The sequence below is a fragment of the Pristiophorus japonicus genome, chromosome 1 (assembly GCF_044704955.1).
Source record: "Pristiophorus japonicus isolate sPriJap1 chromosome 1, sPriJap1.hap1, whole genome shotgun sequence".
NCBI lineage: Eukaryota > Metazoa > Chordata > Chondrichthyes > Pristiophoridae > Pristiophorus > Pristiophorus japonicus.
In genome coordinates, this window is record NC_091977.1 from 226,928,032 (window position 1) to 227,072,210 (window position 144,179).

The 144,179-nt window shown below is 46.6% G+C and overlaps 1 protein-coding gene across 1 annotated transcript; it reads left to right on the top strand.

Moving 5' to 3' along the window:
- The first annotated feature begins 29,628 nt into the window (after positions 1-29,628).
- LOC139260830 (cilia- and flagella-associated protein 95-like) lies at positions 29,629-98,077 on the top strand. The gene is made up of 6 exons (XM_070877041.1): positions 29,629-30,272; positions 33,170-33,284; positions 43,913-44,031; positions 77,704-77,772; positions 88,598-88,658; positions 97,880-98,077. Exons 1-6 carry the CDS (start codon positions 30,178-30,180, stop codon positions 98,075-98,077), a joined length of 657 nt encoding a protein of 218 aa, XP_070733142.1. The 5' UTR covers positions 29,629-30,177.
- Positions 98,078-144,179: the final 46,102 nt, after the last annotated feature.

The window sequence follows — 144,179 nt, forward strand, 5'->3', positions numbered from 1 at the left end:
CCGGAATCAGCCTAGTGAATCGTCTCTGTACCCCCTCCAAAGCTAGTATATCCTTCCTTAAGTAAGGTGACCAAAACTGCACGTAGTACTCCAGGTGCGGTCTCACCAATGCCCTGTACAGTTGCAGCAGGACCTCCCTGTTTTTGTACTCCATCCCTCTCGCAATGAAGGCCAACATTCCATTCGCCTTCCTGATTACCTGCTGCACCTGCAAACAAACCTTTTGAGATTCATGCACAAGGAAGAGAAGGCGTTCGACAGGGTGGATCACGACTATCTGCTCGGAACTCTGCGCGCTTTCGGGTTCGGGACGCACTTCGTCGCCCGGATCCGACTTTTGTACGCCGCCGCGGAGTGTCTGATTAAGGTTAACGGGTCCTTGACGGCGCCCCTTCGCTTTAGGAGAGGGGTGCGCCAGGGATGCCCCATGTCCGGCCAGTTATACGCCGTCTGCGTGGAGCCTTTCCTGCGCCTCCTGCGGACGAGGTTGACGGGACTGGCTCTGCAAGGGCCGGGCGTGGAGGTCGTCCTCTCGGCTTACGCCGATGACGTGCTCCTCGCGGTAGAGGATCCCGCTGACCTGCGGAGGATGCGTGAGTGCCAGGAGATTTACTCGGCCGCGTCCTCCGCCAGGATCAACTGGGAGAAATGTTCCGGACTCCTGGTGGGTCAGTGGCGGGTGGACTCCCTGCCGGAGGAGCTCAGGCCTTTTGCCTGGAGCACGACCCATCTCCTCTATCTGGGAGTCTACCTTAGCCCCGACGAGGGAGCCTGGCCGGCGAACTGGCAGGAGCTGGAGGCCAAGGTCGCCGCTCACCTAGGGCGCTGGACAGGACTGCTCCTAGTGCTGTCCTACAGGGGTCGAGCGCTAGTCATAAACCAGCTGGTGGCCGCAATGCTGTGGTACCGGCTGGTCACTTTGACTCCTCCCCCTGCGTTTGTCGCCAAGATACAGAAGAAGCTGGTGGACTTCTTCTGGAACAACAGGAAGCACTGGGTCTCTGCTGCGGTCTTGAGTCTCCCGCTTGAGGAGGGCGGTCAGTCGTTGGTGTGCGTCAGCGCCCAGCTCGCGACTTTCCGTCTTCAGACCCTGCAGAGATACCTTTACGTCGAGCCCCCTCCTAGGTGGTGTGCTCTGGCGAGGTACTTCTTCCGCCAGCAGCTCGACCTCAATTATGACACGCAGCTCCTGTTTGTGAACTTGGGGGGTGCCAGGACCGCCCTCCGGGAGCTGCCTGTCTTTTACAGGGAACTCATCAGGGTCTGGAACAAAGTCTCCACCAAGCGCAGCTCTCCGCCGGCTGGAGTGGCGGCCGTCCTGCAGGAACCGCTGCTCGGGAATCCGTACCTCCACGGCCGAGGTTTTATGTGGCGGTCGGAAGAGAGGGCTGTGGCTGGTGAGGTGACCAGGGTCAGGGACCTGCTCGATGGCGGAGGAGCGGGCTGGATGGCGCCAGACACGCTGGCACGGCGCCTAAATTCTGCCAACGTCCGCCACGCGGCCGATGCCATCGAGTCGCTAAAAACAGCTCTGGGCCCTGACTCCGTTAGGTGCATCAAGGAGGCTCAAGCACGTGGGGAGATCCCGTCCGAACTGACCCCCGTCCGGACGGAATTCCTCATCGGCGCCAAACCCCGGAACCTCCCTCGGGGGCCGGCGCCTCACAACTTGAGCCGCCTCGGGGAAATCCCCTCCGTGCCTTTCAGTTCCGCGCGGAGGGGTTTCCTATACGGGCTGCTCCTGCACACCCTCAACTTTGCCATCCTTGCCGGCCGTCCGGACACGCCATGGTGTACCATCTTGCCGTCCGGAGGAGGCGGGGGTCCCCGATGGAGGGCACTCTACGCAGGGGTCCTCCCACTATTCATCGGGGACTTGGCCTGGAGGGTGGTGCACGGAGCAGTGCCGTGCAACAAATTTTTAAGCCGGTTCACGGACTCCCAGGCCACCTGCAATTTCTGCGGTCTGGAGGAGTCCGTGTTCCATGTTTTTATTGAATGCACAAGGTTGCAGCCCCTGTTCCACTATTTGAAGGGGCTGCTCCTGAAATTCTGGCTGCACTTCAGTCCCACTCTCCTGATCTTTGGGCACCCTGTGCGGAGGGGAGCGGGTAGGTCCGAAGGCCTCCTCGTAGGACTGCTCCTGGGCACGGCCAAGGGTGCCATCAGCCGGTCCAGGCAGCGGGCGGTCGAGGGGGTCGTTCAACCTGACTGCCTGCCTCTCTTCCGCTCTTACATCCGGTCCAGGGTGTCCTTGGAGATGGAGCACGCGGTGTCCACCGGTACGCTCGCGGCCTTCCGCGAGAGGTGGGCACCGGAGGGACTGGAGTGCATCATCACGCCCGGCAACCAAATTTTAATTTGCTTTTACGTTTTAAAGTTTAATTTGTTTTAATTGCCGATGTTTTTAGTGTCCCCTTCCCTTTTATAGGGGGCACTGGGGAAAATTGTGAATTTAGTGCCCAAAAAAAAAACAAAAAAAAAAAGAAAAACACAAAAAAAAAAGGGGGGGGGAAAAAAAGGGCCTTGTAAATGTCTGGAGTGTCACCCAGGTCGGGTGGCACCGTTTAATGTTTTATGTTTTGCAGGTGAACTCCAAAAAGAGAGTTTCATGCACAAGGAAGAGAAGGCGTTCGACAGGGTGGATCACGACTATCTGCTCGGAACTCTGCGCGCTTTCGGGTTCGGGACGCACTTCGTCGCCCGGATCCGACTTTTGTACGCCGCCGCGGAGTGTCTGATTAAGGTTAACGGGTCCTTGACGGCGCCCCTTCGCTTTAGGAGAGGGGTGCGCCAGGGATGCCCCATGTCCGGCCAGTTATACGCCGTCTGCGTGGAGCCTTTCCTGCGCCTCCTGTGGACGAGGTTGACGGGACTGGCTCTGCAAGGGCCGGGCGTGGAGGTCGTCCTCTCGGCTTACGCCGATGACGTGCTCCTCGCGGTAGAGGATCCCGCTGACCTGCGGAGGATGCGTGAGTGCCAGGAGATTTACTCGGCCGCGTCCTCCGCCAGGATCAACTGGGAGAAATGTTCCGGACTCCTGGTGGGTCAGTGGCGGGTGGACTCCCTGCCGGAGGAGCTCAGGCCTTTTGCCTGGAGCACGACCCATCTCCTCTATCTGGGAGTCTACCTTAGCCCCGACGAGGGAGCCTGGCCGGCGAACTGGCAGGAGCTGGAGGCCAAGGTCGCCGCTCGCCTAGGGCGCTGGACAGGACTGCTCCGAGTGCTGTCCTACAGGGGTCGAGCGCTAGTCATAAACCAGCTGGTGGCCGCAATGCTGTGGTACCGGCTGGTCACTTTGACCCCTCCCCCTGCGTTTGTCGCCAAGATACAGAAGAAGCTGGTGGACTTCTTCTGGAACAACAGGAAGCACTGGGTCTCTGCTGCGGTCTTGAGTCTCCCGCTTGAGGAGGGCGGTCAGTCGTTGGTGTGCGTCAGCGCCCAGCTCGCGACTTTCCGTCTTCAGACCCTGCAGAGATACCTTTACGTCGAGCCGCCTCCTAGGTGGTGTGCTCTGGCGAGGTATTTCTTCCGCCAGCAGCTCGACCTCAATTATGACACGCAGCTCCTGTTTGTGAACTTGGGGGGTGCCAGGACCGCCCTCCGGGAGCTGCCTGTCTTTTACAGGGAACTCATCAGGGTCTGGAACAAAGTCTCCACCAAGCGCAGCTCTCCGCCGGCTGGAGTGGCGGCCGTCCTGCAGGAAACGCTGCTCGGGAATCCGTACCTCCACGGCCGAGGCTTTATGTGGCGGTCGGAAGAGAGGGCTGTGGCTGGTGAGGTGACCAGGGTCAGGGACCTGCTCGATGGCGGAGGAGCGGGCTGGATGGCGCCAGACACGCTGGCGCGGCGCCTAAATTCTGCCAACGTCCGCCACGCGGCCGATGCCATCGAGTCGCTAAAAACAGCTCTGGGCCCTGACTCCATTAGGTGCATCGAGGAGGCTCAGGCACGTGGGGAGATCCCGTCCGAACTGACCCCCGTCCGGACGGAATTCCTCATCGGCGCTAAACCCCGGAACCTCCCTCGGGGGCCGGCGCCTCACAACTTGAGCCGCCTCGGGGAAATCCCCTCCGTGCCTTTCAGTTCCGCGCGGAGGGGTTTCCTGTACGGGCTGCTCCTGCACACCCTCAACTTTGCCATCCTCGCCGGCCGTCCGGACACGCCATGGCGTACCATCTTGCCGTCCGGAGGAGGCGGGGGTCCCCGATGGAGGGCACTCTACGCAGGGGTCCTCCCACTATTCATCGGGGACTTGGCCTGGAGGGTGGTGCACGGAGCAGTGCCGTGCAATAAATTTTTAAGCCGGTTCACGGACTCCCAGGCCGCCTGCAATTTCTGCGGTCTGGAGGAGTCCGTGTTCCATGTTTTTATTGAATGCACAAGGTTGCAGCCCCTGTTCCACTATTTGAAGGGGCTGCTCCTGAAATTCTGGCTGCACTTCAGTCCCACTCTCCTGATCTTTGGGCACCCTGTGCGGAGGGGAGCGGGTAGGTCCGAAGGCCTCCTCGTAGGACTGCTCCTGGGCACGGCCAAGGGTGCCATCAGCCGGTCCAGGCAGCGGGCGGTCGAGGGGGTCGTTCAACCTGACTGCCTGCCTCTCTTCCGCTCTTACATCCGGTCCAGCGTGTCCTTGCAGATGGAGCACGCGGTGTCCACCGGTACGCTCGCGGCCTTCCGCGAGAGGTGGGCACCGGAGGGACTGGAGTGCATCATCACGCCCGGCAACCAAATTTTAATTTGCTTTTACGTTTTAAAGTTTAATTTGTTTTAATTGCCGATGTTTTTAGTGTCCCCTTCCCTTTTATAGGGGGCACTGGGGAAAATTGTGAATTTAGTGCCCAAAAAAAAAACAAAAAAAAAAAGAAAAACACAAAAAAAAAAGGGGGGGGGAAAAAAAGGGCCTTGTAAATGTCTGGAGTGTCACCCAGGTCGGGTGGCACCGTTTAATGTTTTATGTTTTGCAGGTGAACTCCAAAAAGAGAGTTTCATGCACAAGGAAGAGAAGGCGTTCGACAGGGTGGATCACGACTATCTGCTCGGAACTCTGCGCGCTTTCGGGTTCGGGACGCACTTCGTCGCCCGGATCCGACTTTTGTACGCCGCCGCGGAGTGTCTGATTAAGGTTAACGGGTCCTTGACGGCGCCCCTTCGCTTTAGGAGAGGGGTGCGCCAGGGATGCCCCATGTCCGGCCAGTTATACGCCGTCTGCGTGGAGCCTTTCCTGCGCCTCCTGTGGACGAGGTTGACGGGACTGGCTCTGCAAGGGCCGGGCGTGGAGGTCGTCCTCTCGGCTTACGCCGATGACGTGCTCCTCGCGGTAGAGGATCCCGCTGACCTGCGGAGGATGCGTGAGTGCCAGGAGATTTACTCGGCCGCGTCCTCCGCCAGGATCAACTGGGAGAAATGTTCCGGACTCCTGGTGGGTCAGTGGCGGGTGGACTCCCTGCCGGAGGAGCTCAGGCCTTTTGCCTGGAGCACGACCCATCTCCTCTATCTGGGAGTCTACCTTAGCCCCGACGAGGGAGCCTGGCCGGCGAACTGGCAGGAGCTGGAGGCCAAGGTCGCCGCTCGCCTAGGGCGCTGGACAGGACTGCTCCGAGTGCTGTCCTACAGGGGTCGAGCGCTAGTCATAAACCAGCTGGTGGCCGCAATGCTGTGGTACCGGCTGGTCACTTTGACCCCTCCCCCTGCGTTTGTCGCCAAGATACAGAAGAAGCTGGTGGACTTCTTCTGGAACAACAGGAAGCACTGGGTCTCTGCTGCGGTCTTGAGTCTCCCGCTTGAGGAGGGCGGTCAGTCGTTGGTGTGCGTCAGCGCCCAGCTCGCGACTTTCCGTCTTCAGACCCTGCAGAGATACCTTTACGTCGAGCCGCCTCCTAGGTGGTGTGCTCTGGCGAGGTATTTCTTCCGCCAGCAGCTCGACCTCAATTATGACACGCAGCTCCTGTTTGTGAACTTGGGGGGTGCCAGGACCGCCCTCCGGGAGCTGCCTGTCTTTTACAGGGAACTCATCAGGGTCTGGAACAAAGTCTCCACCAAGCGCAGCTCTCCGCCGGCTGGAGTGGCGGCCGTCCTGCAGGAAACGCTGCTCGGGAATCCGTACCTCCACGGCCGAGGCTTTATGTGGCGGTCGGAAGAGAGGGCTGTGGCTGGTGAGGTGACCAGGGTCAGGGACCTGCTCGATGGCGGAGGAGCGGGCTGGATGGCGCCAGACACGCTGGCGCGGCGCCTAAATTCTGCCAACGTCCGCCACGCGGCCGATGCCATCGAGTCGCTAAAAACAGCTCTGGGCCCTGACTCCATTAGGTGCATCGAGGAGGCTCAGGCACGTGGGGAGATCCCGTCCGAACTGACCCCCGTCCGGACGGAATTCCTCATCGGCGCTAAACCCCGGAACCTCCCTCGGGGGCCGGCGCCTCACAACTTGAGCCGCCTCGGGGAAATCCCCTCCGTGCCTTTCAGTTCCGCGCGGAGGGGTTTCCTGTACGGGCTGCTCCTGCACACCCTCAACTTTGCCATCCTCGCCGGCCGTCCGGACACGCCATGGCGTACCATCTTGCCGTCCGGAGGAGGCGGGGGTCCCCGATGGAGGGCACTCTACGCAGGGGTCCTCCCACTATTCATCGGGGACTTGGCCTGGAGGGTGGTGCACGGAGCAGTGCCGTGCAATAAATTTTTAAGCCGGTTCACGGACTCCCAGGCCGCCTGCAATTTCTGCGGTCTGGAGGAGTCCGTGTTCCATGTTTTTATTGAATGCACAAGGTTGCAGCCCCTGTTCCACTATTTGAAGGGGCTGCTCCTGAAATTCTGGCTGCACTTCAGTCCCACTCTCCTGATCTTTGGGCACCCTGTGCGGAGGGGAGCGGGTAGGTCCGAAGGCCTCCTCGTAGGACTGCTCCTGGGCACGGCCAAGGGTGCCATCAGCCGGTCCAGGCAGCGGGCGGTCGAGGGGGTCGTTCAACCTGACTGCCTGCCTCTCTTCCGCTCTTACATCCGGTCCAGCGTGTCCTTGCAGATGGAGCACGCGGTGTCCACCGGTACGCTCGCGGCCTTCCGCGAGAGGTGGGCACCGGAGGGACTGGAGTGCATCATCACGCCCGGCAACCAAATTTTAATTTGCTTTTACGTTTTAAAGTTTAATTTGTTTTAATTGCCGATGTTTTTAGTGTCCCCTTCCCTTTTATAGGGGGCACTGGGGAAAATTGTGAATTTAGTGCCCAAAAAAAAAACAAAAAAAAAAAGAAAAACACAAAAAAAAAAGGGGGGGGGAAAAAAAGGGCCTTGTAAATGTCTGGAGTGTCACCCAGGTCGGGTGGCACCGTTTAATGTTTTATGTTTTGCAGGTGAACTCCAAAAAGAGAGTTTCATGCACAAGGAAGAGAAGGCGTTCGACAGGGTGGATCACGACTATCTGCTCGGAACTCTGCGCGCTTTCGGGTTCGGGACGCACTTCGTCGCCCGGATCCGACTTTTGTACGCCGCCGCGGAGTGTCTGATTAAGGTTAACGGGTCCTTGACGGCGCCCCTTCGCTTTAGGAGAGGGGTGCGCCAGGGATGCCCCATGTCCGGCCAGTTATACGCCGTCTGCGTGGAGCCTTTCCTGCGCCTCCTGTGGACGAGGTTGACGGGACTGGCTCTGCAAGGGCCGGGCGTGGAGGTCGTCCTCTCGGCTTACGCCGATGACGTGCTCCTCGCGGTAGAGGATCCCGCTGACCTGCGGAGGATGCGTGAGTGCCAGGAGATTTACTCGGCCGCGTCCTCCGCCAGGATCAACTGGGAGAAATGTTCCGGACTCCTGGTGGGTCAGTGGCGGGTGGACTCCCTGCCGGAGGAGCTCAGGCCTTTTGCCTGGAGCACGACCCATCTCCTCTATCTGGGAGTCTACCTTAGCCCCGACGAGGGAGCCTGGCCGGCGAACTGGCAGGAGCTGGAGGCCAAGGTCGCCGCTCGCCTAGGGCGCTGGACAGGACTGCTCCGAGTGCTGTCCTACAGGGGTCGAGCGCTAGTCATAAACCAGCTGGTGGCCGCAATGCTGTGGTACCGGCTGGTCACTTTGACCCCTCCCCCTGCGTTTGTCGCCAAGATACAGAAGAAGCTGGTGGACTTCTTCTGGAACAACAGGAAGCACTGGGTCTCTGCTGCGGTCTTGAGTCTCCCGCTTGAGGAGGGCGGTCAGTCGTTGGTGTGCGTCAGCGCCCAGCTCGCGACTTTCCGTCTTCAGACCCTGCAGAGATACCTTTACGTCGAGCCGCCTCCTAGGTGGTGTGCTCTGGCGAGGTATTTCTTCCGCCAGCAGCTCGACCTCAATTATGACACGCAGCTCCTGTTTGTGAACTTGGGGGGTGCCAGGACCGCCCTCCGGGAGCTGCCTGTCTTTTACAGGGAACTCATCAGGGTCTGGAACAAAGTCTCCACCAAGCGCAGCTCTCCGCCGGCTGGAGTGGCGGCCGTCCTGCAGGAAACGCTGCTCGGGAATCCGTACCTCCACGGCCGAGGCTTTATGTGGCGGTCGGAAGAGAGGGCTGTGGCTGGTGAGGTGACCAGGGTCAGGGACCTGCTCGATGGCGGAGGAGCGGGCTGGATGGCGCCAGACACGCTGGCGCGGCGCCTAAATTCTGCCAACGTCCGCCACGCGGCCGATGCCATCGAGTCGCTAAAAACAGCTCTGGGCCCTGACTCCATTAGGTGCATCGAGGAGGCTCAGGCACGTGGGGAGATCCCGTCCGAACTGACCCCCGTCCGGACGGAATTCCTCATCGGCGCTAAACCCCGGAACCTCCCTCGGGGGCCGGCGCCTCACAACTTGAGCCGCCTCGGGGAAATCCCCTCCGTGCCTTTCAGTTCCGCGCGGAGGGGTTTCCTGTACGGGCTGCTCCTGCACACCCTCAACTTTGCCATCCTCGCCGGCCGTCCGGACACGCCATGGCGTACCATCTTGCCGTCCGGAGGAGGCGGGGGTCCCCGATGGAGGGCACTCTACGCAGGGGTCCTCCCACTATTCATCGGGGACTTGGCCTGGAGGGTGGTGCACGGAGCAGTGCCGTGCAATAAATTTTTAAGCCGGTTCACGGACTCCCAGGCCGCCTGCAATTTCTGCGGTCTGGAGGAGTCCGTGTTCCATGTTTTTATTGAATGCACAAGGTTGCAGCCCCTGTTCCACTATTTGAAGGGGCTGCTCCTGAAATTCTGGCTGCACTTCAGTCCCACTCTCCTGATCTTTGGGCACCCTGTGCGGAGGGGAGCGGGTAGGTCCGAAGGCCTCCTCGTAGGACTGCTCCTGGGCACGGCCAAGGGTGCCATCAGCCGGTCCAGGCAGCGGGCGGTCGAGGGGGTCGTTCAACCTGACTGCCTGCCTCTCTTCCGCTCTTACATCCGGTCCAGCGTGTCCTTGCAGATGGAGCACGCGGTGTCCACCGGTACGCTCGCGGCCTTCCGCGAGAGGTGGGCACCGGAGGGACTGGAGTGCATCATCACGCCCGGCAACCAAATTTTAATTTGATTTTACGTTTTTTAAGTTTAATTTGTTTTAATTGCCGGTGCTTTTAGTGTCCCCCTCTCCTTTTATAGGGGGCACTGGAAAAAAGGAAAAATTTGATTTTAGTGCCCAAAAAAAAAAAAACACAAAAAAAAAAACACAAAAAAAACAAAAAAGGGCCTTGTAAATGTCTTGTGTGTGTCATCCAGGTCGGGTGGCACGGATACATGTTTTATGTTTTCGCAGGTAAACTCAAAAGAGTTTCATGCACAAGGAAGAGAAGGCGTTCGACAGGGTGGATCACGACTATCTGCTCGGAACTCTGCGCGCTTTCGGGTTCGGGACGCACTTCGTCGCCCGGATCCGACTTTTGTACGCCGCCGCGGAGTGTCTGATTAAGGTTAACGGGTCCTTGACGGCGCCCCTTCGCTTTAGGAGAGGGGTGCGCCAGGGATGCCCCATGTCCGGCCAGTTATACGCCGTCTGCGTGGAGCCTTTCCTGCGCCTCCTGTGGACGAGGTTGACGGGACTGGCTCTGCAAGGGCCGGGCGTGGAGGTCGTCCTCTCGGCTTACGCCGATGACGTGCTCCTCGCGGTAGAGGATCCCGCTGACCTGCGGAGGATGCGTGAGTGCCAGGAGATTTACTCGGCCGCGTCCTCCGCCAGGATCAACTGGGAGAAATGTTCCGGACTCCTGGTGGGTCAGTGGCGGGTGGACTCCCTGCCGGAGGAGCTCAGGCCTTTTGCCTGGAGCACGACCCATCTCCTCTATCTGGGAGTCTACCTTAGCCCCGACGAGGGAGCCTGGCCGGCGAACTGGCAGGAGCTGGAGGCCAAGGTCGCCGCTCGCCTAGGGCGCTGGACAGGACTGCTCCGAGTGCTGTCCTACAGGGGTCGAGCGCTAGTCATAAACCAGCTGGTGGCCGCAATGCTGTGGTACCGGCTGGTCACTTTGACCCCTCCCCCTGCGTTTGTCGCCAAGATACAGAAGAAGCTGGTGGACTTCTTCTGGAACAACAGGAAGCACTGGGTCTCTGCTGCGGTCTTGAGTCTCCCGCTTGAGGAGGGCGGTCAGTCGTTGGTGTGCGTCAGCGCCCAGCTCGCGACTTTCCGTCTTCAGACCCTGCAGAGATACCTTTACGTCGAGCCGCCTCCTAGGTGGTGTGCTCTGGCGAGGTATTTCTTCCGCCAGCAGCTCGACCTCAATTATGACACGCAGCTCCTGTTTGTGAACTTGGGGGGTGCCAGGACCGCCCTCCGGGAGCTGCCTGTCTTTTACAGGGAACTCATCAGGGTCTGGAACAAAGTCTCCACCAAGCGCAGCTCTCCGCCGGCTGGAGTGGCGGCCGTCCTGCAGGAAACGCTGCTCGGGAATCCGTACCTCCACGGCCGAGGCTTTATGTGGCGGTCGGAAGAGAGGGCTGTGGCTGGTGAGGTGACCAGGGTCAGGGACCTGCTCGATGGCGGAGGAGCGGGCTGGATGGCGCCAGACACGCTGGCGCGGCGCCTAAATTCTGCCAACGTCCGCCACGCGGCCGATGCCATCGAGTCGCTAAAAACAGCTCTGGGCCCTGACTCCATTAGGTGCATCGAGGAGGCTCAGGCACGTGGGGAGATCCCGTCCGAACTGACCCCCGTCCGGACGGAATTCCTCATCGGCGCTAAACCCCGGAACCTCCCTCGGGGGCCGGCGCCTCACAACTTGAGCCGCCTCGGGGAAATCCCCTCCGTGCCTTTCAGTTCCGCGCGGAGGGGTTTCCTGTACGGGCTGCTCCTGCACACCCTCAACTTTGCCATCCTCGCCGGCCGTCCGGACACGCCATGGCGTACCATCTTGCCGTCCGGAGGAGGCGGGGGTCCCCGATGGAGGGCACTCTACGCAGGGGTCCTCCCACTATTCATCGGGGACTTGGCCTGGAGGGTGGTGCACGGAGCAGTGCCGTGCAATAAATTTTTAAGCCGGTTCACGGACTCCCAGGCCGCCTGCAATTTCTGCGGTCTGGAGGAGTCCGTGTTCCATGTTTTTATTGAATGCACAAGGTTGCAGCCCCTGTTCCACTATTTGAAGGGGCTGCTCCTGAAATTCTGGCTGCACTTCAGTCCCACTCTCCTGATCTTTGGGCACCCTGTGCGGAGGGGAGCGGGTAGGTCCGAAGGCCTCCTCGTAGGACTGCTCCTGGGCACGGCCAAGGGTGCCATCAGCCGGTCCAGGCAGCGGGCGGTCGAGGGGGTCGTTCAACCTGACTGCCTGCCTCTCTTCCGCTCTTACATCCGGTCCAGCGTGTCCTTGCAGATGGAGCACGCGGTGTCCACCGGTACGCTCGCGGCCTTCCGCGAGAGGTGGGCACCGGAGGGACTGGAGTGCATCATCACGCCCGGCAACCAAATTTTAATTTGATTTTACGTTTTTTAAGTTTAATTTGTTTTAATTGCCGGTGCTTTTAGTGTCCCCCTCTCCTTTTATAGGGGGCACTGGAAAAAAGGAAAAATTTGATTTTAGTGCCCAAAAAAAAAAAAACACAAAAAAAAAAACACAAAAAAAACAAAAAAGGGCCTTGTAAATGTCTTGTGTGTGTCATCCAGGTCGGGTGGCACGGATACATGTTTTATGTTTTCGCAGGTAAACTCAAAAGAGTTTCATGCACAAGGAAGAGAAGGCGTTCGACAGGGTGGATCACGACTATCTGCTCGGAACTCTGCGCGCTTTCGGGTTCGGGACGCACTTCGTCGCCCGGATCCGACTTTTGTACGCCGCCGCGGAGTGTCTGATTAAGGTTAACGGGTCCTTGACGGCGCCCCTTCGCTTTAGGAGAGGGGTGCGCCAGGGATGCCCCATGTCCGGCCAGTTATACGCCGTCTGCGTGGAGCCTTTCCTGCGCCTCCTGCGGACGAGGTTGACGGGACTGGCTCTGCAAGTGCCGGGCGTGGAGGTCGTCCTCTCGGCTTACGCCGATGACGTGCTCCTCGCGGTAGAGGATCCCGCTGACCTGCGGAGGATGCGTGAGTGCCAGGAGATTTACTCGGCCGCATCCTCCGCCGGAATCAACTGGGAAAAGTGTTCCGGACTCCTGGTGGGTCAGTGGCGGGTGGACTCCCTGCCGGAGGAGCTCAGGCCTTTTGCCTGGAGCACGACCCATCTCCTCTATCTGGGAGTCTACCTTAGCCCCGACGAGGAAGCCTGGCCAGCGAACTGGCAGGAGCTGGAGGCCAAGGTCGCCGCTCGCCTAGGGCGCTGGACAGGACTGCTCCGAGTGCTGTCCTACAGGGGCCGAGCGCTAGTCATAAACCAGTTGGTGGCCGCCATGTTGTGGTACCGGCTGGTCACTTTGACCCCTCCCCCTGCGTTTGTCGCCAAGATACAGAAGAAGCTGGTGGACTTCTTCTGGAACAACAGGAAGCACTGGGTCTCTGCGGCGGTCTTGAGGCTCCCGCTTGGGGAGGGCGGTCAGTCGTTGGTGTGCGTCAGCACCCAGCTCGCGACTTTCCGTCTTCAGACCCTGCAGAGATACCTTTACGTCGAGCCCCCTCCTAGGTGGCATGCTCTGGCGACGTATTTCTTCCGCCAGCAGCACGGCCTCAACTATGACACGCAGCTCCTGTTTGTGAGTGTGGGGGACATCAGGACCGCCCTCCGGGAGCTGCCTGTCTTTTACAAGGAACTCATCAGGGTCTGGAACAAAGTCTCCACCAAGCACAGCTCTCCGCCGGCTGGAGTGGCGGCTGTCCTGCAGGAGCCGCTGCTCGGGAATCCGTACCTCCACGACCGAGGTTTTATGTGGCGGTCGGACGAGAGGGCTGTGGCTGGTGAGGTGACAAGGGTCAGGGACCTGCTCGATGGCGGAGGAGTGGGCTGGATGGCGCCAGACACGCTGGCGCGGCGCCTAAATTCTGCCAACGTCCGCCACGCGGCCGATGCCATCGAGTCGCTAAAAAGAGCTCTGGGCCCCGACTCCGTTAGGTGCATCGAGGGGGCTCAAGCACGTGGGGAGATCCCGTCCGAACTGACCCCCGTCCGGACGGAATTCCTCATCGGCGCCAAACCCTGGAACCTCCCTCGGGGGCCGGCGCCTCACAACTTGAGCCGCCTCGGGGAAATCCCCTCCGTGCCTTTCAGTTCTGCGCGGAGGGGTTTCCTATACGGGCTGCTCCTGCACACTCTCAACTTTGCCATCCTCGCCTGCCGTCCGGACACGCCATGGCGTACCATCTTGCCGTCCGGAGGAGGCGGGGGTCCCCGATGGAGGGCACTCTATGCGGGAGTCCTCCCACTATTCATCGGGGACTTGGCCTGGAGGGTGGTGCATGGAGCAGTGCCGTGCAATAAATTTTTAAGCCGGTTCACGGACTCCCAGGCCGCCTGCAATTTCTGCGGTCTGGAGGAGTCCGTGTTCCATGTTTTTATTGAGTGCACGAGGTTGCAGCCCCTGTTCCACTATTTGAAGGGGCTGCTCCTGAAATTCTGGCTGCACTTCAGTCCCACTCTCCTGATCTTTGGGCACCCTGTGCGGAGGGGAGCGGGTAGGTCCGAGGGCCTCCTCGTAGGACTGCTCCTGGGCACTGCCAAGGGAGCCATCAGCCGGTCCAGGCAGTGAGCGGTCGAGGGGGTCGTTCAACCTGACTGCCTGCCTCTCTTCCGCTCTTACATCCGGTCTAGGGTGTCCTTGGAGATGGAGCACGCGGTGTCCACCGGTACGCTCGCGGCCTTCCGCGAGAGGTGGGCACCGGAGGGACTGGAGTGCATCATCACGCCCAGCAACCAAATTTTAATTTGATTTTACGTTTTAAAGTTTAATTTGTTTTAATTGCTGGTGCTTTTAGTGTCCCCTTCCCTTTTATAGGGGGCACTGGGGAAAAAAAGGTGATTTTAGTGCCCAAAAAAAAAGAGAAACACAAAAAAACCCCCCAAAAAAACCAAAAAAAGAGGGCCTTGTAAATGTCTGGTGTGTCATCCAGGTCGGGTGGCACCGATTAATGTTTTTGTTTTGCAGATAAACTCCAAAAAGAGTTTCATGCACAAGGAAGAGAAGGCGTTCGACAGGGTGGATGACGACTATCTGCTTGGAACTCTGTGCGCTTTCGGGTTCGGGACGCATTTCGTCGCCCGGATCCGACTTTTGTACGCCGCCGCGGAGTGTCTGATTAAGGTTAACGGGTCCTTGATGGCGCCCCTTCGCTTTAGGAGAGGGGTGCGCCAGGGATGCCCCATGTCCGGCCAGTTATATGCCGTCTGCGTGGAGCCTTTCCTGCGCCTCCTGCGGACGAGGTTGACGGGACTGGCTCTGCAAGGGCCGGGCGTGGAGGTCGTCCTCTCGGCTTACGCCGATGACGTGCTCCTCGCGGTAGAGGATCCCGCTGACCTGCGGAGGATGCGTGAGTGCCAGGAGATTTACTCGGCCGCGTCCTCCGCCAGGATCAACTGGGAGAAATGTTCCGGACTCCTGGTGGGTCAGTGGCGGGTGGACTCCCTGCCGGAGGAGCTCAGGCCTTTTGCCTGGAGCATGACCCATCTCCTCTATCTGGGAGTCTACCTTAGCCCCGACGAGGAAGCCTGGCCGGCGAACTGGCAGGAGCTGGAGGCCAAGGTCGCCGCTCACCTAGATCGCTGGACAGGACTGCTCCGAGTGCTGTCCTACAGGGGTCGAGCGCTAGTCATAAACCAGCTGGTGGCCGCAATGTTGTGGTACCGGCTGGTCACTTTGACCCCTCCCCCTGCGTTTGTCGCCAAGATAGAGAAGAAGCTGGTGGACTTCTTCTGGAACAACAGGAAGCACTGGGTCTCTGCCGCGGTCTTGAGTCTCCCGCTTGAGGAGGGCGGTCAGTCGTTGGTGTGCGTCAGCGCCCAGCTCGCGACTTTCCGTCTTCAGACCCTGCAGAGATACCTTTATGTCGAACCCCTCCTAGGTGGTGTGCTCTGGCGACGTATTTCTTCCGCCAGCAGCGCGACCTCAATTACGACACGCAGCTCCTGTTTGTGAACTTGGGGGGTGTCAGGGCCGCCCTCCGGGAGCTGCCTGTCTTTTACAAGGAACTCATCAGGGTCTGGAACAAAGTCTCCACCAAGCGCAGCTCTCCGCCGGCTGGAATGGCGGCCGTCCTGCAGGAGCCGCTGCTCGGGAATCCGTACCTCCACGACCGAGGTTTTATGTGGCGGTCGGAAGAGAGGGCTGTGGCTGGTGAGGTGACCAGGGTCAGGGACCTGCTCGATGGCGGAGGAGCGGGTTGGATGGTGCCAGGCATGCTGGCGCGGCGCCTAAATTCAGCCATCGTCCGCCGCGCGGCCGAAGCCATCGAGTCGCTAAAAACAGCTTTGGGCCCTGACTCTGTTAGGTGCATCGAGGAGGCTCAAGAACGTGGGGAGATCCCGTCCGAACTGACCCCCGTCCGGACGGAATTCCTCATTGGCGCCAAACCCCGGAACATCCCTCGGGGGCCGGCACCTCACAACTTGAGCCGCCTCGGGGAAATCCCCTCCGTGCCTTTCATTTCCGCGCGGAGGGGTTTCCTGTACGGGCTGCTCCTGCACACTCTCAACTTTGCCATCCTCGCCGGCCGTCCGGACACGCCATGGCATACCATCTTGCCGTCCGGAGGAGGCGGGGGTCCCCGATGGAGGGCACTCTATGCGGGAGTCCTCCCACTATTCATCGGGGACTTGGCCTGGAGGGTGGTGCACGGAGCAGTGCCGTGCAACAAATTTTTAAGCCGGTTCACGGACTCCCAGGCCACCTGCAATTTCTGCGGTCTGGAGGAGTCCGTGTTCCATGTTTTTATTGAGTGCACGAGGTTGCAGCCACTGTTTCATTATTTAAAGGGGCTGCTCCTGAAATTCTGGCTGCACTTCAGTCCCACTCTCCTGATCTTTGGGCACGCTGTGCGGAGGGGAGCGGGTAGGTCCGAGGGCCTCCTCGTAGGACTGCTCCTGGGCACGGCCAAGGGGGCCATCAGCCGGTCCAGGCAGCGGGCGGTCGAAGGGGTCGTTCAACCTGACTGCCTGCCTCTCTTCCGCTCTTACATCCGGTCCAGGGTGTCCTTGGAGATGGAGCACGCGGTGTCCACTGGTACGCTCGCGGCCTTCCGCGAGAGGTGGGCACCGGAGGGACTGGAGTGCATCATCACGCCCGGCAACCAAATTTTAATTTGATTTTACGTTTTAAAGTTTAATTTGTTTTAATTGCCGGTGCTTTTAGTGTCCCCCTCCCCTTTTATAGGGGGCACTGGAGGAAAAAAATGTGATTATAGTGCCCAAAAAAAAAACCCCAAAAAAAGAAAAACACAAAAAAACCCACAAAAAAGGAAAAAAAAAAGGGGCCTTGTAAATGTCTGGTGTGTCATCCAGGTCCGGTGGCACCGATTAATGTTTATGTTTTACAGGTAATCTCCAAAAGAGTTTCATGCACAAGGAAGAGAAGGCGTTCGACAGGGTGGATCACGACTATCTGCTTGGAACTCTGTGCGCTTTCGGGTTCGGGACGCATTTCGTTGCCCGGATCCGACTTTTGTACGCCGCCGCGGAGTGTCTGATTAAGGTTAACGGGTCCTTGACGGCGCCCCTTCGCTTTAGGAGAGGGGTGCGCCAGGGATGCCCCATGTCCGGCCAGTTATATGCCATCTGTGTGGAGCCTTTCCTGCGCCTCTTGCGGACGAGGTTGACGGGACTGGCTCTGCAAGGGCCGGGCGTAGAGGTCGTCCTCTCGACTTACGCCGATGATGTGCTCCTCGCGGTAGAGGATCCCGCTGACCTGCGGAGGATGCGTGAGTGCCAGGAGATTTACTCGGCCGCGTCCTCCGCCAGGATCAACTGGGAGAAATGTTCCGGACTCCTGGTGGGTCAGTGGCGGGTGGACTCCCTGCCAGAGGAGCTCAGGCCTTTTGCCTGGAGCACGACCCATCTCCTCTATCTGGGAATCTACCTTAGCCCCGACGAGGAAGCCTGGCCGGCGAACTGGCAGGAGTTGGAGGCCAAGGTCGCCGCTCGCCTAGGGCGCTGGACAGGACTGCTCCGAGTGCTGTCCTACAGGGGTCGAGCGCTAGTCATAAACCAGCTGGTGGCCGCAATGTTGTGGTACCGGCTGGTCACTTTGACCCCTCCCCCTGCGTTTGTCGCCAAGATAGAGAAGAAGCTGGTGGACTTCTTCTGGAACAACAGGAAGCACTGGGTCTCTGCCGCGGTCTTGAGTCTCCCGCTTGAGGAGGGCGGTCAGTCGTTGGTGTGCGTCAGCGCCCAGCTCGCGACTTTCCGTCTTCAGACCCTGCAGAGATACCTTTACGTCGAGCCCCCTCCTAGGTGGTGCGCTCTGGCGACGTATTTCTTCCGCCAGCAGCGCGACCTCAATTACGACACGCAGCTCCTGTTTGTGAACTTGGGGGGTGTCAGGACCGCCCTCCAGGAGCTGCCTGTCTTTTACAAGGAACTCATCAGGGTCTGGAACAAAGTCTCCACCAAGCGCAGCTCTCCGCCGGCTGGAGCGGCGGCTATCCTGCAGGAGCCGCTGCTCGGGAATCCGTATCTCCACGACCGAGGTTTTATGTGGCGGTCGGAAGAGAGGGCTGTGGCTGGTGAGGTGACCAGGGTCAGGGACCTGCTCGATGGCAGAGGAGCGGGCTGGATGGCGCCAGGCATGCTGGCGTGGCGCCTAAATTCAGCCAACGTCCGTCGCGCGGCCGAAGCCATCGAGTCGCTAAAAGCAGCTTTGGGCCCTGACTCTGCTTGGTGCATCGAGGAGGCTCAAGCACGTGGGGAGATCCCGTCCGAACTGACCCCCGTCCGGACAGAATTCGTCATCGGCGCCAAACCCCGGAACCTCCCTCGGGGACCGGCGCCTCACAACTTGAGCCGCCTCGGGGAATCCCCTCCGTGCCATTCAGTTCCGCGCGGAGGGGTTTCCTGTACGGGCTGCTCCTGCACACTCTCAACTTTGCCATCCTCGCCGGCCGTCCGGACACGCCATGGCATACCATCTTGTCGTCCGGAGGGCACTCTACGCGGGAGTCCTCCCACTATTCATCGGGGACTTGGCCTGGAGGGTGGTGCACGGAGCAGTGCCGTGCAACAATTTTTTTTTAAGCCGGTTCACGGACTCCCAGGCCGCCTGCAATTTCTGCGGTCTGGAGGAGTCCGCGTTCCATGTTTTTATTGAGTGCACGAGGTTGCAGCCTCTGTTCCATTATTTAAAGGGGCTGCTCCTGAAATTCTGGCTGCACTTCAGTCCCACTCTCCTGATCTTTGGGCACCCTGTGCGGAGGGGAGCGGGTCGGTCCGAGGGCCTCCTCGTAGGACTGCTCCTGGGCACGGCCAAGGGTGCCATCAGCCGGTCCAGGCAGCGGGCGGTCGAGGGGGTCGTTCAACCCGACTGCCTGCCTCTCTTCCGCTCTTACATCCGGTCCAGGATGTCCTTGGAGATGGAGCACGCTGTGTCCACCGGTACGCTCGCGGCCTTCCGCGAGAGGTGGGCACCGGAGGGACTGGAGTGCATCATCACGCGCGGCAACCAAATTTTAATTTGATTTTATGTTTTAAAGTTTAATTTGTTTTAATTGCCGGTGCTTTTAGTGTCCTCCTCCCCTTTTATAGGGGGCACGGAAAAAAAAATGTGATATTAGTGCCCAAAAAAAAAAAAGAAAAACACAAAAAAAAAGGAAAAAAAGGGCCTTGTAAATGTCTGGTGTGTCATCCAGGGCGGGTGGCACGGATTAATGTTTATGTTTTTTCAGGTAAACTCCAAAAGAGTTTCATGCACAAGGACCCCCAGGTCCCTCTGCACTGCAGCATGTTGTAATTTCTCCCCATTCAAATAATATTCCCTTTTACTGTTTTTTTTTCCAAGGTGGATGACCTCACATTTTTCGACATTGTATTCCATCTGCCAAACCTTAGCCCATTCGCTTAACCTATCCAAATATCTTTGCAGCCTCTCTGTGTCCTCTACACAACCCGCTTTCCCACTAATCTTAGTGTCATCTGCAAATTTTGTTACACTACACTCTGTCCCCTCTTCCAGGTCATCTATATATATTGTAAACAGTTGTGGTCCCAGCACCTTTAAGGAGCATCTTAAAGGAGGAGAAAGAGGCAGAGAGATTTAGGGAGAGAATTCCAGTGCCAAAGGCTTTGGCCGCTGAAGGTACAGCCACCAGTATTGGAGCGATTAAAATCGGGGATATGCAAAAGGCCAGAATTGGAGGACCGCAGAGATCTCGAAGGGTTGTAGGGTTGGATGAGGTTACAGAGATAGGGAGGGGGAGGGGGGAGGGGTCGAGCATAAGAACATAAGAAATAGGAGCAGGAATAGGCCATTTAGTTCCTAGAGCCTGCTCCTCCATTCAATAACATCATGACTGATCTGATCTTGGCCTCAGCTTCACTTCCCTGCCCACTCCCCATAACCTTTGACTCCCTTATTGCTCAAAAAATCTATCTCCACCTTAAATATATTCAATGACCCAGCCTGGGTAGAGGCCATGGAGAGTTTTGAAAACAAGGATGAAAATTTTAAAATTGAGATGTTGCCAGTCCGGGAGTCAATGTAGGTTGGCGAGCACATGAGTGATAGATGAATGGGAATTGGTGCGAGTTAAGATATGAGCAACAGAGATTTGGATGAGCTCAAGTTTACAGAGGGTGAAAGGTGGGAGGGTTCCACCAGGAAAGCATTGGAATAGTTGAGTCTGGAGATAACAAAGGCATGGATCAGGGTTTCAGCTGCAGATGAGCTGAGACAGGTGTGGAGACTGGAAATGTTACGAACATGGAAGTAGGCAGTTTTGGTACACAGAAACCGGGTGAGGCCACACCTGGAATATTGCATGCAGTTTTGGTTTCCATATTTACGAAAGGATATACTTGCTTTGGAGGCAGTTCAGAGAAGGTTCACTCGGTTGATTCCAGGGATGAGGGAGTTGACTTATGAGGAAAGGTTGGGTAGGTTGGGCCTCTATTTATTGGAGTTCAGAAGAATGAGAGGTGATCTTATCGAAACGTATAAAATTATGAGGGGGCTTGACAAGGTGGATGCAGAGAGGATGTTTCCACTGATGGGGGAGACTAGAACTAGAGGGCATGATCTTAGAATAAGGGGCTGCTCATTTAAAACAGAGATGAAAAGAAATTTCTTCTCTCAGAGGGTTGTAAATCTATGGAATTCGCTGCCTCAGAGAGCTGTGGAGGCTGGGACACTGAATAAATTTAAGACAGAAATAGACTTTCTTAAACGATAAGGGGATAAGGGGTTATGGGGAGCGGGCAGGGAAGTGGAGCTGAGTCCATGATCAGATCAGCCATGATATTGAATGGCAGAGCAGGCTCAAGGGGCCGTATGGCCGACTCCTGTTCCTATTTCTTATGTTCTTATGTTAAGGCAAGTGCCCCAGAGCAGAATGATTACGAAACAAACAATAAAAACCAAATACATTACAGAGCCATTACACAAATAATAATGAAGTCATAATGTGGTTGTGAATATTGATTATCACCTCTTTAATCTGCGGTGTGCACCAGTCGCGGAAAGTATCAAGCATACTGGTAGACACCACATGCTCTATCTCCAGGGACACCCGGGTACGGACAAGACTGTGGAAGGGAGTCAGGAAGCCAGAACGACCAACCCCTCTTCTCATGCCTTATAAAGGTTGGACCCCCTGTAGTTGAGAGTCTTTAATTGCAGTTTCCTTCTCCTTAAATGGGTGCTTAAGTTGGTATTTCCAGCAGCAGGATGACCATTGTTGCCAGAACATTCCAGCGTGGACTGATTTAGTTGAAACCAAAGACTGGCAATGCCACCAGTGCCTGGAAGACAGCCAGGATAGTGTGGGAAGGGGATAGAGAGTCTGAGCAATGGAGGAGCAATCCGAGTACACAAAAGTAATTTTCTTCCGGAGTCGCCATTAATTCCTTTGACGCATGTTTTTGATATTTCATCCTCGTTAAAGATAGTCAGTGGGAAATTGTAAAAGAAAAGAAAATAACTTGCAGCGCCTTTCACAACCTCAGGACGTCCCAAAGCGCTTTGCAGCCAATGAAATACTTTTGAAGTGTAGTCACTGTTGTAATGTAGGAAACACAGCAACCAATCTGCACACAGTAAGCTCCCACAAACAACAGTGTGATAATGGCCACATTATCTGATATAGTGATGTTGGTTGAGGGATAAATATTGGCCCAGGACACTGGGGAGACCTCCCCTGCTCTTAGAAACATAGGAACATAGAAAATAGGTGCAAGAGTAGGCCATCCGGCCCTTCGAGCCTGCACCACCATTCAATAAGGTCATGGCTGATCATTCCTTCAGTATCCCTTTCCTAATTTCTCTCCATGCCCCTTAATCCCTTTAGCCGTAAAGGCCATATCTAACTCCCTCTTGAATATATCCAATGAACTGGCATCAACAACTCTCTGCGGCAGGGAATTCCACAGGTTAACAACTCTCTGAGTGAAGAAGTTTCTCCTCATCTCAGTCCTAAATGGCCTGCCTCTTATCCTAAGACTGTGTCCCCTGGTCTGGACTTCCCCAACATCGGGAACAGTCTTCCCGCATCTAGCCTGTCCAGTCCAGTCAGAATCTTATATGTTTCTATGAGATCCCCTCTCATCCTTCTAAACTCCAGTGAATAAAGGCCCAGTTGATCTAGTCTCTCCTCATATGTCAGTCCAGCCATCCCTGGAATCAGTCTGGTGAACCTCCGCTGCACTCCCTCAATAGCAAGAACGTCCTTCCTCAGATTAGGAGACAAAAACTGAACACAATATTCCAGGTGGGGCCTCACCAAGGCCTGTACAACTGCAGCAAGACTTCCCTGCTACCTATACTCAAATCCCCTTGCTATGAAGGCCAACATACCATTTGCCTTCTTCACCGCCTGATGTACCTGCATGCCAACTTTCAATGACAGATGAACCATGACACCCAGGTCTCGCTGCACCTCCCCTTTTCCCAATCTGCCGCCATTCAGATAATATTCTGCCTTTGTGTTTTTGCCCCCAAAGTGGATAACCTCACATTTATCCACATTATACTGCATCTGCAATGTATTTGCCCACTCGCCTAACCTGTCCAAGTCACCCTGCAGCCTCTTAGTGTCCTCCTCACAGCTCACACCGCCACCAAGATTAGTGTCATCTGCAAACTTGGAGATATTACACTTATTCGATCATCTAAATCATTAATATATATTGTAAAGAGCTGAGGTCCCAGCACTGAGCCCTGCGGCACCCCACTAGTCACTGCCTGCCATTCTGAAACGGATCCATTAATCCCGACTCTCTGCTTCCTATCTGCCAACCAGTTCTCTATCCATGTCAGTACATTACCCCCAATACCATGTGCTTTGATTTTGCACAACAATCTCCTGTGTGGGATCTTGTCAAAAGCCTTTTGAAAGTCCAAATACACCACATCCACTGGTTCTCCCTTGTCCACTCTACTAGTTACATCCTCAAAAAATTCCAGAAGATTTGTCAAGCATGATTTCCCTTTCATAAATCCATGCTGACTTGGACCAATCCTATCACTGCTCTCCAAATGCGCTGCTATTTCATCCTTAATGATTGATTCCAACATTTTCCCCACCACCGATGTCAGGCTAACCAGTCTATAATTACCCGTTTTCTCTCTCTCTCCTTTTTTAAAAAGTGCTGTTACATTAGCAACCCTGCAGTCCATAAGAACTGATCCAGAGTCGATAGACTGTTGGAAAATTATCACCAATGCATCCACTATTTCTAGGGCCATTTCCTTAAGTACTCTGGGATGTAGACTATCAGGCCCTGGGGCTTTATCAGCCTTCAATCCCATCACTTTCCCTAACACAATTTCCCGCCGAATAAGGATATCCTTCAGTTCCTCCTTCTCACTAGACTCCCGGTCCCCTAGTACATCCGGAAGGTTATTTGTGTCTTCCTTTGTGAAGACAGAACCAAAGTACGTGTTCAATTAGTCTGCCATTTCTTTGTTCCCCATTATAAATTCACCCGAATCTGACTGCATTTCCTCATCAAAATTCTTCAAAATAGTGCCGTGGGACCTTTTACGTCCACCTAGGAGTTTAGCCGGGGCCTCGGTTTAACATCTCATCCAAAAGACCGCATCTCCGACAGTGCAGCACTCCCTCAGCACTGTCAGGAGTGTCAGCCTAGATATTGTGTTCAATTCCCATGGAGTGAGGACTTGAACCCATGACCTTCTGACCCAGAGGGAAGTGTGCTACCCACTGAGGTAAGGCTGAGACAAGGCAGAATTGCTAGGTATTTACCTTCAGGACTGGTCACATTATACATATAGACATGTTTTTCCAAACCTTCCAGATCTTCCAGACAATTACGGCTCATTTCCTTGTGATATTTTCTCATCAAAATTCTTCTGCCTCCATCCTACTTTCCGGCCCACAGCTGCTCCTCCACCACCAGTCCACCTGCCCTACCTTCTCCCTTGCACACTCCGCACACCCAGCAACTCCCTTCACCACTAACAGATATGAAACAGATATCGAAGCAGAGCTCCATCTTGCATTAAACATTAAAATCTGTTAATTGTATCTTTATCATTTGAAGCGTAGGTAGGCCCATATATTGTGAATTTATTATAAATTCTGGCCTCTTGCGCATCACCGATGCGCATCGGTCCACCAATGGCAGCTGCATCTTCAGCTACCTGGACCCTGAGCTCAGAAATTCCCTCCCTATACTTCTCTACCGCTCTCTCCTACTTTAAGGTGCTCCTTTAAACCTACCTCTTTGACTGAGCTTATGGTCACCTGCGCTAATATCTCCTTCTGTGGCTCGGTGTCAAATTATGTTTGATAACTGCTCCTGTGAAGCCCTTTGCAACGTTTTGCGACATTAAAGGCAAGTTGTTGTCATTGTATGGTAATAAACACTGACTTGTATCCAACATTAGGTGGGGGAGGGCAGAATTAATGTGCACATGTGTTGTCAGCCTCATCACAGCTGATGCCCTGGTAATTAGTGTTGATACAAACAGCAAGCCTGAATGAACAGCAAGTTAATGTTATTTACCTCTGTGTTACAGGCTTAAGGTGAGGCCTTTTACCCCAAGTCAAGATCCCTTGGCCTTCAGAGTCACTCACATTCATGTCCACCCTCCCAGCACACATGCCTTGCACAGGCACACACCCTTGCGCATTTAAATTGCCACTAATATCGAGAGCCATGCAAATTCAGGAGGACCTCTGACCTGAAAAAGTATAGCACGTGCTCTCCAATTCCCTCTACATTATTCCCCATGTGCAGGCACATAAATTGAGACCAGCCCTATCATTTTCTTCCCAGCCTAGTGACATGCCAAAAAGTTCATCGTGCCACAAGACTGTAGTTACCAGGCTGGGGCTCTTTTCTCTCGAAAAGAGAAGGCTGAGGGGTGATCTGATAAAGGTCTTTAAATTATGCAGATTCTTGACAAGGTGGATGTAGAGATGATGTTCTCACTTGTGGGGGAGTCCAAAAGTAGGGGTCATCAAAATAAGATAGTCACTATGTTGGAGAGAAATTTCTTAACCTATAACCTTTGTAACTTTTATAATGTGTAGCCAGCTCCCCTGTCTTTCTCTGATGAATTATGGGACAGGGAGGGTGGTCAAGTAAGAAATGTATACTTAAGCAGAAGGCATGTGTAGTCTCCAACGTCTGGTGACCCTGAGTCATGGAGATAGGGGAAGTAAGACAATGGGCGATTGGAAAGGCAAACAGATGTATATCGCTTGTACTAATAACAGGAAGATAGTTCCTTGTTTTTCTGCTGATGCGAGGAAATTAACCCCACTTGTGTGTGTGTATGCTAGTTAACCTTTGACTTACCACAATGTAAAGATAGATTGTCATAGCATTACCATATAGGGTAAGACGTTACAAAAAGGTTAGATAATTGGACAATGGTGTAAGGGGGCGGGACCGCCCCCAAAGGTATAATTGTAACTTGGAAACTTCACTCGGAGAGAAGGTGTGGCGAAGCTGTGGAGTTTCCCCACTTCTCCCAGAGCGCTCTGTACGAATAAACTGTGACGTTTCCCTCACTCTTCTCGGACTCGGTGTGTAATTTATTTCCCTTACACACTAAAAAATCCAATAAAGTCTTCAGGAGAAACATCTTTACCTAGAGAATGGTGAGAATGTGGAACTTGCTATCCCGAGGAGTGGTTGAGGCGAAGAGCATAGATGCATTTAAGGGGAAGCTAGATAATGACATAGAATTACATAGAATATACTGCACGGAAGCAGACTATTCAGCCCAACTAGTCTATATTGGTGCTTATACTCTACATGAGCCTTCTCCTAAGTATATGAGGGAGAAAGGAATAGAAGGATATGCCGATAGGGTGAGATGAAGTAGGGTGGGAGGAGGCTCGTGTGAAGCTAAAACACCGGCATAGACCAGTTGGACCAAATGGGCAGTTTCTGTGCTGTAAAATTCAATGTAATTCTATGTGTGGATTAAATGTGCCTTACAGACACATCGCTTCATAAACGCAAATGAAGATGGATCAATTCCTTTCTTGGGGATATGAGTGTGGACTGTGATTGGACTGAGAGTCTAAGGACTCATTATGTGATTAGGTGGATTATGCAAAGTTCAGCATGGATTTTACAAAGCACTCTCAAAATTCCAGTTGGGGACAAATTGCTTATTCATTGGTCATGTTATGCAAACTTTAGATTCACTGATTACCAGCGAGGCCTCAAATTTATTATAGATAAGGGCACAGATTTTCATATGGCACAAGGTCACTAGAACTGGCCTAAATGGTTTGACCACAAATATATATATATTTTTCCATTTAATTTTAAACAGAAAATCAGTTGAACTGGTGGAAAATGCAAATTTTTTCTTAGATTTTTAAAATTCATTTATGGGATGTGGGTGTTGCTAGCAAGGACAATATTTATTGCCCATCCCTTATTGCCCTTGAGAAGGTGGTGGTGAGGCCGTGTGGTGAAGGTACTCCCACAATGCTGTTAGGGAGGGAGTTCCAAGATTTTGACCTCGTGACGATGAAGGAACAGCGATATATTTCCAAGTCAGGATGGTGTGTAACTTGGAGGGGAATTTGGAGGAGATGGTGTTCCCTTGCACCTGCTGTCTTTGTGGGCAAAAGTTTCAGGTTTGGGAGGTGCTGTCGAAGAAGCCTTGCTAGTTGCTGCATCTTGTAGATGATACACACTGAGCCACGATGCGCCAGTGGTGGAGGAAGGAATAGAAACATAGAAACATAGAAATATTGAAAATAGGTGCAGGAGTAGGCCATTCGTCCATTCGAGCCTGCACCGCCATTCAATAAGATCATGGCTGATCATTCCCTCAGTACCCCTTTCCTGCTTTCTCTCCATACCCCTTGATCTCCTTAGCCGTAAGGGCCACATCTAACTCCCTCTTGAATATATCCAATGAACTGGCATCAACAACTCTCTGTGGTAGGGAATTCCACAGGTTAACAACTCTCTGAGTGAAGAAGTTTCTCCTCATCTCAGTCCTAAATGGCCTACCCCTTATCCTAAGACTATGTCCCCTTCCCCAACATCGGGAACATTCTTCCCGCATCTAATCTGTCCAGTCCCGTCAGAATCTTAAACGTTTCTCTGAGATCCCTTCTCATCCTTCTAAACTCCAGTGAATAAAGACCGAGTTGATCCAGTCTCTCCTCATATGACAGTTCAGCCATCCCTGGAATCAGTCTGGTGAACCTTCGCTGTACTCCCTCAATAGCAAGAACGTCCTTCCTCAGAATATTTAATTTAATGTATAATTTTAAAAAGTTACTGTATATTAGTCATTTTATGTAAATAAAATACTTATTATAGTTTTAAGAAATTTGATTAAATTAATGATACACCTTCAATACGAAAACTTTAATTTTATGCAAGCAGTAATATATAAGAACATAAGAAATAGGAATAGGAGTAGGCCATACGGCCCCACGAACCTGCTCCGCTATTTAATACGATCATGGCTGATCCGATCATGGACTCAGGTCCACTTCCCTGCCCGCTTCCCATAACCCCTTAATCCCTTATCGGTTAAGAAACTGTCTATCTCTGTCTTAAATTTATTCAATGTCCCAGCTTCCACAGCTCTCTGAGGCAACGAATTCTGCAGATTTACAACCCTCTGAGAGAAGAAATTCCTCCTCATCTCAGTTTTAAATGGGCGGCTCCTTATTCTAAGATTATGCCCCCTAGTTCTAGTCTCCCCTATCAGTGGAAACATCCTCTCTGCATCCACCTTGTCAAGCTCCCTCATAATCTTATACGTTTCGATAAGATCACCTCTCATTCTTCTGAACTCCAATGAGTAGAGGCCCAATCTCCTTAACTTTTCCTCATAAGTCAACCCCCTCATCTCCGGAATCAGCCTAGTGAACCTTCTCTGACTTACCTCCAAAGCAAGTATGTCTTTTCGTAATTATGGAAACCAAAACTGCACGCAGTATTCCAGGTGTGGCATCACCAATACCCTGTATAACTGTAGCAAGACTTTCCTGCTTTTATACTCCATCCCCTTTGCAATAAAGACAAGATTCCATTGGCCTTCCTGATCAATTGCTGTACCTGCATACTAACCTTTTGTATTTCATGCACAAGTACCCCCAGGTCCTGCTGTACTGTAGCACTTTGCAATTTTTCTCCATTTAAATAATAACTTGCTCTTTGATTTTTTTCTGCCAAAGAGCATGACCTCACACTTTCCAACATTATACTCCATCTGCCAAGTTTTTGCCCACTCACTTAGCCTGTCTATGTCCTTTTGCAGATTCTTTGTCTCCTCCTCACACATTGCTTTTCCTCCCATCTTTATATTGTCAGCAAACTTGGCTATATCACCTTTACACACATTTTTATTCTAAAAGTAACATTTTAAAAACATTGTATTGATCGTTTAGTGTATATAAAATCATTATTAGGAGCATAGCAACAGGAGGAAGCCATTCAGCCCCTCGGGCCTGTTCTGCCATTCAATGAGATCATGGCTGATCTGTATCTTAAAGTACTGATTGCCTTATTATAGTTTTAAGATATTTGATTATATTAATATGATACACCTTTATTGTGGGAAAACTTTATTTTCTACACACAATAAATTATCACATTTATGCACATTTTATAAGAAAAGTAAAATTTTAACAAGTGACTATATTAGTTATTTTGTGGAAATGAGATACTTATAGTTTTAAGATTATTTGTTTATTAATATAAACAAATTTGATTATATTAATATGCTCAACCTTAACTATGGAAAATGTATTTCTACAAACAGTAAAGTATGGCCTTTAGTTATATCTAAAATGTACACAGACTAATTGTAATTTGCAGCCAACCCTTCAATTGGGAAAATAGTTCGGCTGCAGGTCGGCCTTGCGGAGAGATCCAGGTTACGGATCACCAGTGTGCACCTCCCCAAGCGGCCATAGCAACCGCTATGTGCGCAGGGTTTTGTTATTTGAGTGCCAAACGACCTTTGTTTCAGTGACGTTTATTTCTTGTGATAAAACTCACACCTGGTGCCGTCGTAAGCACAACGTAAAGGGGCACTACTTTGCAGTGTGAGCTGCCTGCTCACTTGGTCCCAGGCCACGTTGCTCATTAAAGTGGAAGCCCAGCAACTGAGAGAGAGAGATAAGAGACAGAGAGAGAGATAACAGAGAGAGAGAGAGAGATAGGAGATAACAGATAACAGAGAGAGAGAGAGAGAGAGATAGGAGATAACAGATAACAGAGAGAGAGAGAGAGCGAGAGAGAGAGGTAAGAGGCAACTGAGAGAGACAACTGAAAGAGATAGGATACAACTAAGAGAGATAGAACGGAGAGAGATAGAACGGAGAGATACGAGACAACTGAGAGGGACAGGAAGGAGATAAGAGAGAAACAGGAGACAACTGAGAGAGGGAAATAGGAGAGTTACAGATAACTGACAGAGAGATAGAGATAGAACTGACGGAGAGGTAAGGAGGCGGAGCTAACTGACGGAGGTAGAAGGAGGAATAGAGATGACTGGCAGAGATAAAGATAGAGATAACTGACACGGAGGTAAAAAGGAGAGATAGCGATAAACAATAGACGGATAAAATAATAAGCAGAGGCACCATTCAGAAGGAGCTAAAAGAGTGCGATAAAGCCACCTTTCAGAGGGAGATAACAGGAGACAGATAGAAAAAGGCAACAGATAGCTACACCAACTGAGAGGGTAACATTAAAAGAGAGAGGTAGCCAACATTGAGACAATTAAAAGAAAGTAAAGAGGCAAAACAGAATGTGACGCCAAAGGGAAATGAATTGAGAGGCTCAAAGTAAAAGAGAGTGAGACAGAGAGAAAGCAAAATAGTATTATTGAAAGCCACAGTGGTAAAGATATCCGACAGAGTAAGGAGAGAGTGAAAGCTAGCTAACATACGAGGCAGAGGAAGCACCTGAATAAAAAAGAGCAACCAGGAGAGACAAAAGTAAAGGGAAGATATGTAATGGGAAAGAAGGAGTGAGAGGAATAAGCAGTTCAAAAGCGAGGTGAGAAAGGGCATGTTTAGGTAAAGGGGAAAGGGATTAGTGAGGTAGCGAGGCAAAAGTCAGCGTGAGTGAAGTGAGACAGAGCGCGGAAGGGCAATAAGAGGGTAGACCAGTGGATGGTATTTGAGTGGGAGTAAACTAACCGGAAAAAAGATCGTGAGGCAGACGGGTGAAGACAAACAGTTGGAACAGGAGGCAAATGGACTGTGCAGTTGACTATCTAGATCGTAAAGGCTCTCTTGGACTCCGGTCAACTCAAAAGACGTACAGCAGGCCTGTGCTGGTCTGCAACTGGTAAGTGATTAACACCTGGAAACACTTTATTAAACTTTGAATAGCCTTTTTCTATGTAAAGATGATATTAACGTCAGCAGCAATTTTATTGTTAAATCAGCAGTGAGAATTTGTGGGACGCTGCAGCTCTGTGTTTCTTGGTGCATGGTTACAGTAATCCCTGGGGGCATTGGGAGGTCGGTGGGCGGATTGACGACTCACCTCCCGGGGCACGGGGACAGGCAAGTTGGGCTTATAAAGCAAAACATGGAAGGTTTGGCGAGAGAGAGAGAGAGAATGGAGGAGGCAGGCTGTGTGTTGTTAATGTTGCTCGTCCATAACCACTGTTTCTGTTTATTGGGCCATAATTTGCTGTCAAAATAACGGTGAGGCTAATGGCGCGCACTGTTATTTAAGCACAAATGCTACAGCAACTTCTGGCGAGGGACAGATGTTAAACTGAAATATCTAAAAGTTGTTGTGCCGATAGCCTCGCGAAAACAACATCACGCTGCCTGCCTCACCATTGACATGCATTGAATGGCGTGAAGTTGCTGTTTTTGCGCGGTAGATACAGACTAAACTCGCCACAGAAAGTGAAGCCTTGTCCATTCCAGTCTAAGTGCCGTTATAACGACGTGATAGGCGTTAATTACTGCCAGTCAACCCCTCTGGCACTGAAAATTAACTATTACAAAGTGTGGAGTTTCATTCCTTCAGCTTTTAATGGAGATTTTCAAAATATTAAATTAAAAAAAAACTTTTTCTTTCTGTCTTTTTTCTCGCTCTCTCTTAATCCAATCTTTCTTTCCCTCTCTTTCGGTTTCTGGACCTGATTTGACTTAATTCACCCTCTCTAATTTTCACCTTCCTTCTCCGTCCTTGCACTATTTATTCCTCAACCCTTCAATCTAATTGGTTAAGGAGATGCCCTGTTGCTTTCCCTGTTCACTCAGGTCTCTGATGCCACGGTGTCCTCGGTTCAGTGTTATCACCTTGTACTTTCAGCAACTTGCCACGCGACAAATGTAAAAACCTAAACGTGCAAGGGCAAGTCTAACTAATGGCAGATGTCCTGCTACAGCAAATTAAGGCCCATTATTAAACAACAAGAAGAATAAGTTGCATTTATATAGCACCTTTTAATGTAGTAAAATGTCCCATAAGCGAGTAGCAAAAAAAGACACCAAGCCACATAAGGAGAAATTAGGGCAGGTGACTAAAAGCATCGTCCAAGAGGTAGATTTTAAGAAGCGTTTTAAACGAAAAAAAGAGGTAGAGAAGGCAGAGGCGTTTAGGGAGGGAATTCCAGAGCTTAGGGCCTCGGCAGCTGAAGGCACAGCCGCCAATGGTGGAGCGATGGAAATCGGGGATGCGCAAGAGGCCAGAATCAGAGGAGCGCAGAGACCTCGGAGGGTTGAAGGGTTGAAGGAGGTTACAAAGACAAGGAGGGGGCAATGCCATGGAAGGATTTGAAAAAAAGGATGAGAATTTAAAAATTGAGGCTGAGCCTGAAATTCTGCAGGTGGCGATCTAGCTACACTGTGATTGTGCCCTACAGTGCTCTCCAGGCACTGCCCCTGCTAGAGTTTGTGGAAGAGCACCTGATTTATAATGCACAGCCAGATACAGGTACAAGTGACCATTTGTGCATGGTGCCTGACTGCCCATGCAGCAATAACAACATACATTTATATAGCACCTTTTAAAGATAGTAAAATGTCCCATGGAATTTCAAATCCCACCATGTCATGGAGAATTTGAATTCAGTTTAGAAATAGGTATGGCAATGAATAGCCAGATTCAGAAAAAGTGAAGCTGTTGGATTATAGTAAATCCCTACCTGGTTCACTAATGTCCTTTAGGGAAGGAAACCTTACCATCCTTACCGGGTTGGGGTCCATATGTGACTTCAGTCCCAAACCAAAATGGCTGACTCTTAATTGCCCTCTGAAAGTGAGCCCCTGCTCACTCCATTCCTCGTTGCCCCTGTTCAGGTCAATTAGGGATGGGCAACAAATAACGACCTTGCCAGCGACACCCACATCCCAAGAATTAATTTTTTAGAAACCTGTTTCGATGCACAGTCAGTGGGGCCATACAGATGTTTGTGGTGCCAACATCTGTCGCAGGTTACACTGCATCGCATCAAATGCTTTTGGGATGTTGACTCAGGACACCTCTGTGACTTCAGTCATCTGTCCTCAGTGCTCCAGGTTGATCCTCAGTGCCTCCAAGTGAGTGTGATACTCATCTGGCATATTCTATTCAAAATAGGGCACCAGCGATCACAGGCTTATGAGCCGGATTTTGACTGTGATGGACCCTCTGCTCCTGAATGTCAGATCCACTTTCATCTCTTGACTCCTTTGGCATTGTGAGAGTCATGTATGAACAGAAGCCACTGAATAAAAAGACTGCAAGGAAGGGGTTCAGAGAGAGAGCAACCAGATAGTTCACCTTGGCTGCTCTTGTGAGGATGTTCAATTTTTTCCTGCACTTGCAAAGGAATCCTGGGATTCACTGCCTTCGCCACTTCTCTCCACAAAATGTGTACTACCTTCTTGCAGGTCTCCAAGCCCCTGAGCCCAAACAGAATGTCCCACCTGTTCTTGCTCTGTTAAAAGAAAGCCTTTCGCAACCAAAGCAATTTACAGCCAACAAAGTACTTTTAAGTGTAGCCACTGCTTTAATGTAGGAAATGTGGCAGCCAATTTGCATACAGCAAGATCCCATGAACAGCAATGTGATAATGACCAGATAAATGATAATGACCAGATAATCTGTTTTAATGATGGTTGGCTGAGGGATAAATATTTGTCCAGGGAGAACTTGCCCTGCTCTTCTTTGAAATAGAATTTGGATGCAATGCTCCAGCAGAGGCCTAACCAGTGATGTCATAATTTTTTTCTCTGCAGGTACCAGCACAGGGAGGCGGAACCTAAGGATTATGATGTAGATGCACTTCAACAAGGACAGCGAAAGAACTTACACCGCTCGGCGTATAAGCGGCTTTCAAATCTTCCTGATGGAGTAAGCAATTAATTTGAATTATTAAATAAGCAAATGAAGTGAGGTTTCTATTTTGAAATCTATATTTAACTTTAACCTTGGACTGAAATGCCCAAGAGATATCACTGGTATCAAAGTACATCTTGACATAGCCCATTTTATTTGATGGATTTGACAAAAGTCTAAACTAAGTGATAACAGCTAGTAGGAGACTCCTGATTACAAACCAGCCTACTCAAAGAGATTGAAAATGTTTCCCCATTTTAACAATAACCTTGAAGATGCAATGAAACTAATATTGTTTGCAGTTCTTGGATTATTAGAGAATAAATTGTTGCTTTGGAGGTAACTTTACCTCCAATTTTTCCTCCTGTGACTCAGTGGGTAGCACTCGAAGGTCGTGGTCATGGGCTCAAGCTCCATTCCAGAGACTTGAAAACAAGTCAGGAAGGGCCGTCTTTTGGGTGGGATGTTAAACTGAGGTCCCGTCTTCCCTCTTGGGTGGATATAAATTATCCCATGGCACTATTTCAAAGACGAGCAGAGGGAGTTATCGCCGGTGTCCTGGGGCCAATATTTATCCCTCAATCAACATCACTAAAAAACACATTATCTGGTCATTATCACATTGCTGTTTGTGGGATCTTGCTATGCACAATCTGGCAGCCGCATTCCCTACATTACAACAGTGACAATACTTCAAAAGTATTTAATTGGTTGCAAAGCTTTGAAACGTCCAGAGGTCATGAAAGACGCTATAGAAATGCAAGTCTTTGTTGCCAACCAGCCAGAAATAGAAACATTCTTGAGAAATAGCTCCTGATTCAGTTTCTAAACATTTATCATTTCTCAAAGTTGAGCTGCCTTTGCTGTGAGCATCCATCCACATTGATTCCGTGTTTTTTTTTACCTCTTGTTCTTCGTTGGATGAACTGTACACCGCACCTCAGCAACAATATATTGGCTTTGGAGGGGGTGCAGTGCAGATTCACCAGCATGATGCCGGGGCTGATGGGTTAAATTATGAGGGCAGGTTGCACAGACTGGGCTTGTATTCCCTCAAGTATAGAGGATTAAGGGGTGATCTAGTCGAAGTGTTTAAGATGATTAAAGGAATTTGATAGGATAGGTAGAGAGAAATGATTTCCTCGCGTGGGGAGTCCAAAACAAAGGGGAATAACCTTAAAATTAGAGCTAGGCCATTCAGGGATGAAGTCAGGAAGCACTTCTTCACACAAAGGGGAGTGGGAATCTGGAACTCTCTCCCCCAAAAAGCTGTTGAGGCTGGGCGGGGCGGGATCGCCGTCAATTGAAAACTTCAAAACTGAGATTGATAGATTTTTGTTAGGCTAGAGGATTGAAAGATATGGAGCCAAGGCAGGTAGATGGAGATCAGTCATTATCTAACAGAAAGCTGAAAGAGGCTCACTAGGCTGGATGGCCTACTTCTGTTTCTATGGGCTCAATTTTCCCCAGTGCCATTTTTTGGCGTATTTCAAGAGTTATGCCCGTTTTGTTTGGCCCTGACTACTTAAAAAAAATAACTTGCATGTTTCCCCATTCTAATTTTTGAAATTGGTGCTGCGCAGCCTGTCCTTTAGCTTCATGGAGTAGAGCCTAATGTCTGCACCCAAAAAACGATGCCCCCTCTTCTGCGCATGCGTGAAAAAAAAATGACGTTTTTTACGTGACTGCGCATGCCCGGTCTGTATTCGGCCATTTTTAAAGAGCCAATTCTGTGTGAGAACTTTAATTCTCAGTGGAAAAATCAGAGCTGCAATATGCAACGTGGCTCAAGGACCAAGAATTTCTCACAGGACGAAGTGGAGGCACGAGTTACTGTAATTGAGGCCAGATGGCTCGAGCTGGACACCAGCAGAGATCACATAAAAATTTAACCAAAAGAAATTAAGAAACGCTGGAACCAACTTGCAGAAGATTACTGTGCGATGGTGATCACCCCAAGGTCTGGAGGCCAGTGCAAAAAGAATTGGCAGGACCTTGGTCAAGTAGTTAGAAACATAGAAACTTAGAAAATAGGTGCAGGAGTAGGCCATTCGGCCCTTCGAGCCTGCACCACCATTCAATAAGATCATGGCTGATCATTCACCTCAGTACCCCTTTCCTGCTTTCACTCCATATCCCTTGATCCCTTTAGCTGTAAGGGCCATATCTAACTCCCCCTTGAATATATCCAATGAACAGGCATCAACAACTTTCTGTGGTAGGGAATTCCACAGGTTAACAACTCTGAGTGAAGAAGTTTCTCCTAATCTCAATCCTAAATGGCTTATCCCTTATCCTTAGACTGTGTCCCCTGGTTCTGGACTTCCCCAACATCGGGAACATTCTTCCTGCATCTAATCTATCCAGTCCTGTCAGAATTTTATATGTTTCTATGAGATCCCCTCTCATCCTTCTAAACTCCAGTGAATAAAGGCCAAGTCGATCCAATCTCTCCTCATATGTCAGTCCAGCCATCCCCGGAATCAGTCTGGTGAACCTTCGCTGCACTCCCTCAACAGCAAGAACATCCTTCCTCAGATTAGGAGACCAGAACTGAACACAATATTCAAGGTGAGGCCTCACTAAGGCCATGTACAACTGCAGTGAGACCTCCCTGCTCCTATACTCAAATCCCCTAGCTATGAAGGCCAACATGCCATTTGCCTTCTTCACCGCCTGCTGTACCTGCATGCCAACTTTCAATGACTGATGTACTATGACACCCAGGTCTCGTTTCACCTTCCCTTTTACTAATCTGACGCCTTCGTGCGGGCAGTCTTAGAGTAAGATAAAGGAGAGATGGGTGCAGCCTTTCTTTGCTGCTGCTGCTGCTGTTGTTGTTATTATTGTTGTTACTGTTGTAACTGTTCTCAAATTAAAAGTTTTTTATAAGTGATGTAAATTTACAAGTTTAAAAGTTTGTAAGTGATCTTAAAGTTTGTAAGTAATCTTAACTGAAAACTTTAAAGTTTGACACAAGAATATTTTTATTTAAGTTAAGTACAAAGAAGTGTTAAACTTTTGAATAAAATATATTTTAAATTATAACTGAATCATTTCCATTATTTGTTCCATTAACACAACACATTACGGAACAGGTCCAGGCAGTAAACATGGTCCATGTGGAATAGTTGCTGCTGAGCCTTCAGGCAGCAAAGCGTTTACTGATGAGCTGCTGGTGCAAGGCTCGAGCAATCATTAAAGGGGCACGTTGCCCCACCCTCCTCCGCCGTCGTGCTCCTGAAGGCTCTGTGCCTCAATGCGAGAAGTATTCGTAATAACTGGATGAATTAACTGCGCAGGCAGCTATTAATGAATATGATATAATTGGGATTACGGAGACATGGCTCCGGGATGAACAAGGCTTGGAACTCAACATCCAGGAGTATTCAACATTCAGGAAGGAAAAAGAGGCGGGGTGGCGTTGCTGGTTAAAGAGGAAATCAACGCATTAGTAAGGAAAGACATTAACTTGGACGATGTGGAATCTGTATGGGTAGAGCTGCGGAATACCAAAGGGCAGAAAACACTAGTGAGAGTTGTGTACAAACCCAAACAGTAGTAGTGAGGTTGGGGACAGCATCAAATAAGAAATTAGGGATGCGTGCAATAAAGGTACAGCAGTTATCATGGGCGACTTTAATCTACATATAGATTGGGCTAACCAAACTGGTGGCAATGCGGTGGAGGAGGATTTCCTGGAATGTATTAGGGATGGTTTTCTAGACCAATATGTCGAGGAACCAACTAGAGGGCTGGCCATCCTAGACTGGGTGATGTGTAATGAGAAAGAACTAATTAGCAATCTTGTTGTGCGAGGCCCCTTGGGGAAGAGTGACCATAATATGGTAGAATTCTTTATTAAGGTGGAGAGTGACACAGTTAATTCAGAGACTAGGGTCCTGAACTTGAGGAAAGGTAACTTCGATGGTATGAGACGTGAATTGGCTAGAATAGACTGGCGAATGATACTTAAAGGGTTGACAGCGGATAGGCAATGGCAGACATTTAAAGATCACATGGATGAACTTCAACAATTATACATCCCTGTCTGGAGTAAAATAAAATGGGGATGGTGGCTCAACCGTGGCTTACAAGGGAAATTAGGGATAGTGCTAAATCCAAGGAAGAGGCATATAAAGTGGCCAAAAAAAGCAGCAAACCTGAGGAATGGGAGTAATTTAGAATTCAGCAGAGGAGGATAAAGGGTTTAATTAGGAGGGGGAAAATAGAGTATGAGAGGAAGCTTGCTGGGAACATAAAAACTGACTGCAAAATCTTCTATAGATATGTGAAGAGAAAAAGATTAGTGAAGACAAACGTAGGTCCCTTGCAGTCAGAATCAGGCAAATTTATAATGGGGAACAAAGAAATGGCAAACCAATTGAACAAATACTTTGCTTCTGTCTTCACAAAGGAAGACACAAATAACCTTCTGAAATACTAGGGGACCGAAGGTCTAACGAGAAGGAGGAACTGAAGGAAATCCTTATTAGTCAGGAAATTGTGTTAGGGAAATTGATGGGATTGAAGGCCAATAAATCCCCGGGGCCTGATAGTCTACATCCCAGAGTACTTAAGGAAGTGGCGCTAGAAATAGTGGATGCATTGGTGATCATTTTCCAACAGTCTATCGACTCTGGATCAGTTCGTATGGACTGGAGGATAGCTAATGTAACACCACTTTTTAAAAAAAGGAAGGAGAGAGAAAACGGGTAATCATAGCCCGGTTAGCCTGACATCGGTAATGGGGAAAACGTTGGAATCAATTATTAAAGATGAAATAGCAGTGCATTTGGAAAGCAGTGACAGGATCGGTCCAAGTCAGCATGGATTTATGAAAGGGAAATCATGCTTGACAAATCTAGAATTTTTTGAGGATGTAACTAGTCGAGTGGACAAGGGAGAACCAGTGGATGTGGTGTATTTGGACTTTCAAAAGGCTTTTGACAAGGTCCCACACAAGAGATTGGTGTGCAAAATTAAAGCACATGGTATTGGGGGTAATGTAGTGATGTGGATAGAGAACTCGTTGGCAGACAGGAAGCAGAGAGTCGGGATAAACGGGTCCTTTTCAGAATGGCAGGCAGTGACTAGTGGGGTGCCGCAGGGTTCAGTGCTGGGACCCCAGCTGTTAACAATATACATCAATGATTTAGATGAAGGAATTGAGTGTAATATCTCCAAGTTTGCAGATGACACTAAGCTGGGTGGCAGTGTGAGCTGTGAGGAGGATGCTAAGAGGCTGCAGGGGTGACTTGGACAGGTTAGGTGAGTGGGCAAATGCATGGCAGATGCAGTAAAATGTGGATATATGTGAGGTCATCCACCTTGGTGGCAAAAACACAAAGGCAGAATATTATCTGAATGGTGACAGATTAGGAAAAGGAGAGGTACAACGAGACCTGGGTGTCATGTACAGCAATCATTGAAAGTTGGCATGCAGGTACAGCAGGCGGTGAAGAAGGCAAATGACATGTTGGCCTTCATTGCGAGGGGATTTGAATATAGGAGCAGGGAGGTCTCATTGCAATTGTACAGGGCCTTGGTGAGGCCTCACCTTGAATATTGTGTTCAGTTTTGGTCTCCTAATCTGAGGAAGGACATTCTTGCTATTGATGGAGTGCAGTGAAGGTTCACCAGACTGATTCTCGGGATGGCAGGACTGACATATGAGGAGAGACTGGATTGACTGGGCCTGTGTTCACAGGAATTTAGAAGAATGAGAGGGGATCTCATAGAAACATATAAAATTCTGACGGGACTGGACAGGTTAGATGCTGGAAGAATGTTCCCGATGTTGGGGAAGTCCAGAACCAGGGGTCACAGTCTAAGGATGAGGGGTAAGCCATTTAGGACCGAGATGAGGATAAACTTCTTCACTCAGAGAGTTGTTAACCTGTGGAATTCTCTACCGCAGAGTTGTTGATGCCAGTTCGTTAGATATATTCAAGAGGGAGTTAGATATGGTCCTTGCGGTTAAAGGGATCAAGAGGTATGGAGAGAAAGCAAAGAAGGGGTACTGAGGTGAATGATCAGCCATGATCTTATTAAATGGTGGTGCAGGCTCGAAGGACCGAATGGCCTACTCCTGCACCTATTTTCTATCTTCAGGTATTTGCACGGCTTCTTCGTCCTCCTCCTCTGCATCTTCCTCCTCATCATCAGCCACTCTCACCTCAGGTGGGTCTTCCACTACCAGCTGCTGCTGCCTCATGATGGCTAAGTTATGCAGCATGCAGCACACAACAGTGAACTGACGGACAATCTCAGGGGAGTATTGCAAGTAGCCTCCAGAATGGTCCAGGTATTGGAAATGCTGCTTCAAGATGCCATTGGTCCTCTATGTTGTATTCCTGGTCAGCTTCTGTCCGGGTTACGCGTCGGGGTGCCATGAGCCAGGTGGTGAGGCTGTACCCTTTGTCTCCCAGCAGCCAGCTCTGCCCTTGTGGATGCTGCTGAAACAGATATCGCACTATCGCATAGGATGAATGCATCATAAGTGCTCCCAGAGTATCTCGCATCTACTGACATGATGCAATGCATGTCATCACAGACGAGTTGCACATTCACGGTGTGGAAGCCTTTTCTGTTCCTGTATATCTCGGAATCCTCCAAAGGTGCTCACAAGACGATGTGGGTACAATCAATATACCCCTGTGCCTTTGAGAAGCCAGCAATCCTGGAGAAGCCCACAGCCCTTTCACACATTGCCTGGGCAGTCATGGGGAACTTTATGTAGTCATTCCTCCAGGCATATAGTGCCGCAGTCACCTGCCGAATGCATATATGCGTTGCATGTTGAGAAATGGCGCACACATCCCCAGTTGTGGCCTGGAATGATTCAGATGCATAAAATGAAAGTGCAGCTGTAGCCTTTACTTCAACTGACAAAGCAGTCCTCCTGACGTTTCTCGGTTGCAGATCTGCTTTTACTAACTCACAGATCTCGGTTACAACTTCTTTGCGGAAACGCAGCCTTCTCACACAGTCTGCATCGCTCAGGCCTATCTCGATATACCCGATTTGTGTAAGGCCTCCTGCCCATCATCCTACATGCCCTGAGGTTAAAGTAGACTGGGAACACAGACTAAACGGTGGCACAATTGAGGAACAGTGGAGGACTTTTAAGGAGTTCTTTCATAGTGCGCAACAAAAATATATTTCAGTGAAAAAGAAGGGCAGTAAGAGAAGGGATAACCAGCCGTGGATAACCAAGGAAATAAAGGAGAGTATCAAATTACTCCAAGGTAAGTGGGAAACTAGAAGATTGAGAAAATTTTAAACGACAGCAAAGAATGACTAAGAAAGCAATAAAGAAGGGGAAGATAGATTATGAATGTAAACTTGAGCAAAACATAAAAACAGATAGTAAAAGCTTTTACCGATTTATAAAACGGAAAAGAGTGACTAAAGTAAATGTTGGTCCCTTAGAAGATGAGAAAGGGGATTTAATAATGGGAAATGTGGAAATGGCTGAGACCTTAAACAATTATTTTGCTTCGGTCTTCACAGTGGAAGACACAAAAACCATGCCAAAAATTGCTGGTCACAGGAATGTGGGAATGGAGGACCTTGAGACAATCACTATCACTAGGGGGGTAGTGCTGGACAGGCTAATGGGACTCAAGGTAGACAAGTCCCCTGGTCCTGATGAAATGCATCCCAGGGTATTAAAAAAGATGGCGGAAGTTATAGCAGATTCATTCGTTATAATCTACCAAAATTCTCTGGACTCTGGGGAGGTGCCATTGGATTGGAAAGCAGCAAATGTAACGCCACTGTTTAAAAAAGGGGGCAGACAAAAGGCAGGTAACTATAGGCTGGTTAGTTTAACATCTGTAGTGGGGAAAATGCTTGAAGCTATCATTAAGGAAGAAATAGCGGGACATCTAGATAGGAATAGTGCAATCAAGCAGTCGCAACATGGATTCATGAAGGGGAAATCATGTTTAACTAATTTACTGGAATTCTTTGAGGATATAACGAGCATGGTGGTAGAGGTGTGCCAATGGATGTGGTGTATTTTGATCTCCAAAAGGCATTCGATAAGGTGCCACAAAAAAATAGGTTACTGCAGAAGATAAAGGTACGCGGAGTCAGAGGAAATGCATTAGCATGGATTGAGAATTGGCTGGCTAACAGAAAGCAGAGAGTCGGGATAAATGGGTCCTTTTCAGGTTGGAAATCGGTGGTTAGTGGTGTGCCACAGGGATCGGTGCTGGGACCACAACTGTTTACAATATACATAGATGACCTGAAAGAGGGGACAGAGTGTAGTGCAACAAAATTTGCAGATGACACAAAGATTAGTGGGAAAGCGGGTTGTGTAGAGGACACAGAGAGGCTGCAAAGAGATTTAGATAGGTTAAGCGAATGGGTTAAGGTTTGGCAGATGGAATACAATGTCGGAAAATATGAGGTCATCCACCTTGGGGGAAAAAAAACAGTAAAAGGGAATATTATTTGAATTGGGAGAAATTACAACATGCTGAGGTGCAGAGGGACCTGGGGGTCCTTGTGCATGAATCCCAAAAAGTTAGTTTGCAGGTGCAGCAGGTAATCAGGAAGGGGAATGGAATATTGGCCTTCATTGCGAGAGGGATGGAGTACAAAAGCAGGGAGGTCCTGCTGCAACTGTACAGGGTATTGGTGAGGCCGCACCTGGAGTACTGCGTGCAGTTTTGGTCATCTTACTTAAGGAAGGATATACTAGCTTTGGAGGGGGTACAGAGACGATTCACTAGGCTGATTCCGGAGATGAGGGGATTACCTTATGATGATAGATTGAGTAGACTGGGTCTTTACTCGTTGGAGTTCAGAAGGATGAGGGGTGATCTTATAGAAACATTCAAAATAATGAAAGGGATAGACAAGATAGAGGCAGAGAGGTTGTTTCCACTGGTCGGTGAGACTAGAACTAGGGGGCACAGCCTCAAAATACGGGGGAGCCAATTTAAAACCGAGTTGAGAAGGAATTTCTTCTCCCAGAGGGTTGTGAATCTGTGGAATTCTCTGCCCAAGGAAGCAGTTGAGGCTAGCTCATTGAATATATTCAAATCACAGATAGATAGATTTTTAACTAAAAAGAGAATTAAGAGTTATGGGGAGCGGGCGGGTAAGTGGAGCTGGGTCCACGGCCAGATCAGCCATGATCTTGTTGAATGGCGGAGCAGGCTCGATTGGCTAGATGGCCTACTCCTGTTCCTAATTCTTATATTCTTATGTTCTTATTAATGTTGGGGAATTCCAGAACCAGGGGTCACAGTCTAAGGATAAGGGGTAAGCCATTTAGGACCGAGATGAGGAGAAACTTCTTCACCCAGAGAGTGGTGAACCTGTGGAATTCTCTACCACAGAAAGTTGTTGAGGCCAATTCACTAAATATATTCAAAAAAGAGTTAGATGTAATCCTTACTACTAGGGGGGTCAAGGGGTATGGCGAGAAAGCAGGAATGGGGTACTGAAGTTGCATGTTCAGCCATGAACTCATTAAATGGTGGTGCAGGCTCGAAGGGCCGAATGGCCTACTCCTGAACCTATTTTCTATGTTTCTATGTTTCTATGTTTCTATGAGGTTCCTCATGCAATGATGTCCAATCAATCGTCTCCTTCGCGGTACAATTATGCAAAGCGCTTGCATGAGGTATGGCATTGTCAATATTGCCCCCTTAATTAAATTGTAGCTTTGCAAGAAGCTCAAAACAGCAGAACAAAGGACTTCTCTCCCCAAGGTCGACGCCCTAGTATGGAACACACCCAGGTTTGCGTATACGCAATAGGCTTGCTTAGAACGGGAAGCTAGGCATTCAATGAAGACATTTGGGACAACGAAGTCTAATGCAATTCTTTAATTTTAGACTTTTTTCAAAGTACCACTCCACCACCGACCAGATGCCCCCCCACCCTCCCTCCGGGCTTCTTTTGAAGCTACTGTATGTATAAGGGTTCACATCCCTTCAGTTCAGCTTCCACGCGCGCCCCCCCCTCCCCCCAGGCTTCTTTTGAAGCCGAGCCCTGAGCCCCTATGTCCGGGCGAGGGAACGATTCTGCCGGCCGACGCTCTGACCCTCGAGCCCAGTGAGGAGACAGATGTTCAGTGGTGCCGTGGTACTTTGAAAAAAAATCAAAAATTAAAGAATTGCATTCGACTTCCATTTTCTTCCTTTTCACTTTGAAAAAAATTAAGCTTCATGATGCATATTCTTTGCCTTCTTGACTCCCTCCAAAACTTCACCTAAAAACAATGGCATCCTGCTGTGCCGATTTTTTAATGTGCGCTGCTTTTTCTTAAGTGCCCAGAAGGTTCCAAGGAAAAATGTAAGTTGGCCAAACTTGCTTAAATGTGAAAAACTGGCGCACACATCAGGTTACGACGCAAAAAAAACTAACCTAAAAAAATCGTAACTAGCTGAGTTATGCTGGCGCAGGGACTTTGGGGAAACTTGGATATTCTAATTTGCTGCAAAAAAAGTGCCGCACGCCAAAAAAAGGCGCAGATAACTGGGGAAAATTGAGCCCTATGTCTGCTGAGCTGCATTAATGCCGAAATTGGGGTTTAGTAGGGATTTTGTTGGGTCTCTAGTTATTCCAATGCTAGGAAGAGGCACGTGAAATTAATAGCTGACCACTTTTAATTACAGGATTGGAGTACCACAACGGAGTCGGTTATGTCTCAAATTAATTTAAAGGATGATTATCGACTAAGGGAAAAAAAAGCAATAATGGATCAGAAAACAGTTTTAAAAGAATTTTTCAAGAGGTAAGTCGTTATGAGAACATAAAGGTTGACTGATTTCTTAAAAAAGTAATGTTTCTTGAAATCTTTGAGTGTAATTATCTATGTTGCAAAATTAAAAACACTATTAGAAGATTTACATGCTTTATGATGCATTCTTGTTGTCAAGATATTTGAAATATTCTTATTAAATTATGAGGGCAGGTTGCATAGACTAGGCGTGTAGTTACTTGAATATAGAAGATTAAGGGGTGATCTAATCGAGGTGTTTTAAGACGAGTAAAGGATTGGATAGGGTAGCTAGAGAGAAACGATTTCCTCTAGTGGGAGAGTCCAGAACAAGGGGACATAACCTTAAAATTAGAGCTAAGCTGTTCGGGGGTTAAGGCAGGAAGCAATTCTTCACACGAAGGATAGTGGAAATCTGGAACTCTCTTCTCCCAAACACTTGTTGAGGCTGGGTGTCAAATTAAAATTTCAAAACTGAAATTATAGATTTTTGTTAGCCAAGTTTATTTAGGGATACAGAACCAAGGTAGGTGGATGGAGTTAAGATACAGATCAACCATGATCTAATTGAATGGCGGAACAACCTTGAGGAGTTAAATGGCCTGCTCCTATGTAGTAGGAGTTCCTATGTGCTAATATTCCTATTTGCCTTCCATTGTTTAAAATATTGTGCCCATGCAGATGAGGGATTTTGGCACTGGGAGTTTTTATTTTGACCATCTGATGAGCATATGACACTTATAAAAACCAATAGCCATGCTAAAGAAATCTGCATCGGTAAAGAGAAATCTACTTAAAGAGTGAGAAATTTACAAAATATAGTTATGGAGTGCATTCTCTTTCACCTTTTGATGTAATAGCCATTACAGAGACATGGTTGCAAGGTGACCAAGGTTGGGAACTAAATATTCCAAGGTATTTGACATTTCGAAAAGACAGACAGAATGGAAAAGGAGGGGAGTAGCCCTGATAATAAAGGATGGCATGAGGACACTAGTGAAAAAGAATCTTGGCTCAGAAGATCAGGATGTAGAATCGGTATGGGTGGAGATGAGCAATAACAAGGAGCAGAAAAAATAGTGGGAATAGTTTTTAAGGCCCCAAAACAGTAGTTATACCGTTGGAAAGAGTATTAATCAATGAATAATAGGAACTTGTAACAAAGGTAATACAATAATCATGGGGTTTTTAATTTTCATATAGACTGGGCAAATCAAATTGGCAAAGGTAGTCTGTAGGATGAGTTCATGGAATGCATTCAAGACAATTTGTTAGAACAATGCATCATGGAACCAACCAGGGAACAGGCTATTTTGTATTATGTAATGTGACAGGCTTAATTAGTAATCTCATAGTAAAGGATCTTCTGGGGAAGAGTGATCATAATATGATAAAATTTCACTGAGTTTGAGAGTGAAATACTTCAGACGGAAATGAAAGTCTTAATTTAAAATAAAGTCAAATGCATAGGTATGAGGGTGAGTTAGCTAAGGTAGATTGAGAAACTAGATTAAAGGTTTGACAGTAGATAAGCAGTGGGAAACATTTATAGATATATTCCAAAATTCTCAACGAATATACTTTCCATTGAGAAATAAAAACTCCATGGGAAAAGTGATCCATCCGTGGTGAACTAAAGAAGTTAAGGATAGTATTAGATTAAAAGAAGAGGCTTATAATGTTGTGAAGAGTAATAATAAGCCTGAGGATTGGGAGAGCTTTAGAAACCAGCAAAGGATGACAAAAATTGCTAAAAAAGGGAGAAAATAGAAAATAATAAACTAGCAAGAAATATAAAAACAGATTGTAAGAGCTTCTACAAGTATGTAAAAAGGATGAGAGTAGCAAAACTAAGCTTTGGTCCCTTAGATGCTAAGACACAGGAAATTATAATGGGGAATAAGGAAATGACAGTAGAGGGCACAAAAAACATACCAAAAGTACTGGGGAACCAAGGAGCTATGAAGAGTGAGAAACTTAAAGTAATTAATATAGTTGAGAAAAAGTATTTGAGAAACTAATGGGACTAAAAGCCGACAAATCTCCTGGACCTGATGGCTTACATTCCTAGGGTTCTAAAAGAGGTGGCTGCAGAGATAGTGGATGCATTGGTTGTGATCTTCCAAAATTCCTTAGATATTAGAATGGTCCCAACGGATTGATTGGTAGCAAATGTAATGTCGCTATTCAAAGAAAGGAGGGAGAGAGAAAACAGGGAATTATAGGCCAGTTAGCCTGACATCAGTCATTGGGAAAATGTTGGAATTCATTATTAAGGACGTCGCAGAAAATCAAAATATGATTAGGCAGGGTCAACATGGTTTTATGAAAGGGAATTCGTGTTTAATACATTTATTAGCTTTTTTGAGGATGTAACTAGCAGGGTAGATAAAGGGGAACCAGTAGATGTAGTATATTTGGATTTCCAAAAGGCATTCAATAAGATGCCACATAAAAGGTTGCTACGCAAGATAAGGGGTTGGGGGTAATGGATAGAGGATTGGTAATGGACTGAAAACATAGAGTAGAGATAAATGGATAATTTTCCAGTTGGCAGGCTGTAATCGTGGGGTACCGCAAGGATCAGTGCTTGGGCCTTAGCTATTTACAATCTATATTAATGACTTAGATGAAGGGTCTGAGTGCAATGTATCCAAGTTTGCTGACAGTACAAAGCTAGATGGGAAAATAAGCTGTGAGGACACAAAGAACCTGGAAAGGGGTATAGACAGGTTATATTCCACAGTGAGTGGGTAATAAGGTGACAGATGGAGTATAATGTGGGGAAATGTGAGGTTATTCACTTTGGTAGGAAGAATAGGAAAACAGAATATTTTTTGAATGGTCAGAAACTAATAAATATTGGTGTTCAGAGAGATTTAGGTACCCTTGTATAGGAAACACAGGAAATTAGCATGCAGGTACAGCAAGCAATTAGGAAGGCAAATGGCATGTTGGCCTTTATTGCAAGGTGGTTGGAGTACAAAAGTAAGAAAGTCTTACTACAATTGTACAGGGCTTTGGTGAGACCACACATGATGTACTGTGCACAATTTTGGTCTCCTTATCGAAGAAAGGACATACATGCCCTAGAGGCGGTGCAATGAAGGTTCATTAAAATAATCCCTGGGATAACAGGGCTGTCCTATGAGGAGAGATTGAGTAGAATGGGCTTATACTGTCTGGAGCTTAGAAGAGAGAGAGGTGAACTCATTGAAACAAGGTAGATGCTGAGAGGTTGGTTCCCCTGGTTGGAGAATCTAGAATTAGGGGACATAGTCTCAGGATAAATCTACTGCTGCTCCTAATTCTTAATTTCTTAAGTACATTAGGGGAGACATCCCACTTACCTAAGACAATAAATTCAGTTGTATGTTGGCAAGACCCTATTCTCCTGTACCCTTTAAGTGTCCACGTAAGTGGACTCTGCTGGACTTTAATCAGCTAAAAGCGCACAGTTGAGAAGCACCCTACTGCTTGTCCAGTTAGGACCACTTTGCCCATTCTAGCGCTAGCTTGAAGGAGTATCTGGAGTCGAGTGGTGTGAGTTCAATGTCATGTCTACCCATTAAAAATCCCATTAATTAGCTTGCTGGATGGTCAATCATGAACTGGACCATGGAGTTTTATAGACCCGGCTGTCTCAGGCATTGGATTATTTAGTTTGCTACAGAGTATGAACTCCATCCCGAGCTTATTGTTAGGTACCTGGTGTGAAGAGAGAGAGAAAAAGAGAGAAAGAGAGAAAGTGAGAAATAAAGTGTTGTGTATGCAATAACTCAATAGACTGAATACTATAAACTCCGAACAAGTACAAGCCTGGCTCTACTTTATTCGGGCCCAAAGTGATTACATTACAAGATGGCTGGCCTTTTATACCTGGGCCGCACACACGTGCGCCGAGCCCAATGACCTCTGATAGTGGCGCCACCTGGTGGCTAGTAAACCCAAGCATACATACATGACAATATCCCCCTTTAAGATATTAGTAACGGTCTTTTTACAAATTGAGACGCTCCGAGGCTTTCCGCTCCCGAGTTGATCGTCTCAGTTCAACTCTAGCCTTGGGCGAGCATCTGAGTCTGTTATGACTGGGGGCTGGGTAGCCGATCTGATGGGAGTGGTAATGACCATGTCAGGGATTAAAAGTTCAGATTCGTTGACCATGTCAGTGATTGAAAGTCCAGATTCACTGATGACAGCGGAATCCTCTGATGACTGAGGGTAGGTTGGTTGGTCACTGATTGTGTCTTCCTCAGACTGTTCCGGTTCATGTGTGTGCTGCAGCTTTATCTGATCGACATGTTTCCTGCATGTCTGCCCATTCTTGAGCTTAACGATAAACACTCTGTTACTCTCCTTGACCGTAACAATACCGGCGATCCATTTGGGACCTTGACCATAATTCAGTACATACACAGGATCATTGATAGAAATGTCACGTGACACAGTAGTGCGATCATGATACCCTTGCTGACTTTGACGTCTGTATACGACATGATTATTCAAGTCAGGGTGGACAAGAAAGAGCCTGGTCTTGAGACCTCTCTTCATCAATAGTTCAGCAGTGGAGACCCTGGTAAGCGTCCTGTAACTAAGCAATATGCGTGACAAGCGAGTTTGCAGTGAACCTTGAGTTACATGTTTCATACTCTGTTTGATGGTTTGGACTGCATGCTCTGCTTGTCCATAGGATGCGGGTTTGAATGGTGCTGACCTCACATGTTTGATACCATTGAGTTTCATGAACTCTTGAAACTCCATACTGGTGAAGCAAGATCCGTTGTCGCTTACAACGATGTCAGGCAGACCATGTGTAGCAAACATGACAAGAAGGCTCTCAATGGTAGCTGTGGATGTGCTGGATGACATGATTGTACACTCTATTCACTTGGAATAAGCATCCACCACAACTAAGAACATCTTTCCTAGGAAGGGACCTGTAAAGTCGATGTGGATCCTGGACCATGGTTTAGATAGCCACGACCACAGACTCAGTGGCAATTCCGCTGGTGCTTTACTAAGCTACATGCAAGTGTTGCACTGATGCACACATGATTCCAGATCAGAGTCAATTCCAGGCCACCATACATGAGACCTGGCAATGGCATTTATCATGACAATACCAGAATGTGTGCTATGTCGATCATGCACAAATTTTTCTCTGCCTTTCTTGGGCATAACAGCACGATTATCCTACAGTATACAATCTGATTGAACGGATAGTTCGTCTTTGCGACGGATGTAAGGTTTGGTCTCCTCACACACTTGCTTGGATATGGCAGACCAATCACCACTAAGGATACAACGTTTCACAACCGATAATATCGGGTCCTGGCTGATCCAGGTCTTAACTTGTTGAGCCGTGACAGGGGTTCCTTCATTTTCAAAAGCATCCTTGACTAACAGTAGGTCTGCTGGTGTGGGCAACGGCAGACGGCTGCCAGGTCTACGGTGAATGACATAATCATAGGCAGATAATGTCAGCGTCCACCTCTGGATATGGACGATGCATTGGTATTGATACCTTTGTTTTCCGAAAACAATGAAATGAATGGCTTGTGATCTGTTTCCAGTTAAACCGAAGATCAAACAGGTACTGATGCATCTTTTTAACCCCATACACACAGGCTAGTGCTTCTTTCTCTACCATACTGTAGGCTCTTACTGCCTTTGACAAACTTTTTGAAACATATGCAACAGATTGTAATTTGCCTGACTCATTAGCTTGTTGGACCAACTCCATATGACGAAGCATCACAGGCCAATACTAGACGCTTACGTGGATCATAATGTACCAGCAGCTTGTTAGAACAAAGCAGATTAGTAGCTTTCAAAGCTCTACCTTGAGACGCACCCCAAACCCAGTTGTTGCCTTTTCTTAGCAGCATGTGCAGTAGCTCTAATAAGGTGCTCAATCTAGGTAAGAAATTACCAAAGTAGTTGAGTAGACCAAGGAACGAACGCAGCTCCATCACATTCTGAGGCTTGCGTGCATTTTTAATCGCCTTGGTTTTCGAGTCCGTAGCCTGATACCGTCAGCAGCAAGCAATTTTCTTCCCCAGGAATTCGACTTCCGGTGCATGAAGATGCACTTCGAACGTTTCAGTCTGAGTCCCACTTTGTCCAGACGATGTAGAACCTCTTCCAGGTTGTTCAGATGTTCGGCGGAGTCACGACCTGTGACCAGTATGTCATCTAAGCCATTTAGGACTGAGATGAGGAGAAACTTCTTCACTCAGAGAGTTGTTAACCTGTGGAATTCCCTACCGCAGAGTTGTTGATGCCAGTTCATTGGATATATTCAACAGGGAGTTAGATATGGTCCTTACGGCTAAAGGGATCAAGAGGTATGGAGAGAAAGCAGGAAAGGGATACTGAGGTGAATGATCAGCCATGATCTTATTGAATGGTGGTGCAGGTTCGAAGGGCCGAATGACCTACTCCTGCACCTATTTTCTATGTTTCTATGTTTCTATCTTGGAACACGACGGTTCTGGGGAAGGACTTCAGTAGAGTCTCCATGTTCCTCTGAAATATGACTGCAGCTGAGCGAATTCCAAAGGGGCACCTGTTGTAGATAAACAGTCCCTTATGAGTGTTGATGCACATAGTTTCTTCGATGGGTATTGGTCCTGTTTTGAAACCATGTAGTCCCCACAAATCCTGACAGTGCCATCATTTTTCAATATGGGAACAATGGGGCTGGCCCGTTCGTTAAATTCGACCGGTGATATGATCCCTTCATGCTGGAGTCTGTCCAGTTTTATTTCGATCTTCTCCCTCATCATATACAGCACTGCCCGAGCTTTATGATGGATGGGTCTTGCATCCGAGTCCATGTGGATCTGCACCTTGGCTTCCGTGAAATTGCCGATGCCTGGTTCAAACAGCGAGTGGAACTTGCTCAGCACTTGAGCACATGGAGTATCATCCTCCGACGACAATGCTTTGATCTCGTTCCAGTTCCATTTGATTTTTTCTGACCAGTTCCTGCCGAACACCGTTGAACCATGGCCTGGAACAATCGATAATGATAAATCGTGAACCACACCATCATACGACACCTTGATTACTGCACTGCCAATCACCGTTATGAGTTCTTTAGTGTACGTACGCAAATTGGCATTGACTGGACTCAGCTTAGGCCTCACAGCCTTAGTATCCCAATGCCTGTTGAATGTCCTCTGGCTCATTATTGATTGACTCGCACCCATGTCCAATTCCATCGATATCGGCACACCATTAAGTTTTACATTAATCATTATCGGTTGGCTCTTTGTTAGGAACGAATACAGTCCATACACTCCCTCCTCTGGTATCTCGGATTGCATATCCGGATCCGCGCTAGGCTGGTCATCATCCTCCATGTGGTGTGTCGCAGCACGCTTGCTCAGTTGCGGACACATGCGCTGGAGATGCCCCACTCTTGAACAGCCTTTACAAATATACTGTTTAAACCGACACTGATGATGCTGATGATTTCCCCCACAACGCCAACATGGTGATATCGGATGCATTCCCGTTGGCAGACTTTGAGCAGCCACAGGTTTTGCGTACACAGTCGGGTAGGCCCTGCCATATGCAGCACTGCCAAACGACGATACTATCTTGTTTACAGTACTTGCTGACTTCCAATTTTTCAATGATATCTGCTTTAAGCTTTTGTCCATCGTCATGCATGATTGGGCAATCGTGATGGCCTTGCTCAAATCCAGCATCTCCGCCACCAGTAACTTATGCAGGATCACCCCGTGGTTGATGCCAATTACAAAGAAGTCCCGCAGCATGTCTGCCAATGCAGTTTTGAACTTACACGTTCCAGTTAGACGTCTTAGATCGGCAACAAATTCCGATACTTCCTGACCCTCAGAACGAACGTGCGTATAGAATCAATATCTTGAGATGATGATGTCGTCATCTGGTTTGAGATGGTCACGTACCAGAGCACACAATGTTTCATCGACCTTGTCCGTAGGACTTAAGGGCGAGAGGAGATTCTTTATGAGTCGATAGATTTTCGGACCACAAACTGTGAGGAGGACCGCCAGGCGCCGAACTGCGTCTGCCTCTTTCTCCATTTTGTTGGCCACAAAGTACTGGTTCAAGTGGGCTACAAAGTCTGCCCAATCTTCTCCCTCCACCAATTGCTCCAGAATTCCAATTGTGCTCATTTTTGCATGCGAAGGTTCTTGTTACCTCGTAGCCAAATGTTGTGTATGTAATAACTCAATATACTGAATGCTGTAAACTCCGAACAGGTACAAACCTGGCTCTACTTTATTAGAGCCCAAAGTGATTACATTATAAGATGGCTGCCTTTTATACCTGGGCCATACACACGTGCACACAGCCCAATGACCTCTGACAGTGGCGCCACCTGGTGGCTAGTAAACCCAAGCATACATAGAAAGACAGAAAGAAAGAGGCATTGCTGGATCTAGTCCTGGGAATGAAATAGGTCAAGTGAAGAATGTCACAGTTGGAGAGCATCTTGGGAATAGTGATCATAGTGTTGTAAGATTTAGAGTAGTTATGGAGAATGACCAGGAGCAATCTGGAATAAAAATACTTAACTGAAGGAGGGCTAATGTCAACGAATTGAGGAGGGATCTGTCTCGGGCAAATTGGAATCAAAGGCTAGCAGGCAGAAATGTAATGGAGCAATGGGCAGCCCTTAAAGAGGAGATGATTCGAGTACAGTCTAGGTACATTCCTGTAAGGGGGAAAGGGAGGGCAGCCAAAGCCAGAGCTTCCTGGATGACGAAGGAGTTAGAGAGTGGGATGAAGCAGAAAAAGGCAGATGTCAGCTTGATAATACAAGGGAGAATCAGGCTGAATATAAAAATACAGAAGAGAATTGAAAAAAGGAAATAAGTGGGGCAAAGAGTCAGCACAAGAATAGGTTGCCGACTAACATAAAAGGGAATCCAAAGGTCTTCTATCGGCATATTAACAGTACGGGTTGTCAGAGGAGTGGTGGAGCCACTTAGGGACCAAAATGGAGAACAATTGGTGGAGGCAGAAGGCATGGCTGAGATACTAAATGAGTATTTTGCACGGTGTTTACTAAGTAAGAGGACTTTGTCAACCTACGGTAAACAAGGAGGTCGCTGGGATAAAAATAGATAGAGGAGGTATCAGAAAGGCTGGTGATAATTAAAGTAGATAAGTAATTGAGTCCGGATGGGATGCATTGTAGATTGCTGAGGGAAATAAGGGTAGAAATTGCAGAGGTGCTGGCCACAATCTTCCAATCCTCCTTAGGCACAGGGATGGTGCCAAATGACTAGAGGATTGCAAATGTTACACCCTTGTTTAAAAAAGGGGAGAAGGATAAACCTGGCAATTACAGCCCAGTCAGTTTAATGTCGGTGGTGGAGAAGCTTTTAGAAACAATAATCCAGGAGAAAATTAACAGCCACTTGGACAAGCATGGACTAATAAAGGGGAGCTGCTTGCGGCCTTCCGCGAGAGGTGGGCGCCGGAGGGACTGGAGTGCATTATCACCCTCGGCAACCAAATTTTAATTTGATTTTATATGTTTTAAAAGTTTAATTTGTTTTAATTGCCGGTTTTAGTGTCCCCCTCCCCTTTTATAGGGGCCACTTGTAAGTTTATGCTTTTAGTGCCCCCAAAAAAAACCCAAAAACCCCCCCAAAAAAACACCAAAAAAAACCAAAAAAAGGGCACTTGTTTGAAAGTGTTTGGAATGTCCCCCTAAATTAGTGGGCGCTTGAGTTAATGTTTATTTTAAAAAAAATAAAGGGGCGCCAGCACAGATTTGTTTAGGGTAAATTGTGTTTGACTAACTTGATTGAGTTTTTAATGAGTTAATAGAGAGGGTGGATGAGAGGGCAGTGCCGTTGATGATGCAGAGCCGGGACCAATATCCTCGCGGGCGGGGTGGGGTTTGCTAGTGCTGTTGGGGAGGGTTTAACCGAGCTTGGCAGGAGGATGGGAACCTGCTAATAGATTCAGTAGGGAGGGGAGTAAAGCTGGAATTAGAAAGCAAAAATCTAGAAAGTGAGTTTGAAGGACAGAGGAAACAAGCAGGAAAAAAGGGTAAAAAAACAAATTTAAAAGCTTTTTGTTTAAGTGCATGTAGCGTTCGTAACAAAATAGATGTGTTGATGGCACAAATAGATACAAATAGGTATGATCTGATAGCTATTACAGAGACATGGTTGCAAGGTGACCAGGACTGGGAACTAAATACTCAGGGATATTTGACAATTCGGAAGGACAGACAGAAAAGAAAAGGAGATGGGGTAGCACTGTTAATAAAGGATGGGATCAGTGTGTTAGTGAGAAACAATATTGGCTCAGAGGATCAAGATGTTGAATCAGTTTGGGTGGAGATAAGGAATAATAAAGGGAAAAAGTCACTGGTGGGCATAGTCTATAGGCCCCTTAACAGTAGCTACATGTTGGATGTGTATACATCAAGAAATAATGGAGGCTTGTATGAAAAGAACGGCAATAAACATGGGTGATTTTAGCCTTCATATGTTGGAAAGTGTGAGGTCATGCATTTTGGCAGAAAAAAATCAAAGAGCAAGTTATTATTTAAATGGAGACAGATTGCAAAGTGCCGCAGTACAGCGGGACCTGGGGGTACTTGTGCATGAAACACAAAAGGTTAGTATGCAGGTACAGCAAGTGATCAGGAAGGCCAATGGTATCTTGGCCTTTATTGCAAAGGGGATGGAGTGTAAAAGCAGGGCAGTCTTGCTACAGCTAGGCCACACCTGGAATACTGTGTGCAGTTTTGGTTTCCATATTTACGAAAGGATATACTTGCTTTGGAGGCAGTTCAGAGAAGGTTCACTAGGTTTATTCCGGGGTTGAGGGGGTTGACATGAGGAAAGGTTAAGTAAGTTAGGCCTCTACTCATTGGAATTCAGAAGAATGAGGGGTGATCTTATTGAAACATATAAGATTATGAGGGGGCTTGGCAAGGTGGATGCAGAGAGGATGTTTCCACTGATGGGGGAGACTAGAACTGGAGGGCATGATCTTATAATAAAAGACCGCCCATTTAAAACAGAGATGAGGAGAAATTTCTTCTCTGAGGGTTGTTAATCTGTGGAATTCGCTGCCGCAAAGAGCTGTCGAATAAATTTAAGACAGAAATAGACAGTTTCTTAAATGATAAGGGGATAAGGGGTTATGGGGAGCGGGCGGGGAAGTGGAGCTGAGTCCATGATCAGATCAGCCATGATCTTATTAAATGGGCAGAGCAGGCTCGAGGAGCCGTATGGCCTACTCCTGCTCCTATTTCTTATGTTATGTTCTTATATTGATTGGATAAGTAAATTGGTCAGGGTAGCCTTGAGGAGGAGTTCATAGAGTGTATCCGGGATAGTTTCTTTGAACAGTACGTTGCGGAACCAACCAGGTACAGGCTATCTTAGATCTAGTACTGTGTAATGAGGCAGGATTAATAAATCTCGTAGTAAAAGATCCTCTAGGAATGAGTGACCATAATATGGTTGAATTTCTAACCATGCCCTCAGCTTAAATAAAGGGGACTTCAAAGGTATGAAAGCAGAGTTGGTTAAAGCGAACTTGGAAAACAGACTAGAGAATGGGATGGTTGATGAGCAGTGGCAGACATTTAAGGAGATATTTCATAACTCACAACAAAAATATATCCCAATGAGAAGGAAAGACTGTAAGAGAAAGGATAACCATCCGTGGCTAACTAAGGAAATAAGGGAAGATATCAAATTGAAAACAAGGGCATACAATGTGGCCAAGACTAGTGAGAGGCCAGAGATTGGGAATTTTTTAAAAGCCAGTAGAGAATGACTAAAAAAATGATTAAGAGAGGGAAGATAGATTGTGAAAGTAAACTAGCACGAAATATAAAAATAGATAGTAAGAGTTTCTACAGGTACATAAGGGGAATTAATAATGGAGAACAGGGAAATGGCAGAGACATTGAACAAATATTTTGTATCAGTCTTCACGGTAGAAGACACTAAAAACATCCCAATAGTGGATCATCAAGGGGTTATAGGTAGGGAGGAACTTAATACAATCACTATCACTGCTGAAATAGTACTAGGTAAAATAATGGAAAAAAGGCGGACAAGTCCCCTGGACCTGATGCCTTACATCCCAGGGTCTTAAGAGAAGTGGCTGCAGAGATAGTGGATGCATTGGTTATAATCTACCAAAACTCCCTGGATTCTGGGGCGGTCCCAACAGATTGGAAAACCGCAAATGTAATGCCCCTATTTAAAAAAGGAGGCAGACAAAAAGCAGGAAACTATAGACCAGTTAGCCTAATATCTGTCGTTGGGAAAATTATGGAGTCCATTATTAAGGAAGCAATAGCAGGACATTTGGAAAAGCATAGTTCAATCAAGCAGAGTTAGCATGGTTTTATGAACGGGAAATCATGGTTGACAAATTTGCTGGAGTTCTTTGAGGATGTAACGAGCAGGGTGGATAAGGGGGAACCAGTGGATGTGGTGTATTTGGATTTCCAGAAGGCATTCGATAAGGTGCCACATAAAAGGTTACTGCACATGATAAAAGCTCACTGCACAAGATAAAGGTTCACGGGTTGGGGGTAATATATTAGCATGGATAGAGGATTGGTTAACTAACAGAAAACAGAGAGTCGGGATAAATGGGTAATTTTCCGGTTGGCAAACAGTGACTAGTGGGGTGCCGTAGGGATTGGTGCTGGGTCCTCAACTATTTACAATCTATATTAATGACTTGGATGAAGGGACTGAGTGTAATGTAGCCGAGTTTGCTGATGATACAAAGATGGGTGGGAAAGCAAATTGTGAGGAGGTCACAAAAAAATTTGCAAAGGGATATGGACAGCTAAGTGAGTGGGCAAACATTTGGCAGATGGAGTACAATGTGGGAAAATGTGAGGTTATCCACTTTGGCAGAAATAATAGAAAAGCAAATTATAATTTAAATGAAGAAAAATTGCAAAGTGCTGCAGTACAGAAGAGATCTGGGGGTGCTTGTGCATGAAACACAAAAAGTTAGTATGCAGGTACAGCAAGTAATCAGGCCAATGGAATGTTGCCCTTTATTGCAAGGGGGATGGAGTATAAAAGCAGAGAAGTCCTGCTACAACTGTACAGGGTATTGGTGAGGCCACACCTGGAGTATTGCGTACAGTTTTGGTCTCAGTATTTAAGGAAGGATATACTTGCATTGGAGGCTGTTCAGAGAAGGTTCACTAGGTTGATTCTGGAGATGAGGGGGTTGACTTATGAAGATAGGTTGAGTAGGTTGGGCCAATACATATTGGAGTTCAGAAGAATGAGAGGTGATCTTATTGAAACTTATAAGATAATGAGGGGGCTCGACAAGGTGGATGCAGAGAGGATATTTCCACTCATAGGGGAAACTAAAACTAGGGGACATAGTCTTAGAATAAGGGGCCACCCTTTTAAAACTAAGATGAGGAGAAATTTCTTCTCTCAGAGGATTGTAAATCGATGGAATTCTCTGCCCCAGAGGTCTCTGGAGGCTGGGTCATTGAATATATTTAAGGTGGAGATAGACAGATTTTTGAGTGATAAGGGAGTAAGGGGTTATGGGGAGCTGGCAGGGAAATGGAGCTGAGTCCAGGATCAGATCAGCCATGATCTTATTGAATGGCAGAGCAGGCTCAAGGGGCCAAATGGCCTACTCGTGCTCCTCTTTCTTATGTTGTTATGTTCTTATATATGGACTTTCAAAAGGCTTTTGATAAAGGGACTACAGATTAGGCTTGTTAGAAAATTGAAGCTCATAACATAAAAAGAGCAGTAGCAGCACGGATACACAATTGGATAAGGGATAGAAAACAGAGAGTTGTGGTGAATGGCTGTTTTTCGGACTGAAAGGAGGTATACAGTGGTGTTCCCCAAGGTTCAATATTAGGACCACTGTTGTTTTTGATATACATTAATGACTTGGACGCGGGTGTACAGGGCACAATTTCAAAATTTGCAGATGACACGAAACTTGGAAGTGTAGTAAACATTGAGGAGAATAGTAATAAACTTCAAGAAGACATAGACAGGCTGGTGGAATGGGCGGCACATGGCAGACGAAATTCAATGCAGAGAAATGTGAGGTGATACAGGTAGGAAGAATAAGGAGAGACAATACATACTAAATGGTACAATTTTAAAAGGGTGTAAGAACAGAGAGACCTGCGGGTGCTTGTGCACAGATCTTTGAAGGTGACAGAACAGGTTAACAAAGAAGTTAATAAAGCACATGGGATCCTGGGCTTTATAAATAGAGGCATAGAGTACAAAAGCCAGGAAGTTATGTTAAACTTGTATAAAACACTAGTTTGGCTCCAGCTTGGAGTATTGTGTCCAATTCTGGGCACCATATTTTAAAGGACGTGAAGGCTTTGGAGAGGGTACAGAAGATATTTATTTGAATGGTTCCAGGGATGAGGGATTATAGTTACATGGATAGACTGGAGAAACTGGGGTTGTTCTCCTTGGAGCAGAGAAAGCTAAGAGGAGATTTGATAGATGTGTTAAAATCGTGAATACATTAAAACAGTGACTACACTTCAAAAAGTACTTCATTGGCTGTAAAGCGCTTTGAGATGCCCTGAGGTCATGAATGGCACGATATAAATGCAAGTCTTTCTTTCTTCCTTTCCTCTTTCCTTCTTTCTTTCTTTCTCTCTTCGCAAACATCAGCTGGCATTCTAAGCAGGCTGGAATAGTGAATTATCTAGTTTGTCAATTCAGTTAAAGTTGCTTACAATTATCAATTGTATACAAATAGATTAGACAAGGACGTGGTAACATAATAGTTGTACTATCAGAAAAATCTACTGCGACTGAAAATATTTTAAATTCCTCCATCAATAATTTCAGTGAAAAATTGAAACAAGTACAAAATTAGAGCTTTGTGTTTCATTGCTTGTATTTTTACATTTATTTATACTGACAAATTTAGTTCAATTTTGTATTTTTAATTGGCATGGAATTCTCATCTACAAAAACACATGTATTGATTTCCCCTGATTTTTGTCAATGGGAGAAGAAAGCTTGTTGGATAGGGGACAATGGTCACACCAGGATAGATTATAGTCTCCACCACGTGGGCTGTAATATAGGAATATAGGAGCAGGAGGAGGCCATTTAGACCCTCAAACCTGCTCCACCATTCAATGAAATCATGGCTGATTTGTGACCTAACTCCATATACCTGTCTTTGCCCCATATCCCTTAATACCTTTGCTTAACAAAAATCTGTCAATCTCAGTTTTAAAATTAACAATTGTAATGTCTGTAGCTCCACACTGTGGATTCCTGTGTTTCTGCAGCCAGTGCTGTTAATAATAAACAGACCAGGTCACCTGACAGGTGACTTCTGGAACCTTCTGCCATCTTAGGCTGTGTGTGTGCTGTGTGCTCTCTAGAAATATCACAAATGGCGGCGAGAATGGGATTAATTGGATAAAACAAAGCTGAAATTTTTGTTGGTGAAGGATTCAGCCAGCCGACAGAGAGACTTTGGGAGCTTATCTGTTTTGATTAACAGCTACAAATCCGAGGTAAATTACAAGCACACTTGTTTGAATTGCCAGAGTCCAGAATGGCCCCACCTATGGGAGTAATAGGACATTTGGGGGAAATTCAACGCGACAATGAAAGTTTCAAAGCGTATGTGGATCGGTTAGAAATGTTTATCACAGCAAATAATATCATTGAAATCCCCGATAATGAAGACAATAACCGGGCGGTGTTGCAATGAAAAAGGGCGATTTTCTTAACTGAGGCAGGGCCTGAGTTATATGAAACGCTGATAAATTTGCTTGTGCCTGACAAGCCAAAGGCTACAACTCTGAAACAGATTCTAACAAAGTTAGAGCAGCACTACAGCCCCGTGCCTTAAGAAATTGCTGAAAGTTATTGTTTTGGAATACGAAATCAGAAGGCCGAAGAAAATATCAGTGAGTACATTGTAGTATTAAAAAAGCTATCTATTCACTGTAATTTCAGAGACTTTCAGGACCGAGCATTGCGTGACCGCTTTGTGGGATGAAAAATGATGTGATCAGAAGCAAGTTATTGACAACGCCTAACTTGACTTTTGATTTAGCTTATCAGACAGCTATGTCAATGAGCATGGCCGACCAATATTCCCAAGAATTTCATACTATTTTCAGTCATCAGACAACCGAGGTGAATTGCCTGGAGGTTCAAAATAAAAGACAGTGGGGGCACAAAGTCTCAGAAACTGGAAATGTTAACAGAGCATTGGAGTCCTGCTAATGGTGCCTGGGACAACACATTGCTCAAAGTTGTCCATATGTGAAGGCAGAGTGTTTCTTCTGCAGGAAAACTGGGCCTCTTATGAAGGCATGCCAATTGAAGGGTAAACCAGTTTTCAAAGCTATGAGTAGAAATCCCCAGAGACTACATAGCATGGAAGACAAACAACAGGACGAGGAGTTGTTAGAGCTAAACGTCATCAGGAGCACGAGGTTAACGGACAACGATTCGAAAAGTATCATAGATGTTGCAGGATTCAAGATACCCATTCAAGAAATCGACACTGGTGCATCCATGGGTGTAGTACCGGAGTCACTATACCTCGACAAATTGCATGATTTCCCATTGGAGAAATCCAAGATAGAGCTGCGAGGCTACTCGGGAGAGAACATTCCTGTGGGAAGTCGTATCACCGTACCGGTGAAATACAAGGATCAAATTCAGAGCTTGCCTCTAATAGTAGTGGCAGGAGACAAGCCTGCCTTACTAGGAAGAAATTGGTTGGGATCACTAAAGCTGGATTGGAGTGAGATTTTTCAAGTTGACACGAGATTTCCGTCAAAGGATGATGTCATCAGGAATTATCCGAAGGTGTTCTGCGAAACAGGCAGTCCAATCCAAGGCTTCAAGGCTACTTATAGCTTGAACTAGATGAGGGGTCCAAGTCATGCTTGACTATAAATACTCAACTGGGCCTATATCAATTTAATAGGCTACCGTTTGGAGTGTCTTCCGCCCCTGCCATATTCCAAGGGATGATGAATCAGATTTTGCAAGGTATTAACGGGGTAGTATGTTATTTAGATGACATACTAACTTCAGCACCAAATAGGCAAATTCATTATAACATATTGAATGAAGTCCTCAAACTGCTAGAGAAGCACCGAGTACGAGTGTCTGCTCGCAAGTGTGAGTTATTTCAAAACTCAGTGGAGTACTTAGGGTACAGAGTAGACAAAGATGGTTTACATCCAACCAAGGGAAAGCTGGATGCAATCAGAAATGCACCCACTCCCAAGAATGTCACTGAACTTGGATAATTTTTGGGTCTTTTGAACTATTATGGGAAGTTCCTACTTGTTATGTATGCAAGCCTAGGCAACCTGTATCATACCGCCACCAAAGGGCGTACCTGTTGGAGTCCCTAGGGATCCAGCATCCCTTGGGAGCACTGTATATAAACAGGCCTCCCATGCGGTACCAGCACTCTGGAGTTTGAATAAAGGAGCTAAGGTCACACTTACTCATTGTCTACAGTACTCAGTTGCATTACTTTATTATGAGCATAACAACTGGTGATGAGACAATCACTATCACTAGGGGGGTAGTGCTAGACAGGCTAATGGGACTCAAGGTACACAAGTCCTCTGGTCCTGATGAAATGCATCCCAGGGTATTAAAAGAGATGGCGGAAGTTATAGCAGATGCATTCGTTATAATCTACCAAAATTCTCTGGAGTCTGGGGAGGTATCATTGGATTGGAAAGCAGCTAATGTTTAAAAAAGGGGGCAGACAAAAGGCAGGCAACTATAGGCCGGTTAGTTTAACATCTGTAGTGGGGAAAATGCTTGAAGCTATCATTAAGGAAGAAATAGCGGGACATCGAGATAGGAATAGTGCAATCAAGCAGACGCAACATGGATTCATGAAGGGGAAATCATGTTTAACTAACTTACTGGAATTCTTTGAGGATATAACGAGCATGGTGGATAGAGGTGTACCGATGGATGTGGTGTAGTTAGATTTCCAAAAGGCATTCGATAAGGTGCCACACAAAAGGTTACTGCAGAAGATAAAGGTACGCGGAGTCAGAGGAAATGTATTAGCATGGATAGAGAATTGGCTGGCGAACAGAAAGCAGAGAGTCGGGATAAATGGGTCCTTTTCGGGTTGGAAATGGGTGGTTAGTGGTGTGCCACAGGGATCGGTGCTGGGATACAACTGTTTACAATATACATAGATGACCTGGAAGAGGGGACCGAGTGTAGTGTAACAAAATTTGCAGATGACACAAAGATTAGTGGGAAAGCGGGTTGTGTAGAGGACACAGAGAGGCTGCAAAGAGATTTAGATAGGTTAAGCGAATGGGCTAAGGTTTGGCAGATGGAATACAATGTCGGAAAATGTGAGGTCATCCACCTTGGAAATAAAACAGTAAAAGGGAACATTATTTGAATGGGGAGAAATTACAACATGCTGCGGTGCAGAGGGACCTGGGGGTCCTTGTGCATGAATCCCAAAAAGTTAGTATGCAGGTGCAGCAGGTCATCAGGAAGGCGAATGGAATGTTGGCCTTCATTGCGAGAGGGATGGAGTACAAAAGCAGGGAGGTCCTGCTGCAACTGTACAGGGTATTGGTGAGGCCGCACCTGGAGTACTGCGTGCAGTTTTGGTCACCTTACTTAAGGAAGGATATACTAGCTTTGAAGGGGGTACAGAGACGATTCACTAGGCTGATTCCGGAGATGAGGGGATTACCTTATGATGATAGATTGAGTAGACTGGGTCTTTACTCGTTGGAGTTCAGAAGGATGAGGGGTGATCTTATAGAAACATTTAAAATAATGAAAGGGATAGACAAGATAGAGGCAGAGAGGTTGTTTCCCCTGGTTGGGGAGACTAGAACTAGGGGGCACAGCCTCAAAATACGGGGGAGCCAATTTAAAACCGAGTTGAGAAGGAATTTCTTCTCCCAGAGGGTTGTGAATCTGTGGAATTCTATGCCCAAGGAAGCAGTTGAGGCTAGCTCATTGAATGTATTCAAATCACAGATAAATAGATTTTTAACCAATAAGGGAATTAAGGGTTATGGGGAGCAGATGGGTAAGTGGAGCTGAGTCCACGGCCAGATCAGCCATGATCTTATTGAATGGCGGAGCAGGCTCGAGGGGCTAGATGGCCTACTCCTGTTCCTAATTCTTATGTTCTTATGTTCTTATGAACAATCACGCAACCTGGAGAAATTTTCACAAAGGGATGATTGGGAGGCCTTCATGGAGCGACTCGACCAATACTTCGTGGCCAATGAGCTGGAAGGGGATGGAGAACGCTCCAAACGAAGGGCGATCCCCCTCACCATCTGTGGGGCAACAACCTATGGCCTCATGAAGAATCTTCTAGCTCCGGTGAATCTTCTAAATCCTATGAAGAACTGTGTACGCTGGTCCGGGAGCACCTAAATCTGAAGGAGAGTGTTCTGATGGCAAGGTATCGATTTTACACATGTTAACGGTCTGAAGGCCAGGAAGTGGCGAGCTACATTGCCGAACTAAGGCGCCTTGCAGGACATTGCGAATTTGATAAATTCCTTGAGCAAATGCTAAGAGACTTCTTTGTGCTTGGCATTGGCCATGAGGTTATCCTTCGCAAACTATTGACTGTTGAAACACCGAACCTGAGCAAAGCCATAGCGATGTCCTCCAGCGATAACACCAAACAAATTTCGCAGCATAAAGAAGTTTCGGCAAGTACTGTACACAAATTAATGTCGTTTTCAGGCAGGAATGCATATGGCAGAACGTACACGCCTGCAGCTGCATGACCTCAGATGACCCAGAGTCCACCATCAAACGTTAATGCGAGGCAGTTAACACCTTGTTGGCGCTGCAGAGGTGATCATCGAGCTCATCAATGCCGCTTCAAACATTATGTGTGCAAAGGCTGTGGAACAATGGGACACCTCCAATGAATGTGCAGACGAGCTGCAAACCCTGCAAACCACCACGTTGCAGCGGAGCATCGATCCATGGCGGGTCAGGCTGAACTAGAGACTCGAACCGAGGAGGCAGAAGTGTACGGGGCACACACCTTCACCATGAAATGTCCACCGATCATGCTAAAAGTCGAAGTGGACGGAATTCCAGTATCCATGGGACTGGACACGGGTGCGAGTCAGTCTATCATGAGCAAAAAGGCCTTCGACAGGCCGTGGTGCAACAAGGCACACAGGTCCAAGCTTAGCCCCATTCATACCAAGCTAAGAACTTACACTAAAGAGCTGATCCCTGTTATTGGCAGCGCAGCAGTAAAAGTCTCCTATGCTGGAGCACTATGGATTGTACCAGGAGATGGCCCCACACTGATTGGCAGAAGCTGGCTGGGAAAAATCCGCTGCAACTGGGATGACCTCCTAGCGCTTTCGTCTGTCGACGACGCCTCATGTGTCCAGGTTCTGAGCAAATTCCCGTTGGTGTTTGAGCCAGGTATCGGAAGTTTCTCGGGGGCGAAGGTGCAGATCCACTTGATTCCCGGTACACGACCCATCCACCACAGAGCACGGGTGGTGCCATATATGATGCGAGAGAAAATGGAAATTGAGCTGGACAGGCTGCAACGAGAGGGCATCATCGCGCCGGTGGAGTTCAATGAGTATGCCAGTCCGATTGTTCCGATTCTCAAAGGCGATGACACGGTCAGAATTTGTGGGGACTATAATGTAACGATTAACCGTTTTTCTCGATAGGACCAGTACCCGCTACCCAAGGCAGACGACCTATTTGCGACCCTGGCTGGAGGGAAGGCGTTCACCAAGTTGGACCTGACCTCGGCCTACATGATGCAGAAGCTGGAGGAATCTTCGAAAGGCCTCACCTGCATCAACACACACAAAGGTCTGTTCATCTACAATAGATGCCTGTTTGGGATTTGATCAGCGTGGCAATTTTTCAAAGAAACATGGAGAGCCTACTAAAGTCGGTTCCGCGCACCGTGATTTTCCAGGACGACATACTGATCACAGGTCGGGACGCCATCGAACACTTGCAGAACCTGGAAGAGGTTCTAAGTTGACTAGATCATGTGGGACTCAGGTTGAAATGCTCGAAATGTGTTTCCTGGCGCCAGAGGTCGAGTTCTTAGGGAGAAGAATCACGCAGACGGCATCAGACCCATCGATGCCAAATCGGAGGCCATCAAGAACCCGCCGAGACCACAGAACGTGAGGGAGCTGCAGTTGTTCCTGGAACTCCTCAACTATTTTGGTAATTTCCTACCCGAGTTAAGCACCTTGCTAGAACCCCTACATGTGCTTTTACGCAAGGCGGATGACTGGGTATGGGGGAAATCACAAGAGGCTGCTTTTGAGAAAGCCAGAAATCTGTCATGTTCCAACAAACTGCTTGTTCTGTATAACCTATATAAACGTTTAGTGCTAGCTTGCGATGCGTCTTCGTATGGGGTCGGATGTGTGTTACAACAAGCAAACGAATCGGAAACATTGCAACCGGTCGCCTACGCATCCAGGAGTTTGTCCAAGGCCGAAAGGACCTACAGCATGATTGAAAAAGAAACTCTGGCATGCGTTTACGGGGTGAAAAAAATGCACCAGTATCTGTTTGATCTCAAGTTTGAGTTAGAAACTGACCATAAGCCGCTCTTATCGCTATTCTCAGAGAGCAAAGGGATTAATACCAATGCCTCTGCCCGCATCCAAAGATGGGTGCTCACGCTGTCAACATATAACTATGTAATCCGCCACAGACCAGGCACAGAGAACTGCGCTGGTGCTCTCAGTCGGCTACCATTGCCCACCACCGGGGTGGAAATGTCACAGCCTGCAGACTTGCTCTTGGTGTTGGATGCATTTGAAAACGAAAAGTCACTCGTTACGGCCCGCCAGATCAGGACCTGGACCAGCCAGGATCCTTTACTGTCCCTTGTAAAAAACTGTGTCCTTCATGGGAGCTGGTCCAGCATCCCAGCAGTGATGCATGAAGAGACCAAGCCATTCCAGCAGCGCAAAGACGAAATGGCCATACAAGCGGACTGTCTTTTGTGGGATAATCGTGTGGTTTTGCCCAAGAAAGGCAGGGAAACGTTCATACGCGACCTACACAGTACCCACCCAGGCATAGTAATGATGAAAGCTATTGCCAGATCCCATGTGTGGTGGCCCAGCATCGACTCAGATTTGGAGTCATGTCTGTGCCAATGCAACACTTGCTCTCAACTGAGCAATGCACCCAGAGAGGCACTGTTAAGTTTGTGGTCATGGCCCTCCAAACCGTGGTCTAGGATCCACTTTGACTTTCCGGGCCCGTTTCTAGGCAAGATGTTTTTGGTTGTTGTGGATGCTTATTCAAAATGGATTGAGTGTGTAATAATGTCTGTAAGCACGTCCACTGCCACCATCGAAAGCCTACGAGCCATGTTCGCCACGCACGGCTTGCCTGATCTCCTCGTCAGCGACAATGGGCCGTGCTTCACCAGTGCTGAATTCAAGGAATTCATGACCCGCAATGGGATCTAGCATGTCACATTTGCCCCATTCAAGCCCGCATCCAACGGCCAGGCAGAACGGGCAGTCCAAACCATCAAGCAAAGCTTGAAACATACGTCGGAAGGCTCCCTGCAGACCCGCCTGACCCGAGTCCTGCTCAGCTACCGCACCAGACCCCACTTGCTCACTGGAGTTCCCCCAGCCGAGCTGCTCATGAAAAGGGCGCTCAAAACAAGGCTCTCTCTTGTCCACCCTGATCTCCATGATCACGTCGAGTGCAGGCAGCATCAACAAAGCATGTACCATGATCGCGCAAATTTGTCACGTGATATTCAAGTCAATGATCCTGTATTTGTACTCAACTATGGACATGGTCCCAAATGGCTTGCTGGCACCGTCATAGCCAAAGAAGGGAGTAGGGTGTTTCAGGTCAAACTTGCGAATGGACTAACTTGCAGAAAGCATTTGGACCAAACCAAACTGCGATTCGCAAACAGCCATGAGCAACCCGAAGAGGACACCAACAAATTCGACCCTCCAACACACATTTACAACTGGCAACCGATATCACGGTCGACCACGAAGCTGAACTCACCATCCCCAGCTGCCCAGCAGCCCAGCGAAGAACCAACCAACTCACCCACACCTGCATTTGTACCGAGACGATCGACAAGGGAACGAAAAGCCCCAGATCGTCTCACCCTGTAAGTAAGTGCACTATTGACTTTGGGAGGGAATGATGTTATGTATGCAACCCTAGGCAACATGTAGCATACTACCACCAGAGAGCATACCTGTTGGAGTCCCTTGGGAGCACTGTATATAAGCAGGTCTCCCATGCTGTCCCAGCATTCTGGAGTTTGAATAAAGGAGCTAAGGTCACACTTACTCATTGTCTACAGTACTCAGTTGCATTACTTTATTATGAGCATAACACTACCAAATTTGACTACAGTATTACATCCACTGAATGAACTATTGAAAAACATATCCATTGGAAGTGGTCAAAAGAATGCGATGCAGCATTCAAGGAGAGCAAAAGCAAATTGGTAAAGAGCACTATGTAAGTTCACTATGACATATCCAAGGAGATCAAGCTAACATGTGATGCCTCTCAATATGGAGTTGGGGCAGTGATCTCTCACGTATTATGTAGTGGGGAGGAGAGACCAATTGCTTTTGCTTCACCCACTGTCAGTGCCAGTGAGTGTAATTATGTGCAAATCGAAAAGGAAGCTTTGGCATTAACTTTTGGGGTCAAGAAGTTTCACAAATAAGTTTACCAGCGTTACGGACCGTAAGCCCCTGACAGCAATTCTCCATCCAAAGTCCCCAGTTCTAACATTAGCTGCAGCCCGAATGCAGAGATGGGCTTTGATTTTGTCAGCATATACATATGATATTGAATACAGTCGATCAGCTGATCACAATAATGCTGATGCTATGTCTAGATTGCCTTCCCCATCACAAGTTACACCCGATAGGGAAGAAGTGTTTTATTTTTCATACATTGATGAACTGCCAGTCACAGCTGAAGAGATTGGTAGAGCAACCAAACGTGACCCAGTGATGTCAAAGGTGTATGAGTATATTGCAAATGGATGGCCAAACCAGGTACCAGACAAAGATACATATCCATTCTTCATTCGTAGGAATGAATTATCAGTCGATAAAGATTGTATCATGTGGGGTACAAGAGTGGTTATACCAAATAAATTCAGGTCCAAATTATTAGAAGACCTCCATGACCAGCACCTGGGAATGTGCTTTACCAAGAGTTTTGCATGCAGTTATTTATGGTGGCCAGGTCTTGATAAAGATATAGAGTACATCATGAGTCAGTGTACGACATGTCAATCGGTAAGCAAGCAAACACCATCAGTACCATTACAGCCATGGAAATGGCCTCCCAGGGTGTGGCAAAGGCTACATATCGATTTTGCTGAGCTAGAAGGACAACAATTGTTCATTGTGATTGATAGCTATTCAAAGTGGGTAGAGGTGTTTCCAATATGGAAAATAACAACAAGTAAAACATTAGACATTTTGCGAAGATTTTTTTCTTCATTTGGCCTCCCAGAAGAAATTGTTTCTGACAATGGGCCACGATTTCGTTCAGAAGAATTTGCACAGTTCACGAGCATCACCGTAACACTCTGCTTCGAATGGTGCAGCAGAGCACTCTGTACAAATTGTAAAACGTGCTCTCATCAAACAGATGTTGGATCCAAATCCAAAGAAATAACAGTTGTCATTGGACTGCAAATTGGCTAATTTTCTAATTTCGTATCGTAATACTCGTCACACAACTATTGGTAGAACACCAGCAGAGTTGTTTCTCAAACAACAGCCACAAACCAGATTCTCGTTGTTAAAACCAAACTTGGCACAGTCCGTAGAAGAGACACAATTAAGACAGAAAGAGAATCATGATAGAGGTAGAGTAAAAGAGAGGTGTGAAATTAAATCAGAAGGTGAGAGTGAAGAACCATCACCATAAATGGTTAAAGTGGTTACTAGGAAAAGTGGTGAAGATGTGTGGTCCTCGCACATGTTTGATCATGGACTGGTTAGGCTTGTTCACATTGATCACATTTTACAGATGTGGAAGTAGTTGAAGGTGGGAATGATTCAATTATTTCTGACTCATCAGATAGTTTTGATACACCAGTAGCATATCCTACAATCAATGTACTAGAAACAAATCCAAGAGAATGTCAGAATTTAAGTCTGAGTCCGAGTCAGGTAGACAAATAGTCTGAAGTTAGAGAGAGTTCAAATGGAAATCAAGGGCATCCCTTGGAGGAAAACTTTCCTCAGGATCAGCCTCGAATGAGTTTAAATTCGACACCATGTTTGGAAGGTTCTGTTCGAGAGCGAAGATATCCTCTTCGAAACAGAAAACAAGAGGTTAAGCTTGATTTGTAAATATGGCAAAATAAGTCCATATCTTTTGTTATGTATAAAATCATGCAATTATGAATGATGATTGTTTGTTATAATAACTTCTTCATTAAGGAGGGAGAAGTGTAATGTCTGTAGCTCCACACTGTGGACTCCTGTGTTACTGCAGCCAGTGCTGTTAATAATAAACAGGCCAGGTCACCTGACAGGTAACGTCTGGAACCTTCTGCCATGTTAGGCTGTGTGTGTGTTGTGTGCTCTCTAGAAATAGCACAACAATCAACTGCCGTTTATGGAAGAGAGTTCAAAACGTTTACCACTCTTTGTGTGTAGAAGTGTTTCCTAGCTTCACCTGAAAGGCCTGGCTCTACTTTTCAGGCATTGTCCCCTAGTCCTGTATCTACCCTATCAGTTCCTTTTAATAACTTAAAAACAGCTAAATTACAGAGAATAAAATCTTAGTTTGTGCAATCTAGTGGAGCAGATCACCATCATTTATGGAACGTGCCCAGTTTTCATTTAATTGATTTTGCCAGAGATTATTATTTTAAAAAGAGGAATGAACCAGAATGCACTTTGATTTATGTATTGGCACATCAATTTATTGCATATTAAACTCGGTACGTGGGGTGTGCATTTCAGCTAAAACTTTTATGATCTCTACTTTTCTGCCGGTATCATAACTCGCACACTCACCCATCGCCCCTGCCCTCACTGACCTGCATTAGCTCCCAATCCAACAACACCTCAAATTTAAAATTCTTATCCTTGTGTTCAAATCCCTCCATGGCCTCAGCCCTCCCTATCTCTATAACCTCCTCCAGCTCGACATCCCTCCGAGATCTCTACGTTCCTCCAACTCTGGCCTCTTGCGTATCTATCAATTTTCAGCGCTCCACCATTGGTGGCCGTGCCTTCAGCTACCTGGGTCCTAAGCTCTGGAATTCCCTCCCTAAACCTTTCCGCCTCTCTACCTCTCCTCCTTTAAAACCTACCTCTTTGACCAAGCTTTTGGTCACCTGTCCTAATGTCTTTTTATGTGGCTCGGTGTCAAATTTTGTCTGATAACGCTCCTGTGCGGCACCTTGGAACGTTTTTACTATGTTAAAGGCGCTATATAAATGCAAGTTGTTGTTACGTATGATTGCACATCTATTATACTACCTGTAGTACCAGTTATGACAGTAGGTGGCGCTGTGGTAAGAGATTTCAATGTCTGTCACACACTCTGCCTGAAGTGATTGTATTGGTAGGTTTTAAAATCTTAATCCTATCTCTCATCGGCAAAACTAAACTCGCAAAAGAGAAACAGTTTTAGTGAAGTGCTCTCTGCGTCAGGCAGAGGCCATAGGGATGCACTTGAAAGCCCTTTCCATTCTAGAACAGGCCACCTTCTGTACTTCAACACAAGTTGAGTGTAGCTGAGACATCTCACCTGCGGCACATTTAACAATCATCCACGAGGTAAAATTGCTCCTTTGTAACATTTTTCAGCCTGTAACTCAAAAGTTATCCATAACTGTCTTAGCAACGAATGCACCCAGTGCTGTTCCTGCAGTGGCTGCATTGCATCGCAGTGTGATCACCTATCCATCAACAACAACTTGCATTTATGTAATGCCTTTAATATACTACTGCCATTAAAGTGATAAATGCAGCAATTTCATGAAACTCACAGAGAGGTTGAGGGAGAGGCTAAAGGCGGAGCTGTGAAAATCGGCCAGCTTCTTGTGATGAGTTGCAACTCACAGGGTATTTCTTCCTCATCACAAGTCGCTGGGTTATTTACTCATTGATAACGGCGAGCGCCATTGAACTCACTGTGATTTTAGCAACAAATTCTCTGGCCCAATATTCAGCTCAGATTGTTATATTGTTGTATCTCTAGATTGTGGATATCGTACAATTAGATACTGGGCAATACATAGGAACAGGAGGAGGCCATTCAGCCCCTCGAGCCTGTTCCCCTATTCAGTTAACGCCATCTACCCACCTTGGCTCCATAACCTTTAATACCTTTCAGACTCACTCCTGAACATGGGTAGAGTTTCTGCTTTGAGCGCAAATTGTGCTTTCTTTCCGAAGTAATGTTATAGTTTAAGTTTCTGCTGAAGCTTATTTTCATAATCACAAATGTAAAATCTTCCCTGAAGCAGCACAATTGGGCAGCATAATAGAACGTAAGTGCTACTTTTCCCCCCCTTCCCTTACTAAGTATTCCTTGATGTATTTAAGATCCTGGTGCAGTTTGATTAATACAGCTGAAAATGGGTTTATCACAAAATCTAAGAATTTTTAATCAGAGTGTCCAGTCCACGACCTATGAATAACCCAACTTAATATCACTGAAAATGACTTTAAAAGAAACCTATACTGAACCATTTACTGGTTTCATTAGTGTATTCTAGTCATTTTCTGAATAAATTAAATATTTTTTAATATTTAAAAGCTTTTAAAATGTGTATACTATTGCCTGTGCATCAAAAACAGCCAGCTCAATTTGAAAAGCCTCCTTGCATGGCCGCAATTACCAGAAATGGGGGATTGTCCCACGAGGAGAGATTGAGCAGACTAGACCTATATTTACTAGAGTTTAGATGAATGAGAGGTGACCTCATTGAAACATACAAAATTCTTACAGGGCTTGACAGCATAGATGTAGGGAGGATGTTTCCCCTGGCTGGGGAGTCTAGAACAAGGGGTCACTGTCTCAGAATAAGGGGTCGGCCATTTATGACTGAGATGAGGAGAAACTTCTTCACTCAGAGGGTGGTGAATATTTGGAATTCTCTACCACAGAGGGCTGTGGAGGCCTAGTCTTTGAGTATATTCACCAGAGATCGATAGATTTTTGAATATTAAGGGTATCAAGGGATATGGGGACAGTGCAGGAAGGTGGAGGTGAGATAGAAATTCAGCCATGGTCTCATTGAATGGCAGAGCAGGCTCGAGGGGCCGAATGGTCTGCTCCTGCTCCTAATTCTTATGTTCTTATGTAAACCCGCCATCCTCATTCATTCGATCTGTGGGACGGGCCAGCTTCCAGTGCGGTGATTTTTAAACCAGGGCAAAAGATCACGGAAAACTCAATTTATGCTGGACATAATTTGCGCTTAAAATTCCTCGATCTTTTATACTGTTTTGGCCGATTTCAGACAGATTGCGCTTATAAAATTAATGCAATAGCGGAAATTGCCCCTGGGAATGACTATTTATACTGTAATTTGGAGGGTGCTCCTAAGACAAGCAACATTTCCTGGATTTACAGGCTGGAATTGGGTTCAGGATCCGCTTTTCAGCTTTGCTGCGACTATGGCTGCGGTTATTTGATTGAGTGCTTTGATTTTTCTGCCAGCATAAAATTTCTGTGGAAATGTTTGTGTCATTGCGGTAGATAATTTGGCAGCAATTGCCGGAAGAGTTTTTAATAAAAAAAACACATAAAAAGTCCATCCTAAGCATCCTATTTGGAAGACTCACTCCCAACTCACCCGCAACCTCCCCCCCAAAAAATCTGTTGATGGCCATAAATATTTTATAAAAATGAGCAATTGTATGAATGTGGAAATACGGCTATGTACAGCAACAACTTTATTTTATACAGCGCCTTTCACAGCAGCGATTGTCAAGCAAAATTTGACACTGAGCCACATAAGGAGATATTAGGACAAGCGACCAAAAGCTTGGTCAAAGAAATAGGTTTTAAGAGGCATCTTAAAGGAAAAGAGAAAGGCGGAGAGGTTTAGGGAGGAAGTTCCAGTGCTTGGGGTCCAGGCAGCTGAAGGCATGGCCGCCAATGCTGGAGCGAAGGAAATCGGAGATGCGCAAGAGGCCAAAATTGGGGGAGCGCAGAGATCTCGGAGGGTTGTAGGACTGGAGGAGGTTACAGAGATAGGGAGGGATGAGGCCAGGGAGGGATTTGAAGGTGAAAATTGAGTTATGGTAATGTAATTGTGTTCTGGCATCCACTTTATAACAGAATTGGTTGAGAACAATGTTCTGCCGATTACAGAGCAATCCCACCAATGTTAAACATAGAAACATAGAAAATAGGTGCAGGAGCAGGCCATTCAGCCCTTCTAGCCTGCACCGCCATTCAATGAGTTCATGGCTGAACATGAAACTTCAGTACCCCCTTCCTGCTTTCTCGCCATAACCCTTGATCCCCCGAGTAGTAAGGACTTCATCTAACTCCCTTTTGAATATATTTAGTGAATTGGCCTCAACTACTTTCTGTGGTAGAGAATTCCACAGGTTCACCACTCTCTGGGTGAAGAAGTTTCTCCTCATCTCGGTCCTAAATGGCTTACCCCTTATCCTCAGACTGTGACCCCTGGTTCTGGACTTCCCCAACATTGGGAACATTCTTTCTGCATCTAACCTGTCTAAACCCGTCAGAATTTTAAACGTTTCTATGAGGTCCCCTCTCATTCTTCTGAACTCCAGTGAATACAATCCCAATTGATCCAATCTTTCTTGATAGGTCAGTCCCGCCATCCCGGGAATCAGTCTGGTGAACCTTCGCTGCACTCCCTCAATAGCAAGAATGTCCTTCCTCAAGTTAGGAGACCAAAACTGTACACAATACTCCAGGTGTGGCCTCACCAAGGCCCTGTACAACTGTAGCAACACCTCCCTGCCCCTGTATTCAAATCCCCTCGCTATGAAGGCCAACATGCCATTTGCTTTCTTAACCGCCTGCTGTACCTGCATGCCAACCTTCAATGACTGATGTACCATGACACCCAGGTCTCGTTGCACCTTCCCTTTTCCTAATCTGTCACCATTCAGATAATAGTCTGTCTCTCTGTTTTTACCACCAAAGTGGATAACCTCACATTTATCCACATTATACTTCATCTGCCATGCATTTGCCCACTCACCTAACCTATCCAAGTCACTCTGCAGCCTAATAGCATCCTCCTCGCAGCTCACACTGCCACCCAACTTAGTATCATCCGCAAATTTGGAGATACTGCATTTAATCCCCTCGTCTAAATCATTAATGTACAATGTAAACAGCTGGGGCCCCAGCACAGAACCTTGCGGCACTCCACTAGTCACTGCCTGCCATTCTGAAAAGTACCCGTTTACTCCTACTCTTTGCTTCCTGTCTGACAACCAGTTCTCAATCCACGTCAGCACACTACCCCCAATCCCATGTGCTTTAACTTTGCACATTAATCTCTTGTGTGGGACCTTGTCGAAAGCCTTCTGAAAGTCCAAATATACCACATCAACTGGTTCTCCCTTGTCCACTTTACTGGAAACATCCTCAAAAAATTCCAGAAGATTTGTCAAGCATGATTTCCCTTTCACAAATCCATGCTGACTTGGACCTATCATGTCACCATTTTCCAGATGCACTGCTATGACATCCTTAATAATTGATTCCATCACTTTACCCACTACTGAGGTCAGGCTGACCGGTCTATAATTCCCTGTTTTCTCTCTCCCTCCTTTTTTAAAAAGTGGGGTTACATTGGCTACCCTCCACTCCATAGGAACTGATCCAGAGTCAATGGAATGTTGGAAAATGACTGTCAATGCATCCGCTATTTCCAAGGCCACCTCCTTAAGTACTCTAGGATGCAGTCCATCAGGCCCTGGGGATTTATCGGCCTTCAATCCCATCAATTTCCCCAACACAATTTCCCGACTAATAAAGATTTCCCTCAGTTCCTCTTCCTTACTAGACCCTCTGACCCCTTTTATATCCGGAAGGTTGTTTGTATCCTCCTTAGTGAATACCGAACCAAAGTACTTGTTCAATTGATCCGCCATTTCTTTGTTCCCCGTTATGACTTCCCCTGATTCTGACTGCAGGGGACCTACGTTTGTCTTCACCAACCTTTTTCTCTTTACATACCTATAGAAACTTTTGCAATCCGCCTTAATGTTCCCTGCAAGCTTCTTCTCGTACTCCATTTTCCCTGTCCTAATCAAACCCTTTGTCCTCCTCTGCTGAGTTCTAAATTTCTCCCAGTCCCCAGGTTCGCTGCTATTTCTGGCCAATTTGTATGCCACTTCCTTGGCTTTAATACTATCCCTGATTTCCCTAGATAGCCACGGTTGAGCCACCTTCCCCTTTTTATTTTTACGCCAGACAGGAATGTACAATTGTTGTACTTCATCCATGCGGTCTCTAAATGTCTGCCATTGCCCATCCACAGTCAACCCCCTAAGTATCATTCGCCAATCTATCCTAGCCAATTCACGCCTCATACCTTCAAAGTTACCCTTCTTTAAGTTCTGGACCATGGTCTCTGAAATTACTGTTTCATTCTCCATCCTAATGCAGAATTCCACCATATTATGGTCACTCTTCCCCAAGGGGCCTCGCACAATGAGATTGCTAATTAATCCTCTCTCATTACACAACACCCAGTCTAAGATGGCCTCCCCCCTAGTTGGTTCCTCAACATATTGGTCTAGAAAACCATCCCTTATGCACTCCAGGAAATCCTCCTCCACCGTATTGCTTCCAGTTTGGCTAGCCCAATCTATGTGCATATTAAAGTCACCCATTATAACTGCTGCACCTTTATTGCATGCACCCCTAATTTCCTGTTTGATGCCCTCCCCAACATCCCTATTACTGTTTGGAGGTCTGTACACAACTCCTACTAACGTTTTTTGCCCTTTGGTGTTCTGCAGCTCTACCCATATAGATTCCACATCATCCAAGCTAATGTCTTTCCTAACTATTGCATTAATCTCCTCTTTAACCAGCAATGCTACCCCACCTCCTTTTCCTTTTATTCTATCCTTCCTGAATGTTGAATACCCCTGAATGTTGAGTTCCCAGCCCTGATCATCTTGGAGCCACGTCTCCGTAATCCCAATCACATCATATTTGTTAACATCTATTTGCACAATTAATTCATCCACCTTATTGCGGATACTCCTTGCATTAAGACACAAAGCCTTCAGGCTTGTTTTATTAACACCCTTTGTCCTTTTAGAATTTTGCTGTACAGTGGCCCTTTTTGTTCTTTGCCTTGGGTTTCTCTGCCCTCCACTTTTCCTCATCTCCTTTCTGTCTTTTGCTTTTGGCTCCTTTTTGTTTCCCTCTGTCTCCCTGCATTGGTTCCCATCCCCCTGCCATATTAGTTTAAATCCTCCCCAACAGCACTAGCAAACACTCCCCCTAGGACATTGGTTCCAGTCCTGCCCAGGTGCAGACCGTCCGGTTTGTACTGGTCCCACCTCCCCCAGAACCGGTCCCAATGCCCCAGGAATTTGAATCCCTCCCTGCTGCACCACTGCTCAAGCCACGTATTCATCTGCGCTATCCTGCGATTCCTACTCTGACTATCACGTGGCACTGGTAGCAATCCCGAGATTACTACTTTTGAGGTCCTACTCTTTAATTTAGCTCCTAGCTCCTTAAATTCGTTTCGTAGGACCTCATCCCTTTTTTTGCCTATGTCGTTGGTACCAATGTGCACCACAACAACTGGCTGTTCTCCCTCCCATTTCAGAATGTCCTGCACCCGCTCCGAGACATCCTTGACCCTTGCACCAGGGAGGCAACATACCATCCTGGAGTCTCGGTTGCGGCCGCAGAAACGCCTATCTATTCCCCTCACAATTGAATCCCCTATCACTATCGCTCTCCCACTCTTTTTCTTGCCCTCCTGTGCAGCAGAGCCAGCCACGGTGCCATGAACTTGGCTGCTGCTGCCCTCCCCTGATGAGTCATTCCCCTCAACAGTACCCAAAGCGGTGTATCTGTTTTGCAGGGGGATGACCGCAGGGGACCCCTGCACTACCTTCCTTGCTCTACTCTTCCTGCTGGTCTTCCATTCCCTATCTGGCTGTGGACCCTTTCTCTGCGGTAAGACCAACTCACTACACGTGATACTCACGTCATTCTCAGCATCGTGGATGCTCCAGAGTAAATCCACCCTCAGCTCCAATTCCGTAACGCGGACCGTCAGGAGCTGGAGGCGGATACACTTCCTGCACACGTAGTCGTCAGGGACACCGGAAGTGTCCCTGAGTTCCCACATGGTACAGGAGGAGCATAACACCCGACCGAGCTCTCCTGCCATGTCTTAACCCTTAGATACACTTAAACTGGTTGAGCAGCATGGTTAAAAATGCTGTCATTTAATTATCAGAGCACCCTCAAGTGACATGGGACTTGGTGAGTGAGCCTTGCAGCAAGGTGGCTCTGAAGGGGCTGTGTGTATTTGACCAGCGGTGGCTGTTGCTGGTGATGGTGTGTGTAATGCATAACATGATATTTTTGGTTAAACTGTATGAGTTTCCTTTTCAACTTCTAGAACGTCTGCTTGCCCTGAAACCAAGCACAGTTCAGCTTTACCAAGACATCATTCGGACCACTTAAAAATGTGAGTATCTGTATTTCACTTCATAAATAAAATGTACTTGTGCAAGCCAGTTGGCAAAGAGGGTGACTGCTGATAACTATTTAACATGAAGCCTAAATTTGCCAATACCTTGCCCATTGTGAGGCCAGAATCTTACCAGCCCTGCGAGTGCGGGTTTGGAGGCAGGCCCGCTGTCAAAATGGCCCCGATTGACAGCGAGGCGGAAGTCCGCTCTGAACCCGCCCCCGTGTCAGTTTCTCAAGTGCTGGGTCTGCATGCGGAAAGCAGACCCGACAGCAAGTGGCAGGCCTGTCAATTAAGATACTTAACAGGTACTTTAAAGGTATTTAAAAGGATTTTAACCGGGTGCTTACCATTTTACCAAGTTTTTGACAAGTTTGCCGTCCCTTGAGGAACATGCCAGGTAAGTGTTCTCAATGACGCTCTATTGCTTTGACGAGTTGACAGCTGCAAAAGTGGTATAGAAACTACCATTTCGCAGCTGTTCACTTTCCAATGCCATAAGCTGAAGTATTCAGAATTTTGAAGACACTTTTGAGCTGTATGCAGTTTGGTAGTGTTTGCAGTGACCTTACTGTCACCTCTTTGGAGCAACCGCTCTCACCATTGACAGATCGCTGCTGTCATCTCAACCTCACCTGCCATCTATTCCAGCAGCATCTGTGCCCTTGAAAAAATATCACCTTGGTCTTCAGAATCCCACCACGATCAGTTGTAACACCATCATCACCAGGCACACCAGCATCACCAACAACAACACCAACCTTCTCCGCAATCACCTGATGCTGCATAGGACACAGGACATCAGCATCCGACCACATTGCTGTCCGGGAGGCCAGTGATAGCCTCACTATAGCCAGATTTACTTCATTTGATGCTGTGCACCCTGACTGTCCCATGATGTGCCAGCTCCATAAAGTATCCCAACAATGCTCAAGCCATTCCTTTCACACTCATCACCATTGTGGGGGTATCCTTATGTCTCACCATTCACTGCAACTCACTAAGATACTTTCAAAGGTGCACACTAATCTGTCCACGAACCCAAAATGTTGAAAATAAATATTTCAAATGTTTGACAATACATCAACATAAACTTTACATGAAAGTTAGCTAAAGGACCCAAGTGCCTACTCTTGTGTGTTATTAGTTGGTATGAGTGGACAAGGATAAGAGTGAGTGTGAGAGGTGGCTCGTGAGATGGGGAAATGATAATATAGTTAGAGAGGGATGGGTGGAGGTGCAAGGTAAGTTGGTGTGAGTAAGGATGTGCAGGAGTAGGGTAGGGAAGGCAGAGTGATGGGGATGTGATGAGTCGCAAATCAGGATGAGGTTGAGTGTGGCTTTACAGTAACATTTCATAATCTACTGAGATCATTGAAAGGTTTGCACCACTGCAGCCAGCACCTCCTGACGATATCCCTGCTTGTGCCTTCTGTGCAATGTGCAATCAGGCTGCATTGGTGTCCTGGGGAGGTGTTTTCCACCCATTGGAAGGGAAGAGGACCTCCCTGTGTGCTGTGATTCCCTCCATAAGCATCTGAGGGAGTAATAGGAAAGCTTGGGTGAGGTCGTACACCTTTGTGCAGTGCTTGTCAGTGTTTGCAGCACCTCAGTCATCAAATGACCCAGGGTTGACCAGGAAATGACCAAAGGGTAATCAGACCCGCTTCCTGTTAATTGGTCAGGAACCTCACAGAGCGGACTTAACAAGCCCAATCTAGGGAAGATTGTTTCGAAAGGGCGGGCTTCAGAGAGGAGCGGGTTCCCCACACACCACCGACCTGCCACAGTTGGTGAAATTGCAGCCTCAGTGTGTGAGTGATAAGCATTCCCATGGTGTTTCGATATATGCTGGTGAGGTTCCTCACTGTGGGCAAGGAGACTGGAAATGGAAGTTCCACCCTGAATTAAATCTAGGAAAGAGAAGGCTGAGGGGTGACCTAATAGAGGTCTTTAAAATTATGGAGGGATTTGCTCAGGTAGACATAGAGAAGATGTTTCCGGTTGTGGGTACGTCCAAAACTAGTCGTTATAATTATAGGATAGTCACTAATAAATCCAATAGGGAATTCGGGAGAAACTTCTTCACCCAGAGAATGTGGAACTCACTACCACAAGGAGCAGTTGAGGTGAATAGCATAGATGCTTTTAAGGGGAAGCTAGATAAGTACATGAGGGAGAAAGGAATAGACGGATATGTTGATAGGGTGAGATGAAGTGGGTGGGAGGAGACTCGTGTGGAGCATCGGCCATGATCTAATTGAATGGTGGAACAGACTCGAGAGCATGAATGGGCTCCTCCTCTTCCTATAATATTTGGAGGTTTAATTTGGAGTTCAGGGAATGCAGTGATGGGGTGGTGGTAGTCGGGCGGGGGGGGGGGGATCTGTAATTGGCTTCAATATCCTGAGGTAAGAATGGGAAAATTAGCCAGTGTTCCTACTTCTGACCATTGTCCCGAGACTTCTTCACAATATCTTTTTTTATTCGTTCATGGGATGTCGGCATTGCTGGCAAGGCCAGCATTTATTGCCCATTCCTAGTTGCTCTTGAGATGGTGGTGGTGGGCTGCCTTCTTGAACCACTACAATCTGTGTGGTGAAGGTACTCCCATAGTGCTGTTATGGAGAGAGTTCCAGGATTTTGACTCAGCGACGATGAAGGAACGGCGATATACTTCCAAGTCAGGATGGTGTGTGACTTGGAGGTGGTGGTGTTTCCATGCTGTTGAGTGAACACATGGACAATATGCATCGCCAAATGGCATTGAATCCCATGTCAACATTCCCTGATTGAGCTTGCATGAATGTCAACGTGTGCGAGGTTAATAGAGTGCTAACTGCACTCATGGAATTATAATGTGAATCACCGTCTTTGGAACAGGAGATGAGAAGATTGGAGGGAAGAAAAATAAGACAAGTTACAGTAAAATTACAAATGTTCCTATTTCTGTGGTTAAATTAATCTAAGCCATTACTCATGCAAATTAAAATAAGGAACAGCTGTCTGTGACTATACTTCTACAACACATTGATGCTGAAAAAAGGGTTGAACTGACTTATCTAATAGTCAATTTTCTGAGTGTGAGTTGATGTCTGTGAACCTCATCTGACAAAAGCACAATCTCTTTAAATCAGGCCACTGCTGTACATTTTAAGTTCATTTCATAATCAGCCAGCCTATTGATTTTAGTGCATTCTGGCTGAATTAGAGGCAAGACCATCATTTGACATCCTGGACCACGCTCTCAGATGTTCTTTACAGAATCATAGAATGATACAGCAAAGAAGGAGGCCATTCAGACCATCTTTGAAAGAGCTATCTAGTCAATCCCACTATCCTGCTCCTTCCCCATAGTTTTGCCAATTTTTCCGATTCCCTTTTAAAAGTTATTATTGAATCTGCTTCCACCATCCTTTCAGGTAATGCATTCCAGATCATAATAACTCGCTGCATAAAAAAATTATCCTCACCTCCCTTCTGGTTATTTTGCCAATTACCTTAAATCTGTGTCCTTTGGTTACCACCCCTCCTGCTACTGGAGACAGTTTTTCCTTATTTACTCTATCAAAAACCGTCATAATTTTGAACATATCGATCAAATCTCCCTTTAACCGTCTCTGCTCTAAGGAGAACAGCTCCAGCTTCTCCAGTCTCTCTGCACCACTTCATAACTGAAGTCCTTCATCCCTTGTACCATTCTAGTAAATTATATCATCATCATCATCGTCATCATCATTAGCGGTTCTTGAACGAGGATGACTTGCTTCCACGAGTTCACAGGTGTTACGATGAAGGACCCGATGTTCCAGTCCTGAACTCCAATTGAGGGGGTGGAAAATGCCTATGTGTGAATTTTTTTTTACTGTGTGGTGACCGTTGCACATCAGCCACCACACGGGCTTGACAGAGCTAGGTCTTGGTCCAGTGGCAAGGATTAACCAAGATGATTGGAGACCTGCTCTGCTGCATAGACCTACAGCGCAGTGTGGGCTGGCCCGTGCTGCCCCTGGGCCCTCAGCTCTTCTGGGCCCCGTACCCTCATCTGTCGCACCTCCGCCATGATCTCTTACCGCTCCTCTGCCATAAACATTCACTGCATCTTGCCACAAACACTAGCTCCGAAGTAAAAGAGCTGGAGTGGTGGGCCTGGAACATCGTGTCCCCCCGACCTGCGAGAGAACAGCTCCGCAGGTCGGGAAGTAAAAGAGCTGGAGCGGCGGGCTTGGGACGTCATAGACCCCGACCTGCGAGAGAGTAAATTATATAGGGCCTTGGTGAGATCACAAACTGTTTACAGGTTGGTCTCCTTACCTAAGGAAGGATATACTTGCCTCAAAGGGAGTGCAACAAAGGTTCACCAGACTGATTCCTGGGATGAGAGGATTGTCCCATGAGGAGAGATTGTGCAGACTAGGCCTATATTCTCAAGAATTTAGAAGACTGAGAGGTGATCTCATTGAAACATATAAAATTCTTAAGGGACTTGACAGAGTAGATGCTGGGAGGATGTTTCTTCTGACTGGGGAGTCTAGAACTAGGAGCTACAGTCTCAGTCAGAATAAGGGATCAGCCAGTTAGGACCTTAAAGAGCTGTGGATGCTCAGTCGTTGAGTATCTTCAAGGCTGACATCGATAGATTTTTGGATACTAAGGGAATCAAGGGATATAGGGATAGTGCGGGAAGGTAGAGTTAATGTAAAAGATCAGCCATGATCGAAGGACCATATGGCCTACTCCTGCTCCTGTTTCTTACTGCAATAATCATGGGAGATTTTAATCTTCATATTCATTGGACAAATCAAATTGGTCAAGGTAGCCTTGAGGACGAGTTCATAGAGTGTATTCGGGATGGTTTCTTCGAACAATATGTTGTGGAACCAGGGAGCAAGCTATCTTAGATGTGGCACTGTGTAATGAGACTGGATTAATTAATCTCACAATAAAGTATCCTCTAGGAAAGAGTGATCATAGTATGGTAGAATTTCAAATTCAGTTTGAGGGTGAGAAAGTTGGTTCTCAAACCAGTGTCCTGAACCTAAATAAAGGCAATTACAAAATCATGAAAGCAGAATTGGCTAAAGTGGACTGGGACAATAGATTAAAGTGTAAGACGGTAGATAAGCAGTGGCAGACATTTAAGGAGACATGTCATAACGCTAAGCAAAAATATATTCCAGTGAGAAGGAAAGACTCTAAGAGAAGGATGAGCCATCCATGGCTAACTAAGGAAGTAAAGGAAGGTATCAAATTTAAAACAAAGGCATATAATGTTGCAAAGATTAGTGGTAGGCCAGAGGATTGGGAAATGTTTGGAAACCAGCAAAGGATGACTAAAAAAAAATAAAGAGGGAGAAGATAGATCATGAGAGTAAACTAGCAAGAAATATACAAACAGACAGAAGGAGCATCAATAGGTATATGAAAAGGAAAAGAGTAGCTAAAGTAAACATTGGTCCCTTTGATGATGAGACTGGGGAATTAATAATTGGGAACAGGGAAATGGCAGAGACATTGAACAAATATTTGTTATTGGTCTTCATGGTAGAAGACACTAAAAGCAGCCCAATAATAGATAATCAAGTTGCTTTTGGGAGGGGGAACTTAAAACAATCAGTAAAATAATGGGATTAAAGGTGGACAAATCCCCTGGACCTAATGGCTTACATCCTAGGGTCTTAAAAGAAGTGGCTGCAGAAATAGTGGATGCATTGGTTGCAATCTACCAAAATTCTCTGGATTCTGGAGAGGTCCCAGCTGATTGGAAAAATGCAAATGGAATAGCCCTATTTAAGAAAGGAGGGAGACAGAAAGCAGGAAACTATAGACCAGTTAGCCTAACACCTGTCATTGGGAAAATGCTGGAGTCCATTATGAAGGAAGTAGTAGCAGGACATTTAGAAAATCATAATACAGTCAAGCAGAGTCAGCATGGTTTTGTGAAAGGGAAATCACGTTGGACTAATTTGCTGGAGTTCTTTGAGGATGTAATGAGCAGGGTGGATAAAGAGGAATCAGTAGATGTGGTGTATTTGGATTTCCAGAAGGCAATCGATAAGGTGCCACATAAAAGGTTATTCCACAAGAGAAGAGCTCAGGGGTTTAGGAGTAATATATTAGTGTTGATAGAGGATTGGCTAATTAGCAGAAATCAGAGAGTTGGGATAAATGGGTCATTTTCAGGTTGGTAGATGCGAAAACAAGTTGTGAGGAGGACACAAAGGGCCCGATTTTGGTGGATATACCGCCCACTACCGCCCACAGAATGCCAGCATATCGGCGAGAATTGAAGAAACAGCTGCATACCATCGACATAACGCCCAGCGCGACTTTGGTACCGCCGAGCGGTATGTGCACCGTCCGCCCACACTGAAGGCCTGACATACCGCTGAAAACGGCAACACTTGTCACTCACCACTGATATACCACCCTGAAGCATACCGTTCTGGAAAACAGGCTTTTATGCTTAGTAAAGTGGGCGGTAGTGCGTTGTGAGTTCATTTGGACATCGGGAGGAGCAGCAACATTTGGAGATAAGCAGGAGCTTTGAAGCAGAGCACTGCAGTTGTATTCACAAGAAAAAAAATCAATTATAAAAAAATCGTGAAAAATCGAGATCACCAGAGAGAAGCAGCATCATTTGGAGGAGAACACTGAAGTTGGAGTAAGTGGCCTTTAAATAGTCAATTTTAAAACAAAGAAGGCTTTTTGGAGTGCATTTAGTTGTTTGAAAAATACAAGTTTGGAAAAAAAAATTTTGCGCATGTGCAGTGTGCTGTTATACCGTCGATCGAGGAAAGCCTTTCTCCAGCTCGACTCCATTCTGCGAGACCGCCCACTGTGCAACGCTTGCACAACGTTGGCAGACAGCCAACAAGAAGACGACCAAAGTTGAGGCCTTACGTCTCGGTGGTCTGCCGACGGTGAAAAACGACAGACCGCCGCGATACCACCGGGAACTCGGCAGACCATTGGTAAGCACCAAAATCGGGCCCAAAGAGTCTGCAAACGGATATAGATAGGTTAAGTGAGTGGGCACAAATTTGGCAGATGGAGTATAATGTGGGAAAATATGATATCCACTTTGGTAGCAAGAATAGAACAGCAACATATTATTTAAATGGCGAGAGACTATAGCATGCTATGGTACAGAGGGATCTGGGGGTCCTTGTACATGAACAACAAAAGTTTAGCATGCAGTTATAGCAAGTAATTAGGAAGGCAAATGGAACGTTGGCCTTTATTGCAAGGGGGATGGAGTATAAAAGTAGGGAAGTCCTGCTACATCTGTACAGGGCGTTGGTGAGACCACACCTAGCGTACTGCATTCAGTTTTGATCTCCGTATTTAAGGAAGGATATACATGCATTGGAGGCAGTTCAGAGAAGGTTTACTAGGTTGATTCCTGAGATGAAGAGGTTGTCTTATGTAAAAAGGTTGTGCAGGTTGGGCTTATACTCATTGGAGTTTAGAAGAATGAGAGGTGATCTTATTGAAACGTATAATTTATGAGGAGGCTTGACAGGGTTGGCACAGAGAGGATGTTTCCCCTTGTGGGGGAATCTAAAACAGGAGGCATAGTTTCAGAATAAGGGGTCGCCCATTTAAAATGGGGATAAGGAGGAATTTCTTCTCATAGAGGCATGTGAAAAAGGAACGGCAGTAGTCATGGGGGATTTTAACCTACATATCGATTGGTCAAATCAAATCGCACGGGGTAGCCTGGAGGAGGAATTCATAGAATGCATATGGGATTGTTTCTTAGAACAGTATGTAACAGAACCTACAAGGGAACAAGCCATCTTAGATCTGGTCCTGCGTAATGAGACAGGAAAAATAAACGATCTCCAAGTAAAAGATCCTCTCGGAATGAGTGATCACAGTATGGTTGAATTTGTAATACAGATTGAGGGTGAGGAAGTAGTGTCTCAAACGAGCGTACTATGCTTAAACAAAGGGGACTACAGTGGGATGAGGGCAGAGTTGCCTAAAGTAGACTAGAAACACAGACTAAACGGTGGCACAATTGAGGAACAGTGGAGGATTTTTAAGGAGCTCTTTCAGAGTGCGCAACAAAAATATATTCCAGTAAAAAAGAAGGGCGGCAAGAGAAGGGATAACCAGCCGTGGATAACCAAGGAAATAAAGGAAAGTATCAAATCAAAGACCAATACGTATAAGGTGGCCAAGGTTAGTGGGAAACTAGAGGATTGGGAAAATTTTAAGCAACAGCAAAGAATGACTAAAAAAGCAATAAAGAAAGGGAAGATAGATTACGAAGATAAACTTGCGCAAAACATAAAAACAGATAGTAAAAGCTTTTACAGAGATATAAAACGGAAAAGAGTGACTAAAGTAAATGTTGGTCCCTTAGAAGATGAAAAGGGGGATTTAATAATGGGAAATGTGGAAATGGCTGAGACCTTAAACAATTATTTTGCTTCCGTCTTCACAGTGGAAGACACAAAAACCATACCAAAATTTGCAGGCCACAGGAATGTGGGAAGGGAGGACCTTGAGACAATCACTATCACTAGCGGGGTATTACTGGACAGGCTAATGGGACTGAAGGTAGACAAGTCCCCTGGTCCTGATGAAATGCATCCCAGGGTATTAAAAGAGATGGCGGAAGTTATAGCAGATGCATTCGTTATAATCTACCAAAATTCTCTGGACTCTGGGGAGGTACCAGTGGATAGGAAAGCAGCTAATGTAACGCCTCTGTTTAAAAAAAGGGGGCAGGCAAAAGGCAGGTAACGATAGGTCGGTTAGTTTAACATCTGTAGTGGGGAAAATGCTTGAAACTATCATTAAGGAAGAAATAGCGGGACATCTAGATAGGAATAGTGCAATCAAGCAGACGCAGCATGGATTCATGAAAGGGAAATCATGTTTAACTAACTTACTGGAATTCTTTGAGGATATAACGAGCATGGTGGATAGAGGTGTACCGATGGATGTGGTGTATTTAGATTTCCAAAAGGCATTCGATAAGGTGTCACACAAAAGGTTACTGCAGAAGGTAAAGGTACGCGGAGTCAGTGGAAATGTATTAGTATGGATAGAGAATTGGCTGGCGAACAGAAAGCAGAGAGTCGGGATAAATGGGTCCTTTTCCGGTTGGAAATCAGTGGTTAGTGGTGTGCCACAGGAATCAGTGCTGGGACCACAACTGTTTACAATATACATAGATGACCTGGAAGAGGGGACAGAGTGTAGTGTAACAAAATTTGCAGATGACACTAAGATTAGTGGGAAAGTGGGTTGTATAGAGGACTCAAAGAGGCTGCAAGGAGATTTGGATAGGTTAAGCGAATGGGCTAAGGTTTGGCAGATGGAATACAATGTCGGAAAGTGTGAGGTCATCCACCTTGGAAAAAAAACAGTAAAAGGGAATATTATTTGAATGGGGAGAAATTACAACATGCTGTGGTGCAGAGGGACCTGGGGGTCCTTGTGCATGAATCCCAAAAGGTTAGTTTGCAGGTGCAGCAGGTAATCAGGAAGGCGAATGGAATGTTGGCCTTCATTGCGAGAGGGATGGAGTACAAAAGCAGGGAGGTCTTGCTGCAACTGTATAAGGTATTGGTAAGGCCGCACCTGGAGTACTGCGTGCAGTTTTGGTCACCTTACTTAAGGAAGGATATACTAGCTTTGGAAGGGGTACAGAGACGATTCACTAGGCTGATTTCGGAGATGAGGGGGTTACCTTATGATGATAGATTGAGTAGACTGGGTCTTTACTTGTTGGAGTTCAGAAGGATGAGGGGTGGTCTTAGAGAAACATTTAAAATAATGAAAGGGATAGACAAGATAGAGGCAGAGAGGTTGTTTCCACTGGTCGGGGAGACTAGAACTAGGGGGCACAGCCTCAAAATACGGAGGAGCCAATTTAAAACCGAGTTGAGAAAGAATTTCTTCTCCCAGAGGGTTGTGAATCTGTGGAATTCTCTGCCCAAGGAAGCAGTTGAGGCTAGCTCATTGAATGTATTCAAGTCAAAGATAGATAGATTTTTAACCAATAAGGGAATTAAGGGTTACGGGGAGAGGGCGGGGAAGTGGAGTTGAGGCCAAGATCAGATCAGCCATGATGTAATTGAATGGCGGAGCAGGCTCGAGAGGCCAAATGGCCTACTCCTGCTCCTGGCAGATGGAGTATAATGTGGGAAAATGCGAGGTTATCCACTTTGGTAGGAAAAATTAAAAAAACAAATTATTATTTAAATGGAGAGAGATTACAAAATGCTATGGTACAGAGAGATCTAGGGGTCCTTGTACATGAAACACGAAAAGTTAGTATGCATGTACAGTAAATAATTAGGAAGGCAAATAGAATGTTGGCCTTTATTGCAAGGGGAATGGAGCATAAATGTAGGGAAGTCCTGCTACAACTGTACAGGAGTGCACAGCAGAGATTAGGAATGCGCCATGTGGGGATTAATTGGTTTGGGGATGTGCATTGGAGCATCCAAGCCATGCAATATAATGTTTTCATCTTTCTCAGACAGCTGGGATATTTTATTAGATGCAACAGTGATGACATTCCACCAGTAGAATATAGATGCTGAATCTATTTTCATTTCCATGTTCCTTTTTTACGCTGTTGGCAAAGTGAAAGACAAATCATACACACATGCCCTCAGATTTGATTGTGGTCGATTCACAAAGATTGACTGAAAAGCGATGTGGAAAACGACATACTTATACAAATATGGATATCTACACGACATATTACAAAATGTCATACTTTTTTTTGAAGATGCTAATTATCTTAACTTTTGCTATAAATATGCTAGTTCCGTTCTATCTTTATCTCTTTCAGGTATCTAGAAACAACTTATAATTATGATTATTCTCCTCCTTACCATTCTACTCCGAGTCCTGTAAGTTTAATCATTTGAGACTGCTTCTAACTTTATGCTCTAAATAATAACTTCAAGCAGATTTTCATGCAATGGTTGCGAAATATGGGACTTTGTTTTCCATATGTCACACTGATGGTTTTTGTTGGCATCCATTGGGACTACCGTGCTTAATAGCTAGCAGAAACTGGCCCGCCATCATCATCAGACCACTATGACACAAGTGATTAGGCACCTCTGTAATCTTTTCCATTACAGTGCTGCCAAATGGAACATTTTGTGCTTAGAAGCCAAAAGAAAGAAACTACTGTACAGTATATATTTTTCTGATTATGTTGGTATGAATATGTTTAATCTTACTGCAGCTTTGGGTAGACAGCCCTATTCTTTCATCTACATAAAATTAGCATTGACAGCTCCTCCCAGTTTTGTTGTAACTTTTGTGCTACATGTAAATGTACAGCCTCCTGGAAGGCATTGACTTGTGTCGTCAGCTTTCACAGTGCAGTCAATGAAACATTACAATTACGATTGCACAATGAGGAGTTCGGAGGGCGGTAAGCTTGAATTGTCAGCTGTGGCTCAGTGGGTAGCACTCTCGCCTCTGAATCAGAAGGTTTGTGGATCCCCCTCCAGAAACTGGACCAAGAAACTCCAGCTGGCACTCCCACTGCAATACTGAGGGAGTGCTGCACTGTCTGAGGTGCCGTCTTTCAGATGAGACATTAAACCAAGGCCCCTGTCTGCTCTCTCAGGTGGATGTAAGAGATCCAATGGCCACCATTTTTCAAAGAAAAGCAGGGGAGTTATCCCCTGTGTCCTGGCTAATAGTTATCACTAAAACAGATTATCTGGTCAATATTATTATCATTATCACATTGCTGGTTGTGGGACCTTGCTCTTCACAAATTGGCTGCTGCATTTCCTACATTACAACAGTGACTACACACTAAAAGAACTTAATTGACTGTAAAGCGCTTTAGGTCACCCTGAGGTCGTGAAAGGTGCAATATAAATGCAAGCCTTTCTTTTTTCTTTCTTTTCATTCTTTCTTTAGTTTCCCTCTTTATTTTCCCTCTTTCTATCCCCTCTTTTTTTCATTTCCCTCTTTCTCTCTCTCTCACGCCCCTTAATGGCATTGCCAAGATCAGGGACGCGCTGTATAGGGAATCATAGCGTGTAGCCACATCCAGTATTCTGCACCATTAATGACTGATCAAATTCCCTGATCGTGGTCAAAAATGGTCGCTGCTGCCATGCACAAATATACCTGTAGAGTTACCGGTGAAATTTCAATAAGTTACTATTAGTTACTGATGGAATCAAAGTTCCTCCCACATCTTGTTTCTGCCCTGCGAACCCCTCCCCCAGCTTCAATTTCCCTGTATCCCCTCCCTCGGTTTCTCTTCTTGACCTCCTAGTTCTCCGAACTTCTCGCACAGCAGTTGCTGCCGTGAATCCACGAGCACAAATATGCAACTACAGCGGACTCATGAGGTAAATGCAATGCCATTTTGCATTCATCAAGTTATCAGACGTCATGTGATCGAACCTCCTGGAATGCCTCCAACCAGAGTTGGCATAGGAACATTGGACCAGGAGGAGGCCATTCAACACCTCGAGCCTGTTCCACCATTCATTCATTTCATGGCTGATCTATTTCTTAATTCTATTTTCCTGCCTTGGCTTCCATATTCTTTAATCCCCTTTGCCTAACAAAAATCTATCCATTTCAGTTTTGACATTTTCAACTGACCCCCAGCCTCAACACGTTTTTGGGGGACGAGAGTTCTAGATTTCCACTACCCTTCGTGTGAAGAAGTGCTTCCTGTCTTAACCCCCGAATGGACTAGCTCTAATTTTAAGGTTATTGTTCCCTTGTTCTGGACTCATCCCCCCCACCCCCCCGCCACCCTCCCCGCCATGCACCCCTCCCCCAACTAGAGGAAATAGTTTATCTCTTCCTATGCTATCAAATCCTTTAATCATTCTAAACATCTCAATTAGATTAACCCTTGATCTTCTATACTCAAGGGACTACAAGCATAATCTATGCAATCTGTCTTCATAATTGAACCCTTTTAGCCCCGGTATTATTCTGGTCAATCTGTAGAATAACAAGGGGAATTGTCATGTTATTATAATAGTTGGCATATTTTTGCAGGCATTAATGAGGTTTGGACACTATTAAGAACATAAGAACATAAGAAATAGGAGCAGGAGTAGGCCAGTAACTAGTGGGGTGCTGCAGGGATCAGTGCTGGGACCCCAACTATTTACAATCTATATTAACGACTTGGAAGAAGGGACTGAGTATAACATAGCCAAGTTTGCCGATGATACAAAGATGGTAGGAAAAGCAATGTGTGAGGAAGACACAAAAAATCTGCAAATGGACATAGACAGGCTAAGTGAGTGGGCAAAAATTTGGCAGATGGAGTATAATGTTGGAAAGTGTGAGGTCATGCACTTTGGCAGAAAAAATCAAAGCGCAAGTTATTATTTAAATAAAGATTGCAAAGTGCTGCAGTACAGCGGGACCTGGGGGTACTTGTGCATGAAACACAAAAGGATAGTATGCAGGTACAGCAAGAGATCAGGAAGGCCAATGGAATCTTGGTCTTTATTGCAAAGGGGATGGAGTATAAAAGCAGGGAAGTCTTGCTACAGTTATACAGGGTATTGGTGAGGCCACACCTGGAATACTGCGTGCAGTTTTGGTTTCCATATTTACGAAAAAATATACTTACTTTGGAGGCAGTTCAGAGAAGGTTCACTAGGTTGATTCCGGAGATGAGGGTTTGACTTATGAGGAAAGGTTGAGCAGGTTGGGCCTCTACTCATTGGAATTCAGAAGAATGAGAGATGATCTTATTGAAATGTATAAGATTATGAGGGGGCTTGTCAATGTGCATGCAGAGAGGATGTTTCCACTGATAGAGGAGACTAGAACTAGAGGGCATGATCTTAGAATAAGGGGCCACCCATTTAAAACAGTGATGAGGAGAAATTTCTTCTCTGAGGGTTGTAAATCTGTGGAATTCGCTGCCTCAGAGAGCTGTGGAAGCTGGGACATTGAATAAATTTGAGACAGAAATAGACAGTTTCTTAAATGATAAGGGGATAAAGGGTTATGGGGAGTGGGCAAGGAAGTGGAGCTGAGTCCATGATCAGATCAGCCATGATCTTATTGAATGGCGGAGCAGTTTCGAGGGCACATATGGCCTACTCCTATTCCTATTTCTTATCTTCTTATGCTATGTTCTTATATGGCCCCTTAAGCCTGCGCCGCCATTTAATACCATCATGGCTGAGCCGATCATGGACTCAGGTCCACTTCCCTGCCCGCTCCCCATAACCCCTTTTTCCCTTAGCCGTTAAGAAACTGTCTATCTCTTTTATTCAATGACCCTATTGTGTATCTGTAAAGCATGCACTCCCATGTTCCGCCACCAGGGAGCGCATCCCCTGAATTCCCAAGGGATCCCAGCATCCCTTGGGAGCACTGTATATAAGCCAGCCCCTAAGGTCTGTTCCTCACTCTGGAGTGTCTTAATAAAGACTGAGGTCACTGTTATCTTAACTCCTTCTGTGCAGTCTCATCTGTGTTAGGAACACAATAACTGGCGACGAGTATATGAATCCAACGCAAAGATGCAGCAAACTGTGGGCATCCTGGAGAAGTTCTCGGAGGTTGGGGACTGGGAAGCCTATGTTGAATGGCTAGACCAGTACTTTGTAGCCAACGAGCTGGACGGAGAAGGAAGCGCTGCAAAAAGGAGAGCGGTCCTCCTCACGGTCTGTGGGGCACCGACCTACAGCCTCATGAAGAATCTTTTGGCTCCGGTGAAACCCACAGATAAGTCGTATGAGGAGCTGTGTACACTGGTTCGGGAGCATCTTAACCCGAGGGAAAGTGTGCTGATGGCGAGGTATCGGTTCTACACGTGCCAGCGATCTGAAGGTCAGGAAGTGTCGAGCTACGTCGCCGAGCTAAGGCAACTTGCAGGACAATGTGGACTTTTTTGTACTGGGCATTGGCCACGAGACCATCCTATGAAAACTTTTGACTGTAGAGACACCGACCCTCAGTAAGGCCATTGCGATAGCACAGGCGTTTATGTCCACCAGTGATAACACCAAACAAATCTCTCAGCACACAAGTGCTAACAATGTTCATAAATTAACTGGAACTGTGTTTGCGAGCAGAAATGTACAGGGCAGGAACCACGAATCTGCAACTGCCAGCAGGCCTCCGGTGAACCAGATGACTCAGAGTCTGCAACAAAGGATGAATGCAAGGCAATTCACACCTTGTTGGCATTGTGGAGGCTTCCATTCAGCCTCTTCATGCCGCTTCAAAGGGTATGTTTGCAAGAGCTGTGGAACAATGGGGTACCTCCAACGAGCTTGCAGACGAGCTGCAAGCTCTGCAAAACCTGCTAACCACCACGTGGCAGAGGAAGATCGGTCCATGGTGGATCAAAGCAATTTTGAGCCTCAGGGAGAGGAGGCAGGTGCTAAAGTACATGGGGTGCACACATTTTCAACGAAGTGTCCACCTATAATGCTAAATGTAAAATTGAATGGCTTACCCATAGCCATAGAACTGGACACTGGCGCTAGCCAATCCATCATGCGTAAAAAGATGTTTGAGAGACTGAGTTGCAAAAAGGCACTCAGACCAGCCCTGAGCCCCATCCACACGAAACTGAGAACTTACACCAAAGAGCTCATCACTGTCCTGGGCAGCACCATGGTCAAGGTCACCTACGAGGGCACGGTGCATGAACTGCCACTCTGGATTGTCCCGGGCGATGGCCCCACACTATTTGGAAGGAGCTGGCTGGGCAAATTCCGCTGGAACTGGGATGACATCCGAGCGCTAACACATGCCGATGAGACCTCATGTACCCAGGTTCTTAACAAATTTCCTTCCCTTTTTGAGCCAGGCATTGGAAACTTTTCCGGGGTGAAGTTGCGGATCCACTTGGTCCAAGAGGCACGACCCATTCACCACAAGGCGCGAGCGGTACCTCACATGATGAGGGAGAGAGTGGAAATCGAGCTGGACAGGCTGCAACGCGAGGGCATCATCTCCCCAGTGGAATTCAGTGAGTGGGTCAGCCCGATTGTTCCAGTACTCAAAAGTGATGGCACGGTTAGGATTTGCGGCGATTATAAAGTAACTATTAATTGCTTCTCGCTACAGGACCAATACCCGCTACCTAAGGTAGACGACCTATTTGCGATGCTGGCAGGAGGCAAGACGTTCACCAAGCTCGACCTGACTTCGGCCTACATGACGCAGGAGATGGAGGAGTCTTCGAAGGGCCTCACTTGCATCAACACGCACAAGGGATTGTTCATCTACAACAGATGCCCGTTTGGAATTCGGTCGGCTGCAGCGATCTTCCAGAGAAACATGGAGAGCCGACTCAAGTCGGTACCACGCACAGTGGTTTTTTAGGACGACATATTGGTCACGGACCGTGACACCGTCGAGCACCTACAAAACCTGGAGGAGATCCTCCAGCAATTTGATCGCGTAGGGCTGCGGCTGAAGAGGTCGAAATGCGTCTTCATGGCAACAGAAGTTGAGTTTTTGGGGAGAAAGATCGCGGTGGACGGCATTCGGTCCACAGACGCTAGGACAGAAGCTATCAGGAACACACCCAGGCCATAGAACGTCACGGAGCTGCGGTCGTTCCTGGAACTCCTCAACTATTTTGGTAACTTCCTACCGGTGTTAAGCACCCTCTTAGAGCCCCTACACGTTTAATACGTAAAGGTGAGAACTGGGTATGGGGGAAAAACCAAATAATTCCTTTGAGAAAGCCAGAAACATTTTATGCTCCAACAAGCTGCTTGTATTATATGACCCGTGTAAAAGACTTGTGCTAGCATGTGATGCGTCGTCGTATGGAGTCGGGTGTGCATTACAACAAGCTAACGTTGCGGGGAAGTTGCAACCTGTCGCCTATGCCTCCAGGAGCTTGTCTAAGGCTGAGAAAGCCAACAACATGATTGAGAAAGAGGCATTAGTGTGTGTGTTCGGGGTAAAGAAAATGCATCAGTACCTGTTTTGCCTCAAATTTGAGCTGGAAACCGATCACAAGCCCCTCATATCCCTGTTCACTGAAAACAAGGGGATAACTACTAATGCCTCAGCCCGCATACAAAGGTGGGCACTTGCGCTATCAGCGTATAAGTATACCATCCGCCACAGGCCAGGCACCGAGAACTGTGCGGATGCTCTCAGTTGGCTACCATTGCCCACCACGGGGGTGGAAATGGCAAACTTGTTGATGGTGGCGCAGCCCGCAGACTTGTTAATGGTCATGGAAGCATTTGAAAATGATAAATCGCCTGTCACAGCCCGCCAGATTAGGACTTGGACCAGCCAAGATCCTCTGCTGTCCCTAGTAAAAAACTGTGTACTGCATGGGAGCTAGGCCAGCAGCCCCGTTGAAATGCAAGAGCTAATCAAGCCATTCCAGCAGCGAAAGGACGAGCTGTCCATTCAGGCAGACTGCCTGTTGTGGGGTAATCGCGTAGTGCTACCCAAAAAGGGCAGGGAGACGTTCATCTCAGATCTCCACACATCCGGGTATAGTAATGATGAAAGCGATAGCCAAATCGATGTGTAGCAGCCCGGTATCGACTCTGACATAGAGTCCTGTGCACGGCAATGCAGCGTGTGTGCTCAGTTGAGCAACGCGCCCAGAGAGGCACCACTAAGTTTGTGGTCCTGGCCCTCCAGATCATGGTCGAGGATCCATGTCGACTATGCGGGCCCGTTTCTCAGTAAAATGTTTCTGGTGGTGGTGGATGCTTTTTCAAAATGGATTGAATGTGAAATAATGTCGGGAAGCACCGCCACCGCCACCATTGAAAGCCTGAGGGCCATGTTTGTCACCCACAGCCTGCCTGACATACTGGTCAGTGACAACGGGCCATGTTTCACCAGTGCTGAATTTAAAGAATTCATGATCTCCAATGGGATCAAACATGTCACCTCGACCCCATTTAAACCAACCTCCACTGGGCAGGCAGAGCGGGCAGTACAAACAATCAAACAGAGCCTTAAACGAGTCACTGAAGGCTAACTCCAAACCCGCCTGCCCCGAGTACTGCTCAGCTACCGCACGAGACCCCACTCGCTCAAAGGGGCGCTCCCGGCTGAGCTACTCATGAAAAGGACGCTTAAAACCAGACTCTCGCTGGTTCACCCCAACCTGCGTGATTAGGTAGAGAGCAGGCGGCAGCAACAAAATGTCTATGATGGTCGTGCCACTGTGTCACGGGAAATTGGTCTGAATGACCCTGTGTATGTGCAAAACAATGGACATGGTCCCAGTGAGTCGCGGCATGGTGATAGCTAAAGAAGGGAGTAGGGTGTTTGTAGTCAAACTAGACAATGGACAAATTTGCAGAAAGTACCTGGACCAAACGAGGTTGTGGTTCACAGACTGCCCTGAACAACCCACAGCAAACACCACCTTTTTCGAGCCCACAACACACACCCAAAGGATCGACGACACCACCCTGGACCAGGAAATCAAACCCATCATGCCCATCAGCCCAGCAAGGCGAGGCTCACCCAACAGCCCTGCAGGACCAACAACACACCAGCCCAGCGAGGGCACAGCCAACACACCAGAACAGACATTTGTACCAAGGCGGTCCACCAGGGAAAGAAAGGCTCCTGACCGCCTCACCTTGTAAATAGTTTTCACTTTGACTTTAGAGGGGGAGTGATGTTGTGTATCTGTAAAGCATGCACTCCCATGTTCCGCCACCAGGAAGCGCATCCCCTGAAGTCCCAAGGGTTCCCAGCATCCTGTGGGAGTACTGTATATAAGCCGGCCCCGAAGGCCTGTTCCTCACTCTGGAGTGTCTTAATAAAGACTGAGGTCACTGTTACTTTAACCTCCCTGTGTGCAGTCTCATCTGTGTTAGGAACACAATAGACCCAGCTTCCACAGTTCTCTGAGACAGCGAATTCCACAGATTTACAACCCTCTGAGAGAAGAAATTCCTCCTCATCTCCGTTTTAAATGGGCGGCCCCTTATTCTAAGGTTATGCCCTCTAGTTCTAGTCTCCCAGATCAGTGGAAACATCCTCTCTGCATCCACCTTGTCAAGCCCCCTCATAATCTAATACGTTTCGATAAAATCACCTCTCATTCTTCTGAACTCCAATGAGTAAAGGCCCAACCTACTCAACCTTTCCTCATGTCAACCCCCTCATCTCCGGAATCAACCTAGTGAACCTTCTCTGAACTGTCTCTGAAGCAAGTATATCCTTTTGTAAATTATTAGCCAGCTTCCACATTTTTTTTTCCTTTATGAAATCGGCAAGCACGTTGAGGCTTACAACCATACAAAATTAACAGGCAGGAAATGGCCAGCAGGTCTATCAAGCCTGCCCCACACTTCATGATGGCTGGATTATCATGACTAAATACTTTCTGCACCCCCAAGCCCGCATTCATGTAATCTCCTGGGAGAGTTAAAACAACAGAGAAAACCCAGGGCCAATAAGGGTAGAAATTACTCTGGAAAATTCCTCTCCGACCCCCCACTCAAGCAATCGAAACTGGACCAGGAGATCACATAAAAGTATACAGCACAGAGGGAGGCCATTCAGTCCATTGTGCCTGTGTCGGCTCTCTGAAAGAGTGTTCCTAATAGTCCCACTCACCTGCTCTTTCCCCATAGCCCTGCAAATTAATCCTTTTGTAGAGATCTAATTCCTTTTTGAAAGTTAGTATTGAATCTGCTTCCACCATCCTTTCAGACAGAGCTTTCCAGATCATAACAACTCGCGGAGTAAAAGAAATCTCATTGCCCCCTGTTTTTTTTGCCAATTATCTTAAATCTGTGTCCTCTGGTTACCGACCCTCCTGCCATGGACCAAGTGTTCTCTATAAAGTCACTTGCCTTCTATATGTTGCGATCTCTGCCCCAGTCAGGAACCGGTCCAGCTCCCTCTTGAAGGCAGAGAGCCAGCACCCACCACACCAACCGGCAACACATTCCAGAGGCAATATCAGGCACACCTACTTGATTCCACGGACCTCACGCACTCCTGGCAACTGCAGCAATTTCACAAGCCCGAAATTGTGGCATTGCCCCTTGGATTTCGAGTCTACATTATGAGTGTATTTTTTTTAAACTGAAACGTAGAAAACAAGATTAACAACTTTGACTATTTCTCTCTTCTCCCCATTGCCCAGCCGCTCACCCCTCTGCAGCTTGAGGTTCCTGAGGAGGCAGCAGATTACAGAAAATGCCACTCGCAGTTTGTGGAAACAGATGATTACCGTCGCCAAGGCCGGAACACCTGGATGGATGAAAGCGGGATCTACGCCAATTCCAAGCTCAAGAAAGTCCTCTTCCCGCCGTCCAACCCAATACCCACTCGCCTGATGTAAACCTGCAGTCTTCCCCGTGAAGAGTAAACATATTTAAAGAGGAGCTTTTTCCTTTTTTTTTTGCACAGGAATGTGTTTGTTTATTTACTGCTTTTAGCATTTTTCTAATACATTTCGTCAAGTATTGAGTTTGTTTGTTGATCAAATAGTAATGAAGACATAACATACCGCTTCTCAAATAGTTAAAAAAACAGTTCTACCCTTAAAATTGATTTGATCCACAGCCAATGTGATTTATATCCGCACTCACCCTGCCTGCCAATGACTTGGAATTGGACTTGCCTTTACGACTTGGAATGGCCCAAGTCGCTTAATTGGCTGAGACACTAACATTCACCCAGCTGAACTTGTTAAAAAATCAAGTTCAAATCACAGTCAAAAACGCTAAATGGTTTGTAACAATTCTTGCTTCAGTTGTCACTAGTAATTAAAGAAAGGTTTGATTACAGATTGGTGCTATGCACTATAAGTACAGAGAACTACAGCAGGTACAACTAACTAATGCCATTACAATTAGCACTCTGGAATCAATGGCAGCACAATGATTGATCGGTGTGTCTGTTTGGAAGACGTACAGACTAATTTTGTCATTCTTTGATCATTTTATATTTTAATGTGTGTTTTGTAAAAAAAAAAAGAGCGTGAAAAAGATTTTCATTCTATTCTTAATTAAGGATAAATCTGAATGTAGGAGACTTCAATATATAGAATTGTGCAAACATAGGCGGGCATACTACGTCAAGTAATCCTAGCACCAATCAGATGAGCGAGAATGTATAATCGGGTGAGTAACAAATCCTGAGTCAGTTTCTCTCCCAATGCTACGGTATGGACCTTCTGCAGCAGGGCAACCTTTTCAACACTCTCCTGGCTGGCTTCCCATCTTCCACATTCTGTAAACTTAAGCTCATCCAAAAATCTGCTTTTATTTCAGATTTCCAGCATCCGCTCACAGGGAGAAGGGAAAGAAGCAGAAAGGAAGTGGCAGAAGAAGAGTGGAAGGAAGGATACAACCCAGAAATCCCCTTTCTGGCTTGGATATCCGGGATGGAATCGTCTGCCTATGGTACCAGTGTCCACAACCCTAATCCTCCTTTCAACATTCTTTTCCCTCAGTTACTGACCATCACAGCGTCCACTTGGCCACAATGCTGAAATAAAAGCCACCACACATCAAACTTTCCAATCCAACTTTATACATCTATCCATCCAATTGGCATCAATTAATCACCCTTGTGCATTCCCTTTGTGACTGTCTTGTGTGCCTTTTCCTATCCCACTGATGTCACGCAATGCTACCCAATGGTTGCAGTATGGCTGTTGGAAGGCTATTGACTTTCAGTGCGGGACACTGCAGATAGCCTTGCAGGACGACCTCTAGGAGCTGGTGGCTAGGAGTCTCAAATCATGTGATGGAGTTTCTTCTTCACTCTTCTCTCCCTCTTCTTGGTAAACCACTAGCTCGGCAGGCTGCTTTTATTGGGTGAGAAATGAGGAAAGCAAAAGTGTAGAATTGTGGTGAAGGGAGGGTGGGAAAGCAAGAGGTGCATGCGAGAAGGAGGATAATGTATGAGGATACCAGCATCTCGTATCCTTTCAGCCCTGCTGCTGGCCAAGGACCCGGCCATGCTCCTGTCAAGAATGGTAAGCGCCATCTCTTCCAAGGGTGGGGTGAAGCAAGGAAAAGGAGGTATGCCTCGTGTTTGTTACAGATTGTTGGTAGGTGAGTTATGGGGAGCGGGGGCGTCGTGCAATGAGCAATGTGCGAGGCTAGTGGTGCAATTGATAGGAGACGGTTTTTGAAGATGCATTCATTGACCTTGACCACTGCTCCGAAGTCATGAAGCTTCTTTAGGCACTGGAGCCAGGTGGTGGGGGCAACACTGCTGGCACTGAGGGCTTTGGTGATCTGGTCCCACATCCTTCTTTCTGGAGGGCCTCTTGGTCCATGTGGGTAGAGGAGCTCTCATAAGAACATAAGAAATAGGAGCAGGAGTACACCATTTGGCCACTTGAGCCTGTTCTGCCATTCAATAAGATCATGGCTCCACTTCCCTGCCCGCTCCCCATAACCCTTTATTCCCTTATCGCTCAAAAATCTGTCTATCTCTGCCTTAAATATATTCAATGACCCAGCCTCCACAGCAATCTGGGGCAGAGAATTCCACAGATTTACAACTCTCTGAGAGAAGAAATTCCTCCTCATCTCAGTTTTAAATGAGACGGTGTCCCCTAGTTTTAGTTTCCCCTATGAGTGGAAATATACTCTCTGCATCCACCTTGTCGAGCCCCCTCATTATCTTGTATGTTTCGAAAAGATCACCTCTCATTCTTCTGAATTCCAATAAGTATAGGCCCAACCTACTCAACCTATTTTAATAAGTCAACCCCCTCATCTCCGGAATCAACCAAGTGAAACTTCTCTGAACAGCCTCCAATGCAAGTATATCCTTCCTTAAATATGGAGACCAAAACTGTTATGTATGTATGTTAATGTATGTACTGTAATACTAGACCACTGAATGTACCTTCACACTGTATACACCATACCTGTACCACCAGAGGGTGCTACTGGTGGAGACCTAAGGGTCACCAGCACACTGCAGGTAACCAAGTATAAAAGGGAGCTCACCTCTTGGTGTCCTCACTCTAGGAGCTGCAATAAACCGACTAAGGTCACTATAGTTTAAGTACGATACCCTTACCTCGTGGAGTCGTTATTAGAGTGCTTGCATATACTACAAAAACTGTACGCAGAACTCTAGGTGTGGCCTCACCAATACCCTGTACAGTTGTAGCAGGACTGCTCTGCTTTTATACTCTATCCCCCTTGCATTAAAGGCCAACATTCCATTTGCCTTCCTGATTACTTTCTGTACCTGCATACTAACTTTTTGTGTTTCATGCACAAGGACCCCCAGGTCCCTCTGTACTGCAGCACTTCGCAATTTTTCTCCATTTAAATTATAATTTGCTTTTCTATTTTTTCCACCAAAGTGGATCTCCTCATATTTTTCCGCATTACATTCATCTGCCAAATCTTTGCCCACTCACTTAGCCTGTCCATATCCCTTTGCAAATTTTTTGTGTCCTCCTCACAATATGCTTTCCCACCCATCTTTGTATCATCAGCAAATTTGGCTACATTACACTTGGTCCCTTCATCCAAGTGTAAATAGTTGAGGCCCCAGCACCGATCCCTGCGGCACCCCACTAGTTACTGTTTGCCAACCTGAAAATGACCCATTTATCCCGACTCTCTGTTTTCTGTTAGTTAGCCAATCCTCTATCCATGTTAATATATTATCCCCAACCCCGTGAACTCTTATCTTGTGCAGTAACCTTTTATGTGACAACTTATCGAATACCTTCTGGAAATCCAAATACACCACATCCACTGGTTCCCCTTAACCACTCTGCTCGTTACATCCTCAAAGAACTCCAGCAAATTTGTCAAACATGATTTCCCTTCCATAAAACCATGCTGACTCTGCTTTATTGAATTATGCTTTTCCAAATGTCCTGCCACTGCTTCCTTAATAATGGACTCCAGCATTTTCCCAACGACAGATGTTAGGCTAACTGGTCTATAGTTTCCTGCTTTCTGTCTGCCTCCTTTTTTAAATAGAGGTGTTACATTTGTGGTATTCGAATCCACTAGGACCTCCCCAAAATCCAGGGAATTCTGGTAGATTACAACCAATGCATCCACTATCTCTGCAGCCACTTCCTTTAAGACCCTAGGATGCAAGCCATCAGGTCCAGGGGACTTGTCTGCCTTTAGTCCCATTATTTTACCTACTACTTCAGTGATAGTGATTGTATTAAGTTTCTCCCTTCCTATAGCCCCTTGATTATCCACTATTGGGATATTTTTAGTGTCTTCTACCATGAAGACCGATACAAAATATTTGTTCAAAGTGTCTGGCAAGTTCCCATTTCCCCATTATTAATTCCCCAGTCTCATCCTCTAGGGGACCAACATTTACTTTGGCCACTCTTTTCCTTTTTATGTACCTGTAGAAACTCTTACTATCTGTTTGTATATTTCATGCTAGTTTACTTTCATAATTTATCTTCCCCCTCTTTATTATTTTTTTAGTCATTCTTTGCTGGCTTTTAAAAGTTTCCCAATCCTCTGGTCTCCCACTAGTCTTCGCCACATTGTATGCCCTTGTTTTCAATTTGTACCATTCCTTATTTTCTTAGTTAGCCACAGATGGTTATCCCTTCTCTTACAGTCTTTCCTTCTCATTGGGATATATTTTTGTTGCGAGTTATGAAATATCTCCTTAAATATCTGCCACTGCTCATCAACCATCCCAATCTTTAATCTATTTTCCTAGTCCACTTTAGCCAACTCTGCCTTCATACTTTTGTAGTCTCCTTTATTTAAGCTTAGGACACTGATTTCAGATCCAACTTTCTCACCCTCCAACTGAATTTGAAATTCAACCATGTTATGGTCACTCATTCCGAGAGGATCCTTTAGTTGGAGATCCTTTATTAATCCTGTCTCATACACAGTACCAGTTCTAAGATAGCCTGCCCCCTGGTAGGTTCTGCAATATACTGTTCAAGTAAATTATCCTGGATACATTCTATGAACTCTCCCTCAAGGCCATCCTGGCCAATTTGCTTTGTCCAATCAATATGAAGGTTAAAATCGCCCATGATTATTGCCATTCCTTTTTTACAAGTCTACATTATTTCTTGATTTATACTCCGTCCAACCGTGTTGCTACTGTTAGGGGGCCTATAGACTACATCCACCAGCGACTTTTTCCTCTTACTATTCCTTATTTCCACCCAAACTGATTCAACATCTTGATCTTCTGAGCTCTCTGAATGTTGACCCCCCTGTACAAAGCTGGAGTGCTGTGTGCGAGACCCTGGGTCCCCCTTGTGACATATTCTTTATGACATCACTAACACACACATTACACAAGATGGCTCTTACTGGAAACTCTCATTATGAGACCTTGTCAACCATTTTATTATTATACTCCCCTCCTACTGCTCCGCTGCTGCAGATCCATGCTAAGTACGTCATCAGAGCACGCACTGCTGATGTTCCCCCCCGATGGCAAAATTCTGCTGAAAATATCTTGCACCTGCCGTGCGGTGCCAAGTGCAGCTTATTGTACCGGTGCACTGCGATTATAGTCCTAAAATGGCATTGCAGCTCCCATTAAAGAGGAGGACCTACTGCTGCTGCCGCCATGTTTTTTTTTGTTGGCCGACTGCCATGTTCGGTCGGGTCGCCAACAGGCACACTCTTGAGTGCTTGGTGGCTGGCCCAGCTGAAACCCTCCCTGGTGGCCCAGGCTCTCTCCTTTAAGTGATGCTATGCTGATGACTGACAGTGGCGGCCACTACACCCGCCTCCAACTTCCACCCCTTTAGACTGCAAACTTCCGCTTACTGCCGCAGATCTGCCCCTATTTTTACCGACTTCCGGTCTGCTGGGAAAAAAAAGCCAAGGAGCGAAATTTCGGTCAAGAGGCTGCCGTATCCACCCCGCCGGTAAAATCAACAGAAACAGGGTAGGTTCATCCCATTTCCAGCGGTGGGCAATTTCGGCCCCATGGATTTATTTTGCCGTATTTACAAATCAAACTTAACCAATGTTTTTCTATCTCATAGAAGATACCTTCGCTCTTGAACAGATCTTTCCAAACTTGGTGTTGAACTTAGACTCATTCTAGGCTGAGTCTGAAGAGAGTTTTTCTCCAAGGGATGCCCTTGATCTTCATTTTGACTCTCTACAACTTCAGACTGTGTCTGCCTGACTCGGACTCAGACTTAAATTCTGACTTTCTCTTTGTCTTGTTTCTAGTACATCTGATGTAGGATTTGCTACTGGTACTCTACTTGTAACAAGATTATCTGACTCATCAGAAATAATCAAATAATTCCAACTTTCAACTCCTTCCACATCTGTAGGTAAAATATGATCAACATGAACAAACCTAACCTTTCCATGATCAAACATCTTGACCAAATATGTGCGAGGACCGCATATCTTCACTACTCTTCCTGGTAACCACTTTAACCATTTATGGTGATGGTTCTTCACTCTCACCTTCTGATTCAATTTCACACTTCTCTCTCTTACTCTACCTCTATCATGATTCTCTTTCTGTCTTCATTGTTTCACTTCCACTAACTGTGCCAAGTTTGGCTTTAACAACAAAAATCTGGTTTATGGCTGTTGTTTGAGAAACAACTCTGCTGGTGTTCTACCAGTAGTTGTATGAGATATGATAAATAATTAGAAAATTTGGCAGTTTGTGGTCCAACGTCAACTGCCATTTCTTTGGATTTGGATCCAACATTTGCTTGATGAGGGCACGTTTACAATTTGTACTGTGTGCTCTACTACACCATTTGAAGCAGGGTAGTATGGTAGAATTTTGGTATGTTTTGCACCATTTCTGCTCATGAACTGCAAATTCTTCTGAACAAAATTGCAGCTCATTATCAGACACAATTTCTTCTGGGAGGCCATGTGAAGAAAACAATCTTCTCAAATTGTCCAGTGTTATCTTCTCAAATTGTCCAGTGTTTTACTTGTTATTTTCTGCATCGGAAACACCTCTACCCACTTCAAATGATTATCAATCACAATGAACAATTGGTCTTCTAGCTCAGCAAAATCTACATGTAACCTTTGCAACACCCTGGGAGGCCATTTCAATGGTTGTAATGGTACTGATGGTGGTTTCTTGCTTACCGATTGACATGTTGTACAGTGACTAACAATGTACTCCATATCTTTATTTAAACCTGGCTACCATAAGTAATTGCATGCAAAACTCTTGGCCAAGCACATTCCCAGGTGTTGGTCATGAAGATCTAACAATTTGGACCTGAATTTATTTGGTATAACCACTCTTGCACTCCACATGATACAATCTTTATTGATAATTCATTCCTATGAATGAAGTATGGATGAATATCTTTCTCTGATACCTGGTTTGCTATGTAATCATACACTTTTGACATAACTGGGTCACATTTGGTTGCTCTACCAATCTGTTCAGCTGTGACTGGCAATTCAGCAATGTATGAAAAATAGAACCCTTCTTCCCTATTGGGTGTAACTTGTGATGGGAAAGGCAACCTGGGCATAGCATCAGCATTACCATCTGACTTAGGTACAACAACAATGGGTGTAGCCCAATTACTTAGATCTACCTTAGAGATAATGTTCTCAGTTTCTGGTCTTTTGAGTTCTTGCTCATTGAGTGCGAATGGTACGGGATGTGGCTTGCAGTAAACTGGTCTTGCCTCCTTCTGTACTCTGAAACTTGCCTTGAAACCTTGGATCGGACTGCCTGTTTCGCAGAACACCTTCAGATATTGCTTGATGACATCATCTTTTGATGCAAATTTAGTTTCCACACGAAAAATTTCATTCCAATCCAGCTTCATGATCCCAACCAATTTCTACCTATCAAGGTAGGCATGTCTCCTGCCACTACTCAGAGAGGCAAGCTCTGAAACTGATCCTTGTATTTCACCAGTCTGGTGATATGTCCTACAACAAGGATTTGCTCTCCTGAGTAGCCTCGATTTCTCCATTGGAAAATCACGCAACTTGTCGAGATATAGCGATTCCGGTACTACACTCATAGATGCACCAGTGTCGATTTCCATGGGTATCCTGGTTCCTACAATGTCTACTTGGATGATGATAGATCGCACATTGTTGTTAGATAACCTCATGCTCCTGATGATGTGTATCCCCAAAACCTCCTCATCCTGTTGCTTCTCTTCAATGCTATGTAGTCTCTGGTGATTTCTACTTATAACATTGAACATTGGTTTACTCTTCTGTCAGCATGCCCAGTTTTCTTGCAGTAGAAACATTCTGCCTTCACATATGGACAGCTATGAGCGAGGTGTTGTCCCAGACACTGATAGCACAACTTAAATGTATTGTTACCTTGGCCAGTTGCTGAGGCCTTGGAGCCCAACTTCCTTTTACTTCTAACCTGCAGGCGATTCACCTCGGTTGCCTAATGACTGGAAATGGCATGAAATTCTCAGGAATATCGGTCGGCCATATCCATCGACATAGCTGTCTGACAAGCTAAATCAAAAGTCAAGTTCGGGTTTGTCATCAACTTCCTTCTGATTGCTTCATTTTTCATCCCACAAACAAAGTGGTCACACAATGCTCGGTCCTAAAAGTTTCTGAAATAACAGTGAATGGATAGCTTTTTTAAAGCTATAATGTAGTCACTGATACTCTCATCATGTCATTGATTTCGTATTCCAAAGCAATAACTTTCAACAATTTCCAGGGGCTCAGGACTGTAGTGCAAATCCCTATCAGTGGCATGTCCTTTGGCTTGACGGGAACGAGCAAGTTTTTCAGGGTTTCATACACATCGAGGCCTGCTTCAGTCAAGAAAATAGCCCATGGTTATGGTTTTCATCATTGGGGACTTCGACGATACTATTTGCAGTGAAATACATTGCTAGGCACTCCACATATGCTCCGAAAGTCTCTCGGTTGCGATGGAACTCACCCAAGCACCCTATTATTTCCATCTGGACTCTTCAATTCAGCCAAGTGTCCTTGTAATTTATTTTGGATTTTTTTAACTGTGGTGCAAAACAAAGAACCTCTCAAAGTCTCTCTGTTAGTTGGCAGTAACAGCCAACCACAAAAATTTCAGCTCGGGAATCCAAAAATCCTATCCTACATCGCCAATGTGATATATTCTTTACGACATTACTAACACACACATTACACAAAATAGCTCATATTGGAAACTGTCATCATGTGCCTTGTCACATGACCCATTTATTACTATACATTAGGAGTTACATTACCACAATAGTCCACTAGGTGGAGCAGTAGTCCACTAGGTGGAACTCTATGGGCTAGATTTTACACTTTTGTGCATATCGCCCAAAAATGGGTGTTATTTCTGGTGTGGGCGGTAAAAATGGGTTTTCAGATCGCCGGCTTCTCGCCCATTCTCAAAGCACCTAGTCACCATTTTTGAAATTGGCCGTTTCTGCAAGCAATATGAAATAGGCGGTACCATTAAATCTCGCTGGCCTTCTGCCGTAAAATGTCGCCGTCCTTAGCAACGGCATGGCAACGCTCGATTCCCATGATTCAGGAGGTCAAGGGTCATCATGATATGCGCATAAGAGGAGACAGGGAGAGAGGGAGCTGAGAGGGACTGAAGGCGTGTGTGGGTGTGGTGTGGCTGCTTTGGGAGGAAGGAGGGAAGTTTAGAGCTTCACAGCAAATAGGGAAACAAAAATTAGCTGTTACCAGCCACATATTTGTCTGAATTTGGCCTGTAATGGAGGGAGAGAAGGAGGCACGCTGTGGAGACTGATGCTGGAGAAAGCAGTGAGGTGGGAGAGGAACACATTGGAGGGCGCAAAAGAGTGAGGAGGTTCTCGGACGAGGCAAATGCCTCCCTCTTGCAGGAGGTCGTGTTACGCTGGGGTGATTTGACCCAGGGAGGGCGTGGGAAGCCCACCCCAAAGGCCTACTAGAAGATATGGACTGAGATAGCAGAGGTGGTCTCATCGGCGACCAACGAGATGCGTGAGGGCAACCAATGCCGCAAATGATGGAATGACTTTGTGTGATCCGCAAGAGTAAGTATTACATTTATTTACATGTACTTATGTATTTATATCATTTGATTTGTAACAGTCATGAGTGACTATCAGCAGATGTGAGGTCTTTCATTTTTACCGTGAATATTTTACTCCAAGCCTGCGGTCACGGTGCACGTCTTTAGGTAAAGAATGATAATTATCATAATAATCATGCTTACATCAGTCGGTTATGTGTTGTATCAGTCTTTGTGACAGTACCTAGCAATGATATCACGCAATGATCTCATGCCATGTCATCCTGTCACCTTTTACAGAAGAAGCTATTGACGATGAAGACCGTGCAGAGGCAAACGGGTGGGTGGCCACCAGTTCCCAGCGACATCACTGAGATGGAGGAGCGGGTGCTCAAACTCATGGGGAAGCACACCCAGACAGCCACGGAAGCATCTGCAGACACTGAAGTGATGCCACGTGAGTAAAGTTTGCACCATTGCGTGATGTAAAGTCAATAGATGCCACACCCACTCATATCTGAACAATCATATATGATAGGTGATTTCTAAAATTGTCATAGAAATAATGATGGCCTAATGAAAATCATTGCAATGCAAATGTGTTGATGGTCATGAAATGTGATGTCTGTGAAGATTTGATAGCGGTGGTGCTTTTGTCGTGCATATGCTGTGTGTAGCGCTGGACTCACCTTGTGATCCTAGCACCCCCTTCTCTAATAACCTAATTTGTATTTTGCAGCTCAGCCAGCAGCACGGCCCCAGGCAAGACCACAGAGGTCAGAAGGTGGGGGCGCAGGGCCCAACTCTCCGGACGATCCTACATCTGATGCTGAGGAGCTCCAATTCTCGCCCGTCAATCCGCTGGGTCTGTTCTCCACGGATGAGAGCGCGGACTTTGAGGAATCTGCATCGCTAAACTCCAGAAGCCATTCCACCCCAAGGTCATCTAGTGGTCCTCCGGTCATTCCCACCTCCACTTTGGTGGTATCGGCCCCAAGCACCTCGCCACAGGGCACCCCATTTATCCCCAGGATGGCGCCGACTCCACGGAGGTCTCGTGGACGTGGCAGGTCTGGTCCACGAACACCACATGAGAGCGGAGAGATGGTACGGTTGTCCAGGAGGACTGTAGACATTGGTGACCAGCTCATCAAAGCATTAGGGGGCATATCCCGACAGCTGGCCACCATGACTGAGTACATTCTGCGGATGGCGGAGGCCCTGGCGGCGATAACCAGGAACACTGCTGGCACAGGCCTCCCAGTGGTCCCGGAGCGCGGCACTCCACCCCTAGGTTCCGCACCATCACTGCAAATGACAAATGAGAGCAAGGACCAAGATCCTGCATCAAGATCAGAGAATGTTCCACCCTCGGCAAACCCCCACTCCCGTACCCGTGCAACCACCGCCTCTGCCTTCATCCCCCCCCAATTAGGCACCGCCTGAGGAGCTCCTCGGCCAGGCGACGTGGAGCGAGGAAGGAAAGGGGTAGAGGTGGGGAGAAGAAGGGGAGGGGGGAAGGAAAGTGAGGTGTATGTCGGCAGGTGATGGCTGTGTTATATCTCCATCTGGGTGTATACAATTTGTTGTAATGTATGGGGGGGAGGTGCCACCCTCCTGCTTTGCATTTGTATTCTGTGTTGCTGGACATGTTGAACATTTGATTGATGCCAATGGTGGAAAAGTGGGGTGTGGACGGGGATTGGTGTTTTTGCCTGTGATTCTTATGATTTCAGACCAATGTTGGTATAAATTTTTTTTTATTGAACATAACCTTGTTGCCCATTGTCTCAGATAGCTGGACCATTACACACTGGTGATTCCTCAACATGAAAGGGTTTAATTAAAGTTAACTTCAATCAACATAAACTTTAACTGGCACCAAGGTGGTGGGCACCATTGATGTCTGAGTTGCACACACATAGCAGTGTGTCAGTATTGTCACTCACATCAACGTTCTTTCAGGCAAATCATTCAGATATCAGCTCCTCACGTAAGTGTCTTGCTGCTATGTAGCCACCATGGGCCTTTCCTGCGGTCTGGAGGGGGTCGTGGGTGTTATGTATGGAGAAAGAGTCAGACTGAACACTGTGAGCTCAAAGTAAAGTGTGACCTTAGTCTTTTGTTGCAGGTCTCCAGAGTGTCTCTCCAACTTTTGAGGCCTCCTTAAATACCTGTGCTCTCAAGGGATTATGGGATCCCTTGGGACTCCAGGGGATGGGCCCTCTGGTCGCTGTACAGAGTAAATACAAGTTTACATTTTTAACAACACTCCCCCCCCCCCCCCCCCCCCCCCAAAGTCAACAGTGTAACTATTTACAAGGTGAGTCGATCTGGGGCCCTTCTTGCCCTGGTTGATCGTCTCGGTGTGAAAGCTGGTATTGATGAATCAACTGTTGGGCCCTCGCTGGGCTGCTATGCAGCTGGACTTGCTGGGCTGCCTGGTGTGGTGTGTCCTGCTGGGCTGCTGTGGATGATGGGTTCTGCTCCGTGGCCAACCGCAGTGCCGGTTGCCACTGGTGTGTATGTTGGGGGGAGTCAAAAAAGGTAGGGTCCAAAGTGGGTTGCTCAGGATAGTCCGTGAATCTGAGTTTGATTTGGTCCAAGTGTTTCTGGTGAATGAGTCCATTTGAAAGTTTGACCCAAAAGACCCTGCTTCCCTCTTTGGCCACGACAGTGCCGGGAAGTCACCTTGTCCATAATTTATTACAAATACAGGATCATTGATTTCAATCTCGCGTGACACATTTGCGCTATCATGGTATGTACTTTGTTGAAGCCGCCTGCTCTCTACCTGTTCATGTAGATCAGGGTGAACTAACGAGAGCCTTGTCTTAAGTGCTCTTTTCATGAGCAATTCAGCAGGTGGGATCCCAGTGAGTGAATGGGGACTCGTGCGGTAGCTAAGCAGGACTCAGGATAGACAAGTCTGCAGTGAGCCTTCCGTTACCCTTTTCAAACCTTGCTTGATGGTTTGCACTGCTCTCTCTGTCTGACCATTGGATGCTGGTGTAAATTGGGCAGATGTGACATGTTTGATCCCGTTGCGGGTCATGAATTCTTTGAACTCGGCACTTGTAAAACATAGCCCGTTGTCGCTCACCAGGACATCGGGTAGGTTGTGTGTGGCAAACATGGCCCGCAGGCTTTCAGTAGTGGCAGCGGACGTGCTAGCCGATATTACATCACATTCAATCCATTTGGAGTATGCATCTACAACCACAAGGAACACTTTACCCAAGAACGGGCCTGCAAAGTCGACATGTACCCTAGAACAAGGTTTGGAGGGCCAAGACCATAAACTTAGTGACGCCTCCCTGGGTGCATTGCTTAACTGCAAGTATGTATTGCATCTGTGCATGCAGGACTCTAAGTCCGCATCGATACCGGGCCACCACACGTGGGATCTGGCTATCGCTTTCATCATTACGATGCCTGGGTGGGTACTGTGGAACTCAAAGTAAAGTGTGACCTTAGTCTTTTATTGCAGGTCTCCAGAGTGCCTCTCCAACCTATGAGGCCTCCTTAAGTACCTGTGCTCCCAAGGGATTATGGGATCCCTTGGGACTCCAGGGGATGAGCCCTCTGGTAGCTGTACAGAGTAAATACAAGTTTACATATATAATAGTGGGTATGGTTGCATCAGCGTCCAGCCCCTCATCCTCCTTTTCCTCTCTCTCCTGAGGTGGACCATCAGTCTCTTCTGGCAATTCTTGGCCCCTCCTGATAACCAGATTGTGCAGCATGGAGCACATGACCATGAATTTAGCTACTTGCTCAGGGTTGTATTGTAGCTCCCCTCACGAGTGGTCCAGACATTTGAAGCGCTGCTTATATATAGTTATTGTTTTGTGGATCACATTGCATGTGTCCCTGTGGCTCTGGTTGTATTGCTTCTCGGCCTCGGTGTGGGTGTCATGCAGGGGGGTCATCAGCCAGGTGGCTAGGCCATATCGGTTATCACCAAACATCCAGCATTGTCCTTGTGGCTGACTCTTAAACATGTCAGAGACAGCGCTCTCACGCAGGATGTGAGCCTCATCGAAGGTGCCCGGATATTTGGCATTCACTGCCATTATGATCTGGTTGTGGTTGACAACTAGTTGGACCTTCAGGTAGTGAAATCCTTTTCTGTTACGAAAAAGCTCTGGGTCCTGAAAAGGTGGCTGCATGGCGATGTGAGTACACTGTATTGCTCCCTGCACCATGGGGAACTTAGCAATGCGGTATTCTGCTCCAGCTCTGTCAGTCTGAGCCTCCATGGTCATGGGGAAACTGATAAAGTCCATCCTTTGCGCGTACAAGGCCTCCGTGACCTGTCTAATGCAGCAATAGGTGGCATGGTAAGACAGAGGGCAAATCTCGACCGCGGAGGCCCGAAAGGAACTGGATGCGTAGAAAGACAGTGCCACAGTGACCTTGACCTCGACCGACACTAATGTCCTGATGGCAGGCTGCATATGTGGCCTGATGGGCTCACATATTTCATTGATCACCACCTAGTGGAAGCACAGTCTCCGAAGGCAGGTGTGCTTGGACATGTCGAGGTAAGACCTCTTTTCCCTGTACGTGCTGGGTGTGTATGGTCTGGCCCTCCTCCTCATTCTTGCACATCTTAAATTGGGGACATATGATGTGCATCACACATTAAGCCATCTGCACTCTACAGCAAAATATGTCTGTTGAGATGGTCACTTCACCTGAGAAGATCTCCAGAGTCAATGCAAACTCCCCCGAAGTTAAAGCAGCCTTTTGAATGAAGCGACCTGTGATTTAAAAAATGGCAGCCACACCCCTGGCTTTAGTTCAGAACAGTTCCACTTTTTCCGGGTGGTTTTTTGGGGCGAGCGATCTTATGGCCAATATGTGTGTGAGGTGGTGAAAGTGACGGTGGGCGATTTCCTGGGCGTTAGTATCATGTGTGTTCTTTTGGGAGCACTAGCCACCAGATGGCGTCACTGTTGGAGGCCATTGGGCTGCACGTACGGGTGTGCAGCCCAAGTATAAAAAGTCAGCCATTTTGTATAATAGTCACTTTGGGCCTTAATAAAGCAGAGCCAAGGTCATACCTCTTGGAGTTAAACAGTACTCAGTCTAACAGTTATTGCATACACAACATTTGGTGATGAGGCAACAAGAACCTTTGCATGCAAAAATGAGCACAATTGGATTGTTGGAGCAATTTGTGGAAGGAGAAGATTGGGCAGACTTTGTGAGCCATTTGAGCCAGATCTTTGTGGCCAACAAAATGGAGGAGGTCGGCGACGCAGATCGGCACCGGGCGGTGTTCCTCACGGTTTGTGGTCCAAAAATTTATGGTCTGATAAAGAATCTACTCCTGCCTGTGAGTCCAACAGAAGACGTATGAAGAATTGTGTACACTGGTACAGGACCACCTTAAGCCAGACGAAGACATCATCATCTCGAGATACAGATTTTACATGCACGTTCGCTCAGAGGGCCAGAATGCGGCGGAATTCATTGCCGACCTGAGACGTCTAGTGGGACCGTGTAAGTTCGGGGCTGTGTTGGCAGACATGTTGTGGGACTTCTTTGTAATCGGCATCAACCACGAGGCTATCCTGTGTAAACTACTGGCGGTGGAGACGTTGGACTTGAACAGGGCCATCACGATCGCTCAGTCATGCATGACGACGGATAGAAGTCTAAAGCAGATATCAGTGAAAAACCCAAACTTGGCAAGTACTGTAAATATGATTGATTCGGCGTTGGGCAGAGCGGCACATGACAGGGCCTACCCGACTGCATACTCGAAACCTGTGGCTGCCCAAAGTCCGCCAGCGGGAATACATCTGATTTCTCCATGTTGGCGTTGTGGGGAAATCACCGGCACCAGCAGTGCCGATTTAAGCAATATAGTTGAAAAGGCTGTCTGAGAGTGGGGCGGCTCCAGCGCAAATGTTTGCAGATGAGCAAGCGTGCTGTGACACACCACGTGGAGGATGATGGTCAGATTAGCGCGGATCGGGATACGCAATCCGAGATACCAGAGGAGGAATTGTATAGACAGTTCTCGTTCCTAACTAAGAGCAAACCCATAATGATCAACGTAAAATCGGTATCGATGGAACTGGACACGGGGGCAAGTCAATCGATAATGAGCCAGAGGGCATTAGACAAACTGTGGGATACTAAGGCTGTGAGGCCCAGGCTGTGTCCAGTCAATGCCAAGTTGCGCACGTACACCAAAGAACTCATAACGGCGATTGGCAGTGCCACAATTAAAGTATCATATGATGGTGCGGTTCACGAGTTACCGCTATGGATTGTCCCAGGCAATGGCCCAACGCGGTTCGGCAGGAACAGGCTTGAAAAAAATCAGATGCGATTGGAATGACATCAAGGCGTTGTCATCGGAGAAAGATACATGTGCCCAAGTAATGAGCAAGTTCCCCTCGCTGTTCGAACCAGGCATCGGCAACTTCACAGGAGCCAAGGTGCAGATCCACGTTGATTCGGATGCAAGACCCGTCCATCATAAAGCTCGGGCAGTTCTGTATATGATGAGGGCGAAGGTTGAAATTGAACTGGACAGACTCCAGCATGAAGGGATCTTATCACCGGTTGAATTTAATGAATGGGCCAGCTCCATTGTTCCTGTGCTGAAAAGTGATGGCACAGTCAGAATCTATGGAGACTGCAAGGCTACGATCAACAGGGTTTCAAAACAGGATCAGTACCTGTCACCGAAGGCTGATGACTTGTTTGCAACGCTAGCCGGGAGGAAGTCGCTTATCAAACTGGACTTGACATCGGCCTACATGACACAGGAGCTGGTCGAGACATCGAAGAGACTTACGTGCATTAACACGCGTAAAGAACTGTTTATTTATTACAGGTGCCCTTTTGGAATTCACTCGGCTGCAGCAATATTTCAAAGGAACATGGAGAGTCTACCGAAGTCCGTTCCCAGAACTGTCGTATTCCAAGATGACATCCTGATCACCGGTCATGACTCCGAGGAACATTTAACAACCTGGAAGAAGTTCTACATTATCTGGACAAAGTGGGACTCAAACTGAAACGCTCGAAGTGCGTCTTCATGACACACCGAATTCCTGGGGAGGAAAATTGCTGCTGACGGCATCAGGCCCACGGACGTGAAAACCAAAGCTATCAAGAATGCACACAAGCTGCAGAATGTGACGGCGCTGCGTTCGTTCCTTGGTCTACTCAACTACTTCGGAAACTTCCTACCTAAATTGAGCACCTTATTAGAACCACTGCACATGCTGCTAAGAAAAGGCGACAACTGGATGTGGGGTGCATCTCAAGGCAGAGCTTTTGAGAAAGCCAGTAATCTGATTTGCTTTAACAAGTTGCTGATACATTATGACCCATGTAAACGTTTAGTATTGGCCTGTGATGCTTCGTTATATGGAATTGGTTGCGTACTCCAACAAACTAATGAGTTGGGTAAACTTCATCCAGTCGCATATGCTTCAAAAAGCTTGTCTAAAGTGGAAAGAGCCTACAGCATGGTAGAGAAAGAAGCACTAGCCTGTGTGTATGGGGTTAAAAAGATGCATCAGTACCTGTTTGGTCTTCGGTTTGAACTGGAGACAGATCACAAGCCGCTCATTTCACTGTTCTCTGGAAAAAAAAGGTATCAATACCAATGCTTCATCCCGCATCCAGAGGTGGGTGCTGACATTATCCGCTTATGATTATGTCATTCGCCATAGACCTGGCACCGAGAATTGTGCCGATGCTTTGAGCCGTCTGCCGTTGCCCACACTGGAGGTGGAAACGCCACAACCGGCGGACCTATTGTTAGTTATGGATGCTTTTGAGAATAAAGGAACCCCCATCACAGCTCAACAAGTTAAGACCTGGACCAGCCAGGACCCGATTTTATCGGCGGTGAAGAGTTGCATCCTCAAAGGTGATTGGTCTGCCATACCCAAGCAAATGTGCTCGGAGACCAAACCTTACATTCGTTGCAAAGACGAACTGTCTATTCAGTTGGATTGTATACTGTGGGGCAATTGTGTTGTTATGCCCAAGAAAGGAAGAGAGAAATTTGTATGTGAGCTACATAGCACACATCCTGGCATTGTAATGATGAAAGCCATCGCCAGGTCTCATGTATGGTGGCCGGGAATTGACTCTGAGCTGGAATCATGTGTGCATAAGTGCAACACTTGCATGTAGCTCAGCAAAGCACCAGCAGAATCGCCGCTGAGTCTGTGGTTATGGTTGTCCAAACCATGGTCCAGGATCCAAATAGACTTTGCAAGTCCCTTCCTGGGGAAGATGTTTTTAGTTGTGGTGGATGCATATTCGAAGTGGATAGAGTATATAATCATGTCATCCAGCACATCCACAGCAACCATTGAGAATCTCAGTGTCATATTCACGACACATGGTCTGCCTGACATCGTTGTTAGCGACAACGGATTGTGCTTCACCAGTCAGGAGTTTCAAGAGTTCATGAAACTCAATGGTATCAACATGTAAGGTCAGCACTGTTCAAACCTGCATCCAATGGGCAAGCAGAACATGCTGTCCAAATCATAAAGCAGAGTATGAAGCGAGTAACCCAAAGGTCACTGCAGACCCACCTGTTATGCATACTGCTTAGTTACAGGACAAGACCACACACGCTTACCGGGGTCTCGCCTGCTGAACTAATGATGTAGAGAGATCTTAAGACCAAGCTATCTCTTGTACACCTTGACTTGAATAATCATGTTGAATATAGAAGACAAAGTCAGCAAGGGTATCACGATCGCGCAGCTGTGTCACATGATATTTCCGTAAATGATCCTGTATATGTTCTGAATTGTGGTCAGGGTCCCAAGTGGATCGCCGGTACTGTCATGGCCAAGGAGGGCAACAGAGTATTCATTGTCAAGCTCAAAAATGGGGAAACATGCAGGAAACATATGAATCAGACAAAGCTGCAGCACACAGACAAACCGGAACAGTCGGAGGAAGAGACAATCGATGACCAACCAACCTACCCCCAGTCATCAGAGGACTCAGTGGTCGTCAGTGAATCGGGACTTTCAATCACTGACATGTTCAATGAAAATGGACTTTCAATCCCTGACATGGCCATTGCCACTCCCACCAGGTCAGCCACCCAGCCACCAGTCACAACAGACTCTGAACACTCACCCAAGGCTGGAGTTGAACTGAGACGGTCAACCCGGGAGCTTGTAAAAGACTGTGTTAATATCTCAGAGGGGGGTATTGTCATGTATGTACTTTTGGGATCACTAGCCACCAGATGGCATCACTGTTGGAGGCCATTGGGCTGCACGCAAGTGTAAAAGGCCAGCCATTTTGTATATTAATCACTTTGGGCCTTAATAAAGCAGAGCCAAGGTCATACCTCTTGGAGTTAAACAGTACTCAGTCTAACAGTTATTGCATACACAACAGTTAGTTTTGCCAAATGTGCTCTTTACGACAAAAAAAAATGGGCGGGCTGTATTATTGAATCTCGGCGTTAATTCCGAGCGGAAAGTAATGCTGGGCAATATTATGGGCGTTGATTTTGCCCATTCTGATGATTCCGGCCAAAAAAAGTGGGCGGGCGGTATTATTTTTTTCCCGGCGTTACGCACATGGGGAAATTAACGCTCGCCGATAAGTTTCCGAAAAATGACCGTCAGTTTCCATTTTGTGGCTAAATGGGTGATATATGGCTGTTATATGTCATTTCAGCAGCAAAGTGGGCGTTAAGCATGCAAAAAACGAGGAAAGTCTAGCCCAAAATTACACCGTTCCTTGACTTGTTGAACCACATGTGTTAGAGCTGAAGCACTTTTACCATTTAGGTGTGGAAAGCAATTCAGCTTTGAGGGCAGAAGATTGCCATTTGGGAATTCTTTTTAATGTTTAGTTTTTTTTAGAAGGCAGTTGCGCTCTAAGGGTTAAAAACTGCCTATTTTTAAATGAATTTTTTTTCATTTTAGAAAGCAGTTCCCCTTTAAGGGACCGATACCGCTTTCTAAAATGGCGGCCGTTAACTTTGGCCTGTGGTGGCATCAGCAGGTCTCCCATGTACTGCAATTTCTAGGTCATAGACTTCTGTCTTATGAAGGACATTGGTTGAAATCTTCTTTGGAAAGTGAGGGACTTTTGCGAGAGTGTGAGGGAGAAGAGTCAGCTGTAAAGTGACTTTATTTGGTGAGTCACCCTATATTTATTGAAAGCTCTGGGCTCTCACTTGTGCTTTCTTCCTCTGGCACTACTGGCTATCCTGTTCCACGTCATCCCTTTATTATGAACTCTCCTCATGCTACGTGATGCCTGGCTAACATCTTCTAGATCTGCAGACTCAGATAAGTGAGTGCGTATACGTAGGGAAGAGATACATTTGGTGATGTCTGCCTCTAAGTCTCCAACCTTAGCCTCTTTCACTCTATTCTTCTCTTCATAACATCAGAAATGAAGGTATTCCCATTGAGAAATCCATGTTTAGAGTGCAAAGGAGTACTTTGAACAGAGCTGGGTAAAAGTAGCAGCAAAAGGTTCTCACTCGAACTCCTAAAGTATAAAAGACATCACTATGCAAGGGAAAGAACCATTCATCTTCGATAGCAGCACACAAAATGGCCTCCTCCATGTTGGATCTGCCTCAGGGATACCTTAGGGTTGGCAACCCTCCAGGATTGGCCTGGAGTCTCCAGGAATTGAAGATTAATCTCCAGCACACTGCTGGGAGCAACACCAGGAGAATAATCATAAGGACATTAAAAAAATGTGTTTTCATTTTTTAGTTGTAAAAATATTGGAGATGGGGATGGAAAAAAAGCTGTTTGATTTACAGTCAAGATCAATACAGCTGGGTAACAAAAAGAGTCTGTTCGCTTTCCAATTGGCCATGGGAAGGCAGTGTGCCCAGAGGATGGACCAATGGCAGGAGAATGGGGGGGGTGGGGCAGTACAAGGTGGGAGGTCATGTGATGAAATTGCCAGGAAAACACCCAACCAAAGTTGGCAACTCGAAGGGGTACCTTTCAGTAGCTCTTAACACTGCTGCGGTGTTAATTATTTGGGATGGAAATGGAGGGGAACGTATAGTCATATCTTCTTATCCCTCATTTAAACGTGGCAGAACTTAAAGGGACTAGCCATTTTTGGGGGAGGAGAATTCAAGTGCAGTTCTTTTTATATGGGGGGATTCGAGGTAGTAGCCTTTAAGAATGCATTCTCTATTTACCGACCTGAACAGTTGGTGCCTCAGAGAATAATCCAGGTCATGTTGGCCATAATCCACAGGTCCATAACACTATCTGCATGTCTGAGGCTGCTGCTCTGCACTAATCTTGAGCCTTGCAAAGCAAAGCAAAATAATCTCCATTTCCTCAATGGAAAATTTACTTCATTTTTTTTGGTATCCACATCATTAGAATTTTTCTATTCGAGGAACGGAACTACATCTTTATTTTATTAAGGTTAACAGTAGTATTTTTGTACCCTGTTCAGTTGAAAGTTTCATTTGGAAAACATAACGAATATAACCTGTTTTATGTTTTGTCTTTCCACAGGGGTTCTCCCACTTGTTCCTCCAATTCTCGCCTCCTGCGCATCCCCGATTTCCTTCGACCCACCATTGGCAGCTGTGCCTTCAGCTGCCTAAGCTCTGGAATTCCCTTCCTAAACCTCTCCTAAAACTCTGTGGGCTCAATTTCCCCTAAAGCTTTTTTTTTGGCGTACTTGAAAGAGTTACACCCGTTTTTTGGGGGCCCAAGTACACCAAAAAAAAGGTTCTAAGTTTCCCCGTTGGATTTCTTCATTTTGGCGCGGCTTAACCTGTCCTTTAGTTTTGGGGGTGGAGCCTTGATCTGCACCAAAAAGATCAGGTTGCCACGGCAACCAGACACACAATGCGATCTGAGGCTGCAGAGTGAAACATACAGTCAGCTCCCAACACATTAAAACATATTGCATTAACTTAAAAACACATAAGAAAAAGGAGCAGGAATAGGCCATACGGCCCCTTGAGCCTGCTCCATTTAATAAGATCATAGCTGATCCGATCATGGACTCAGGTCCACTTCCCTGTCCCCTCTCCATAACCCCTTATTCCCTTATCGTTTAAGAAACTGTCTATTTCTGTCTTAAATTTATTCAATATCCCAGCTTCCACAGCTCTCTGAGGCAGCAAATTCCACAGCTTTACAACCCTCTGAGAGAAGAAATTTCTCCTCATCTCTGTTTCAAATGGGTGGCCCCTTATTCTAAGATCATGCCCTCTAGTTCTAGTCTACCCCATCAATGGAAACATCCTCTTTGCATCCATCTTGTCAAGCCCCCTCATAATCTCATACATTTCGATAAGATCACCTCTCATTCTTCTGAATTCCAATGAGTAGAGGCCCAACCTACTCAACCTTCCCTCATAAGTCAACCCCCTCATCTCCGGAATCAATCTAGTGTACCTTCTCTGAACTCCATCCAAGGCAAGTATATCCTTTTGTAAATATGGAAACCAAAACTGCACACAGTATTCCAGGTGTGGCCTCACCAATACTCTGTACAACTGTAGCAAGACTTCCCTGCTTTTATACTCCATCCCTTTGCAATTAAGGCCAAGATTCCATTGGCCTTCCTTATCACTTGCTGTACCTGCATATTAACCTTTTGTGTTTCATGCACAAGTATCCCCACGTCCTGCAGTACTGCAGCACTTTGCAACCTTTCTCTATTTAAATAACTTCCTCTTTGATTTTTTTTCTGCCAACGTGCATGACCTCACACTTTCCAACATTGTACTCCATCTGCCAAATTTTTGCCCACTCACTTAGCCTGTCTATGTCCTTTTGCATATTTTGTGTCCTCTTCACACATTGCTTTTCCTCCCATCTTTGTATAGTCAGCAAACGTGGCTACGTTACATCCTTCCTCCAAGTCGTTAATATAGATTGTAAATAGTTGAGGTCCCAGCACTGATCCCTGCGGCACCCCAGTGGTTACTGATTGCCAACCCGAGAATGAACCATTTATCCCGACTCTCTGTTTTCTGTTAGTTAGCCAATCCTCTATCCATGTTAATATATTACCCCCAACCCTGTGAACTTTTACCTTGTCAAATGCCTTCTGGAAGTCCGAATACACCACATCCACTGGTTCCCCTTTATCCACGCTGTTCGTTACATCCTCAAAGAATTCTAGCAAATTTGTCAAACATGACTTCCCCTTCATAAATCCATCCTGACTCTGCCTGACTGAATTTTGCTTTTCCAAATGTCCTGCTACTGCTTCTTTAATAATGGACTCCAACATCTTCCCAACCACAGATGTTACGCTAACCGATCTATAGTTTCCTACTTTTTGTCTGCCTCCTTTTTTAAATAGGTGTGTTACATTTTGCAGTTTTCCAATCTGCTGGGACCTCCCCAGAATCCAGGGAATTTTGATCAATTACAACCAATGCATCCACTATCCCTGCCACTACTTCTCTTAAGACCCTAGGATACAAGCCATCAGGTCCAGGGGATTTATCCGCCTTTAGTCCCATTATCTTACTGAGTACCACCTCCTTAGCGATTGTGATTATGTTAAGTTCCTCCCCACTTATAGCCCCTTGACTATCCACTTTTGGAATATTGTTAGTTTCCTCTACCGTAAAGACTGATACAAAATATTTGTTCAGAGTTTCTGCCATTTCCATGTTCCCCATTACTAATTCCCCAGTCTCGTCCTCTAAGGGACCAACATTTACTCTCTAACTACTCTTCCTTTTTATATATCTATAGAAACTCTTGCTGTCTGTTTTCATATTTCGTGCTAGTTTACTTTCATAGTCTATCTTCTCTTCCTTAATCATTTTTTTAGTTATTCTTTGTTGGCTTCAAAACACTTCCCAATCTTCTGTCCTCCCATTAGTTTTGGCAACATTGTATGCCCTTGTTTTTAATTGGATACCGTACTTTATTTCTTTAGTTAGCCACTGATGGCTATCATTTCTCGTACACCCTTTCCTCCTCACTGGAATAAATTTTTGATGAGAGTTGTGAAATATCTCCTTAAATGTACACCACTGTTCATCAACCGCCCTACATTTTAATCTATTTTCCCAGTCCACTTTAGCCAACTCTGCTCTCATATCTTCATAGTCTCCTTTATTTAAGCTTAGTACGCTGCTTAGAGATCCAACTTTCTCACCCTCCATCTGAATTTGAAATTCAATCATGCTATGATCACTCATTCCAAGGGGATCCTTTACTAGGAGATTGTTTATTAATCCTTTCTCATTATACAGGACCAGATCTAAGATAGCCTGCCTCCTGGTTGGTTCCGTTGCATACTGCTCAAGGAACATGTATTGCAGCAACGTACCTCCAATTATTAAACATAGAAACATAGAAACATAGAAGATAGGTACAGGAGTAGGCCATTCAGCCCTTTGAGCCTGCACCACCATTCAATATGATCATGGCTGATAATGCAACTTTAGTACCCCATACCTGCTTTCTCTCCATACCCTTTGATCCCTTTAGCCATAAGGGCCACATCTAACTCCCTTTTGAATATATCTAACGAACTGGCCTTAACAACTTTCTGTGGTCGAGAATTCCACAGGTTCACAATTCTCTGAGTGAAGAAGTTTCTCCTAATCCCGGTCCTAAGTGGCTTACCCTTTATCCTTAGACTGTGACCCCTGGTTCTGGACTTCCCCAACATCGGGAACATTCTCCCTGCATCTAACCTGTCCAATCCCGTCAGAATTTTATATGTTTCTATCTCATGTTTCTATGAGATCCCCTCTCATTCTTTTAAATTCCAGTGAATATAAGCCGAGTTGATCCAGTCTCTTCTCATATGTCAGTCCTGCCATCCCAGGAATCAGTCTGGTGAACCTTCACTGCACTCCCAACATAGCAAGAATGTCCTTCCTCAGATTAGGAGACCAAAACTGCACACAATACTCAAGGTGTGGTCTCACCAAGGCCCTGTACAACTGCAGTAAGACCTCGCTGCTCCTATAATTAAAATCCCCTCGCTATGAAGGCCAGCATGCCATTTGCTTTCTTTACTGCCTACTGTACCTGCATGCCAACCTTCAATGACTGATGTACCATGACACCCAGGTCTCATTGCACCTCCCCGTTTACTAATCTGTCACCATTCAGATAATAATCTGCCGCCTTGTTTTTGCCACCAAAGTGGATAACCTCATACTTATCCACATTATACTGCATCTGCCATGCATTTGCCCATTCATCTAACCTGTCCAAGTCCCTCTGCAGCCTCCTAGCATCCTCCTCGCAGCTTGCACTGCCACCCAGCTTAGTGTCATCTGCAAACTTGGAGATATTACATTCAATTCCTTTGTCTAAATCATTAATGTATATTGTAAATGTGTATCTGTAAAGCATGCACTCCCATGTTCCTCCACCAGGGAGCTCATCCCCTGAAGTCCCAAGGGATCCCAGCATATATATAAGGATTAATAAACAATCTCCTAGTAAAGGATCCCCTTGGAATGAGTGATCATAGCATGATTGAATTTCAAATTCAGATGGAGGGTGAGAAAGTTGGATCTCTAAGCAGCGTACTAAGCTTAAATAAAGGAGACTATGAAGATATGAGAGCAGAGTTGGCTAAAGTGGACTGGGAAAATAGATTAAAATGTAGGGCGGTTGATGAACAGTGGTGTACATTTAAGGAGATATTTCACAACTCTCATCAAAAATTTATTCCAGTGAGGAGGAAAGGGTGTACGAGAAATGATAGCTATCAGTGGCTAACTAAAGAAATAAAGTACTGTATATAAGCCGGCCCCTAAGGCCTGTTCCTCTCTGGAGTGTCTTATTAAAGACTGAAGTCACTGTTACTTTAACCTCCCTGTGTGCAGCCTCATAGGAACACAATAACTGGTGATGAGAATACGAATCCAATGCAAAGATGCAGCAAACTGTGGGCATCCTGGAGAAGTTCTCGGAAGGTGAGGACTGGGAAGCCTATGTCGAACGGCTAGACCAGTACTTTGTAGCCAACGAGCTGGACGGAGAAGAAAGCGCTGCAAAAAGGAGAGCGGTCCTCCTTTACGGTCTGCAGGGCACCGACCTACAGCCTCATAAAGAATCTTCTGGCTCCGGTGAAACCCACAGATAAGTTGTATGAGGAGCTGTGTACACTGGTTCGGGAGCATCTTAACCCGAGGGAGAGCCTGCTGATGGTGAGGTATCGGTTCTACACGTGCCAGTGATCTGAAGGTCAGGAAGTGGCGAGCTGCGTTGTCGAGCTAAGGCGACTTGCAGGACAATGTGAGTTTGATGGCTACCTGGAGCAAATGCTCAGAGACTTTTTTGTACTGGGCATTGGCCACGAGACAATCCTACGTAAACTTTTGACTGTAGAGACACCGACCCTCAGTAAGGCCATTGCGATAACACAGGCATTTATGTCCACCAGTGATAACACCAAACAAATCTCTCAGCACACAAGTGCTAGCAATCTTCAGAAATTAACTGGAACTGTGTTTGTGAGCAGAAATGTACAGGGCAGAAATCACGAGTCTGCAACTGCCAGCAGGCCTCAGGTGACCCAGATGACTCAGAGTCCCCAACAAAGGATGAATGCAAGGCAATTCACACTTTGTTGGCGTTGTGGAGGCTTCCATTCAGCCTATTCATGCCGCTTCAAAGGGTATGTTTGCAAGAGCTGTGGAACAATGGGGCACCTCCAACGAGCTTGGAGATGAGCTGCAAGCTCTTCAAAACCTGCTAACCACCATGTGGTAGAGGAAGATCAGTCCATGGTGGATCAAAGCAATTTCGAACCTCAGAGAGGAGAGGCAGATGCTGAAGTACATGGGGTGCACACATTTTCGACGAAATGTCCACCTATAATGCTAAATGTAAAATTGAATGGCTTACCCGTAGCCATGAAATTGGACACTGGCACTAGCCAATCCATCATGAGTAAAAAGATGTTTGAGAGACTGTGGTGTAACAAGGCATTCAGACCAGCCCTGAGCCCCATCCACAAGACACTGAGAACGTACACCAAAGAGGTTATCACTGTCCTGGGTAGCGCCACGGTCAAGGTCATCTACGAGGGCACGGTGCATGAACTGCCACTCTGGATTGTCCTGGGCGATGGCCCCACACTGCTTGGAAGGAGCTGGCTGGGCTAAATCTGCTGGAACTGGGATGACATCCGAGTGCTGTCACATGTCGATGAGGCTTCATGTACCCAAGTTCGTAACAAATTTCCGACCCTTTTTGAGCCAGGCAATGGAAACTTTTCCGGGGCGAAGGTGCGGATCCACTTGGTCCCAGAGGCACGATCCATTCACCACAAGGCGCGAGCGGTACCTCATGATGAGGGAGAGAGTGGAAATCGAGCTGGACAGGCTGCAATGCAAGAGCATCATCTCCCAAGTGGAATTCAAGGACTGGGCCAGCCCGATTGTTCCAGTACTCAAAAGTGATGGCACGGTCAGGATTTGTGGCGATTATAAAGTAACTATTAATCGCTTCTCGCTACAGGACCAATACTTGCTACCTAATGCAGACGACCTATTTGCGACGCTGGTAGGAGGCAAGACGTTCACCAAGCTCGACCTGACTTCGGCCTACATGACGCAGGAGCTGGAGTAGTCTTCGAAGGGCCTCACCTGCATTAACACGCACAAGGGACTGTTTATCTACCACAGATGCCCGTTTGGAATTCGGTCAGCTGCAGCGATCTTCAAGAGAAATATGGAGAGCCTACTCAAGTCGGTACCACACACGGTGGTCTTTCAGGACGACATATTGGTCACGGGTCAGGACACCGCCAAGCACCTACAAAACCTGGAGGAGGTCCTCCAGCGACAGGGTCGCGTAGGGCTGCGGCTGAAGAGATCAAAATGCGTCTTAATCGCAACAGAAGTGGAGTTTTTGGGGAGAAAGATCGTGACGGACGGCATTCGGCCCACAGACGCCAAGAAAGAGGCTATCAGGAACCCGCCCAGGCCACAGAATTTCACGGAGCTGCGGTCGTTCCTGGGACTCCTCAACTATTTTGGTAACTTCCTACCGAGGTTAAGCACCCTTTTAGAGCCCCTACATGTGTTATTGTGCAAAGGTGAGAACTGGGTATGGGGAAAAAACCAAGTAATTGCTTTTGAGAAAGCCAGAAACATTTTATGCTCCAACAAGCTGCTTGTATTATATAACCGTGTGATGCATCGTCGTACGGAGTCGGGTGTGTATTACAACAAGCTAACGTTGCGGGAAAGTTGCAACCTGTCGCCTATGCCTCCAGGAGTTTGTCTAAGGCTGAGAGGGCCGACAGCATGATTGAGAAAAAGGCATTAGCGTGTGTGTTCGGGGTAAAGAAAATGCATCAGTACCTGTTTGGCCTCAAATTTGAGTTGGAAACCGATCACAAACCCCTCACATCCCTGTTCACTGAAAACAAGGGGATAAATACTAATGCCTCAGCCCGCATACAAAGGTGGGCACTCGCGCTATCAGCATATAACTATATCATCCACCACAGGCCAGGCACCGAGAACTGTGCGGATGCTCTCAGTCGGCTACCATTGCCCACCACAGGGGTGGAAATGGCGCAGCCTGCAAACTTGTTGATGGTGGCACAGCCCACAGACTTGTTGATGGTCATGGAAGCGTTTGAAAATGATAAATCACCTGTCACGGTCCGCCAGATTAGGACTTGGACCAGCCACGATCCTCTGCTGTCCCTAGTAAAAAACTGTGTACTGCATGGGAGCTGGGCCAGCATCCCCGTTGAAATGCAAGAGCCAATCAAGCCGCTCCAGCAGCGAAAGGACGAGCTGTCCGTTCAGGCAGACTGCCGGTTGTGGGGTAGCTGCTTGGTGCTACCAAAAAAGGGCAGGGAGACGTTCATCTTGGATCTCTACAGCACACACCCGGGTATAATGATGATGAAAGTGATAGCGAGATCCCACGTGTGGTGGCCTGGTATCGACTCTGACTTAGAGTCCTGTGTACGGCAATGCAGCGTATGTGCTCAGTTAAGCAACGCGCCAAGAGAGGCACCACGAAGTTTGTGGTCCTGGCTCTCCAGACCATGGTCGAGGATCCATGTTGACTATGCGGGCCCGTTTCTTGGTAAAATGTTCCTGGTAATGGTGGATGCTTTTTCAAAATGGATTGAATGTGAAATAATGTCGGGAAGCACCACCACCGCCACCATTGAAAGCCTGAGGGCCATGTTTGCCACCCATGGCCTGCCTGACATACTGGTCAGTGACAACGGGCCATGTTTCACCAGTGCTGAAATTAAAGAATCAATGACCCGCAATGGGATCAAACATGTCACCTTGGCCCCATTTAAACCAGTCTCCAATGGGCAGGCAGAGCGCGCAGTACAAACCATCAAACAGAGCCTTAAATGAGTCACAGAAGGCTCACTCTAAACCCGCCTGTCCCGGGTACTGCTCAGCTACCGCACGAGACCCCACTCGCTCACAGGGGTGCCCCTGGCTGAGCTTCTCATGAAAAGGACACTTAAAACCAGACTCTAGCTGGTTCACCCCAACTTGCATGATCAGGTAGAGAGCAGGCGGCAGCAACAAAATGTAAACGATGGTCGCGCCACTGTGTCACGGGAAATTGATCTGAATGACCTTGTGTATGTGCTAAAGTATGGACATGGTCCCAAGTGGATCGCGGGCACGGTGATAGCTAAAGACGGGAATAGGGTGTTTGTAGTCAAACTAGACAATGGACAAATTTGCAGCAAGCACCTGGACCAAACGAGGCTGCGGTTCACAGACTGCCCTGAACAACCCACAACAGACACCACTGTTTTTGAGCCCACAACACACACCCAAAGGATCAACGACACCAAGCTGAACGAGGAAATCGAACACATCACGCCCAACAGCCCAGCAAGGCCAGGTTCACCTAGCAGCCCTGCAGAGCCAACAACACGCCAGCCCAGCGAGGGCACAACCAACACACCAGAACAGACATTTGTACCGAGGCGGTCCACCAGGGAAAGAAAGGCTCCCGACCGCCTCACCTTGTACATAGTTTTCACTTTGACTTTAGGGGGTGGAGTGATGTGTATCTGTAAAGCATGCACTCCCATGTTCCGCCACCAGGGAGCTCATCCCCTGAAGACCCAAGGGATCCTGGCATCCCTTGGGAGCACTGTATATAAGCCAGTCTCTAAGGCCTGTTCCTCTCTGGAGTGTCTTATTAAAGACTGAGGTCACTGTTACTTTAACCTCCCTGTGTGCAACCTCATCTGTGTTAGGAACACAATAGTAAATAGCTAGGGTTCCAGCACTGAACCCAGCGGCACCCCACTAGTCACTTCCTGCCATTCTGAAAAGGACCCATTTATTCCCACTTTTTGCTTCCTGTCTGCCCACCAGTTCTCTATCCACGTCACTACGATGTACCATGTGCTTTAATTTTGCACAATAATCTCTTGTGTGAGACCTTGTCAAAAGCCTTTTGAAAGTCCAAATACACCACATCCATTGGTTCTCCCTTATCCACTCTACTAGTTACATCCTCAAAAAACTAGAAGATCTGTCAAGCATGATTTCCCTTTCATAAATCCATGCTGACTTGGACCGATCCTGTCACTGCTTTCCAAATGCGCTGCTATTTCATCTTTAATAATTGATTCTAGCATTTTCCCCACCACCAATGTCAAGCTAATCGGTCTATAATTCCCTGTTTTCTCTCTCCCTCCTTTTTTAAAAAGTGGGGTTACATTAACTACCCTCCAATCCATAGGAACTGAACAAGATTTCATGGAATGTTGGAAAATGACCACCAATGCATCTACTATTTCTATGGCCACTTCCTTAAGTACTCTGGGATGCAGACTATCAGGCCCTGGGAATTTATCGGTCTTCAGTTCCTTCAATTTCCCTAACACCAGTTCCTGACTAATAAGGATTTCCCTCAGTTCCCCCTTCTCGCTTGACCCTCGGCCCCCTAGTATTTTCGGGAGGTTATTCGTGTCTTCCTTAGTGAAGACAGAACCAAAGTATTTGTCCAATTGGTCTGCCATTTCCTTGTTCCCCATTATGAATTCACCTGATTCTGACTGCATGGGACCAACATTAATCTACACTAATCTTTTTCTCTTCACATATCTATAGAAGCTTTTGCAGTCAGTGTTTGTGTTCCCTGCAAACTTACACTCATACTCTATATTTTCCCCCTCCTAATTAAACCCGTAGTCCTCCTCTGCTGAATTTAAATTTCTCCCAGTCCTCAGGATTGCTGCTTTTTCTGGCCAATTTATATGCCTCTTCCTTGGATTTAACGCTTTCCCTAATTTCCCTTGTTAGCCACGGTTGAGCCACCTTCCCTTTTTTATTCTTACGCCACACTGGGGTGTACAATTGTTGTAGTTCATCCATGTGATATTTAAGTGTCTGCTATTGCCTATTCACCGTCAACCCTTTAAGTATCATTCGCCAGTCTATCCTAGCCAATTCATTTCTCATACCATTGAAGTTTCCTTTCTTTAAGTTTTTTCCTTCCTGTCTGTCCTTCCTGAATATTGAGTACCCCTGGATGTTGAGTTCCCAGCCTTGGTTACCTTGGAGCCATGTTTCCGTAATCCCAATTACATCATATCCGTTAACAGCTATCTGTTCAGTCAATTCATCCACCTTATTACGAATGCTCCTCGCATTGAGACTCAGAGCCTTCAGGCTTGTTTTTTTTAACACTCTTTGTCCTTTTAGAATTATGTTGTAATGTGGCCCTTTTAGATTTTTGCCCTTGATTCCTCTGCCCTCCACTGTTCTCCTTCCTACCTTTTGCTTCTGCCCCCCTTTTACTTCCCTCTGTCTCCCTGCATAGGTTCCCATCCCCCTGCCATATTAGTTTAAATCCTCCCCAACAGCAGTCGCAAACACTCCCCCGAGGATACCAGTTCCAGTCCTGCCCAGGTGCAGACCGTCCCATTTGTACTGGTCCCACCTCCCCCAGAACCAGTTCCAATGTCCCAGGAATTTGAATCCCTCCCCCTTGCACCATTCCTCAAGCCACGTATTCATCTGAGCTACCCTGCAATTCCTACTCTGACTCGCACGTGGCACTGGTAGCAATCCTGAGATTACTACCTTTGAGGTCCTACTTTTTAATTTAATTCCTAGCTCCCTAAATTTAGCTTGTATGACCTCATCCCGTTTTTTACCTATATCGTTGGTACCTATATGTACCACGACAACTGGCTGTTCACTCTCCCCCTCCAGAATACGCTGCAGCCACTCCGAGATACCCTTGACCCTTGCACCAGGGAGGCAACATCCCATCCTGGTGTCTTGTTCGCGGCTGCAGAAACACCAATCTATTCCCCTTACAATAGAATTCCCGATCACTATAGCTCTCCAACTCTTTTTCCTGCCCTCTTGTGCATGGACTTTGCTGCTTCTGCCTTCCCCTGATGAGCCATCTCCCCCAACAGTACCCAAGGTACTGTTTTGGAGTGGAATAACCGCAGGGGACCCCTGCACTACCTTCCTTCCACTGCTCTGCCTGATGGTCACCCATTCCCTATCTGGCTGTGTAATCTTTACCTGCGGTGTGACCAACTTACTAAAAGCCGGTCCCGCTCCCTAGCCCTGGCCGAAGGGCTTGCCGGCCTGCTTACCTAGCCTGCCCCAAGCCTCTTGCCGGTGCCGGTCCAGCTCCAGCTCCCCCACCCCCCCCAGCCCTGAGTGCCATGCCAGTCCCAGTCCTGCGCCTCTCGCCCTGGCCGAAGGGCTTGCTGGTCCGCTCCCCCCCCAATCCCCAGCCCTGAGTGCCTTGCCGGTCTTGCTCCCCCACCCCAATCCCAGGCTGAATGGCCTCCTCCCACTCAGTCCCCGCACCTAACTATACCCAAAAGGCTCCCCCCACCTCCTCTTACCTTTCCTGCTGCCGCTGTCCGGGCATCTGCTGCACCTACCTGCACCGATTTCTTTAACTCTTCAGAAGGTTTTTCTGCAGCGGCCACATACGCTGGCCTAAGCAGAACTGGGGTAACTCTCAGCTGGCCAAACTTGCCTAAATGGCCAGAATTGGCGCAGGTGGCAGGTTACGCTCGCTTTGGCTGAAAAAAACTGACCAAAAAAAATGGTAACTGAGTTACGCTGGTGCAAATTGATTGGGGAAACTGTTTTTTTTAACTTAGGCCAAAAAAAGTGGCCTGCTCGAAACAAACGGCGCAAATCACTGGGGAAAATTGGACCCAAAACCTCTCCTTCTTTAAGATGCTGTTTACAACCTACCTCTTTGACTTAGCTTTTGGTCACCTGTCCTAATATCTCTTTTTGTGGCTCAGTGTCAAATTTTGTTTGATAACGCTCCTGTGAAGTTGCTTGGGACATTTCACTATGTTAAAGGCGCTGTATAAATGCAAGTTGTTGTTGTTGTGTTCTATATCTTTGGAGCAAGAGCCACAGAACCCAGAAAAACAGCGTAAATGCCATATGCCCCACTTTACTGGTGTTTTCATGGCTCATCCACCAAAATAATGGTGGGCGAGTGAGACAACACTCATGAAAGCTCACCCACAACATTTAGTTCATACAGTGTTTCTTTGCTTGCCCTGCATAGTCACTCGAATCAGCACAGCCTGCTTTAGGAAGAAGACATTGGACCAGAATTTGCTGGAGCGGAGCATTGTTAGACTTTTTCTCTCACCCCTCAGCTCGAACATGTTTTGCCCTGCGCTAAATGACTCGCACAAAATTTAGCGCCTGATCGGAAAATTCGGCAGCGGTTTTGCGCCGGTGGTAAAAATGATCGCCTGGCCTTTTTTTTTCCGTTTTTATAACGTCAATTGGCATGCAATGTTGCGCAATCGCTGAGGGTGGAAAATTCGCCGACATCATTTTTATTGCCGGCCTAAAAACACGCCCGAAAAATATCAAGTCTTACCAGGTCGGATCCAGGGGCCACTCGGTGCTAATGGCGTCATCTTGAAAAACGGAGTAGAAGTTCATTGCATAAAAGGATTTGGCGGGAAGGCTGCGTTTTACACAGTGAGCTTTATGTGAGTTCATGGTTTATTTTTAAGGATATTTAAGGACATTTAAAAGAATGGGAGCTATAATGGCCCTGCTATTCCGGTCGGAGGCTTCCTGCGGACGAATGCCTCCGACCCGAAATTTCTTGACGAAAGTACCTGGAGGCGCCTTGGATTCCAGTTGGAGGCCTTCTCTTCCTGCGCTTCACAGCACAACCACGTCTTCTAGATACACAAATAAAAACTGGAGTCACGTGGACCTGGACAACCAATCACGGTACAGTATTCTCATTGCTAAAAATGGGAACTCTGTATCTCCAAGTTCCCATTACTATCAATGAGAATGCCCCCTAAAACACCCAAACACAACATAAAAAATAAAAAAACACCTCACATATTTAAAATTAATTGAAATTAAAATTAATTAAATGTTTTAGAAAAAAATATTTTTGGGATTTTTTTTAACGTGTTTTAATAGGGTTTAAAATAAACATACATACTGGACAGGCTTTTTAACATAAAAATGTGTGTTTAAATTTTATTTTTATATAGTTTAAAACTCTTACACTAGTAAAAATGCGCTTACTTTTACCAGGCACAAGAGTTTGAAGGACATTTGCTGGGCAAGAGATTGGCAAATAGCTCAATCTCGCCCGCGTGAAAGTCCTTCCTGTGGGGATGCGGAAGATCTGTCGAGACATCTTGACAGATCGGAAAAGCCGGTTTTCGGCGCATGCGCATTGTATTCCGTATTCCGTATTCCGTATGGACCAGACGATACCAGGGTTTCAGGGCCAATATCTCTACCATTATTCCTAGCTGCTTTTTGTATGCATTATCGAGTTGGAAGAAAGCTTATTCAAGAGCATTTTGAGTGTAATCGAAGAGCTCGCAAAAGTATGGGGAGGAAGCCTTACCCCCCACGAGTTTACAGGGAACAGCGCTCATACCTGCAGCTGTCTGAGGCACAGTGCGTTCGAAGACTGCGTTTCCGAAAAGAGGTGGTCACAGAGATATGCCAGCTGATAAAGGCAGACTTACAGCCTACCAGCAGGAACAGGACTGCACTGCCTGTCGAGGTGAAGGTGACTGCGGCACTTGCCTTTTACACCTCCGGCTTCTTTCAGGCATCAGACATATGCTCCATCTCGCAGCACGCTACACATACTTGCTTTCGCCAGGTGACTATTGCACTGTACACATGCAGGATGGACTTTATAAAGTTCCCAATGACCAAGGAGGCGCAGAATGAAAGGGCTGTTAGTTTTGCATGAATTGCTGGCTTCGCCAAGGTTCAGGGTGCCATTGATTGTACGCACATTGCCCTGTGAGCACCTTTGGAGGATCCAGAGGTTTACCGAAACCGAAAAGGATTCCACTCCCTGAACGTACAGGTCGTCTGCGACCATACTCAGCGCATCGTGGCAGTCAATGCCCAGTTTCCAAGGAGCATTCATGATGCTTTCATGTGTGAGAGCAGTGTCTCAAACCTGTTTGAGCATCAGCCACAAGGCCAGAGCTGGATGCTGGAGGACAAAGGTTACGGCCTCGCCACCTGGCTCATGACCCCACCTCCGGAACCTTCAAACAGAAGCCGAGCATCGCTGCAATAACAGTCATATAGCCTCACGCAATATCGGCAAAAAAACAATTGGAGTGCTCAAGCAGCGCTTCCGATGACTGGACCACTCTGGAAGCTCCCTGCAATACTCCCCTCAGCAGGTCACTGAGTTCATTGTGGTGTGTTGCATGCTGCACAACTTAGCCATCATGAAGTAACAGGATTTGCCACTGGGGACTGCAGGACCACCTCAGGAAAGAGGGGAGAAGGGGGGGGGAGGAGTATGAGGAAGACCACGAGGAAGAGGAGGTGGACCATGAGGAGGAGGAGGATGAGGAGGAGGATGAGGAGCCTGGCAATTAACCCATCCCACCACCCTACCACCACTACAGGGGAGGCCTCTTGGAGCTTTCGCCAATGCAAAAGCCTTACGTCAGCAGCTCATAATTCATCGCTTTGCTTGAACAGTGAACGGCACGTTTCACTGTTGCCTGGCCACTCTATCCCACCACGTTGACTATTCCCCCTCTTACTCGGCAAATGAGACACTGCACAGGAATGGTTAAGGTGAACAAAAGAATGTATTTATCATACAGTAACTTAAATAAGATTTATTAAACATTGTAAATGTAATTTGCAAATTGGAATAACATTTATTAAACATTTTTGTGAACTTTTAATAACAACAGAATTGGGAAACTTTAAAAACTTTTGTAAAATAGCAACAGCAACAACAGAGCAACAAAACAACACAACAACGAAAGAACAACCCCTGCACTGAACGTCTTTAACATGCGGCCCCGCCCCCTCCCTCATCCTAACCCTCCTCCCTCGCGCAACAACGTGGCCAGAGTCCTCCTCTAAAATGGGGATAGATAATGACATGTGTGGATCCCCTGGAGAAGCTCTGGATATGGAAGGCCTCACTACTCACGGGTGATGTGGATCTGGCACAGTGCCAAATGTCGAGACCCATCAATTAGGCGAGGTCATCGACAGCCACGACAATCTGAAACATGCCCTCCCTCTTGTCCGCCGATAGTACCGCAATGCTTGTGGGAAAAGCAACCAAGACCTCCAGGAGCTGTTAGCTGAGCTGGATGCTCTCCCTGGATAACGTCCAGGTGTGCTTCTGCCTGTCAGCAGACTGGCTTTGCCGACTCACCCTCCGGAGAGACGGCATACGGGATTCAACCCTGGGAGTGCGTGGCTGCATGCCATTTGGACCCGAGGTCTCGGATTGCCCAAAGCCCGAGAATGCGTCTTCCTGGTCAGAGCTACTGGCCGCAGCTAAAAGAGGTGTCGATTGCATCGTCTCCCTCCCCCCCCCAGAATAGTTTCCTGAGTTTCCTCCTCCCGTAGAGGTTCCTCGTCCTCGGTGTCTTCATGGTGCCCCTCCTGCACCCCCACACGATGTGCTGAGGTGGAGGCTTCCGTTGGCGGATTTGGCGCCTCCTCATCTGGAAATAGAAAACAACAGACGAGTGGTTAGCAGTAGGGGAGCGGACATGGTGACATGAGGAAGGTCACATAACAGGCTCATTTGAAGGACCAGCTCTACTGCATTATATGTAGCCCACAGACACTACATCACATTGCCCCAACTCTAGTCCACAGACACTACATCACATTGCCCCAATCCCCTAGCCTACAGACACTACATCACATTGCCCCAACGCAGCCTGGGGATTTTGCAGGACTTACCCTCAGTTTCGAACAGGGGATCAGCATCCCTGTGGGTAATTGACCTCTCTGAGGCACCGATCAGAGCAGTCACGTGTTCCTTCAGGTGGGTTAATGACAGTGTCTGGGGTGGACCACCGCCTGTGCGTCGTTGCTCCTGGCGGTTATACAACAAATTTTCCTGCAAAGATGACAATTGGAATGGTTACCAGAGGGCCCTTCTGCTCTTGTGGCACACACAGATAGTCACCAAAGCACTTATACCATACTGTGTGCATTTAATACAGTCCTGTGTTAAATGGCCCTGGTAGTTGCACGTGATTCATGAGGAAGACATCAAAGTACAGAAACATCTTTTAAGATGTCAAAAGCAGTCTTGCTAATATGTAACGATCATTCATGGCAAATAAGGTGCAACAGTAGGCCTACCTATACCAACATGAGTCAGATTTACAATTTAACTAATGAATGAGTGCATGAATAAAAATATTACTCTCACGACCCTGCAATGGTCATTGAACTATTTTCTTCATTGTTGATGATCCCTCTTGGTATACCTCAGCTACGTTGGTCCACAGATGCCTTTGTGCAGCTGGGAGGGGTTTACCAGCCCACTCCGATTAAATTCCCCCCATCTGGTTTGCACAGCTGCAATGAGGACATTGTTTGCTTCATAGCTAAACTTTTGGGCTCTCTGCCTGCTTGAGTCCCTTTCATCGTGGCTGCTTGGTCTGTGAAAAGTACCTGCTTCAGCCCTGGATGTACTGCGTATGCGCAGGCACAGCCTGACAGCTGACCAGAATCGTGGGAAGAAGAAAAAAATCAGAGAAAAAAAGAATCTGCGCATGCGCAGTAAGTCCGTTTTTATTTTTTCTTCAAAATTCGGCTTCGGTGCACAAATTCCATCATGCAAGGCCGGATTTAGCACTGTCGCTATCATGGTCACCACTTGGTGAATTTTGTGACTTCCAGCGATAAAGCTAACCCGGCACTAAAAAAATAACTCCACGCTTATCGCCCCAAAACAGGCGAAATCGCTAATACCCGAATTTCTAGCCCTGTGTTTCTTGTACTAGGCCATCTAAATCTCTCTGAACACCAACATTTAATAGTTTCTCACCATTTAAAAAATATTCTGTTTTTCTATTCTTCCTACCAAAGTGAATAACCTCACATTTCCCCACATTATACTCCATCTACCACCTTATTGCCCACTCACTTAACCTGTCGATATCCCTTTGCAGGCTCTTTTCCTCACAACTTACTTTTCCACCTAGCTTTGCTTTGTCAGCAAACTTGGATACATTGCGGTATGTCCCTTTACCAAAGTCATTATTATAGATTGTAAATAGCTGATGCTTAAGTACTGATCCTTATGGCACCCCATTAGTACAGCCTGCCAATCTGATAATGACCCATTTATCCCTACTCTCTGTTTTTTTTTCTGTTAACCAATCCTTTATCCATGTTAATACATTCCCCCCAACCCCATGTGCCCTTATCTTGCTTAACAACTTCTTATGTGGCACCTTATCGAATCCCTTTTGGAAATCCAAATATACCACATCCACTGGTTCCCCTTTATCTACCCTGCTAGTTACATCCTCAAAAAATTCTAATATATTTGTCAAACACGATTTACCTTTCAGAAAATCATGTTGATTCTGTCTAATCATAGAATGATACATCTCAGAAGGAGGCCATTTGGCCTTGTGCCTATGCAGGCATTGTGCCTATGCAGGCTCTTTGAAAGAGCTATCCAATTAGTCCCACTCCCCCGCTCTTTCCCCATAGTCCTGCAAATTTCTCCTTTTCAAGTATTTCATAGAATCATAGAAATTTATAGCACAGAAGGAAGCCATTCGGCCCATTGTGTCCATGCCGGCTGATAAAGAGCTATTCGGCCTAATCCCACTTTCCAGCCTTGTAGCTTACGGCACTTGAAGTGCATGTCCAAGTACATTTTAAATGCTATGAGGGTTTCTGCCTCTACCACCCTTTCAAGCAATGAGCTCCAGATCCTCACCAACCTCTGGGTGACAAACATTCTTATCAAATCCCCTCTAAACCTCCTACCAATTACTTTAAATCTATGTCACCTGGTTATTGAAGATAGTGGATGCATTGGTTATAATCTTCCAAAATTCCCTTGATTCTGGAAAGGTCCCAGAGGTTTGGAAAACCGCAAATGTAATGCCACTAATCAAGAAAGGAAGAAGATAGAAAGCAGGAAACTATCATTGGTAAAATGCTGGAATCCATTATTAAGGAAGTAGTAGCAGGACACTTAGAAAATCATAATACAATCAAGCAGAGTCAACATGATTTTATAAAAGGGAAATCGTATTTGACAAATTTATTAGAGTTCTTTGAGGATGTCATGAGCAGGGTGGATAAAAGTAAAAGGTTATTACAAAAGATAGAAGCTCATGGTGTTGGGAGTAATATATTAGCAAGGATAGAGGGTTGGCTAACTAACAGAAAACAGAGATTCGGGACAAATGGGTAATTTTCAGGTTGGCAAACTGTAACACGTGGGATGCCATAGGGTTAAGAAGAGTTTAGAAGACTGAGAGGTCATCTTAGTGAAACATATAAGATTCAGAGGGGACTTGACAAGATGGATGCTGAGAGGATGTTTCCCCTCATGGGGTAATCTAGAACTAGGGGGCATAGTTTCAGAATAAGGGGTCGCCCATTTAAGTTGAGGAGGAATTTCTTCTCTTAGAGGGTCGTGAATCTTCAGAATTCCCTACCCCCCCCCCCAGAGAGCTGTGGAAACTGAATCATTGAATATATTCAAGGCTGAGATCGACAGATTCTTGAACTATAGGGGAGTCAAGGGTTATGGGGAACAGGCAGGAAAGTGGAGTTAAGACCAAGATCAAATCAGCCATGATCTTAGTGAATGGCAGAGCAAGGTCGAGGGGCCATATCGGCTACTCTTGCTCCTATTTCTTATGTTCTTATTGACCCCTCTGTTGAGGGAAATAGGTCTGTCATGTATGCAAACTCTTTGTATTAAGTATGTACGATGTACCACCTGAGGGCGCTACTGTTGGCGGCCCCATGGGTTACCTGCCCAGGTGTGCAGGGGCATATAAAAGCGGTCAGCCATGCTGCCCCTCACTTTACAGTCATATTAAATGGACTGAAGTCACACAGCTCTTACTCACAGTACAAGGCCTCGTGGAGTAATGCAATAGTAATTGCAGACATATCAAGGTCCTTCCTATCCATTCTATCTAGGCCCCTCATAATGTTATTCATCTCAATTATTTCATCTATCAGCCTCCTGTGTTCCAAAGAAAACAACCCCAGCCTATCCAATCTTTCCTCATAGCTAAAATTCTCCAGTCCAGGCAACATCCATGTAAATCTCCTCTGTACCTTCTCTAGTATAAGCACATCTTTCCTGAAATATGGTGATCAGAACTGCACGCAGTACTCTAGCTGTGGCCTAACTAGTGTTTTATGCAGTTCAAGCATAACCTCCCTTCTCTTATATTTTATGCCTCGACAAATAAAGGCAAGTATCCCGTATGCCTTCTTAACCACTTTATCTACCTGTACTGCTACCTTCAAGGATCTGTGGACATGCACTCCAAAATTCCTCTGTTCCTCTACACTTCTCAGTGTCCGACCATTTATTGTATATTCCCTTGCCTGGTTAGCCCTCCCCAAATGCATTACCTCACACTTCCCCGGATTGAATTCCATTTGCCACTTTTCTGCCCATCTGACTAGTACATTGATATCTTCCTGTAGTCTACAGCTTTCTTCTTCATTATCAATCACATGGCCAATTTTTGTATCACCTGAAAACTTCTTAATATCCCCTACATTCAAGTTTCAATCATTGATACATACCTCAAAAATCAAGGGACCCCACTGGAAACAGCCTTCCTGTCAAAAAAATACGCATCAACCATTACCCTTTGCTTCCTGCCTCTGAGCCAATTTTGGATCCAACTTGCCACTTTGACTTGAATCCCATGGGCTTTTACTTTCGTGACCAGTCTGCCATGTGGGACCTTATCAAAAGCCTTGCTAAAATCCATATAAACTACATCAAACGCACTACTCTCATTGATCCTCCTCATGATCTTCGCAAAAAATTCAATCAAGTTAGTCAGGTGCGACCTTTCTTTAACAAATCCATTAATCTGTATCTTTCTAAATGATTTATCTGTCCCTCAGAATATTTTCCAATAATTTTCCCACCACCGAAGTTAGGCTGACAGGCCTGTAATTATTCAGTCTATCCCTTTCTCCCTTTTTAAACAATGGTACAACATTAGCAGTCCCTCAGTCCTCTGGCACCTCACCTGTAGCCAGAGAGGATTGGAAAATGATGGTCAGAGCCTCTGCTAATTCCTGTCTTGCTTCTCTTAACAACCGGGGATTTATCCACTTTCAAAGATGCTAAACCCCTCAATACTTCCTCTCTCACTATGTTTATTTCATCTAATATTTCACACTCCTCCTCCCTGATTGCAATGTCTGCATCGTCCCTCTTTTTGTGAAAACAGACGCAAAGTATTCATTAAGAACTATACTCACATCTTCCGCCTCCACACATAGGTTACCTTTATGGTCTTTAATAGGCCCTACTCTTTCTTTAGTTATCCTCTTGCTCTTAATGCATTTATAAAACATTTTTGGGTTTTCCTTGATTTTACTTGCCAATATTTTTTCATGCCCTCTCTTTGCTTTCCTAATTTGATTTTTAATTTCACCCCTGCACTCTCTATACTCCTCCAGGGTTTCTGCAGTATTGAGCCCTTGGTATTTGTCATAAGAACATAAAAACATAAGAAATAGGAGCAGAAGTAGACCATCTGGCCCCTCGAGCCTGCTCCACCATTCAATAAAATCATGGCCTCAACTTCATTTCCCTGCCCACTCTCCCCTAACCCTTGACTCCCTTATCATTCAAAAATCTGTCTATCTCCACTTTAAATATATTCAATGATCCAGCCTCTACAACTCTCTGGGGTAGAGAATTCCAAAGATTCACGACCCTCATTTCTGTTTTAAATGGGCGACCCCTTATTCTGAGACTAGTTCTAGACTCCCCCATGAGAGGAAACATCTACTCTGTCAAGCTCCCTCAGAATTTTATATGCTTCAATAAGATTACCTCTCAGCCTTCTAAACTCTAATGAGTATAGGCCCAACCTGCTCAATCTTTCTTCATATGACAACCATTTCATCTCAGGAATCAACCTCGTGAACCTTCTCTGAATTGCCTCCTGTCATGTATATACATGCTGTTTGTAGCCACCAGATGGTGTCATTGTTAGAGGCCACTGAGCAGCATGCACATGGTGCTGCTCGGGTACAAAAGGTCAGCCATTTTGTGAGTCAGACACTTTGGGACTAAATAAAGCACAGGCAAGGACGTACCTTGCTTAGTTAAACAGTAGTCAATTGCATACATAACATTTGGCGATATACAAGAACCTTTGTTTGCAAAATGAGCACGATTGGAATTTTAGAGCAATTTGTGGAGAGAGAAGATTGGGCAGGCTTTGTGAGCCGTTTGAACCAGTACTTCGTGGCCAACAAAATGAAGGGGGTCGACGATGCAGGTCGGTGCCGGGCTGTGTACATCACTGTGTGCGGTTCAAAGATCTACGGTCTGATAAAGAATCTACTCATGCCTAATGATCCAACAGAGAAAACATACAGGGAGTTGTGTACATTGGTACGGGAGCATCTCAAGCCAGACGATAACATCATCATCTTGAGATACAAATTTTATACACATGTTCGATCGGAGCACCAGAGTGCGGCGGAATTCGTTGCTGACCTGAGACATCTAGCGGGACGTGCAAGTTCGGGACGGTGTTGGCAGACATGCTGTGGGACTTTTTTGTTATCGGTATCAACCACGAGATGATCCTGCGCAAACTTCCGGCGGTGGAGGAGTTGGATTTAAAAAGGGCCATCCAGATCGCTCAATCATGTATGACGAGGGACAGGAGTTTAAAGCAAATGTCGGTGAAGAACCGAACTTCGGCAAGTACTGTAAATGCGATTGATTCGGCGTTCGGCAGAGCAGTACATGGCAGGGCCTATCCGGCTGCATTCGCGAAACATGTGGCTGCCCAAAGTCCGCCAGCGGGAATGTATCCGACTTCTCCGTGTTGGCGTTGTGGGGGAAATCATCGGCACTAGCAGTGCTGATTTAAGCAATATAGTTGCAAAGGCTGTCTGAGAGTGGGGCATCTCCAGTGCAAGTGTCCGCAGATGAGCAAGCGAGCTGCAACACACCACGTGGAGGATGAGAGTCAGACGAGCGCGGATCCGGATACGCAATCCGAGATGCCAGAGGAGGAAGTGTATGGACTGTTCTCTTTCATAACCAAGAGTAAACCAATTTTGATTAACATGAAGTTTAACGGGATACCGGTATCGATGGAACTGGACACCGGGGCGAGTCAATCGATCATGAATGAGAGGGCATTTAATAAGCTGTGGGATACTAAGATTGTGAGGCCCAGGCTGAGCCCTGTTAACACCAAGCTGCGCATGTACATCAAAGAACTGATAAAGGTGATTGGCAGTGCACAAATTAATGTGTCGCATAACGGTGCGGTTCACGAGTTACCGCTGTGGATTGTTCCAGGCAATGGCCCAACGCTGCTCGGCAGGAGCTGGTTGGAGAAAATCAGATGCGACTGCAACGACATAATGGCGTTGTCATCGGAGGAAGATACATGTGCCCAAATATTGAGCAAGTTCCCCTTGTTGTTCGAACCGGGTATCGGCAACTTCACGGGAGCCAAGGTGCAGATCCACGTGGACTCAAATGCAAGACCCGTCCATCATAAAGCTCGGGCAGTGCTGTATATGATGAAGGAGAAGGTCGAAATTGAACTGGACAGACTCCAGCGTGAAGGGATCATATCACCGCTTGAATTTAATGAATGGGCCAGCCCCATTGTTTCTGTGCTGAAAAGTGATGGCACAGTCAGAATCTGTGGAGACTACAAGGCTACGTTCAACAGGGTTTCGAAACACGATCAGTACCCGTTACCGAAGGCTGATGACTTGTTTGCGACGCTAGCCGGAGGGAAGTCGTTCACAAAACTGGACTTGACATCAGCCTATATGTCGCAGAAGTTGGTCGAGATGTCGAAGAGACTTACGTGCATTAACACGCACAAAGGACTGTTTATTTACCACAGGTGCCCGTTTGGAAATCGCTCGGCTGCAGCAATATTCCAGAGGTCCGTTCCCAGAACCGTCGTGTTCCAAGATGACATCCTGATCACCGGTTGTGACTCCAAGGAACATCTGAACAACCTGAAAGAGGTTCTACTGCGTTTGGACAGAGTGGGACTTAGACTTAAAAGCTCGAAGTGTGTCTTCATGGCACAGGAGGTCGATTTCCTCGGGAGGAAAATCGCCGCTGATGGCATCAGACCTACTGACGTGAAAACCAAAGCCATCAAGAATGTACCCAAGCCACAGAATGTGACAGAGCTGCATTCGTTCCTGGGCCTACTCAACTACTTTGGTAACTTCCTAGCTAAATTGAGCATCTTACTTACTATTGCTACTGCACATGCTGTTGAGAAAAGGCAACAACTGGGTGTGGGCCGCATTGCAAGACAGAGCTTTCGAAAAAGCCACCAAATTTGCTTTGCTCGAACAAGCTGCTGGTACATTATGACCCATGTAAACGTTTAGTTTTGGCCTGTGACGCAGCGTCATATGGAATTGGTTGCATGTTACATCAAGCCAATAAATCGGGGAAACTTCATCTTGTCGCGTATGCATCCAAAAGTTTGTCGAAAGCAGAAAGAGTCTACAGTATGGTAGAAAAAGAAGCTTTAGCGTGTGTATATGGCGTTAAAAAGATGCATCAATACCTGTTCGGTCTGAGGTTCGAATTAGAGTCCGATTACAAGCCGCTCTTTTCGTTGTTTTCCGAGAGCAAAGGTATCAATACCAATGTTTTATCCCGCATCTAAAGGTGGGCGCTGACATTATCTCCTATGATTATGTCATTCGCCACAGACCTGGCACAGAGAATTGTGCCGATGCTTTGAGCCGGTTGCCGTTGCCCACACCGGAGGTGGAAATGTCACAACCGGCAGATTTAATGTTAATCATGGATGCTTTTGAGAGTGAAGGTACAACAAGTTAAGGTTCAACGGTTCACGGTTCAACAAGTTGACCTGGACTAGCCAAGATCCGATATTATCGGTGGTAAAGGGTTGCATCCTGAAAGGGGATTGGTCTGCCATACCTAAGCAAATGTGGAAGGAAGCCAAGCCGTACGTTCGTCGCAAGGACGAACTGTCTATTCAAGCAGATTGCATATTGTGGGTCAATCGTGTTGTAATGCCTAAGAAAGGGAGAGAGAAGTTTGTGCATGAGTTACACATAGAAACATAGAAACATAGAAAATAGGTGCAGGAGTAGGCCATGCAGCCCTTCAAGCCTGCACCACCATTCAATATGATCATGGCTGATCATGCAACTTCAGTACCCCATTCCTGCTTTCTCTCCATATCCCTTGATCCCTTTAGCTGTAAGGGCCACATCTAATACCCTTTTGAATATATCTAACGAATTGGCCTCAACAACTTTCTGTGGTAGAGAATTTCACAGGTTCACAATTCTCTGAGTGAAGAAGTTTCTCCTCATCTCGGTCCTAAATGGCTTACCCCTTATCCTTAGACTGTGACCCCTGGTTCTGGACTTACCCAACATTGGGACCATTCTTCCTGCATCTAACCTGTCCAATCCCGTCAGAATTTTATATGTTTCTATGAGATCCCCTCTCATTCTACTAAATTCCAGTGAAGATAAGCCCAGTCGATCCAGTCTTTCTTCATATGTCAGTCCTGCCATCCCGGGAATCAGTCTGGTGAACCTTCGCTGCACTCCCTCAATAGCAAGAATGTCCTTCCTCAGATTAGGAGACCAAAACTGAACACAATATTCAAGATGTGGCCTCACCAAGGTCCCGTACAACTGCAGTAAGACCTCCCTGCTCCTATACTCAAATCCTCTTGCTATGAAGGTCAACATGCCATTTACCACCTTCATCGCCTGCTGGACCTGCATGCCAACTTTCAATGACTAAAGTACCATGACACCCAGGTCTCGTTGCACCTCCCCTTTTCCTAATCTGTCACCGTTCAGATAATATTTTGCCTCCCTGTTTTTGCCACCAAAGTGGATAACCTCACATTTATCTACATTATACTTCATCTGCCATGCATTTGCCCACTCACCTAACCTGTCCAAGTCACCCTGCAGCCTCTTAGCATCCTCC

Bases quoted from the DNA above. Each gene is read 5' to 3' on its own strand.
- LOC139260830 (XM_070877041.1), top strand. From the start codon at position 30,178: ATGGACTGTGCAGTTGACTATCTAGATCGTAAAGGCTCTCTTGGACTC. The intron at 30,273-33,169 runs GTAAGTGATTAA...TTTTCTCTGCAG, and splicing joins CCTGTGCTGGTCTGCAACTG to GTACCAGCACAGGGAGGCGG. The intron at 44,032-77,703 runs GTAAGTCGTTAT...TTCAACTTCTAG, and splicing joins TTAAAAGAATTTTTCAAGAG to AACGTCTGCTTGCCCTGAAA.